General features: G+C 34.5%; 2 protein-coding genes and 1 non-coding gene across 4 annotated transcripts; 2 read left to right on the top strand and 1 right to left on the bottom strand.

Moving 5' to 3' along the window:
• Positions 1–5541: 5541 nt before the first annotated feature.
• Positions 5542–5615, bottom strand: Trnat-agu (transfer RNA threonine (anticodon AGU)). The gene has a single exon. It is a non-coding gene; the product is annotated as a tRNA-Thr (tRNA).
• A 28549-nt stretch (positions 5616–34164) lies between these two features.
• On the top strand, positions 34165–52153 carry LOC106142971 (homeobox protein aristaless). Its single transcript, XM_013344932.2, has 5 exons — positions 34165–34284; positions 45525–45735; positions 46535–46580; positions 50245–50438; positions 51779–52153. Exons 2-5 carry the CDS (start codon positions 45536–45538, stop codon positions 52125–52127), a joined length of 789 nt encoding a protein of 262 aa, XP_013200386.1. The 5' UTR covers positions 34165–34284; positions 45525–45535; the 3' UTR covers positions 52128–52153.
• Positions 52154–81613: 29460 nt separating this feature from the next.
• LOC106143201 (homeobox protein aristaless) lies at positions 81614–139943 on the top strand. 2 transcript variants are annotated; one of them, XM_013345225.2, is made up of 5 exons: positions 81614–82128; positions 127998–128268; positions 130392–130437; positions 137001–137197; positions 137487–139943. In XM_013345225.2, exons 1-5 carry the CDS (start codon positions 81894–81896, stop codon positions 137809–137811), a joined length of 1074 nt encoding a protein of 357 aa, XP_013200679.1. In that variant the 5' UTR covers positions 81614–81893; the 3' UTR covers positions 137812–139943. The 2 variants fall into 2 exon arrangements, with proteins under 2 accessions (XP_013200679.1, XP_013200680.1); XM_013345226.2 differs by lacking the exon at positions 81614–82128 and adding an exon at positions 123917–124007.
• The last annotated feature ends 4236 nt before the right edge of the window (positions 139944–144179 follow it).

The following is a 144179-nucleotide window of genomic DNA, read 5'->3' as shown; positions in this document are numbered from 1 at the left end:
ATTTTATGAAATCTTATAATTCATAATCATAATTTTATATGAATAAGGGCGATTCATAAAATATCTCACCACCAACCAAAATTAATTCTATGAAGTCATAATAAAAAATTATCAAGGATGCCTCGGGCACATTCGACTTTGGAGAAAAAAGGCCGATGAATGTTTTACAATCAAACAATTTATGTGAAGATTCGAAAGCGTTCGTCGACGTGTCGGACGCCGATAACGTATGCGAGAACAGTGACGTGAAAAATACAAGAACGCTGGACTAAATAAACTATTCTGTACAAAATAACTGCTAGATATGGCATCCATTTGAAGCGAAAATTACATTTGATGCAATGGGTTGTGAAATATTCACTTCTTTATATCTTACGGGGTAGACAGAGCCAACAGTCTCGTAAGTTCTTACTTTTTTATGCTTTCTTTTGCTTGTTTTGAAATTTAACAAACTTAGTAAGTACTTACGGTTTATTCTAAAATTTGCGTCTCCAAAATTTCGATATCTCTTCCTTAGATTCCTTTTTACACCACCAATATGAAGTCTAGAGAACATTATAGAAGTCTATGGCGAGAATATAACGAACCTCCATTTAACAATTAACTTAACAAACAAACGTAATATATTGTGGTTAAATTTCAATGCAAGATGGCGGCGGCGGAAAGACGCGAGCCGTAACTTTATTTAAGACATATTTTTATAAGTTATTGTGTTTGCCCGTGAATAATTTAATGCGAATGAAATAATTTATTTTGTTGTGCCATTAAGTTTGTGGAATAATTGATGGTTAATTTATTTGAACCTGGTTTACAATACAATAATATAAAGGCTCGTAATAAAGTTGACGCGCGGCCTGGGTAACTATATGAATGTGTGTTTCTTTTATTGAATTGAGTAAACATTTATTGTTATCATGATTTATGAGTGGGCCTAACCTACTTGTCAATGCGAAATTACTTTGTCTTTCCGTTCCAGTTTCGCGCCATCACCACCGAAGAGATTTTAATGAACTTTGTGCCTGTCGAAATGAGATTGAAGTCAGGAAATCATGAACTCCTTTCCAATCATGTGGATCTATGAACAATTAATATCTACCAAGAACGTAGGTGGTTCTACTATAAGTTACCCAGGCTGATTGCGGGCAGCGCGAGTAATGAGCGCCTTATTAAACAATTATTAATTGCGGACGACCCGCTGCGCCAACAATTGCGCGTGCGCACGTGAAGTGTATATCTATACAATATCTTATTTTGCGAACTGTTTATTATGGTAGCACGTGGTCGGTTTTAAGACTTTATTTTTTAAGAAGAATTGTTAAAAGTAAACCCAGGGCTTTGTAACCCTGAAAATTTCCAGAAATTCCAGAAATTACGTTTATGAGTACGTTTAGATTATTTTTTAATAGGTACTTAGGTAAGTGTAGTAGATATTTCTTAAATGCATTTAATGTAGCGGTGGGCGGATGGGAGGCGCGATTGGGCGGCCCGCCCCTAACTCATTTACTAATTACCTAAATCACATTAAAAAAAGGCTATTCATTATTTATATACTACTTACTAGTACGTAATAATATAATTATTCCGTATTTATTTAAGTATTTTTTAGACTGGAAATTACTACGTAAATCTCGGTTTATAGGAAGTAGAGAAACAATTCTTTATTAAAATTTCCTTTTTAATTTTGTACTTTTATGTTTTATACAGAAACAGGTGAAAAAGAGAAAACTGTTTGTAAATGAATAGCCCAAACCGATGGGTCTAAATTTGAAATATTACTTGAAGGTTTCACAAGTGATCTAGGGTACCTACACTAAAAGGGATTCTTTGATGGTTTACAAGGATGAAGCCGCGATATTATTCTAGCAAATTGTAGTTTTTGAAAAAAATTTGAAGTAGGTAGATAAAGTCCATCGCAAAAATAGTGTTGCGCCAAGCCAATTGACCTCAAAGTAACGATATCTACACAAATCAGCTATTTTACAACCATGCGAGTTCGTGACCGCTACCATACGAATACAATTCGCCGAAGATGACATCACAAACAAAGCAACCGTTTCATCCAATTATACGTCAATAAAACTAATAATAAACTCAAACCGACTTATTCATGCAAACAAAAAAATAAATTCAATCTTATTTACATGTTCGGAAGATTCAAAACGTGGTTAAACAAATATTTTTCGTGGTATAAATGTGTTTGTAACATGTAATATAGCGACGATTCCTACTCTACTCATTAGAGGAAACAAATCAAAATAATTAGGTAATAAAAGCGGCTTTGTTCGTATTGTGCCATAATTTCCTAGATTGGGTTTTATGGCCCATTTGATTGTTACAAATTTGTTTATGGTTGTTCATGTTTTGGCTGTTAGTTTCTTTGGCTATTGTTTGTGGTTTCTGTGTTCGGCAGAATTGAGCATAGACATTTTTACACGGTAGTTAGATTCACGTACTCATCTCGGTCATTACTAATGATTACTTTCGAAGTTATGTACAAAGTTTGAATATTAACCGATGCTCTTACGCTGGAGGAAAACATTGTGAGGAAACCCGCATATTCAGGCAACTGGATGTGTAACCATGATCGATCCAATACGGGTGAGGTTTATCTGCAAAGGTTGCGGAGATTAGATGGGAGTCGAGAAAACCTTACTCACCCAATCTTGGATCCATCATGATTAAAGGCATACCCCGGGCTCCTCTCCAGAGCGGTGAGGATGCAACCGGGACTAAAACCAGGAGGAAGAAGTAAGTAATTGACATAAATTCTTTTAGTCTGTGATTTAACAAAATTTTGTAAATATGCAAGCGTTACTTAAACATGATATAATCATTTGAGAGTACAGTATTTACATCTTTTTCTGAATTTACGATACATAAAATTGCGGATATTTTGACTCTATCGATTTTGCACAAAAACCAATTTTCTTCTCGACTTTTGTTGTAATATAGAGCAATGTGTTCGTGCTAATGATAATACTATGCAATAACTTCGAAGCTCACGTACACTATGTTTAATTCAACTTTGACTCTTCAATTGTATGACGTTTTACCACAAATATATATCGATAACTACCCTTTATACCATTCTCAATGGTAATAAATCGAAATCAGAATAAATAATAGGCATCATAGTTATCCGAAATAATCCGAATCCTATAACGTTCCGATAGCAATCGATTTACAACCGATTTCCGACTAACTGTTAAGATAATGGACGTAGTGCTGGCGCCTAGCTTCACTAATAACTTTAATTACGACGTAGAATGCGCCGTGGAAATCCTTGATAAGCTATAATTTTAATTATTCAGCCGTGAAAGACAGTTGGCGCCTAAATTTTGGTGAATCTCTCAATAAATACGAGTGTTAGTGAATAAGTTTTGTGACGAAATAGTGATTAAAGTCTTTCGTAAATCATACATATGAAATTATTATGTAGATAAATTGATAATCACTTTACTGAACAAAAACTAACTTTCTTAGTTATTGAAGAAGCTATGTATATTTTAATAAATCTTAAGGAGAAGGGTAACCAACCAATTTGAAATACTTAAACCTGATTACATGTGCACTTATTTGTTATATTTTAAAGAAGGAATGATAGAGAATTTATCATTCTTTAAGGTTTTATTTAAGGTTATCATTCTTTTACATGAAAACGGAACTTTAAACACTGGTCATTATTGAATTTTCGCTTCCTGCCTATACAAATAACAACCTCGAATATATTAACAGCAAGAATGCCCATTACATGCACCTGCCTAAACTGCCTTTAAAGACTCATTATCGTTAACCAAAATCACAACGACATTAAATAAGCCATTAACTCTTTGTAGGGGCACACCAGATCAGTTTTTCTCAAGAGTGAAATGTCAAATGGATCCTTTTGATTTCTTAAACGCCGCTTTCCAACTGCCATTAACAGAGCGAAGAACATAGTCGATCCCTGTTCATAATGTTTCGAGTTTTGTCGGAATAACTCGATCAATAAAGTTGTAGTCAAACAAAAAGTGTGGATGCGAAGCGTTGAAGTCATATGTGCAAAGTGCGCTGATTCTCAAATAAATGTGTGAATGAAATTTTCGCATGCGAATGTAGTGAGATTAATTGTTACTGTAGTTATGTAGGTAAAATTTATTTCTTTAATACCTTAAATTTAATATGTCTATCATTATCTAAATACTACAAGAAAATAACAAAGATGTAATATTGTTATTTAGAAAGGCAAGTTATTATATTTTTTCTGTTCACCTGTCTATTGAATAGATTAATCTCCTTTTTATCTGTAGGCAACAAATATTGCTAAAATTACATACTCAGGCACAAAAGAGCATTATGTACAATTCAGAATTTATAGGTTTTTGTTGTTATTTTTAACTCGTGTAGTCATAAAGAATGTTAACATGTATAATGCTTTTGATATCTATAACATTATATCAGAATATAAACTTTAATGTGCCAGTTCTCATTTCGGACAGGTGTGAACGAACACGCTCGGGACAATGCGAAAATTGTCGCTCGATGACAGAATCAAAAATAAAGTCGCGCCTGCGCAAGCTCCACCGAAGAATGTAATTAACGGAACACCAATAAAAATAATTGACCACAAAAAGCTATCCGCTCTTAGCTGCCATTTATTATTTTGATTACCCTTGTTATTGTTATGGGGCTGCGTGTTTTTCAACTAGTCAGAGGGCCTATTCTTTGACTCAGTCAATGGCGACGAGTGATCGAATCTATATCGATCGATCGATTTTGAACGGTACGTGTGATATTTACTCGTCCAAGATTTAGATCTACTTACATCAGTACTTACAATACAACCAAAATTTATGACATGTTTCCGAGGACCTTACTTTCCCCGTCCATACCATACTCCAAAATAAATCTCTCATGGGTCTACTGAAAGAGATTTCTATTGAAATAAGTAGCACCTTTGTATTAGAATTACTGTATTAAATACTCCTGTATATAATTTTGTGTACATAAATAAATAACATTCCGTAAATTGAAAATAATTATGACAGTTTCGAATCCGCGGTGTCCTATTCTAAAGTCATTCGCATACTTTTCGAACTACTGATTCGGAGGGTTTAAGCGATGCTTTTATTGTTCTCGTTTATGAGTTTGTTTGTTCGTGCCGACGTAGGGTGACGTGCAGTTATGGATTGTATGTATAGTGAAAAAATGCATTTTTGGGTTACCACTGCGATTGATAAATAAGCCATGTTAAAACATTGGTTTTAATTAACTACAGTGTTTCCTTTTGCGTGGGATGTGTTTTGGATACAAAATAGATTGCAAATTAAAAAAAAAAATCACTTTAGAGAAATTATTTTAATATTTCTTCATCCAGAATTAATCCCAGTAGTATTTTGGATTAATTTACACTGTGTTATTTACAAAGAAAATTATCTTAGATTGAGTGACATGAGCACGCCATAGTCACATTAGCCATCAAAAATTGCACGGTAGGCTCCATAATAAATAAAACTATAAAAATAAAATGATGTTAGATTGAGTGACAAAAAGTTTCACAGTAGGCCCCGGCGAGATTCGAACTCGCGATCTCCTGTTTACTAGACAGGCGCTTTAACCAACTAAGCCACGGCGCCGACGGCTCTCATGCCGAAATATCCCACGTCAATTTTAAATAATTGCAATTTTGTGTTTCTTTTTACATACATACATACATATAATCACGTCTATATCCCTTGCGGGGTAGACAGAGCCAACAGTCTTTGGTTTGTACCGTTTTTGTGTTATGTTTATTTCAATTCTTATCAGTTATCATCGTGCCGAAATAAATATGGCTATTTACGATAAAATATTATAACTAGAACGTGTGATAATTAAAATGTTTACATTCAGTACCTACTTACATACCTTTGTCAGGTTAGATATATATATTATGTCAATAGTTTTATTAAAATTTTTGCGCGGGGCTGCCGTCCCTTAGGAATTTTGAGAAAAAAGCCAATGCCAATAACCTTAAATTCGTTTCAGAAGTTCTTTTATTTATTTGTTACAAACAAGAATACATAATTATACACAAATACTAAAATATTTTTTTTTGTAGAATCACTTACAGAGGGTATAAAATAGATATCTAATAATTAAAAAATTCTCTTTTATGATTCGCTTACATCGAAATAGTAACTGAGCACTAACGTATTTCTCATATATCTACAGTGATATCGTTAAATAAAAACAAAAAAACAATAGAAATTAAAAAAGGCAAGCAATAATTAATGGCGGTTACTAAATATCTTGAAATTTATGTTATTACCTTTATTACAATAGAGGACAATGCAATATTCCCTTGCATCAAATTAAGACATAAACCATGTATTGCAAATAAAGCCGATTTCTCATGCACTTTATTTCTGCTGCATAAGGCTGTTTTTCGTGTGGGTCTTCTTACATTTCTGTAATAATTATGAGCATTCAAAGCTGAACAACAATAAAATTCTAGGCATGCACCACAGACATAGACCGACCTAGATAGGTACTGCAAATTCATCTGTACGAGAACTAAACGTGTCAAGTTTTTTTCTACTTACCTACATATATCTCGTTTCTATCCCTTATTTTATGGGGTAGACATAGTCAACGGTCTCGAAAGACTTGAAGGTAATTTTGCGATTTCAGTATGGTTTGATGACAGAATTGGGATTTAAAAATGTTGACAGGTTGCTAGCACATCACCTTAAAGAAAATCTCAAGTTTGAGAGCATGCTCCTTGATCGACTTTTAAAATCTGCACTCGGGGATCCGCGTGGAATAGTTATTTTGGGCATCATTGAAACCCTCAAGGAGAACCCCGTTTTTTTCACATATTCCATTATTTCTTTGCTCCTTATAGTTGCAGCGTGATGTTGTACAGCCTTAAGCCCTCCTCAATAAATGGTCTATTGAACACAAAAATAATTTTTCAATTCGAACCAGCTGCTCCTGAGATTAGCGCGTTCAAACAAACAAACTCTTCAAGCTTAATAATATAAGTATAGATTACATTTATAGTAACTGCGTGATCTAGCCAGATCCACATCTGTGTACAACAATAAAATCTAGGCACGCACCGCTAATGACTCGTTTAATAAAGGAATAATCAGCGGGACGTAATTACAGTGTAATATTGATTACAACGACCAAGTTATATTGATATTACGACAGCTATAATGCAACAAAGTCGACTTGATTCCATTAATGCTCGCAATTTCAGTGTTCAAGTTGTTTTATTAGTTTCAGCGGATTATTGTTAATGGTACCTTTGGTGTTGTTTCGAAGTTCATAGGAAATACGATGAAAAAAGAATTCCCTTTAAAAATGTTAGAAATAATCAATTTTATAGGTACTTTAGTATGTATTAAGTAATAAATGTGCATAAAAATATTTAATGATAATTAAAAAAGCAGCTGAACGTGGCCTTTCAGCTCTGTCTGCCCCGAAGAAGATATAGACGTGAGTTTTTATACAGGGTGACATTTAAAACAACTGCATCCTTTTAAACATAGACTACCTATACCCATGCTTCTGAGCCGTTTGAGCCTATTTTTATTTAAATTACACGTCATCATTTTTACATTTAAAAAACCCTCAAAAACTACATCACACGCTTTATTAAAGACCAATACTACAAAAAGAAATTAAAACTAAACATGTAAATAAATGTCTGAAAAATAAATTATTTTTCTAGTATCAAGATCAAGTAAAGTACAGAGTTGTCGAGATCGCTCAGCTGAATGAATTGTGTCGTTGACCTCTGAATCTTACGCGTCGCTTTTCCGCCGGCCGGGGTGATATGACGTATTTAGGATCGTGGATTTTGATACTTTTATATTTTTTCGTACTCTCTGAAATATGAACAGATATTTTTCTTTTAACGTTTTTAAATATCCTTTAGATGAGTACACTTAACAGTTAAATTTATGCAGTTGAATTAAAAGTCACCCTGTATATTATGTTTATTTAAAAAAACAATTAAAGACAAATATTTCCTAGAAAACTAATGTGTATTTGCATGCTACTTAAGTATCCTTATATGACTATATATACTATTAGCAATTCATGTTTGTGCCCTGTATCTTGTTGTACTATCTTATAATTCTATGTTTTTTGAGCAAATAAAGATTATGATAGTTGTTTATATAAACAATAAACCTTTTTTTATAGTTTATCGAAGTTTATTTTACGTTCGGCCTGTCTGGAGAGGAGCCCTATCTATCCCTATTACCACGTTCCAGAATTGAGTAAGTCAAGTTTTTACAGGACCGTCTGACCTCCTTAACTTTTGCAGGGGATCTCAACCCACAATCATACCAAAATCTTCCCTTTATTGTGATTTATTTCCGCAGTTCACTGACACTTAACTTATAGGTATTAATATTCGTTACTTTTTACTAGAATACTAATAAAAATGCAAGGGTATGTTAGACACAGAATATAATTATAACAGCCTTGCCTTATTTACACACCTTGGAATTTTAAATAATGGTGTAATGTGTGTGTGAATAAAATGGATAAAAATCCTAGTTCGTAATTACTAGGTACCTTCAAGGGACTAACTAAGTATCTTTATTTACGAAGAGTGCATTGATCATCTATACTAATTATTTGATACATAGAGTAATAACGATATTTACTATAGAAGGTGCACCTGAAAAAAATAAATAATCTATGTTCAACTAGAAAGAATATATTATGTATCTATATACTACTTAAGTCTTCTAACAACCAAATTTTATTTCTAGTATCAACAAGCGTCCCGCCCTGACTTCGCACGGGCAAACCTTCGTCTTGTATCACTCGTATCTATGAAAAAAAAACTGCATCAAAATCCGTTGTGTAGTTTTAAAGATCTAGTATACATACAAACATGCGGTGAGCGACTTTGCTTTATATTATGTAGTTATGTAAAACAGCCACCATTTACTAAAATTTGCCTCGTCGGTTGGTAGAGAACTTTTTGAACTATACTTACATACACATAATTACGTCTATATCCTTTGCGAGGAAGACAGAGCCAACAGTCTTAAAAAGACTGACAAGCTACGTTCGCAACGCTTGAGATTCAAATACAATCTTTTTGAACTATGCTGTGCAATAAAGTTTTAAATAAATAAAAATATAAATATCGCAGGAGACAGAAAACCGTATAACGCATTAAAAGACTACACTTCTACATGTGTTATATCTAAGATATCTAAGTCTCGAAAGTTATTTCTCTGTGAAATAGAGCGAATAACAATATTTTACATGGCGTTCAAGAAAAATGCCAGTCTGTTATCATATCTTTGACAAGTTAATTGCGGTTTTTAGCGGCTACCTAGACAGTGGTAATTGCTAGGTATTACCGTGTTTCGTATCGTATGTTATCGTGGAGTTATTGGAGATTACGACCATCGCTTGTTTGAAAAAGATTAATGGAGTGTTTCAGATAGTAACACGTACTAATTATCACAACTTAAATATATAGAAAGGTGAGTGAACTTACCTAGATCAAATTAAGAACGTCCTGGCAAAGGGTCAGGTCAGGAGTATCCGAAACCGCCGCTTACATTAAGAGAGTTGTGTACGTGGATTAAGCGAAGTAAGTAGGTATGCAGAGATCGAGGCAAGTGGAAAGATGTAGTCTCTGACTACCCCTTTAAAAAAAAAGCTGTATGTATGTGGATGTCGTACAGACGAGTAAAGGCGAAAAATTATACGGTGGGAAACATTATCCTACTACTGTCGCAGCCGCGTAAAAACGTCGCCGAAAAATGAATAGGCAGGCAGATAAAAGCACACATATTATCACGTCTCTATATCTCACAGGATGGACAAAGCCAGTCGTCACAAGAGTTGAAGGCCACATTTAACTGGATGGCTTCATGATTTTTAGGGATAGTGACAGACAGATAGGTAATAAATTGATGACAAAATGAACGTGTAACCAAAATATATGCATTTTGCTTTTGGGAGCTCTATAAACAGGGCAACTTTCATTATTAACTTTACCAACCGTTTACTTAGGAACCGTTTACTTTAACGTCGCGTGTAGAAAGTTAACTAACTAATAGGTAGTTCACTAACTAAATATCCACTAACTCAACAAGCACGAAACACAATTAGTTTAACGTTTCTTCGTTTTATTTTTAACAGAAAATATTTAGAGGCTGTTTTATTATTTTTTTAAGCTTCCTTTGCCAAACGGCAATAGCCGGTAACCTTATAAGTCAAGACCCTGTAAGTGAGCCCTGGCGAATGGTCAAGTCAATAGTGCCCTAAAGGTTTAGGGTACCTACTCTTGACCTGACCATTAACTAACGCTAGCTAGGACTTACGTAAAGAGAGTTATGAATGTAGATGACGCTAAAAAATACGCAGGGTTCGTGGCAAGTGGAATGATGTCGACTCTGCCTACCCCTTCGGATGAAACGAGTGATTTTGTATAATTTTTATTCACGTATGCATGTCAAGTAATTATCAGCTTTATTAGATCCTGAACTGTGAGCAACATAATAAAGCCATCGGAATGGTTTTTTTCTGAACATTGTAGATAGAACGATAAAAGTCTTTATTGCACCATAAGAGAATATACAAAACCATATACACACAGAGATTATACCCACTAGCACAAAACAGACAGAGATGGTACAAAGGCTCACTTATCGCTAATGCAATCACTTCCAGTCAACCTTTAAGTGGAAGGAAACCAAACAAATAGTAGTTAATCTGGTAGCAGTAAATGTGAGCTATCAGAAAGCAATAATATCTGATAGAACGTAAATGAGACATCAATAGCACGGGCTGGGTTGGGGGCGGTTTAATAGCGGCCGGCACGCAACCCAACGGTAACCCACTATGGTTGCTACTTCTTGGTAGAGAAAATTCCTAGTTCTCCACTACAAAACTAACTAGCTTTTTCCCGGGGCTTCTCACTCGTGGGAAATTACGGAAACAAGTTTGTAGTAAATTTCGCCTCGGATAATTAAACATATATAGAAAAAATCTGGAGTTCCGTCCGCGAAATTCCTGATTTTGCCGTTCCCGCGGGAATATCAGAAAACCCTTTCTTAGTGCACTTTCAGGCCTTATAAATTTAAAAAAAAAGCATTTGAATTTCAAAAAGATGCATTTTAATGTAGAGCAAAAGGAGCCTTCACAGTAAGGAATAACTGCATGAACTTCAGTGCCATGTGGTTTCCGTACATAAATAAATTACTTACTCACAAACTTCAGAGTCAGCCCTACTCACGCCTAGCTAGTAACGAAGCTATTAACTGTTACCGATAACCCGATCCTAGTATATTTGCTTTGTCTATTGTATTTGTTATCTAGACAACAAATTTCAAACATGTCTTACCAAAATCATTTTCATGTTAAAAATGTTGCCAAGATGAATTTTCGTAATAAGATATCTTGTATAAAATTTAAGGGATGACACGCTCTTAACCTACATGCTCTATACTACACCTTAATCTATATAACGTAGTCCATAATCCATAGTAACATCTGTATATATACATACATACATACATATGGTCACGTCCATATCCCACGCGGGGTAGACAGAGCCAACAGTCTTGAAGACTAAATGGCCACGTTCAGCTATTTGGCTTAATGATAATATTGAGATTCAAATAGTGACAGGTTGCTAGCCCATCGCCTAAAAGAAGAATCCCAAGTTTATAAGCCTATCCCTTAGTCGCCTTTTACGACATCCATGGGAAAGAGATGGAGTGGTCCTATTATTTTTTGTATTGGTGCCGGGAACCACACGGCATATACTATATACAATATAAACTAGTAACCAAGCCTTTTAAATTAGGTCAACACGTGGGGCTTGGTAATCAGATATATGGAAAATGATAAATAAATCAACAAACATACATAAATTAAATCACGCCTTTCGCCCGGACGGGTAGGCAGAGACTACATCTTTCTACTTGCCACGATCTCGGTATACTTTTTTCTTTTCATCCACATTCATAAATTAATACATTTTGAAAAGTAGCATGTTATGTCAATAAACTAATACACACATATCACGTTTTCTATAATAAACATAGATATGAAAACCACAAAACTCAGTTCCGTTATGCTGAATGCCTTAATTCAGAAATAGTGACAGGTTATACCGTCGCCTTAAAGAAGAACGCTAAGTCGATAAGTTGAAATGCATTAGGTTTCTTAAATTAATATATTGCCTTGAAATTCTTCGACATTACTTTTGTTCATAAATTCATAGATTCCTCATTGAAAGTACAAAGCACTTAAAGTACCTAAGATTAAATTGTCTACCTTGATTTAGGGAAAGACTTGTAAATTCGGGTTTATTCTTTTAGGCGATGGTATAACCTGTTACTATTTCTGAATTAATCGCAACCTGTTACTATTTAAACCTTAATCCTTTCAAGACTGTTTGTAAAGACATTTTTTGTATGTATGTTCGTACATTTGCAGTACTTTCAGATTGATGCATCCACCTTGGTATTGTATAGCCGACTGCGTCACAAAAGCGTTATTAAGGCGGTCTGACAGTGGGATAGTTTGACAGGTGGCATTTCACGAACCCGCTTCTTAGTCCAACTACAATTTTTTATCAGTTTCAAAAAGGTCAACGTATACACTCGAGCCGTATGAGAAACATGTTTTTTTTTTCATAAACTATAACAGTAATGACAAGCCATACAGAAATGTTCCTTATTTCTTGAAAAATAAAGTTGCCAAAAACAATTTACGATCGCAAAATTAGTCTTGCCGACAAGTTTACACAGTGCAATAGATCTTATAATTGTATTAAGTTAATTAACACTTACGATTCGTTTGACTGTATCGGCTGATAATTGTTTAGAAAAAGAAACTCTAGATAAGCTTCTGTATAATTAAGTTCGAGGGTGGCTTCGGTTTGATCAACCGTTTCATTTTGATTAAGTGATAAAGATGTATGGAATGGACATGTAGGTGAAATGCGGACATTATCTATGTAGATTATCGTCCTTTGAAATGTGAGTTAATTAAATAACTCATATTACATTTACATGAACACATTGTAATACTAAAGCTTCTTTAATACCATTGGTATGAATAATTTCCTATACCCACTCTCAAATATTAGGCAAATATTACAATCACGCCTATTTCCCATGGATATCATAAATAATACATTTTTGGATATGTATATTAATCATTTTGCCTTGCATCGCATCTATGTAATTATTTAATTTGGAGCTTTGCCTACATAGGTATATTTTTAATTGTAGGTATTTAAAAATTATTATCTTTACCTTCTATTCACTGCATGAAATCCTACCATCACATTGTAAGGTTATTAAAAATAAATCATTAAGTTGTTAGAAAATAAAAGCAGCCAGCTACCCTGGAAAAGTGTTATAATGTGAAATTATAATACTAATCTCTTATTATATAAACAAAGATAAAACTTGTACATTTACATTAATATGCACGTGGTCCCTTTCTTGGTACTTTCATTTAAAGAGTTACCTTTGGCTATTCTTGTATTGAAGTAGTCATAAGGATTATACTTAGGTTTTCTAAAAGTACCATATTTACTTATTCGGAACAATTTTGCCAAATTAGGGGGATGCCGAATTTAAGAAAAAAAAAATATGATAGGTACTTATCAATAATTAGACATGTTTATTATTTCTCACTGTTGAGTGTAATTTACACTACAGTATTTTCTCAGACGTTGTAAAAACAAATAGATTTCAGAAGTTATTAATAGTACCTACTACGTTAACATATTCCCTAACGAATTCCCAATATTCCTTAACATACACTTTCTAGTTATTATTAATTAACACAAATGCAAATGACTTTGTCTACAAAAGGAAAGAGCTAATTGAAAAATGCGAATACTAGTTTCCTTCAAAGCGACGAAAAAAACCTGCTGATGTCATTAATTATTCCTATGCAAAAGTTTTTTACTGTTCAATAATGTCAATAAGCCTAAAAAGGTAACAAATTGACATAATAGGTTATAAGAAACATTCTTTAATGATAGACTCGAGGCGAAGAGAACGTGTTACATACAGAAGCTTTATAATGTTTAATTTGTATGGGACTTTATAGAAGAGCCCGGGGTAAGTCTTTGACTGGATTGGGTGAGTCAGGTTTTTACATGAAGCGTCTCCCGTCTGACCTCCGCAACCTTTGCAGGGGAACCTAACCCGTAATGGATCATGGTAACGATGTTTTCCCTTAGAAATACATTAATTAATTTAGGTTTAGCCATGAGGAGAAAAAGCGAAATGGAATAATGACTTCTTGGTATAGGAATATCCTATGAATGAATTAGAAAAGTTAGTCTAGGTATTTAAATGTTACATTTATGAACTATGATACATATCTATACTAGGTAATATTATAAAGCTGAAGAGTTTGTTTGTTTGAACCCGCTAATCGTAGGAACTACTGGTTCGAATTGAAATATAATAACATCACGCTGCAACTATAAGGAGCAAAGAAATAATGGAAAATGTGAAAAAAACGGGGTAAATTATTCATCCTTGAGGGTTTCAACGATGCCCAAAATAACTGTTCCACGCGGACGAAGTCGCGGGCACAGCTAGTAAATATATAAAACTCGGTCTGTTTAATTTGTCCAGTATGTAAACATATAAGTAGAAGGACAAATTACACAGATTGAGTTAGCCTCGAATGAAAAACATGGCCGCTAACTGTACTGCGTTGCGGGTTTATTGTGATCAATTGAAAAAAACAACTGAAGTAAATTGTATTTGTTCATTAGGGCTGAGAAAAACAGCACGGGTTTTCCTTTTTTTGATCAAGAAAATTGCCTAACTTATGTTTTTTTTTAATGTGTCATTTTGGACATTGTCTTAAAAATATATAATAATTGGAAATTAATTCGATAAGTATGATAACTAATGTAAAGTAAAATAAAACTAATTACATAAGAATAAGAAATCTTGGGGTTAAGGTTAACCTTGGGATAGCAGAAAACTTTCGCCCTATCTTTTTCTCGTTTTTGACGCAGTTTACTTCACGTCAAGATAGATGTCGTAAAGGCGACTAAGGCTTAGGCTTATAAACTTGGAATTCTTCTTTAAGGCTAGGCGTTCAAACAAACAAACTCTTCAGCTTTATAATATTAGTATAGAAGAGACTTGGACCAGCCCTGGGCGGCAGTCACACCGTTTGGCCGCACAATGGCGCGCTAGGTGTGAAACGCAGCCACGGACAATCCGGACAGGAACCATGCTCGCTTGCCAACCAATTACCGACCTCACACTGAATAACAAATTGATTTCTATGAAGGGATGCAACGTGGTTATAATATCGATGAATACATACATATAATACAGGGGTAGACAGAGCTAATAGTCTTTCAAAGACTGAAATGCCACGTTCATGTGTATTGCTTAGTGATGGAATTGAGATTTGAATAGTGACAGGTTGCCAGCACATGGCCTAAAAGGAGAATCATCAAGTTTAGTAGGATATCCCTTAATCGCCTTTTACGACATCCATGGGAAAGAGAGGGAGTGGTTCTATTGTAAAGTGGCTATTGATATAGATGAAAATATCAATAATCGATATAATCGCCTTCGATTTTATTATGCTTTACGATATTTTCTCAAAATGATACCAAATGATGTCTACCTCGCAGGGGATATAGATGTGATTATATGTTATGTTATGGACGTCCTGGTAAAGGGTCAGGTCAAAAGTACCCGAAACCGCCGAGCTTGCATGAAGAGAGTTATGAATGTGGATGAAGCGAAGGAAGTATGCAGAGATCGTGGCAAGTGGAAAGAGGTAGTGACTGCCTACCCCTCCGGGAAAGAAGCGTGATTTTATGTATGTATGTATGTTATGATACCTATCGAGATTGTGCAATATCGATGTTGCTATCGATATATTAGTTGCAACCCTATTTCTATGACATTACCTCTTGTTTTGATCGCGGTCATTTCATTTCACACCATCATCATCACTAAATAACAAATTCAATTGTTTGACATTACCTCTAGTTTTGAGTGTCATTTCATCATCATCATATTCTGGGAAATCTGTAAGAAATTTTATTTAGATTAGCGGTGTGGAATAAAACATACATACGCTAATCACGTCTTTATGCCTTACGGGGTAGCAAAAGCCAACAGTCATGAAAACACTGTAAGGTCTCGATAAACTGTGTTGGCTTAATGAGGGAATTGAGATTGCGGATAAAGAATTAACACTCCATCTTTATCCCATGGATGTCGTAAAAGACGACTAAGCGATAGAGATTATATACTTGGGATTCTTCTTTTACGCAATAGGCTAGCAATCTGTCACTATTTGAATCTCAATTATATCATTAAGCCAAACATCTGATCGTAATCTTTCAGTTTTTTGTTGCCTGTTGGCTCTGTCTACCGCGCAAGTGATATAGACGTGATTATATGTTATGTTATGTGTTTTAAAACTGACTTCACACTGAGAACACTAAAAAAACTAAGTAACAAAAAGAAGTCAGTCTGTTTCAAGACGGTTTTAATTCTTAAAAATATTACATTCTTCTTAATGTGAGTTCATTTAAATCTGTTCTGCTTCTCTCAAGAAGTAACTCTTTTTAAGTTAGCTAAATACGGTGCTGACTGTAGGTACTGGTTTTTACAAGTCTCGGCCTAACTATCTCGTCCCGTTAACGCCCAAGTTAAAAGTTAATGGCTAATTCTGTACCTGTGCAGGTACAGAGGGCGGTATTGGGTTAAGATAGATCAATGCTTATAATGATCATCTTTTCTCCTTCTGAGTAGAGGCCTTTGTCAAATGTAACAGTTTTTACAAATTAACTTACCTGCAAAGCTTATTCTGTAGATTTTTAAGGTGTTCCCTGAAGTATCTTGAACATTTGTTTCACACTAACCAAATTTTAATGGGATCACACTGACGCTTTACTCTTTTGAATGCAAAAAGAGTTTTTTTAATCGAATTATACATACTGGAGATATGCCTAAAATACATTAAACATAGGGTCGGATCGAGAACCTCCTCCTGATTTGCAGTGGGTTAAAAATAATACATATTAATTGATGGTGTAAGAAGCGACTTGCTTCGGAATATCAGTTAGACCTAGTAAAATTGTATATCTTGTAAAAAAAAATTGTGGTAAATTAGAGGTACCTAATTAAGATTATTTTGGCTAGTATTGATGTAAAGTAACATGTCAGGTGCCGTGTGGTTACCGGTACTAATAAAAAAAAGAATAGAACCACTCCATCTCGTTCCCATGGATGTCGTAAAAGGCGACTAAGGGAAAGGCTTGAGATTCTTCTTTAAGGCGATAGGCTAGCAACCTGTCACTATTTGAATCTCAATTCTATCATTAAGCCAAACAGCTGAACGTGGCCTATCAGTCTTTTGAAGACTGTTGACTCTGTCTACCCCGGAAGGGATATAGACGTGATTATGTGAATGTATATGACATGTCAGATCGCCTAGACCTCTAGAAAATAGCATAAAAGTCAAGTCGTTTTATTTTTACCGTTGTTAACTGGGAAAGTTAATAAAAAATATTAATTTTCCTATATGGGATCCTTACTAGTATTTTAAAAGTGAAAGTCTGCCCGTCTGTTCTGTTTTTACAGCTAACCTGCTGGACTGATGTGAACGAAATTTGGCACATATGTAGAATAGACCTTCGGGAGAAATATTCTACTTTGTCTGGAATTTCCCAGTGCAAAATCATGTCAATAATAATGAATAATATGAATACAGCTTTACCTGTTACAAGAAATTGAAAGGGACTTGTTTGGGCGGACGTGACGTAAGTACGGTAAGAACGGTCGGTCGTTAAAGATAGGTAATTCTGTTATTGTTTACGAATAAGTCAAATATACGAAAATGATTGCTTTTGGCCTGATAAATACAATAGTGTGATAACCAAGTTACCTGGATTAAACTAAGTACCGTAGAATGGTCCTACTTTACTCCAATACTTGCTCCAAAAAAAATTAATTATGAATAATGTTATTAATGATGAACATACACTGAAGTATTTATTTAAAGAATATAATATTATTTAACACATTTTTGAAGTTAAATCAGCGTAATTAAGTATTCCATTACATATAATAAAACTACAAATAAGGAGCAAAGTTACCCATGGTCATGCATAACTTTGCTCCTGGTTTATTTCCCGACCAATCTTCATTGTAGAAGCTTTTTGAGCAAAGTCATGCCTTGCTTTTTAAATTGCTCCAGTAATGTTATGGTTTGCCTTTTTTTATAGTAACAAGTGTCGAAAAATTTGTAAAAATCAAAATAAACCAATTTTTAAGTGAAGTAATGTTATATTCTTTCGCCATGTCGCACCGTTTTGGACATATCAAGCGATAAAACATTTCAGAAAATTGGAGCAAAATTAACCTTAAAGGAGCAAAGTAGGAACATTTTACCGGTACCTAACATTTACTGAGTTACCAATTTTCTTTCAATTTCCAAAGGTCACAAGGTTCGAAGGTTAGTTGAACTAAAATTGCTTTAGTCACGTAGGTAAAATAAGAGAGTTCAAGTTCACTTTTCAGGGAAACTACGTAAGCAAGTGAGTACAACAAATTAGCTACAAACAAATAAGTTATATTACTCAAAACTTAAAAGAGATCACAAAATAGCCGCACTTTTTTATAAAGAAAAAGGACAGTTAAAAAAGTAAATCAAGAGTCGAAATGAAATTGAATTTTCGGAGTTATAAGAGCCGTCCGGCCCAAATTATTTTTTATTACCTATAGCCGCCATTTTATGTCATTTACTTAACCTGTTATCGTCATGAAGCCGCTGGGATCCACAAAACAGAAAAAGAAACTAAGGAAGCTCCGAAAACATACCAACACACCTTTAGAGATGTGACTTAAAGAACAAAATCGAATGATATCTAGTTTAACAGAATTTATCGATAAATGGTGTTTGTTTCACATGTCATAATGCTATTGTAATAACTAATAATCAGGCACGACTATTTGATTCGTTTATCTCATTTTGGTAATGTGTATTTGACTCAAATAATTGCGGGTCAAAACTCACAGTAAATTGCTTAGTAGTCTCAGTTTAATGTCGTTTTGTGTGCACCATTAACTTTTGACTAGATTATAATCTACCTTTACATAGATTAGTGAAATTTTACATTACAAAAAAAAATAATTTTATGTTATCAGGAGGTGCATAGATCCAATGTTTAAACTAAAATTAATTAGCTGATCTTTTACAGTTAATTAATTTTAGTTTAAAAGTTTCAGTTAAAACATTTTTGCCAATTGTAGATCAATAAGGTTTTTGCTTTTCACGTCTGTTCTGATGCAAATTGAACACATTTAGAACACAAATCAGAAAATTATCTACACTACAATTTAAATTGAAATCGAAAATTGCAATACGTACTCGTAATGACAACAACTACGTGCGGCTGTTTAGCGCCAAACGGCGCAAGCGCGAATTGGAAATCAAAACAAGCATTGATGCACAATCAAAACGAATCGAAACTTTAACATCGTGATCGATAACATACCATCCGATTATCGAAATCACGATCATTTTGTATTCCTTAAAATACGAACAGAACCATCAACCGTGCGTCCAGCACTACAGAGTTCTGTTTTGAATTCGATTTCCGAATTTGATTCGTGTTCCATGATTTTGAAAATCATACGTAACGTTTCTGTTTGAATTTGGTTTTTGTGTGCTTTGTTTTAAGGTTGTGTTTGGGTGTTTTGAGATTTGCTGAAATATTTGGAGTGCAGCTATTTCTTTGGATTATATTAAATTATAGCTAGCCGTGAAAATCGTCTCGTAATGTGTCGGCGAGATTGCCGCTCGTGGGACTGCGGAGAACGTATCATTTGGCTCGATTCGCTCGATATCTAAGTGCGTGTAATGAGGCGTAATCTTTGAATTAGCCGTTACATTGATTTTTATGATTTTCCCAACGACATGTTATTTGTTGTATTCATTTCTGTGTGTTTTATTTTAGTAGAATCTAATATGTAAGTAACAACTTCAATATAACTTAGATCGAAACTGAAATATGTGAGTGTCGTTTTTAGATACATTTAAATGAGATGAGAATGAGATGGAAGGCGAAATTGAAATGTTCGAAATTGTGGAAGCACTTAAGAGTATGAAAGCGGGTAAGGATGCTGGGTATGATAGAGTGTCGGTCGAGATGCTAAAAGCAGGAAAAGGCGTCGTAGCTAGACAGTTGTACTGCCTTTTCAATTTGTGTTGGAGAAGCGGCTGAGTACCAAAAGATTGGTGTAAGGCTGTTATCGTGCCACTTTACAAAGGAAAAGGGTCACAACTGGACTGCAAAAATTCTCGTGGTATAAGCCTGCTTAGCGTCGTCGGCAAATTGTATGCTAAGGTATTGATTAATAGAGTCAGGAATGAAACTGATGACAAAATATGGGATGCTCAAGCGGGATTTCGAAAGGGAATGGGATGTACTGATCAGGTCTTTTCTTTGCGGTGCATAGCCGAAAAGTTTTTGGCCAAGAGTCAAAAAGTCCAAAAAGAGTAAAGAGTATTGCACATTCGTGGATTTGGAAAAGGCCTATGACAGAGTTGAGAGGAATGAATTGTGGTCAACACTTTCTATGCATGGGGTGAGCAGTCTCTTAATACGAGCATTGAAATCCTCATATGAGGATTCGAGTGCTTGTGTCAGGATAAACGGAGCGCACACTGAGTGGTTTAAGATTGAGAAAGGTGTTAGGCAGGGATGTGTTGCGTCACCGTGGCTGTTCAACCTATTTATGGATAGTTGTTTGACAGATTTGAAAGAGTCTGAAAGTGGATTAAGGATGAATGAATTACTCGTCAAATGTCTGCTCTATGCCGACGATCTGGTTATACTGGCGTCATCAGCGGAGGAGTTACAGGAGATGGTAAACTGTATGCATGAAGCTTTGAAAGAGAAAGGAATGAAGTAAAACTAAAACACTGGTTTTTGAAATGGAGAAAGAAATGACAGCATGTAATATTTTGATTGGAGGAGAAAAAGTTGAGCAAGTGAAAGAGTTTGTATATCTAGGATCAAAGTTTACATCAGATGGCAAGTGTGATAGTGATATTGAAAGGAGAGTGAACGCGGGGAACATGGTGAATGGAGCTTTGCATGCCTTTATGAGCAGTCAGAAACTATCCAAAAAGGCTCGACTGGCTGTGCACAGGGGCGTGTTGGTCCCGACATTAATGTATGGGAGTGAAAGTTGGGTATGGCAAAAGAAGCACGAAAGCAGAATAAATGCAGTGGAAATGAGAGCGTTAAGGAGTATGTTGGGTGTGAAATTGAGTGACCGGATAAGGAACAGCGTGATAAGGGAATGTTGTGATGTGAAAGAAGATGTAGTTACAGGAATAGAAAAGGGTATGTTGAGATGGTTCGGTCATGTGGAGAGGATGAATGAAAACAGGTTGACTAAGCAGATATACAAGGAGAGTGTGGAGGGAAAGGTCGGGGTGGGAAGACCTAGACGAACATATCTTGATCAAATTAAGGACGTCCTGGTGAAGGGTCAGGTCAAAAGTGCCCGAAACCGCCGAGCTTGCATGAAGAGAGTTATGAATGTGGATGAAGCAAAGGAAGTATGCAGGGATCGTGGCAAGTGGAAAGAGGTAGTCTCTGCCTACCCCTCCGGGAAAGAGGCGTGATTTTATGTATGTATGTATGTATGTTAAATTGTTTATTGAGTAAAGAAGAAAAACCTAATGAAAAATAGTTTAACCCTTTAACTAGTAAATACAGATGTTGTAAAACAGAATTTTCCATGGAACCGAAGTCCTAGCTTAGAATCAAGCTCATCATAAGTAAGATCAGTAAGGTATCTATTTGAAAAATCGAGATACTCCATTAATATTATTATTTTATGCAAAAGTCTGTCTGTCGGTTAGGTAGGTAAGCTTTAGTGGCTAAGTCGCTGGACCGATTTTGATGAAAATTTACGTTCGTTGTTAATTACCCGAGGTCAAACACAAGTCACTTTTTCTTGTTATATTCCAACGGGATCGGGAAATACGGGAATTTTAATGTAACCCGGGCTGAGAAAAGCTGGCAAAATCTAATTTTTGGTAATTATGACCATCTAGGTAGGTACACTATTTTACCAACATTTCTGAAATTGCTACTGTAATTAATAAAGCATAGCTACCAACCTAATGCCTTTCAATTTATAAGCGAGTATCATTGAATCTACAAACCTTTTAAGACCACAGAGCAAAGAAGACGCTTGTGGCCGAACTTTTCTCTGTGGTCGATTAGCACCAGAGAGCGACTTCCTTACTTGTGTCTACAAAGAGAGTGCTATCATCGGTATTAAACACAGAGCAAGTGACGCCGGCTACAGTCCAATGCTTTGCTCTGTTGTGGAAACACTCGCTCTCTCTCAGCGGAGGGCTGTGACATTAGCATCTGTTAAAACCGCATTACGACGACACGCTCACTTGCCTACACGACATTACGGTAATTTAAGTTAGAAGTGTGAATTGTGAAGAGGTTCCGTACGCTTTTTATGTTCCTACATTACAAATAAACATATTTTTGTGTTGTATGTATGTTATATGTATTATTGTGTTCTTATACCTTTAAGGGACCATTAAGCTAATTATGGCTTAAAATAAAATTAAGAAATTATGGTAGAAGGTAAAAACAAAATACCGACGCTGGAAGAGACGTCACATGTGATGTCTCATCCAGCGTAGATTGCAAAAGTTAATCTTTTGAATCACTCTCGAATCTCAATTTCTGCTAATTCAGTCTTTTCGGGACTTTTGAATCTATTACGGTAGGCATAAAGACGTGATTATATAATTCGTATGTCTATGTATATAAAACATGTGACTGACTGACAGAATCAATTCGGTCGAGTTTACTCGGCGAAATTGCTGAAATTTGATAAAAGTACTTATGTCCTTTAAGACGTGTAGGGCAAATACAAGAGTTAGAGAGCATATTCCAATTTTTTTTTATTTCTCGCGAGCGGAATTGCGCGCATGTTTTATCTATAGAAAAATACTAGCGACCCGCCCCGGCTTCGCATGGGTGCAAAATTCGGAAAAAATTATACATAAAAACCTTCCTCTTGAATCACTCTTCCTGTTACAAAAAACCGCATCAAAATCCGTTGCGTAATACTTTGTTTTATACTATGTAGTGATGATGTAGTGATATCCCAGAAGAATAAAACAATTGTTTCGGGAACCCTAAAATACCGTTTGCAATATTATTTATTTGTATAGCTAATTAAAAGTCGATTTGGCGTTGTCTGTATGTCACCTGACATAATTAACTAGGTGTGTGCTATGATTGATGAGGTTTCGTGTAATTAACGGTATTAATGGGGGTTCGAGAGATCACTTGAAGTGAAAAAAGTTGAGTGTAAGTTGTAATTAAAACGAATAAAAAATGGTCGCAGCCGATGTAGCAAAGTCATACTATACTTATGTTTATAGAATTGTATGAAAAACAAGCAAGTTATATTTTATTTGCTTTAAACATTTAACGTTAATTATAACCTTGTTTGTACTTACATACATATGGTCACGTCTATATCCCTTGCGGGGTAGACAGAGCCAACAGTCTTGAAAAGACTGAATAGCCACGTTCAGCTATTTGGCTTAATAATAAAATTGATATTCAAATAGTGACAGGTTGCTAGTCCATCGCCTACAAGAGAATCCCAAGTTTGTAAGCCTATCCCTTAGTCGTCTTTTACGACATCCATGGGAAAGAGCTGGAGTGATCCTACTCGTTTTCGTATTGGTGCCGGGAGCCACACTCAGTTGTGTTATAATAAAACACTCTTTTTCTTTTGGGTGCGCTGCCTCGATGTGGTTCTTTGGAAGTGAGTTTTTACTTGTGATTTTTTTTTTTTTTCTCTCTTTTAGTTGCCAGTTGCATCCTCCGTTGCTATACTTTGGAGCCAGCCCCCGTAGCCTGACACGGGCGACGCCATTTTTAAACAACCAAAAAACTATCGTTGTTTGTCTTTTTAATATGATGAGAAACGGGAAAGGGATAGTTTTTTGAGCGCTAGAAAAAGTGTCGTGCGCTTGCTCTGCTACAGGAGCAGGGGTTTGTTTAACGAATTTTTCCTTTCCACTTTATGAGATCTACTGCATCTTTCTACGCGTTACCAAGTTTTTTTGTAATCTAACTGGCAGTTTTTCCGTGATGTGCAAATATACAGACAGATAGACAAATTTTGTATCGATTGAATTACACCCTTTTTTTGTATACTAATTAGTTGTACAGATAAGAAGTTTATATTGAGCAGACACACTATACATATAATATTTTACTAATACACACATACATATGGTCACGTCTATATCCCTTGCGGGGTAGACAGAGCCAACAGTCTTGAAAAGACTGAATGACCACGGTCAGCTATTTGGCCTTATAATAGAATTGTGATTCAAATAGTGACAGGTTGCTAGCCCATCGCCTAAAAAAGAATTCCAAGTTTGTAAGCCTATCTCTTAGTCGCCTTTTACGACATCCATAAGAAAGAGATGGAGTGGTCCTATTCTTTTTTGTATCGGTGCCGGGAACCACACGGCACAGAAATTATATTAATAATTTTCAAAAACTTCCTACTATTTAAATGGTAGGCAACTATGTAGTAAGAACATATTTCGCGCAGCACATGTGAGTATCCCATCGCAACACTTTCAAAGGGCTCCATTGATTGTGATGAAGCTATAAAAACTTTATTATCATTGCCCAATGACCATCTGCGATCATAACTCGACGTGCCCATCAAGTAGTAAACTGTAACTTCATTACTAACTTTGTAGGGCGATTAGTGCATGCATAGGTACTTTTTTATTTGGTAACACGTGGTGAACGAGCCGAGGTATGTTAGGTCGTGTCTGAATAAAACAGTAACGTTACGCTGAAGACCGCAACAAATGGAGGCGCATCGCTGGGGCTGCGTTATCCCAAAATGACGCATCGTCATAAAACCACGACCACTATGTCGAGAGTGAACGACTGAGGAGGAATAAAACAGAACTTTAGCTGTTCAAGGCGTCGTCTTATTGTCGTCTAGTCTAATTTTGATTGTCCTTTTTTTCATCGGTTTTGGTCATCTAAAATGTCATGTCAAAGAGTCTGTTTCTCCATGGAGGCTGTACGGCCGCTACACGTGGAAAACGTGTTGTAGGGGGAGAGATGATGCTCCAAGGGGGTCGACCGCCACAAAGGGAAGATGTTCTGCCAGGCTAGGTGTGATGCCTGGGGAACCGCGGCTCTGACGATGTTTTATCGGAGGTTGTATATAATAATATGCTCAAATTTGTGGAATCTTTGCTAGCGTGATTTAGACTTTTAAAAAAATTCTAAATTTTTATTCATATCACATACCTATAGGTACATATAGGACACTTCATATCACTTAATAATTGCCATATCTTTTGGTTTCACAACATTGGTTGACGTCAAATTAATTACTTAAAACTCAACACGTGTGGTGCCCGGCACCAATAAAAAAAAGAATAGGACCACTCCATCTCGTTCCTATGGATGTCGTAAAAGGCGACTAAGGGATAGGCTTATAAACTTGGGATTCTTCTTTTAGGCGATGGGCTAGTAACCCGTCACTATTTGAATCTCATTTCTATCATTAAGTCAAACAGCTGAACGTGGCCTATCAGTCTTTTCAAGACTGTTGGCTCTGTCTACCCCGTAAGGGATAAAGACGTGATCATATGTATGTATGTATGTCAAAACTACTTCAAACAAATGCCGATTTAAATGATAAGTACTTATATTGAAACCCTTGCATTTTCCACCGTGTAAAGTTAAACCGACGTTTAACATTTCAATTTCGCATTAACACTGTCATGATAACGTCTCAAATGTGTTAGTATTTAGTTACATTCGCTTTGTTATCTGACAGCTCACATATCTGGATAAATATGTACAGTGTTCTGCACTAAATGTAATGTATGAATGTACTTTAATTGTATGAAATGCTATTTTTGTCATCATAGCGGGTTCAATGTTGAATTCTAGCGTGTCCAATATTGCATTTTCACCTGTTTTCGTCAAAGCTTGAGTTGAGATGTTACACACAACATGTGTGATATTTTTGTAAGTAAGTAAGCACAAAAAGAAATTATAAAAATAGTATATAATTTTATTTATCTTGCCACGTGGTTCACTGCTTTTTAGAATAGGAGCACTCCCTATCTTTCCCAAGGATGTAGTAAAAGGCGATTAAGGGAAAATGTATAAAAAGTTGTCTTCTTGTAGACAATGTGCTAGCAACCGGTCACTATTCATTATGAAGTCATACAGCTAAACATTACCTTTCAGTCTTCTCAACACTGTTGGCTCTGTCTGCCCCGCAAGGTATGTAGACGTGATTAATGTATGTATCTTTTCTTACATGGTGTGAAAAGATTTGGCAAAATTAAAATCGCTTTTGAGGTAGTCTTCATGATAGCGATAATGGCAACACATCTTAGGACTTTCGATGCACTAAGTAATTGTTACCCATATTTTAATTTTTTCATTCTAAATACGTCCCAACATATTATATATTTATTTTTAAATGATACATTTTCGGCGTTCACATAATAAAAATTCAAAAGTCAAAAAATTTAAGTTAAAAAAAATATGTCTTAAAATATCAATAGGCTTCGTTCAATTTGAGAAGAAAAACAAATAAGATATTAGTTTGAAAATAGACCAAGAAATGTACCACCAACAGACATTTTGACTGAACAAACCCTTGGTATGATCTTATTTCTCACTTGTTTAATTTCCAAAGCCCCGACGTCCTGTCAGGGCAAAAAACGCGTGAACGTGCTTCCCAGTGGTAATTTGAAAACGTCGAAAAATAAACTTTTTGGTGTTACAGCGAGACCAATGGATTCCGTTACCGGTGTACCGGACATTTGTTTAGCTCAACAGCCAAAAAGACAAGTCGTGGATTGAAACCCTGCTCTTCGAATTTCAAAACATCATAAAAAAAATTCTCCTGTTGTTTACTTTACATTGCTGTTTTGTAACTAAGAACGAATATATTTCACAAGCAAAAGGGGTAATGTATGTAGTTGTAATCGATAAAATAGTGACGTTCAATCATTTTCGGCGTGGGGAGCTGAAAAACGCCATCATCACGATCGGATCCCGGTCGAAATGTCCGTGGTAATAGTGTTTGTTCGTCCATTTTCTCTGTTTTGCCCTGTAACTCGATTTGCTTTTTGTCCCACATCACAAAAGCGGACAAATTTTGTTAGTACAGCGGTCGTGGCCATCGTGATTTAGTCGGGGAGCAAAGACTCGACCGTGTACAATCAATTATTTGACGCCAAAACAAATATTAGGTTAGGATCGGTGCCTACTTACTTGAAAAATGAGGGAAAACTTTTCAAATATACCTAACAGTATTTTACCGTTTGGTTAGTTCGAAATAATTCCTCAAAATCAATTAACGGATAGTACGTGACATAATTTCTATGAGTACCTACAATTTATTGTGTTTTGATAGATTAACATAAATATCAAGATTTATGTAAGTAGGTACCTAAGGCCAGAATAAAGATAAATGAGTATATTTCAAGTCAGGTCAAAAGTACCCGAAACCGCCGAGCTTGCATGAAGAGAGTTATGAAGTATATAAAGAAATGGAAAGATGTAGTCTCTCCCTACCCTTCTGGGAAAAGGCGTGATTTTATGTATGTAAATATATTTTCTCTTCCATAACATTCATTTTGTTATTTGTTTCTTTTAAGAAGACTTAAAATAATGCGACGAAGTACATAACAGTAACAAACATTTATTCATCCTACTACTATTATAAAGGCGAAAGTTTGTATGGATGTTTGTTACTCTTTCACGCAAAAACTACTGAACCGATTACCATGAAATTTGGTATGTAGGTAGCTGAAGACCCAGAATAACACATAGGCTACTTTTTATCCCAGAGTTCCCGCGGGATTGATAGGGTTTCCATGCGGACGAAGACGCGGGCGGCCTCTAGTTAATACATAATTTAAACAAGCATCGGCAATCAATCTAGACATTTAGCGTCACTTCCCAATTGTTTATAACGTTTCAAACACGTGTCTAATCGCATTTCCTTTGACCGCTAATTCTGTAAAAGTCACTGACTCTGTTACAAATTAACTGCGTTTGTTTAAACAAAGCAATGGACGAAACGCCACGACGTTTCGATTAAAAAGAAAACAGTCATTCGAACGTACAAGAAACGAAGTGAACGCACTAAAGCAATTTATTTTAAATTAAGTTTCGAAGAAGAAAAAAAAACGGAAATGGCCGGAGACAAGAAACGACCGGGTTGTCACATCCGGACGTGTACGGGTGACATCGGTGTAAAATTATACACCTATCGATTCCGCTAACCGCAAATTGACTAGCTCTCCCAAAAATTGATCTTGGGACGTATTTGGACATAATAAGATTCAATCTCGAATCGGGTCGGCGGTGACTAATTCCGCAATATATCTTCATCACCCTTCGTGGCCTTTAATATCGGCACATTAAAAACTAATGAATGCTCGACACTTTTGTTGTCCGAACGCTAAATTATCGCTATCGCTGTGCGCGAAAGTCCATCGACGGATGTGCGTAATTTTTCTAACGCGTCCGTTTCCTGTCATAACACAAAAAATGTTATTGAATTTGAAAAAAAAAATTGTATCCCCTAACTGAATTTACGCGAGCCGGGCTACTAACGACGGTAAAATAACAATTATGGTGACACAGATCTTATCTCTGTAATTTGGTTCGTTCAAATTCCGTGCGGTCGGTAATAGCGGCGGGCAGTTTTATTGTGTTATTTACACAAATAAAAACGTTTATTTTTACATTTTCCCAAAATTAAATATGGGCCAATTTGTGAGCGGCGCGGGAATTACGTTGTTAGTCGTAATTTGTGTGATTTGAAAACCTCTCTTGGCAAGGACGATGCTTTATCTCGGCTTGTTTGTATTCACATGTCATTACATGTGTAGGTAATTCTTGTCGCTCTTGTAATTACTGGGAGGAAGTCCTTGTTTCGTAATCAGTGTTTAATGCGCAAGTTTCCATGCATGTGTTTATCTAACGTCATTACTGTGATTGTGATTCATTATAAAGCGTTTATTATTTGAATAAGCCCACGACACAAATAGTACCGCGGCACCAAATTGCATTGAATTAGTGCAATTTAAAACAAATTAAGTGGGCCCGATGAAAAACAATGCTTGTTATGAAACCTCGTGAAAATTTTATATGAACAGTTCATGAAATAAAAGTAATCTTTCAATGCGTTCAAATCAGATAAGTTACTATTGAAACCAAAATCAAAATGTGATATTTATTTAAATACCTAGTTGAGTTACTTTATAAAATTATGAGATCACTAGGTAGGTATATGTAGGTATGCTACATACAGAATTTTGCTAATCGATTACTAAGAAGGAGTAGGCTCTCAATTCGTCCATTTTTAGGGTTCCGTACATAAAAGGTAAAAACGGGACCCTGTAACTAAGGCTCCGCTGTCCGTCTGTCCGTCTGTTCGTCACCAGGCTGTATCACATATTAAAGGAATACAGATAACATTACATATATAGCTGATTTTTATTCTCAATCTAATAATTTAATTTAACTAATTAATCAAAAATCTAAATTTTCACAGAATATTTATTGTAGGTATATCTATATATTTCATAATAAATAATAAATTACAACAAAGTTATTTTTAAAAGGTGGGCTCCCATACAAAAAACGTATTTTGTCCATCGACAGCGCCATCTAATCAATTTCCCTTTTTTACCTTATTAGGAGTGGACATGCAACGTAGTGTGTATTGACCGAGTTGTAGTTCTTCCGATTTGCGCTAGAAAGCGTTGTTATAAACCCAAGCAATTTTCAAGAAACAGGTAGAAACGTGAATATAAAAAATAAACATTTAAGTAGGTAACAAACGTGATGACGATACGGAACTACTTAGCTGGTTTTTTGTCCTCAGGTATTTATGATCCGATTTGAAATAATCTTTTTGCATTCAAAAGAGTAGGTAGGTAGTGTCCGTGTCCATTAAAATTTATTTACTCTATTTACTTTTCATAATTTTTTTAAGTGCTTTTTGGAGTCTACTAGGGAGTTAATTTTTATTTTGTTACTTTTGTCTGTTAGATTTCCAGCCGGAAATGGACAATCAAATAAAGCCCACAACTTTTTTATTAGAGTAATAAAATGATAAAATAATTTTTATTGTTTTATACAACACGATATTTAGATGACTGATGAAAAAGTGGATTTTCCCGCGGTCAGTCATTCGTAATAAATAATAAGGTATTATTATACAACAATGCAAAAATCATCATTATTTCATAAACAAGCGTACTTTCTAATCATCCCAACGGTTTTCAGCTCAATCATATTAAAACAACAACCCGTAAAGCTATTTAGGGTTATTACACGCGCCGTGGTCCGCCATGTTGGGATTGCGCGCCAAATGTCATTTTAATAGTTTTAATTACATTGCAAAGTTGTGGCTAATTACGTCCCCCGATGACTGCTATTAAGCCACGACAAAATGGATGTCTTATTTGTGTTGTAACTTTGTGTTGGCGTATAAGAAAGCAAAATTAAGGTAATAACGACGTAAAAACCAAAGAAATATTATTAATTGTTGAGTTTTAACTAACAATTAATATTACAATGTTAATATTATGATTTATTTTTAATATTCTTCAAATTCAGGATTTAGGTATTTAAGTCACATTAAAAATATGTAGAAGAAAAAAATTGTGAGCCGCAATTTTTCGTAAAAAGCTTAGAGTATCCACTTAATTTATAAGTAATGTAAAAAGTCTCAAACCAAACCATATTTTCCACGAACTTTAAATTCCCTTTTTGTTAGTAGCCAAAGCTGTGACACAATGTTATTGTTAAAGTTATGGGAAAATAATTGTGAATATGGCGCCAAAGTGCTCAAAAAAGATAATCCATAAAGAATAATTGCAAGGAGAAAAAGAAAAGAATACATACCTAAATTTGTAAAATACGTTTATTTAAAATTAGGTAAGTATAGGTAGCAACATTGTCCTATCTAAGTATAGACGAAATAAATTCTTTCGATAATTTTATAGACAGGACTAAGATAAGAAGGCTTCTTAGGGTAAAAAGGAATTCTTGAACGAAATAATTCTGCATTACGAAATAATTCTAGTAACGAAATTCTGTTTCTTTCCTTGGGGTACCTGAGTACGTAAATAAAAGGAATAATTCATAAATATTCTAACATTAGCTTTTATCTGTGATGACTGTAAAGATATGAAACGTCATTAGACAGTTTATTGTGTCATGCCCGGAATTTGGGAATAGGACCATTCCAACTTTTTCCCATGGATGTCGTAAAAGGTGACTAAGAGATAGGAACATTACAATCTGTCAGCAAAGGACATACTTGTACTAACATAACTAGGTATAAATTTATATATGCCTGCTAATATTTATTGTGCATAAATTAAACAGCATGGCTTGAAATGGCTCCCGCCACTCCTACGTGTTCCTCATCCCGTGGTGTCAATAAAACGGCCAACAGCGTGTTTTTACCTCAACGGCCGAGGCAGGATAGTATCTCTTTTTAGTTTGTGGGAGAGAAAGCTCGCCATTGAATTACACAAGAGATCGTCTTTTTAACAAAGAAGGGGATCGCCGGTGTTGCCAGAATAACCCTTAACCACCTACCATACGTCTCACAGATCCTGTTGATATTATTATTGTGAATATTTTTGCGCCGGAGTGTTGTATCGACTCGTACATTCCTGTACCTTTTCCTTGCGCCCCTGAGTACCGCATAACGGCTCGTCAAGGTTAGAAGTGTGCGCGTTTGTCTCAGGTAAGTAGTTAAATACCAGAGTAGGTCTGACTGACCCCTGTTAGGAGGTTACGTGATTTTTTTTTGTTATGTATATTTGTTTTTAGTTTTAGTTATAGTTTCTTAGGGACGCTGTAATTGAGCGGTGGTTGGAAAATAATTTATCAGACGATGAAAAAATACCAAATGACGAATGCAGCGATGTGGAGCCGGTCGAAATTAGGTAGTCACGTCCCAGAAGAAAGTTGTGCGTCTGATTCCGAGTGTCATATGTGCCAAAACAAAATGAGGCAGTCATCACTGTTTCAAGCATGCACCATTCTTCAGGTGTCAACGAAGTGACGAAGAAACCGGAGATCATATTATTTTATAACCAAACCAAAATTGGAGTGTATCTACTAGACCAAAGGTGCTCGAATTAGTCGTCGCTTTCGTAGGTGGCCATTGGCAATATTGTACAGATTACTTGACATTTCTTGCCTCAAATTGCTATGTTTGGGACCTGTCTGTGCAGACACTAGGACAAAAGATTGAATGCAGGTTCAAGTTTTTGAAGAAACGTGCTGAATAGCTAATAAGACCGCATATGGCACGTGAAATTGCAACGAGATATACGTGTTAGCATACAATGCATACTCCAGATCAGCGTGACCCCTTCAGCTGCTGTTCCATGCATCAGCACTGCTGAAGAGAGATTATCAGGTCGTTAGAATTGTTCTACTTGTGAATGCAAAAAGAAACGCAAAACACAATACATGTGTTTCGAATGCAAAGCGTCCATTTGCCTTGAATGCTCAAATAAAATTTGTTCTAATTGTCGCGAAAAGCTCTAAATTTGGCGTCTGCAATTTTGTTGAATTAATTATTTTATTGAGAGTTTTTATTTTTTTTTAAATTCCTTGTTATATGAATTATAAAAAAAAAATATAAGAATAATTGCCTATTACTTAAAATATTTTTTGTGGATGTAATTTTCTAGAACAGTTAGAAAGTTAACCGTAAATAAGAGATAATGCCAATTATTGAAGTTAAAAAAAAATATATTGTTGATTTTCATGTTCCTATTTTTTTAATGAAGAGAATAATAATGCACCAAACATAATTTTTATTCAAGTTTATATATTTACTTAATATTTAACAAAAACATTTTTTTTTTGTTCTGGGATCCCTCAGACGTAGGTATGGTAGTTAAGGGATAAACTTAGGTAATGTTACTAACAAACTAAAAAGCTCATCCGATTTCATTCTGTAGATGAAAACCTACGAAATACGAATTTAAGATGTAGATTTATGAATAATCAATCCATTTGATTCATGAACATGTAAGATGTATTGATAAGTACAGATTAAAAATATAAGTATTCAGAAAATTTATAAAGAAGATATACTTATGATATCAAATGATTTAAAGATGTATTAATGATAGGTTTAAAGATCTTTATTGACTCATAAAGAATTAAATTCACTTACAATGAGCCTTAAACTAATTAGTAAAAATCATAGTAAATAAGTAACGCATTTAAGCAGTGTTAAATTTTTAAATAAGCACTGTTGTCACAATAATAATAATGTATTGAAATGATTTAATCACTCTTCATAATTCACGGATACTTAAACTTATTTTTTTTTGATGAATCATTAATGAGTGATACATCTCTACTCCCTAGTGGGCTCTCACGCAGAACTGTGATGAATTTTTATGGAACCGAATGATTTGAAACCAAAAATAAAATAACATTTTGAAGAGTTTTAAAATTTTTGATCAACAAACATCATTACATTAAGCGACCAAGAAAAAAAAAATTGTATTTATTTATTATTAGTAGTTTATTTAGATAGTATTATTATTTCCAATAATAACAGTAAAAATAAAGCAATGTTAGTCCATTATTCATGTTATACCGTATGTGACAAGAATGTTTATTAAAATTGGATGTAAGTGCTTAAAAGGATAACGTTGACGTAGGATAATATCTCGTTAGCCCAAATCGCCCATTAACCCGTGGCATACTTAATTATATTGGACCACAGTTAGGCTTTTGACGCGTCAGACATACTCATATATCGTGATTTCGTTCAGCATGTCGGTCTGTTGATAAAGTCAATTAGTGGTATCGAAGTAGGGACCCGTATCAAGTGATTCAGGCCCACCCCCGTTCACATCGTCGTATCACCGCGCTATCATTGGCCGGGCGTGCCTCAGGGGAGTGGCCTAGCCCACCTTGTTTTTGTTATGCTTTTTCGAACGGTGCGTGGGCGAGTTGTCGGGTCATTTATTTCTCAACAGTTGTTCGAAGGCGTTGGTGTTTTACAGTTTGCTTTGTTGTCGTGTCGTGCTACCTCACTGTTGTTGTTGATAGTGTTGTTTGGCACCAGTTGTGCCGTTACGGTTTTAACAACGGACTGAAGTTGCCCTTCAAATTTGTAATTGGTAAGTTATTTTATTTTTTATAGTGTAAGCTGACTTGTGCCATAGAACTTAGATGAAGTATTTTTTTATTATTTTAACTAGCGTATGAATGAATGAATGAGGCTTAATGCTAAAAACATGCTGTACCGGGAAAACTTCAGAAAAATGGCAACAGCATGGTAAATTCGTATAAATATACGATACGACGTATTTCAGACACATAAATAACTAAGTATTTAATAAAAAAAACGAACGATTGCAAAACCTATAAAATAATAATATTAACAACTTACTAAATATAATAATTGTAACATTTAAATTTGTTGCTCCCATCTGACGCCTCTGCAATGGGGCTAATTATATACAATAATTAACTATAAAAATAATGATGTTATTTGATAAACCTGCAAACCGGCTTCCATTAATCAAACCCTACAATCTCATTTGACGGCTCCCATCATATTTTTTCCAGTCAAAAAAGGCATAATGCCTGATATTTCAAAGGCATTTGCATAATTAGGTGAATTTTATTGCTTTATTGAATTAGGGCCGATGTCAGGTTCAAAATTGAAATCAGCGGGGGTCTCTGTGTTGTTAATTTTGTTTATAGCCCGTATTATGGTCAGCTTTAAATGTTATTTCCATATCTCGAGCTCTATAAAAGTTGTTAGATGCTGTAAGGACGGATAACAATAGCGTATTTATGTTATTGATCTGGATTTTATGAGCCTCTTAAGCGAGCCGTGTTTTATTTGGTTTCATTCTCAATTTCTATAAATATTTGTTGTTCTATGTGCGTTTTATACTTATCACATTATATCCCGCGTATCCCTTCGGGAAAAAGGCGTGATTTTAAGTATGTATGGCAAAACAATGTTTGCCGGAACAGCTAGTAATGGTATGGCTTTCATGGCCGAGGTAAGATCCGAACATGTGCTTCATACCTACTTTTTAAGTTCTCCACCGAAACTTAGATAAAAAAGTATTAACTTATATATTGTTAATTACAATTCAGGCATTTGTATTTATAATAACTTTTACGAAGCAAGTAGGTATTGAGGAAGCACAAATTAGATCACATGTGTCCATGTGTATCATGTTATAGGTAAATTATGAATGTGAAATGATTAAAATGGCTCACCAACTGGGAGCTAGTATTACACTTTATGAATTATCTCATAATTAGGCTCATGATTTATAACAATTCCTACACTTGTTTATTATGATGTATTTATACCTTCTTAGAAGACACTCGGAACAATAAAATATGGGCTTTTTGGTGGTATAAGAAAAGTTAGAGGTCGCTTACTCATTTTCATCAGAATTTCTGTCTCCTAATTACATACATACAGCCCTATTCATAAACGTTACTTAAATTCTAAGACACACTTGACGTTATACTTAAGAAAAATCGTATTAATTAATGTTTAGAGTGAAACATTTTCTTAAACAGTGTCTTAAATATTTGTTAAATTAAACAACGTCGGACGCTTGTTTAAGCGATAAATAAACAACATGGCGGACCAGCTACAGCTGATTCAGCTCCAACATTTGGCATCTCAATCACTTTGGCGCCTTTTGTTTGCAATTTTTTGGAATTTTTCTTTCGTTTTGTATCAATTACTTATGTATTTTTACTTACAATGAATTCCTCAAAACCGTTATTTATAACGGTGGTCTAACTTAAAATTATCCGTTATTAGGAAGGACACTGTTTACACAGTTACACGTTTACCACAACAATTACAACTTACTACAACCTATGCCTACAACGCAACAAAAAAACCGTTAGGTTAGGTTATAAAAAAGATTGGTAAAAATTAGGTAAGTATTGAAGTCAAACATAGTGACAATGGCATGCACATTTCTTTTTTTTACGAACAATATTCTACAGCCGATAGCTACCACTAAAGTTATATATGTTTTTGAATACTTAACAAAATTTAAGCCACTGTTTAAGTCTTAATCAACGGTTTGGTTAAGACGTTCTTAGAAGACTTAATGTTTAAAAAGCAAAGTCTAAAAGAGAAAATAAATCATTTCCTAACATAATCAATAATAATTAAATTTAACGATGAGAGAAAGGTTAAAAATTTTGAAAAAGATGAATTATTTCCGGAAGCAGTTTTAATAGGTAACTTCATACGAGGTTTTTTTTCTTACACGTTTATGTAGTTACAAAGTGCAATTTGTTTCCCGATTATAATCTAGCTTTTCCGTCTCTAGATCGTTTTATAATTACTGGCGAACGAAAGATATCTTTATTACGCTTTCAGATGATCTCACGTCTATATCACTACAATGTTCACTAAATTGAGTTCTCACATCACAATAGGTTCGGTAAGGAGTAGTTTTAACCGATTTTTTACTAAAGGGTTTACCGATCTCAATTCGATTAATGCTACCATTTAAAAGAGCTACTTTGATTATTTCTTCTCTTTCGGAAATGAGATGCTATTGTAGATTAGTTGGGGAGGTCATGTATCTTTCTAAATTGGCCGTGTTTGAACCCTCACGATGACTTGCGGATGACTCCGGAACGCGACCATCATTGTTGATTGTATTAGAGTTAATTAGATCTTAATTAACATTCTAGTTTCTCATTACACGCTTCTCGGAGCTACCAGCGGCGATTGCTGCTTCAATAGAAAAATTGATCCACATCTTGATGATTTTTTATTCGTTGATATTAAATCGATGTTTGTTGCTTTCTTTTTCATTTGGTAAATTGCATTGGATTATTTAATAAGAACTTAATATTGCAGTGTGTACTATCCTTACAATACAGGTATTTATTACAAAATTAGTGCAATCAAAACAATTTAGTGGACATATACAGGCAATATGCTTCATCCATAAGTACCTAGTTATTATTAATTCTGTGGCCAAAGAAAATAGTTTTACGAGTGTAAGTTACAACCACCATTAATATTGAGGTCCAGTGATATTTATATTTGTAGGTGGTTGTTTTTCCAGTCAGTGTTGAATCTGATACGTTTCTGGATGAACTAGATTTAAATAGAATATCTTCATACATAAATTGACACTAAAAAGATAGATGAATTCCATGTGTTCATAATTAAAATTAACGTAAGTGCATAAAATAATAATTAAACTCAGCTCAGTGAGTACCTAACGTTAAACGCTTCACTGTTAAACCAATGAACCGATTTGCATAAAATTTTGCATATAATGTGGAGTACAGAGAAGGACCATAGATAACATTTCTCGCGGAAGGTCAAAGCTAGTGTTTTTTTAAAGAGTTATTAACTGACAAATGAGCTCTGGCAAGAAATGGACAATAAGATAAAACCGCAGACCCGAGAAGTATTAGCAGGCATACCTAATCTGATAAAATTTTGACCTAGACGGTTAAAAGATGAAGCATTTGAGTTATTCTTATCGAACAACAGACAGGATCAGTCAAAGGTAGGATGAGACGAACATTTACATGCCTTATCTCGAAGTCCAAGGAGAATCCGAAACACCATTAACACTTAAGCCTCTACTAATGGACAAAAAGCTTTAATCCCCTAATTCTTAGAGCCGTCGATAAACATATTGCAAAACGGAAGACCCAATGGTATATTATTCTATTTATTTATATGAATATATAAACGAAGACATTGGGGATTGACTAACATAATTACGCACAGCCCAAACTCTTAGGTCTAGAGTTAAGGTTTTATATATATTAAGTTCTAGGTACTAAGAAAGGATTTCCCAAAATTTCGCCGAATAGGGAATTATCGTGATATTTCGTTTTACGCGGATGTCTTCTAGTAATTTATAAGAATACTGACTGACTAAGTAACCGGGTCTAGAGATTAGTAATTTTAAATTTATTCCCACGCGAAAGGAAATTAGGAGGATTTTTGTTTCACGCGAGCAAAGCCAAAAGCGCGTCTTGTTTCAATGTTTTTTGCTCGATTCATGTGCAAATATCTGAGATAAGTAATTTGACATTGATTAATGTTGTAATACTCTCTTGTAAATTATGTATGATCTTTGAATTCTATTATATGCTACTGTTTGTTCTTAGTGAAAAATAATTATTAAGGAGAGTATAATCTTAATACGGTAACATCATACGGTAGTTATAGAAGCACTTTGATAATTGTAATGTTAAATTAATCACTCTCTATGGGTTTGAAGCTTACGGTATCTTCATTAATATATGTCAATGGTTTCAAGATGTTTTTTACATGTCAACTTGAACTAAACTATCAATAAACTTACTGGGAGAAATTACATATTCAAATTGTCTTAATTTGAGTAGGTACCTATTATTAGAACTGGGTAATATAATAACAGAAAAAATATATTATTTGGTTTCAATTACATACATACGTATAATCACGTCTTTTTCTGTTACGGGTCAGATAGTGTCAACAGTACTCGCTAAGTCTTACTAATGAAATTGAGACTCAAATAGTGCATTCTCTAACAGTAGAATACCAAGTTTAATTAATAAACATTACATTAATGTTATAAATATGTTTAAGATAAATTTTTAAGAAAAAGTTACATTCAATACGGAGGATTATACTATAGTCAAATTAAAAAAAAACAGCTTATGCCTGAGCAGGCGCCACCGGTATCGGGGTTCAAATCCTATTAAATATTTAATTCCTCCGCCATGCACGACGTTCGATAAGCGATATGTATTATCAAGATTATTAAGAAGCATTAATATTTCTTGTTGAAGTTTTAGCGTCATCAAATTTTATAATAGCTAAAATGTCATAATATTTAAATGTAAAATTGCCATAATCGCTTCATAATTTTATATTAGTACGTTTTTATAAATGTGAAAGTTAATTTGTTTGCCTGTCTTTCACGTGAATACCACTGAAACTATTAACATGAAACTTTGCATACATGTGAAGTGGGCTGAAGAACATACACGCGGACGGAGTCGCGGACAAAAGCTAAAAGGTTGCTCGTATAGTAATCTTGCATCTGAATAGTATTCTGTTCAAATTTATTTATTTTTCTCCAAAATCTATATATGTGAGTAACACACTGAATTGTAAATTCAGTTCATTATATTTATTCATTTTCATTCTTCATATAAAATAATTTTAACCGACTTTAAAAAAGGAGGAATCTCTCACTTCGACCGTATTTTTTATTTCAAATTAAAAAAAAATACCTTGCAAACTCATACTCAAAAACTATCCCAAAACTCAATTATTAGATAGCTAACATGTTAAGCTAACAAATAGACATAAAATGTCAATTCCCGTAAATTGATTGCGATTAAAAATGCTAAAACGGGTTTGTTTGCATCGACGATGTTGCTTGGAGAACAAAATAGAGAAAGCACAGAACAAAGCCAGGAGGAAGATGATAATTTTGACTACAAAAGCAAACTTCTTTGTCTAACGTAGAAACTAAACTGGTCTAAGCACGTGGTGCGCATGATCTGTCATCCGCTATCGGCCTATTGCCATTTCCGACTAATGCCAAACTGACAATCGTTTTTAATCTGTATTTGGCCATAAAAGCGGCCTTAGTCGAACCGTAAAATTCCCGAACAAAAGAAGAACAAAAGAAGAAAAGCGTGACTCAAAAGAAGGCACAAGTTCAAACACCACAGTGGTAATGTGCTCCTTTCTAAGACGTTACAGGTAAAAGTACATTAGTTTGAGTGCTGTGCAGTACGCGCCATGTGTCATGAAATAAATTGCGTCGATTGTGAATACATACAGTACTTTCGGAGAAAAAAAATAAAAGTATTTATTAAATAATATTTCTAATTAGCTGTGCCCGCGACTTCGTCCGCGTGGAATAGTTATTTTGGGCATCATTGAAGCCCTCAAGAATGAATAATTTTATATTCTCCTTATAGTTGCAGCGTGATGCTATATAGCCTAAAGCCTTCCTCGATAAATGGTCTATTTAACGCAGAAACAAAGAAATAAATTCTTCAGCTTTATAATATTAGTATACTTAGATGTTATTTTATTTGACGCTTAGTAACAACTTAATGGCTAAACGGCTTTGTGAATCTACTTAAAACAATTATGTCATCTACATACGTAAAAATGGTTACACTTTGTAAAATCTACTCAGCAAATAATCTAATAAATAATTAAGATTAGAAGGGAGTCGGTGACTGTAAAACTTGACTCACCCAATCCTGGATCTTAGTCATAGGCACATCTAGATCTCTCTCCAAAGGGGCAAGGATGTAATCAGGACTACCGCCCAAGTGATTATGATTGGAGCATACGGCCTTAGCCATAATGAAAGCTTCTGTAGTTTACATATTTTGTCGCAGTACTACACCTTTTTACTCCCCATCGCTGTTCAATAACTTACGCATTAAATTATTGCGATCTTTGCGTTAATTTATCGCTTGGGAATTAATTGAAAGAATATACAACCGTTGGAGTGTCTTGGCCTCGTAATTGAATAATTAGTTATTCGACATTGTCTACCGGATTCGCATATTTTTTTGCTTTTGCTGACTCTCTATATATAGACATGATAATTGTATTGTTCTTGTATTCTAATTTCTCTCTAATTATCTTTTCATTAAACTATAGCTTTCTATGATATCTAACTGTAAAATTTAATATTTATTGATCATAAGAAAACATAACAATGTAGAAAATAACATTAAGTATAGAAATAAGAGAAATGATGAACGGGTAAAAGTAATTACAGTAGTTTCATCAGGCAAGTCCAACATAAATAATATTATAATGTATTCAATCGAAGTTATAATCGATGCAAATAAATTCGATTTAAATTAAGGTCTTGATAGAAGCACGGGTTATGCAAAACATAGTCAAAGAAACAGCTTCCGAGACGGCTAGTCCCGCTAACTCGATGCAAAAAGTTCGTTTAACAATGTATCGATTACCCGCTCGACAGAACCAATCAATGGCTAATATTTGAAATTCGAATATTCACAGTAAGAGCGCTGGAGCGTTGAAATCCACTTCTTGGTTGCTTTATTTAATTTGTCCGAGTTTTTGCAATTTGCGTAGAGGAAATGGTAAGCGGTTTCTATAGCAATTCAGTTTTTGTCAAGAAATTTTCAGAATTTCTCTATTTTAATTATTTTTTCTTTTACAGTTTTCAACGGTTTATGTAAACACTATTCTTTAAATTGACTTTTAGAATATAATTAAGTTTAGCTTTTTCAGAACAATCTTGAATACTGAACTGAGTTTCTGTGGCGTAATATTAATGTTCTATGTTCTTGTCAGAAAACATGACATAGATATAAGTTACTTAGATATACTGTCGACCTTTTAGAATTCAATTTCTATGAACGTTCAAAGGAATTCTTTCAAAGATAAACGGCCAAACCATTACAATGCTAGTTCTGTTTGTATAAGAGAAAAAACGAACAAGCAAACAAACTTGCTATAAAACATTGTTTTGTGTAAGTTAGAACTCATATTATAACATTGTATAGGATTCAACCCCCTTTTAAATATAAATGTGACTTAATTCATACAATTTTTTGCAAAATCTATTACATATCCTATTTTTGTATCGATGCATAAACAATTTTATCGGTATGATTGACAATTACGATCTTTCTTTAGTTCATTTTTAAATCAAGGCAAATCTTTGTCTTAGATAACAAAAGCAGTTAAGTACTTCAAGCTTGAATGCGCAGCACAAATAGCATAGAAGTAAAACTATCCCAATTCATCTGTTCCTTTTTTCCTCTGAAATAAATTATTAAGCTTTCTCTCATTAAGTTAGAGCACTAAAATGATCAATTACTTGTCTGTCGTAGACGGACAAAGCAGAACGCATATAAAATCGAAGAATTTAGGGTACGCTCCAGCCCTAAAGAGAATGACTGGATTTTTTTACGCAGCCTGAAAGCGGCCAGTAACCTCATTGGTTATCAAACTATGGACCTTCACACTTTAAACTAGACTGCAAATAAGCTTATCGAATAGGCCATTGAGAAGCAATTAGTAGAAAGTGCGTTTAACGCGGTTTTCACAAAGAGCAGATGCGCGCGCGCAGGTGTCGTCACGGCTCATAGGTACCTACCAAACATGACGTAAACAGCTGAACCACGAAAACTGTTTAGCTCACTAAATTGAGTGTCGAACGATAAGGGCAAAAGATTTTTAAAAGGAGAATAGAAAAATCTTAGAACTTGTTCAATCTGTGGAACAACTATAATTTGTTTTTTTTTTTTTGGGCAGAATTATATGTTAATTAGAATGAATTATTAGTTTCTCACCTTATCGTGTATGTCATCTTTATCTAAAAGTGTGGTTCTGTATAGGTTTATTTTGATATACTTAGTTATTTTAATTTTCTAGTTTCTGTTGACGAGAAATATGTAGGAAAACAGCACAATGTGTATTAGCAATCGTTGATTCATTAGATCCTCCTATAAAGTGCAAATTACAAATTAAGTTTGTAATTAGTCTACATACCAGCGATTTATTAGTTAACTAAGTCCTACTAAAACTAATTTGGCGTATAATTAACTCTAAAATACAATTAGTTCTTTTGCTGGATAAATTAACTTGTTTCCAATTCAATCTGCAGTTAAATAAAATGGTTTGGATGCTGTCTGATGAATATTGCAAGTATTATATAGTCATAAATGAATTTATTGGTGTAAGAGAATAATGGAACAAAAATGTGATTAGAACAATGCAATTTCGGTAAAGTGAACAATTAATACTGGCCAGAATAATTATTGCGTAAATAAAGTTAACTATATTTTTATTTCGCGTTTCATAATGTGAAAATTATGAAATTCACACAACTTGATTTGCAAATATCGCATTGCGATGCAACCCGTTGTGTGGTAAGAGAAGCTTAGGTTTAGAGTATTTTTTTTTCTCTATAGAGCGCGTAGTTATGTTGCAAATTATAAGTTTTTAATTTGAGGCCTTACAGTCTTACTGTCCTTGAATGAAAATGTCAATTATACACCCAAAATAACTTTTTAATTTTGTCCTATTCTTGAGACTAGGCAATCATTATTCTTAGCGACCATATATGATCGTCGACGGTCATCGGTTATCGTCGACGTATTTCATTCATATTTCGGGGACTATAAATAAATCCTTTACCGTTTTAAATATCATTCCTACAAAGTTCTTTTTACATATCTTCGCGCTCTATGCGAGTTATCTTACCGTATACTTACTAGTTTCGCAGAAATCGTGAGAAAGTACAATTAAATAATCTAAAAAGTAATCATATTGCTTTTTACATTAATTAACTTTGCAGTTTTACGGGTGGGAATTATCAGTTTCTTGTATTACTGAGAAATGGCGCAGTGCCAACATTTTAAGGCTAATTACGATGCACAAATCAGAAGGTTTAAAATAAGAAGACTTTTATAGTGCTCGTGAATACTGGCTGACTTTTTAAACATTATTAGAAATAGAATGGGACACAAACAACTTATAAAATAAATATATAGTCATATCGTATTCGATTTAAAATGACGATTTATCGTAGCAATAGGCAATCCACATGGCAAATTATTGCTTGTTAGGCCTAACTTCCTCTCCTTACAACTTATGAGATATTTAAATTTGATTAAATATATATAAATAATTACAATATACGTCTAAACAGTAAGGTAAAACAGTACGGATTCATCATATTTTCAAATTAAGATTATAATTTTATAAAATGTAAAAATATTGTAAAACGTTACGTGTATAAAAGAATTTCATTGGCTCACGGCATTTTTTGCATAATAATATGTTTATATCTAGATAACAATATATCCGCGTATACGAGTACCTTTTCAAAGAAATTTTTTAGATTTTTTCAAACAGCAGGTGAGCCTAGCACTGTCATAATTTTGCACAACACATCAATAAAATTACACCTTTAATGGCTTACCCTTGGTTACATTGTAATTACAATGTAATTTAGATGGACTTAAAAGCCATGGTGTGGTAAATACAAACATTACCTATTTATTGAAAGCCGCCTCAACTTTTACTTTGAACATTTTTTTGATAGTATGACAGGGAATCGGTATAGGTATAAAATATAATATTAATCAACTGAAAGTAAGATTTTTTTGTATAGTATAATTTAATTTGTATAAATAACTTACAAATTTTATAAATCAGTATTCTGCTTCCTATGTTTATATACATACAAATGTCAGTTATCAAGGTCTTAAGGAATGATTTTCTGAAATTTGTACGGAAATGGAAATTTACGAGTTTATAGTTTGACGCGGGTGAAACAGTGTCCGTATTCTTTTTTCAAAATGCGTGGTTACAATTGAGTATTTTTTTAAATTCCGTTTTTACATAGTTAAAACAACACAAAAACAAGTCATGCATTTTATGGCTTGCCTTTGCTTTTTGCGTGCATAAAACGTAGGTAGGTATTACTTGCACATTTAAGCCGGGCACCTTAACCGTTCGACCACCAACACTCTCGATAATAATGAAACTTTTATCTGTGCATAAATCAAATTAAGAGTATACTCGCCTATCAACGACGGAAAATATAGGAAACAAAAAAGAAATTACTAAGGAAATCCTTATGTTTTCAACGTACTATTGCATAAGTAAGATGCAAAATAATGATACAATAGTTACTTAATTGCAACTGGCGGATTGGCGGGGCGTGTCATAATATCGTGGTTTCAATCTAAAGAAAAATTGTTATTTCTTAGACTATGTCCATTTTATGGACTAGAAAATGATAATATTGAGTTAGGTAATAATTATTACCTTAGGCTTCAGTTATGTTTTGAATGTAGTTATTAAAGTATTACTTTATCGACTTTATTTAATGGGTAGGTCGATGTTAGTTTTTATCGGAAAGGTGGATAAATTAATTCTAGGCTTATAACTTTAACAACGTAATTAAAATTAATGATATTTTTCAAAGCTATACCTAACTCATAATATTTGATCCATATCAGTCTACTTTTTATAAAACTTTGTATTCCTTAAATGTTTAATTTGTTGTAAAGAATAAAATATAGATAGGTACTTCTCACATTACAATGGCCGCGAGTTAAAGCTTGTTTATAACAATACTATTTTTTTTTTTCAAAATTTTGACTGTTTTGTGGTATATTTTTTGACAAAGTGTGTAAACAAAGACAGAACAGTAACACTCAAAGACCAAATTAAACTGAATAGATTTATTATAGAATTAAAATTAAGTTGAAGTGTCAGGTTACTTGCCCATCGCCTAAAAAATAAGCTGATGCTTGATTTTCTTTTGAATGATTTTTAAAATGATTTTATAAAAATGTATCATCATTCCCACAGACATTTGGAGAATGAGCAGCTCTGAATCCGGATCGTCATCAACTCCCGACCTGCCATTGACACCTGATCCTGAACACCCTGTTGGCAGCTTGGACGAGGGAGACATTCCTCGTAGGAAGCAGAGACGGTACCGAACCACCTTCACGAGTTACCAACTGGACGAACTGGAGAAAGCGTTCGGAAGGACCCATTATCCTGATGTTTTTACGAGGTAACATTAAATAAATAAATATATACGGGACAAATTACACAGATTGAGTTAGCCTCGAAGTAAGTTCGAGACTTGTGTTACGAGATACTATCTCAACGATACTATATTTTACAATAAATACTTAGATAGATAAACATCCAAGACCCAGACCAATCAGAGAAAGTTCGTTTCTCATCATAATCTGACCGGGATTCGAAACCGGGACCTCCGGTGTCACAGACAAGCGTATTACCACTGCGCCACAGAGGCCGTCAATTAAATTGTTTAAAGAGAGTTGACTATGATAATAATAGAAATGTGGAAATGACCGACCCATAAAAAGCAAAAAGTATATACTCGTAGTTCTATTAAAAGACTAATTATTGTCAAAAACTAGAGAATACACATATATAATCACGTCTATATCCCTTGCGGGGAAGTCAAATCCTGTTAGTTTTCGATCCCACGGGAATTTTGGGCACCTAGACTTCTAGTCTAACCAGCGGTGTGGCCTATGGGTTGTTACGAGTATTATAGCTAAACAAAAAATTATGGAGATTTTATTTTGCAATGTTTAAGACAATTTTTTTTATTATTTTCATAAAATAAAATGTTTGATAAAGATAAAAAGAAAATAGTTTTCTCCTTAACATACATAAAGACAATTCCAAACATATTTACGGTACACATACCGTGACACATCTCTGTGTTGAGGTCGAAGTTAGTTGCATTCATTTGTTGCATAAAGCAACGTACCATATATAACTAATAGTAATAGTTCCGTGTACCTACATATGCTTAATTAATTGTTTTGTTACAGGGAAGAGCTGGCACTCAAAATCGGTTTAACAGAAGCACGAATACAGGTAAGTCTTTCAAATTATCATGCAGACTACGGTTAGTCATATTATGGTGTAATTTAGATACATACCTACATATAGTCACGTCTACATCCCTTGCGGGGTAGGCAGAGCCAACAGTCTTGAAAATACTGATATGGCACGTTCAGATTTTTGGCTTAATGATAGAATTGATATTCAAATAGTGACAGGAAATGAAGAATCCCAAGTTTATAAGCCTATCCCTTAGTCGCCTTTTACGACATCCATGGGAAAGAGAAGGGGTGGTCCTATTCTTTCTTTTATTGGCTCTTTTTTCGACCTTGGGTTAAAATTGTATTACGCGACGTTTACAGGTAAGTAAATGGCTACAAGTAAGTATCAAAAGAGTTAAAATTTTTGCCCTTGCAATTGTCTTGGTTTTTCGAAGCATTATAAAAAGGTCATAAAATCATCAAAGTCGGTCAAGTTGTTTGCCCCTTTTTTTATCGCGCGAAAAACTATTGTTGTTTCTCTTTTTTTTTATGACGTGAAGCAGGACGGCAATAGTTTTCGCCCGATAAAAACGGCGTCCGTTCCATGCCACGGGAGCTGGATTCCCAACCGTCCCGTCACCGGGGCAGACCACCGGGACGATTTGAATCAGTCGTGCCATCAACCCCGTTCTTCCCCGGGACCGTAATAACGGGGTCAAAAAAAATTCTTCGAAATTTTTCAACCCGAAAACGAAGAGCTTGCATGAAGAGAGTTATGAATGTGGATGAAGCGAAAGCAAATATGCAGAGATCGGGGCAAGTGGAAAGATGTGGTCTCTGCCTACCCCTCCGGGAAAGAGGCGTGATTTATGTATGTATGTATGTATTTTTCAACAAAATGACGTATTAAAATTTATTTCAGAACTTAAGGGACTATAAGTATACAATCTAATTTATTCGTTCGTTACCTTAGCCTTTCAACCTTCACGCACATAAAAAAATTTATAGTCAAACGGCATACCTAAATCTTTAGTAGAATTGAAACACTATGCTCATTTTAAATACGTTGTAATTAAAAGAGAAAATTAATAAAAGGCTCGATACAAATGAGGTAACAGTAAAAAGTCGCACTAAGGCCCCCCGCAGACGCGCGACATGACATCTTACTGCGATGCGCGCAGTGGGAACCGGCCTTTTAACACATTCCAATGGATCTCTATTGCTGTATATTGCTGTAATATTTGGGAATATTCACACTATCTAATTATCTGTTCTGATGTGGCTAAGTGGTTAAAACAGCTGTTCAATTAAACAGCTAGCTAGCAGTTTGATTGAACGTTATCATTCAACCACATAACTAGTTGTATAGTTGAATCATTTAAGCAATCATAACAATTAACACAACGCTATCATATTGAACAATCTGACACCGGAGGTCCTGGGTTCGAATCCCAGCCAGGACATGATGAGAAAAGAACTTTTTCTGATTGGCCTGAGTCTTGGATGTTTATCTATAAGTATAAGTGTTTATTATAAAATAAAATATCGTTGAGTTAGTATCTCGCAACACAAGTCTCGAACTTACTTCGAGGCTAACTCAATCTGTGTAATTTGTCCCGTATATATTTTTATCTGGTTCAAGTGGACGAAGTACACTTATATTGTGCTATGACTTATACTACATACCTAAAGCGTCTTTTATTTATCTCTTATAGGCGCTCAACACTCTCGCGAGACTTCTCGCAAGAATTTCAGCGAGAAGTTCTTTGCATTTTCCTTCCTAGAAGCAGAAGAGCTAGAAGCTAGAAGCCTTCTCAGTATAGTTCCCGCCCTCGACGACTCTCGACGCAGAAATAACTGTTGCGACAAGCTTATTGCTATGCGCATTCGACTATTTTTTTTTTGTTTTTACGACGTCGATAAGTATGTTTTTCATTAACATACTTCTTTTTGTGTTTCCATGCATGGTAGATTTTCGTACATACATATAATCACTTCTATATTCCTTGCGGGGTAGACAGAGCCAACAATCAACAGTAACCTAACCTATATACACCTTGCTAGCCTTCGCATCGTCTTAAACATCCCCTAGGAATACCGGCAAAAACCAAAGACAATAACGAGAAGGCTAGAAGAATATGTCTCCACATCACATCGTATCGGATCCATACTCTTTAAACACTTATTTAAACTTGGAATTCCCCTTGTAGGCGAAGAGCTAGCAACCGGTCATTATTTGAATTTCCATTCCACTATCAAGTCTAAAGCCGAACGAAGCTTTCAGGCTTTTTAAGACTCTTAGCTCTGTCTACCCCACAATGGATATAGACGTGACTAAATGTATGTATTAACTTAAACAAATACAATTTAAAAAAAAAATGCCAACTGACACATTATAACAAAAGAAAAAAGAAGAAATAAAATCGAACACAAAGTTATAATTTTAACATCAATCAGATGATCTTCTTATGATTAAATCAATTAGTATCTGTCATACATTTCACTACAATTATGGTCACCCTACTAAAGCAAGGTTCCATAATAAAGAATCCGGTATTCCCGTATTGGTTTAAGCACTTTAATGAATACTTTATCATTGTCGGGCTAGTAAGTTGACGTTTTCATTAAAGCTTAAACGAAATATTGTAAATTGCATTACATAATTTCTTAATTTAAATAATCTTCAAGTATCAATTGATTAACATAAAAATAGAATAAAACTGACTGTAAACTCATGATCCTTTAAAAATATATCTATTAAAATTATCAGATTCAGACAAAGTGTAACACAAAAAACTCGTAAAAATGAATTATGATCAATTTTACGGTGCGTGCGCGCAAAATTTTAATATACCAGAATTAGTAATAGTACTTTAAATTGATATATATCTAAGTACCTACCTATGTACATTTTGAAATAATGCTGTATAGGTATTTTGACGTTTAAAATGGAAAATAAAATATTAAATAAAATTTTTAATAATAATATGGCTAAAATAAAAACTTAATTATTTGCGTTAGGAGTTAACCCTTACGAAAAATAATTGTTTAAAATGTTATCAAACGTTTTGTACAGTGCAGCTGTCCCAAGTCCTATATCTTATCAATGCATGTCAATTAAAACCGATATGGTAGTTGTTCCTGATTGATCACGCGATATAGTTTCATTGAGTAAATGCCGAGTTGAATAATTCATTTTGTACCATTTTAGTGCCATTAGGATTACGTTATTAATACCTTTACACATTATTATTTCTATATTAGGTATTCATTAATTAATAAGAATTATTACTTTGTTAGTTCCTACTGCTTATTTATTTCTAGCTTCATATACATATATGTACCACATCTTTATTTGTTTATTTGTCGGCCTCTGTGGCGTAGCGGTAGTGCGCTAGTCTGTGACGCCGGAGGTCCCGGGTTCGTATCCCGGCCAGGGCATGATGAGAAACGAACTGTCTAATTTGTAATAATCTGTGTAATTTGTCCCGTATTAATTCATTTATTACACTAACACTAGGAATATATTTACATTATACAACTGAATAACTAACTCGAGGATACATATTAAGACACTCCAAGACCATGTTAACATAATTATGGAGGACAGACGAGTGTCGTTCCGTCGGTCCATCTTGTCTTACTTACTCCTGAATATAGGAAACCTTTTTAAACCGAAACAGTATATAAAACCTTTTTATTTTTTTTGTCAAAAGGTATGGTTCCAAAATCGTCGTGCGAAATGGCGTAAACAGGAAAAGGTAGGGCCGCATGCGCACCCGTACGGCGGCTACCTCGGCGGAGCACAGCCGCTGCCTACCTCCGCTGCGCTGCATACCCCGCCGCACGCGCTGTCGCAATTAGGCTTCGGTCTAAGAAAACCTTTTGATAGCGCTTTGGCATCTTTTGGGTAAGTAATGTTAAGTGAAACGATGGCTACAAAATATAGATATGGTGATATGTGGCTCACTGTACAATAAATATAGTAAGTACGGTCAAATACTTTTAGATTTGGACCACATAGAATGTGCACAGCATGTTTACATAATTTCAATTTATTTGTTTATTTGCCGATTTAATCATCAGCTAATTATGCTATAAAGCCTTGTAAAAACAGCTTAAAGAGAATGAAATCGTGAATTTTGAGCTTGCAAACTTTGCATGGAATTATGAGCATGGATTCCTTTTTTATATTTTGGTTTGCGTGCGATTTGAAATAAATTTTTATGTTTGTTTGTAATATACTTATTGTACTTACATACGAAAGAACAAAAAAATACAGTAAATTGGTAACAAAAAATATACAAAGGCAAAATTATCCCATTTAGGGATCTCTTCCAGTCTACCATTGAATAATTGAGTAATCATTCAATTAATTTTACATAATTTTTTTTGGATCTTTAGAAAACATTTACTCTATCAATTTAATAAAGCAGAAATGTTTATTAGATTTAAATTATTTCCTAAATGTGTATCTTTTTTCATATCAATACTATATTTTAAATACCAAAGTCATGTCTGTTACGCACTCACGTCTAAATTTGGGATAGGCATAGCTAAGCTAACCCGAGGTCAAGTATTGTGTTATGTGATCTAACTCAATGACACTTTTTCCTCCTGGCTTTTAGTATTTTTAGAATTATTGGGATATATTGTGTCGCAGTATATACTCTGCCTAACACATGGATAACTTTCAACGCCTGAACCTATTCGTAGTTGATAAAAAACGCCACTTTGTATACTGGCATAAACGGAAAATACTAACAAAGTCGTTTGTCTAGGAGTTTCTAGTTCCGAATACTTACCCAAAGATCTGTTTTTTGATTGACCTTCGGGAACATGCTGTCATGTTTTACCAGATTTGTTACCAGGGTAACATCTTGGATACATTTTATCCTGATAACATCTTGGATACATTTTATCCTGATAAAATGTATCCAAGATGTTACCCTGGTATGTAAGGTGAGAAGCACCTTCATAGCAATTTTAAAATAAATAGATCCAGTGGATTTTGCGTGATGCGCGTTCAGACAGACAGATAGAAAGAAAAATTTAAAACTGCAGATTCATCATCTGTATCGAAAACTATATTCCATTCCACCAAGAATTAAAAAATATGTCCAATTTACAAATTTTTTTGTTCTTCAGTTTTATTACATTACATTAACATGATTGATTTTTTCTTCTTATTGTATTACTTTGTTTATCAATATACTTATAAACATATTTAATACTGCATTATGTCCTCAGGTACGCTAGCTCACCTTTATTTGGCGCTCAATACCTCCCTCATCTAGCGCGCCAGCCATTTTTCGGAGCTCCGCTATACGCTGCCTCGCCCGCTCATTTCCACTCTCTGTTCGCCAACATAGCCGCAGCCGAACCTCCTAGATTATCCTCGGAACACTCCCGATTTACCCACGAACCGTCCCACTCCCCTGCCGCTTCTATATCTCCACCTATTTCCCCTGGTAGGGAAAACTTGCCATCTCAAGATGATGCCAGATCGTCTAGTATAGCCGCTCTAAGAATGGCCGCGAGAGAACATGAGTTAAGGCTAGAATTGTTAAGGAAAAGAGCTGATTTAATATGTCAATAATTTATATAACTTACGGATTTTGTCAAATTGATGTCGTTTATCACAGTATTTTGATTTCTTAATAAAGTAACTTTTTTCGCAATCGGACGTTTTCTTCTTCTTGTTTGTGATCGTCTGTTCCAATGACAGCATATTTTTAAAATAAGCAATACGTGTCCATGCCATATCTTTCTCATGGACTATAAAGGTTTATGAACTTGGAATTCTTCTTGTAAGCGATGAATAGCAACCTGTCACTATTTGAATCTCGATTCCATCATTGAGCCATACAGCTAAACGTGGTCTTCCTTTCAAGTCTGTTGATTCTGTCTAACCCTTAATACACGTAGTTATAATTATACGTATGTATATAAGAAGCACGTTTCAATTATTTTTTGTGTTTTTATTACATTACCTATTTTCTTTCATATGTCTATGTTGTAAAATTTACTTAGTGTAGTGATACACTTAATCAGGGTTTCCTAATTTTATGCATACAATTTTATGTCATAATTCAACACGGCATACTTTTATTTATCATAATAATAGTTATACACAATTTTAATTCGCATAACGGTTTACGTATTTGAAGCATAAAATATCCAAGCATAATCATGTTTAGGCATAACATTTTAAAGCATAAATATATTTAAACATAAATATTTAACCCGACCGTCTGTCTGAAGGACCGTGTGACTAATAAGGACCTAAGACGGCGCAGCAAAGTCACGGATGTCGGCAGAAGAGTTGCGAAGCTCAAGTGGGAGTGGGCTGGTCATATTGCCAGGAAGTCTGAATCTTGGTGCAAAAGATTGCTAGACTGGAGACCTTGGGACCAAAAGCGACCCAGGGGAAGGCCACAAATGAGATGGAAAGACGACATCAAGCAGGTGGCGGGCAGCAATTGGACTCTTACTGCCCAAAATAGAGAAGAATGGAAGGAGATGAAGGAGGCCTACATCAGAATTCTGATAGAAGAAGGCTAAGAAGAAGAAGAGGGAAGAAGAAGATTTAACCTAACCTCGTTTTATTGGCTCCGTTCGCTCTATTTTGTGTGGTCACAAGATATGCATAGATAGTTGAACTAACCTAGTGGGATTGTTAAACCTTTATTTTTTTATTGCGAGGGGCTACCAACAATATCCTTGTTTTTTAAATCAAATCGCTCACTCCGCTCGCTTCGTTCACTCCGCTTTGCGGTGGTCAAAAGTAACCCAACAATACTACCGTCACAATTAGATTTTCTATTCTTCAGATTTTTTCTCTGCGTGGAATCCCGCACACCTTCATGCTAGTATATTATATTTTAGGAATTTATTTTTATTATTTATATTTTTATTATTTTCATACAAAAAAGAAAGAAATACTCAATCGCATAGAAAAAAATATTAACAACAAAATGTATTCTATTCTAAACCTATTTACAGCATTTATTAACCTATCAGGAATGAATATTATGATTAATTCCTTACGACTTTTGAACTTTATGCTTAATAAAATACGGTAAAATACATAAGCCGAAACAATAATTATGCTTATTAAAAAAGTATGCCATAAAATATATGCCTAACTCGTAATGCTAAATTAATTTAGGATAAAAAATGTATGCGAAAAAGAGGGATCCCCAAAATTATATTTAAAATATTGCCAAATAAGTACTACCTATATTAATTTATGTTAAACCTTAATTGTTTTGATATCAATTACGATCACCCTGGCCATTGTATAGTGACATGTAAATTCAAAATAAGTGTTATTGCTCATTCCCTTCTATCATCAGCTGTGTCATTTATTGTATCTTAGATATTACCTACAAGAAATAAACTTACGTACTCACTACACGCTCTGCTTTCACTTATTATAATTGTTTAAATAAAATAATATAAGTTATGCGGTGAAAATAATGTAAATAAAGTTATTATAACGAGATCTAGAGGTTATATGTGTGTTAATTTAATTTTCATTATGTTGTCCAGTGAAATGTTTCTTTTTCCTATTTTTCTCAGCTTACTGTTACGACCTCTAGCGACCATCAATAATAATAACGTATATATAAAGTTTACGTTGCATACGTGTAAGGCCTATAGTATAATGTAAAAAAATAATAACGATGTTATGAGCGTATAAAATAAAATATTTATTGTTTCATAAATTAACTGACTATTATTTATACAAAACATATATTACAGGCTAATAAGGTATTGAGATTCTTTTTTTAGGCGATGGGCAAGTGACCTGTCACTATTTGAACCTCAATCCTATCATTATGCCATACAGCTAAACATGAGTTTAAAGCCTTCTTAGACTGATGGCTGTATCTACCCCGCAAGGTATAAAGACTTGATTATATGGTTACACATCCAATTTCTTAACTTCATCACGATATTTTCTTTCACCGTAAGATCATCGGTTATCACCAGAGATCGGAATAGGTAGATTGAATTGGGGTCAATGAACTGAAACGTATATATTAATATGGACATGCCTCCGGGATTGCGGGATTTGTAAATTATTAAGTATTTTTCCGGAATTTTTACAAGTGGGATGAAGAATATACAGGGTGACTTTTAATTCAACTGCATAAATTTGACTGTGAAGTGTACTCATCTAAAGGATATTTAAAAACGTTAAAAGAAAAATATCGGTTCATATTTAAGAAAGTACGAAAAAAAATTACATACATACATACATATGGTCACGTCTATATCCCTTGCGGGGTAGACAGAGCCAACAGTCTTGTAAAGACTGATAGGCCACGTTCAGCTATTTGGCTTTAAGATAGAATTGAGATTCAAATAGTGACAGGTTGCTAGCCCATCGCCTAAAAGAAGTTTCCCAAGTTTATAAGCGTACCCCTTAGTCGCCTTTTACGACATCCATGGGACAGAAATGGAGTGGTCCTATTCTTTTTTTTATTAATGCCGGGAACCACACGGCAAACGAAAAAAAATAAAAGTATCAAAATCCACGATCCTAAAAATGTCATATCACCCCAGCCGCCGGAAAAGCGACGCGTAAGATTCAGAGGTCAACGACACAATTCATTCAGCTGAGCGATTTCGACAACTCTGTACTTTACTTGATCCTGATACTAGAAAAAGAATTTATTTTTCAGCCATTTATTTACATGTTTAGTTTTAATTTCTTTTTGTAGTATTGGTCTTTAATAAAGCGTGTGACGTAGTTTTTGAGGGTTTTTAAAATGTGAAAATGATGACGTTTAATTTAAATAAAAATAGGCTCAAACGGCTCAGAAGCATGGGTATAGTCTATGTTTAAAAGGATGCAGTTGTTTTAAATGTCACCCTGTATTAGTGGTGTTTGTTTTCCCCCGACTTCGTTCACGTAAATTGTAGTCCTATGTTACCCGCGGACAATGTAGTTTACTGTAAGTGTAAGTACTGAAATGGAATCCCGGAAAAGAGGCTTATCCATGTTATTCTTTCTATGGTAATTCATGATGCAAGTACATAAAATCAATCTACCTATTCCGATCTCTGGTTATCACTCAAAATCATGTACCTAAAGAAAAGTGTCATATGTACAGAGATCGATGTAAAATTTGAACCTGTGCCTTCATGCGCTAGGTATACGAATTTTAATGGGACACCTTCGAAACAGATTTTCAAATATTATACGAGGTATCACTGAGTTAGTTATAATTAAATGTATATATCACACTGAAGCATTTTCACAGGATGTCAATTTACAAATACCTCTATAGGTATTTGTAAATTGACATATACTTATCTACATATAATCACGGTAGACAGAGCCGACAGTCATCAAAAGACTGAAAGACCACGTTCAGCTGCTTGGCTTAATGATAGAATTGAGATTCAAATAGTGACAGGTTGCTAGCCCATCGCCTAAAAGAGAAATCCCAAGTTTATAAGCCTACCTTTAGTCGCCTTTTACGACATCCTGTTCTTTATTCTACTTTGTGTGCCGGGAACCACCCGGCACCCGACAAATCGATGTGAACGTCAACATTACGTTCACGGCTTGACCACGGACGCACTTTGTTACAAATTGAACAATCAAAGTTGAATTTTTTTTATAATTATAGATAGATAGATAAAACTCTTTATTGCACCATAAGAGAAAACATACAAAACAACACAAAGCAGATATAGATGGTACAAAGGCGGACTTATCGCTAAAGCAATCTCTTCCAGTCAACCTTTGGGTGGAGGGAAACCAAACAGGAGATCGGCGTTGGCGCAGAGCAAGATGAATAAATGTTTGAACATAATAAAATACATACAGAATATATATCTATATATAATACATATTAATACATAATAATAACATATACTTAGGATAGAGTAGATAATGATCATGTGAAGATAATGAGACCTAACGAGATTTTTGAAACTATTAATAGTCTGGGCTTTCCTGATATCGACAGGGAGAGCATTCCATAGACGGACAGCTTGTACAGTAAAATAATTAAATATATACGGGACAAATTACAGTCGTAGTTAGCCTCGAAGTAAGTTCGAGACTTGTGTTACGAGATACTAACTCAACGATACGATATTTCATAATAAATACTTATATAGATAAACATCCATGACCCGGGCCAATCAAAAAAAATATCTTTTCTCATCATGCCCTGGCCGGAATTCGAACCCGGGACCTCCGATGTCACAGACATGCGTACTACCGCTGCGCCACAGAGGCCGTCAAATGATTTCAAGTTTGTCGTGGGCGTCTACTCCGTTAAATTTATGAGTATCAAGGTATTTGTCTCTTTCCAAAGTGAATCCTAGTGAGTCACCACACAATCACACGTAATCATCGTCAATTTGGTTGCTCACCAAGGCTTAGTGAAGGGATGGCTCTGATTGTCTGTACGTGCTGTAATTACGAGTGACCTTAGGCCGAATCTGCGGTCGGATGACCTGGATTTTGGTCTAGACCTTATTATTTGTTCGTAGATTTTGTATAAATTCTGATTTTATTATGAAATTTTAAAGTCTCATTTCATCTTTGGGATAATCTTACAAACTTGGGATTCTTTTTTAGGCGATGGGCTAGCAACCTGTCACTATTTGAATCTCAATTCTATCATTAAGCCAAATAGCTGAACGTGGCCATTCGGTCTTTTTAAGACTGTTGGCTCTGTCTACCCCGCAAGGGATATAGACGTGACCATATGTATTTGTGTTCATCTTTGATCCTTTTTCTCATAACAGTGCACAGGTAATACAGTAAGGGTTACTCTGGGTATTGTGTGTGATTTATCTGTTTCTGCCGTGCAGTTCCCGGCATAAATAAAAAAAGAATAGGACCATCTCTTTTCCAGGGATGTAGTTAAAGGCGACTAAGGGATAGGGTTATAAACTGGCGATAATTTTTTAGGCGATGGGCTAGCGACTTGTCACTGTTTGAATCTTAATTATATCATTACAGCTGAATGTAGCCTATCAGTCTTATCTAGACTTTTGGCTCTGTCTACCCCGCGAGGGATATAAACGTGACTGTATGTATATATGTTATCCGGTAGTTTCATTTATAATAGGTTCCTAAGATATTTACATGAAATCACGCCTCCCCCCCGGAGAGATAGGCAGAGATTATATCTTTCCTATTTATATTTATATTCCTATCTATATAAGTATTTATTATAAAATATAGTATCGTTGAGTTAGTATCTCGTAACACAAGTTTCGAACTTACTTCGAGGCTAAATCAATCAGTGTAATTTGTCCCGTATATATTTATTATTTATTTATTTATTATTTCCACTTGCCACGATCCCTGCATACTTTTATAATGATGGCGCGATTAAAAAACATTAAAAAACACTGTTAAAATTAAATGTTTTCTTTTAATATTTTAAATATATTAATGATCAATGTATCGTTGATGTCTTTTGCTTGAAAAAGTGTGATGAATGTGGATCAAACGAAACAAATATGGAAATGGAAATTGGAATTGTGTAAATTAATCTATAGTAAGAGGAAAAATGTAATCTCTTTGTTTTCTTTCATTAATTCATATTATCACGTCTATATCCCTTGCAGGGTAGACAGAGCCAGCAGTCTTGAAAAGACTGATAGGCCATGTCCAGCTGTTTGGCTTACATACATAAAATCGCGCATACTTCCTTCGCTTCATCCACATTCATAACTCTCTTCATGCAAGCTCGGCGGTTTCGGGTTCTTTTGACCTGACCCTTTACCAGGAGGTCCTTAATTTGATCAAGATACGTTCGTCTAGGTCTTCCCACTCCGACCTTTCCCTCCACACTCTCCTTGTAAGTATATCTGCTTAGTCAACCTGCTTTCATTGCCTGTTTGACTTACCTAATGATAGAATTGAGATTCATATACCTTGTGAAAAGTAGCTTCACCTTAAAGGAGAATCCAAAGTTTATAAACCTAATCCCTTACTCGCCTTTTACGACGTCCATGGGAAAGAGATGGAGTGGCTCTACTCTTTTTAGTCTATTAGTGCCGGGAACCACACGGATGTATCTAACGATACACGTATTAAGGAAAAGCTTTCCATTTATAATTATTAATATGAGTTTCAATTAATTTTATTAATGTCAGATTCAAATAAGCCCACAATAAAACAGGAATATTTTAATTCCCAATTACGTATCTGTCGCATTAATCATACACCAGTTTAAATTTATCGTAAGTTCTTCGCTAATGAAAAATACGATAAAAAAAATCACTAAAATACTATTACAACTATCAAGAAAGCATAAAAGCGAGGTCCGTTTTTAAAATTATATTTAATAAACATCAAAATTTTATTATTATTTATTTGACAAACAATTACACGGGTCCTTTGTGATGATAATGGCGCTTATCATAATATTTTATGAGTCCCGAAGGGGCTTCGAGGGATTTCATGGTATCGATGTTAAGGTTGATATTTTATCGATATTCAAATGGGGAAAATCCATATTAAAACATCGACCATTCAAATTAGTAATTGTCTTTTGTTATGATAATTTTAATGGTCGACCATAAAAATTATCTCAACAACATTTTTTAAGGTATTATATCTGCCATTGTGTTTAACCTTTACGTATAGATAAAATAACTTTTGAATAGATATTACTGCGTATGCGTCACCAACGGTGACACCTGCGATTTTGTGTTTAGGCGAGGGGTAGCATTTTGTGAAAATAATTCATAACAATACATACCAATTAAGATATTATGACTAGAAATAGCTTTATTCACTATAAGCATATTTTGTCATTTTACTGAACCTAATGTTGGACAGATTTGTTAGTTATTTGACAACAAGAAAAGCTACAGAAAATATAACCACAAAAAAATTTAAAATATTCATAAATTCATTGTTTTCTTTATCGATACGGAAAATTGTGATACCCGTAACGACACTACTCACACACTGCTCGAGCATATTCCGTTTTTAGTATAACACGATTACAAAGCTCTGCGCAGGCGCAGGCGCTTTCTGGTCAACTTTTATACCATCTTTAGGTACAGGGTTTACGGCGTCTCGTAAATTAAACCACGAATAAAGACGTTCTGTGAAAGGATTCGACGTCAAGATGTTTTCCATTTAAATTATTTTAATACTCGCTTTGTAATAACCTTTGTTGAATCAATTCTGCTTTAATATAGAGATTGGCAGTATTTGTCAGTCCATGTATTATTGCGGTGGTAAAATTTATTGGCATTGGTGCTCGTATTTTATTTGAATCTAGGATTATATTTATATAATATAAATATGTTAGGAAATTTCTTCTACGGTTATAATTACTTAATATTATTATTGCAATAGGCAGTTTGAATGTTTATTTTTGAATATTTTTTGCTTTTTACGTTACTTGATTGACCTTCTTTTTAAACCCGAAAAGATTATTATTTCCATGGAATTTGCGATAAATGCATCCTATGAACGTGGTTTTAACAAAATAAAGCGTTTTTAGTAAATTTGTAAAAAATCGCATGTTAACACGCTGTGAAATGAATTGATTAAATAAAGGTGGTAAACTGTTTGCTTGATACTAAATATCTACGTTAAGAAAATAATAATAGTTAAAGTGTTGGTTATAAGGGTGTTGTCTTTAACTTACTCGACATACCTATAATAACTGCTAAAAATTCAATAGCTCTCAGGTTACTATGAGAGAAGGATATGTATAAAAAGAGAGGTTGCGCCTGGTTTATCACTTATATGAGTGTAATTCAATAAAAAATCATTTCCCATTGAAAAGTTCTCATCGCTGTAATAAAGTTCATAAAACATTATATCCAATTAACTAGAAAACTAATAATTTGAAATATGTACTGGTCCAATTAATCCTAAAATTATTTACAACACAAAGACATAAATTTTTATAGCGCAATACATTGATTAGGCTAACGAGCAAGCGGACTGTTTGACGAGCGAATTAACATTTCGAGAAATTAATCGATTCAGCATCGATTATGGTATTCGATGAATCGAGCAGTAAATGTCTCGTTATCTCTAATGGTAACATATGGACGTAGGGATGGGATCGGTAACGATTTCCTGTTTATTTTTAATTAGGCTTAGTTAATAATTTAGAACTCATTCTGTTATTGTATTTTAAGCATTATAGTTATTGTTTTGAATAACATTTGGATGGGGCTTTTTCAAATCAAAGGATGTCAAACACTTTAGACTAGCTTAGAAGTAAATTCTATCATTAAGCCAAACAGCTGAACGTGGCCTTTCAGTTTTTTCAAGACCTTTGGCTCTGTCGTCTCCGCAAGGGATATATACGTGATGTTATGAATGTATGTAGAAGTAAATCTAAATAGGTATACTTATAAAAGAACAAAACTGACTGACTGCCGTATCGGCCCAAACGGCTTCGTTTAGGGATATAAGTTGTCATGTAGTTTGTCGTGTCTGGTGAAAGGGTGCAATGAAGAGGTCTTTTCGAAATTCCTACGTGAACGAAAACGCTTCATAAATATTTACGGTTGCGTTCTTACCCTTCTGGTGAGGAGATCAAGGTAATTACTTGGCCATGGATCCTGGATTGGGTGAGACGAGTTTTTTACACGAAGAGACTCCCGTCTGACCTCCGCAACCTTTGCAGGACAACCTAACCCGTATTCGATCATATGGTTACACATCCAGTACCATCCACCATATGAGCATCGGTTAGTAATCAAAGTAATGTATGTAACTTCGAAAATAGTAAAAAAATCAAAAACTATCACGGTGGAATTCAAACCTGTGCAACACGCGTTTTAACCGGGCACCTTACCGACCCGACCGCCGACGTTCTTTCAGTTCACCGAGTTCGTCAGATATTTTATTGATCGTTAATTAACCGTCTTGTTTCTAATAATAGTTCAGACGCCAAATCTGAGCGTACTCAGTCTAACATATAAAAAGATCCATTATTAGCAGCTCAGCTAGCAAGTTATTTATATGCAAAATACAATTAGGACATAAATGACGGCGCCGGTTGGTAATAAGCCGGTCTCTTTGATCTAAGAAGGGAGTTTTCGAGCGTACCTGGCAAACTTTCGAGACAATTAAGCCTTGGTTATATAAGGAAGAAGCACAGAGGATCAAACTTTACTACCTTTCGCTCGCGACTCCATTCGCGTAAACAGTATCCCTGTATCCTTCTGCGTACTATGTCTATGTTAGCAAAATTTTATGCAGATCAGTTTTGTGGTTCTGACATATTTAATATTATTAGGTTTATAAAATTAACTATTTATGACGACTTTGTACACGTGGAAAAGAGCGCGGTAAAGTGTTTTCATACAAAATTTCATCTGTCAAGTTTATTGTCAGCCGCCCTAGAATAGGGCTGAGCAAAAACCTTGTGTTTTAGTGGTGCGAAGGTTCGCAGATAAAAAAAACACGTGATTTTTGTCTTGAGAGAGATAATGGTAAGTACAGACTCATCAAAGGAAATGTCATTATCTATACTAATCTATACTAATATTATAAAGCTGAAGAATTTGTTTTGTTTGTTTGTTTAAACGCGCTAATCTCAGAAACTACTGGACCGATTTTAATAATTCTTTCACTGTTAGATAGACTATTTATCGAGGAAGGCTATAGGCTACATTTTATCCCGGATTTCCCACGAGAAACGTCAACAATGCAGGTGAAAGTTGAATGAGTCGGCCATCTGCGAGTTTCCACGCGAACGCTGCGCAAACCAACAAAGATATAGTAAAACAATGTACTAAAGATGTGAAGTACTCATTTTTTGCCACAAAAAAGTCCGCGAGAGCATATATCTATCTCTTAAGGTTTACTTACAATAACCACTTTTATGTTCATTTTTTAAGATTATTTTTTCATTATAAACATAAGTTATTTTTTACAGTATATAAATCAGACGAATAGGTTTTGAGATATAGTCGTTATAAGCAATTTGCAGCGAAACATTTAATACGGCGAACCAGCGTTCTTTCTAATACGCGTGACCGCCTGCAAAAATAAATATGATGCCCAAAATAACTATTCCACGCGGACGAAGTCGCGGGCACAGCTAGTTTTTTATACAATAGCGGTCTTGTTGTCGGTATCACTTTAAACTTTTATTGCTCTTTTTTTACAAAATTAATATTTTACCTGCATTACTCATTCGCCATCGTATACATCTTTAACCATCGACAAACAATAGTTTAGAAAACACTCAATAATGATAATAAAATTTACCTATACCTTGTCCATCCGTTCTTTTGTTTATGACAGCTGCCGCAGCAGTTACGATCTTAGTAAAACCGCGATTTATGTCGATATGTCGTTTATATATTACATTTGAATGAGTTGAAATTTTTTTTGCACTCACTATCTAATTCTAGTTGCTAATAATTGGGTAAAATTAAATATAAACACGATGTCCTTAAATATCTAAAGCAATTTATCAGACAGCCTGTATAAATAAGATGATGATAAATGACATTCGGATTCTTCTTTTAGGCGATGGAGTAACAAAGGCGAGGTAGCAGAGGAATCTTCTAGGCCGACCTTACTAATGTTGCAATGTGTTAACCATGTACTAATGTTGATACGCCTATTATTAGTAACTTCATTATTTCAAAAATATTCTCTTACTACCCCTCACCAAATTCTCTCTTGCGCAATGTTTTATGTGGTTGGCGAAGAGAAAATTCAAAATTTTTATCATTTTTATGGGATACTTCATATCACTAAATAATTGTTATATCATTTGGTTTCACAACATTGGTTAACGTAAATTATTTAAAACTAAGTTTACTGCCGCTTCCAAAGCGTCAGTGCAGAAGAAGCGGTATCAAACTGCAATGCAGCAGTTTGCTTCATCAACGTCAACTTCACAACTATCCAAACTTAGAATAGAAATGTGGACGAGAGAATACATTGTTCAGATTAATTGACTTTTATGAAATTTTAATAAAAAAATTATTTTCATGGATTTTCTATTTTAAATAGATTTATGTACAGGGAGTACTGAATTTTGATTTAGGTTCAAATCAAACTACAATTCTTAACGAGGTTCCGGTGCCAAGCTCAAGCCAGATGTTTCTATCATTCAGGTAATCATCAGTCCTATAATAAGCCATCTCACAAAGTACTTCTTTACATACTCTTTGAATTTTTGGTAAGGCATATCAAGAACCGACTCCAGCAATTGTTCATTATCTTATATTAAATGTATGGTATGATTACTATTCTTTTTTATATTTATTCTACATTAAATTTAACCTACCACCTGGCGACATCACTCTCCGCATCTTGACAAAATAAATATTTATTATATTAAACCAACTTATCTAAGGAATTCTCATTGTTTCTACATTGTCTGAATAAATTCAAACTTTTACTAGAATTGCACTTTTTTATCGAAATTACAGATATGCTGCATCCCTGCATTGCTTTACTGCATCTGCAAAATAATAAAGGTGTCACTAACATTCGGCCATTCCTAAATATATCTCTTGCAGGGTAGACTGTGACAGCAGTCTTGAAAGACTGACAGGCCACGTTCAACTGTTAGGCTTAATGATAGAATTGAGATTCTAATAGTTACTAAATAGGTTGCTAGCCAATTGCTTAAAAGAAGAATCACAAGTTTAAAGCCTTTCCCTTAGTCGAATAAGAAATCATGGAAAAAAAGCCACTTAGTATAAAAAATGCCGATGGACAATAAGACGAGTCGTGGAGACCGAGAGCCGACACCAGAGCGCGCGGACACCACCGCAGCGCTGGGGAGACGACATCCGACAGCGCCGAGACTGGATACATACATACATACATAAAATCACGCCTCTTTCCCGGAGGGGTAGGCAGAGACTACCTCTTTCCACTTGCCACGATCTCAGCATACTTCCTTCGCTTCATCCACATTCATAACTCTCTTCATACAAGCTCGGCGGTTAACCGAGACTGGATAACTGATATATGTGTTCAAATTAAGTTTGAAACGTTATACAAACTCCTTCTTGTTATGTTATTGTTTATCTGTGGTGCGGCGTCCCATGCGCGCGCATCTTTCAAAAACATGGTATTCGTGTCCAAGCTATTCTGTGGTTTTATTGCATAATTATTTATAAATATCTATAAATATATCAATAATCCAAGTCCAATATCGCCAAGACTGGAAGAATAGGGAAAAACTACATTCAAGACTGGATCCTCAAAAGACCACCATGATGATGATGAGTATTAAAAATGCAATATTTAATCACAATGACTATATTAAATAAATACCTACTTAAAATCTTAAAGTGGTTGTGATGAACAAAATAATTTTTTCAGCATTTGTTTACAGTAAACTCATGCGTTTTTGTTCATAAATAATAAACACTTCGGAATAAGTCTCTCACTTCAGACATTAGGTAAATCCCGGAGATCATAGAAAATGTAGCTAATTACATCAGTTTGCGAATGCTGAGTCCTTTGTATGGGTCTGCCTAGTTAGTCACCTAATACTCGGCCACTCGGCTGAGGGAGAATATCGGCCGAATATTTGTTATTTGCTTGTTCATTGTGTTAAGCACCATTTTGACGTTTAGGTAATACGTCGCGGGTAAGGTTGATGAGAGATAATTTAAAAATTTATATAACAACGACAATCTTTATTGGACTAGATTAACAAAAATTAAGAGAGCGTTGGTTAAACTATAGACAAAGAAAGCCAGCAATCCATATCCAGCAAGTAGCCGCCAGAGAAAAATTACTATCCTGGGTGAGCGCTGAAGTACTCAGAACAAAGACGAAGGTCCGGGGCGCGTGCGCACCTATTTAAGTATCTCAGGTAGTGAAGAGAGGCGCAGGAGAGATCACAGCGGCACAACGTCACTTCATGGCAACTCTAGTTAAAAGTACTTACTTCCAATAAGAGTTGAATATGAAGCTGATCTGGCCCTTCATGCTAAAAGCAATATGTCATCATGTGTATTTATGGCATGAGTCCCGATAATGACCCCATCCATTGCCGACCTCTGTGGCGCAGCGGTAGTGCGCTAGCTTGTGACACAGGAGGTCCCGGGTTCGCATAGGGCATGATGTAAACGTCAAAGGGGCCGCATAAGATTTTCAATTTCCTTCAGTCCTAAGGAATAATTTAACTAGAGATTACCGTTAATTCATGTATGCAATTAATAAGTTCCAATGTTTGATTTTAAGTACCCTTATTGTGGTTCTTTAGGGAACTTAAATAAATACACGCTGCGTTGCGTATAAATATACAGGTACCAAAAATTTCTCTATAATTAGCATTTTTCTTATTAATGTAGAAAAAGTCTCAACTGTTAATAATTACAAGCTTCGGTTATTCAGGCGACACCACTGGTGCAGGCTAGTCTTACAAGCATTATCTACGAAATTGCTTGTTTTCACATCACTCACACTAATGCAAACTTTAACGGCCCGCCGTGGGTAATTTTATTACCAATAAGTAATCATAAAACCTATTGCATACTTACATTGTTATTGTTAACATCAGAATGTGAGGGATAGACTTTCGCAACCCATGGGAAATAGTGAATATATGTATATAAATTTTGATAAAGTCAAACAGTCAATTTATATTAATTTCAGTAAGTATTATAATTAGTAAACTCCAATAAAATATTATGAGATAATTATGAAGTTGAATTAATTCTAGATAATGAACTAGTTGTTCCACAAGATCACCACACGCTACTAATGTTTAAATTTATGAAATCAGTTTACGCAATCCATAAAGTCTTCCAATTTACTTTAACAAGATACTAAATTAAAAATAAACAAAAAATTGATTACTCATAATCAAGTAGGAATTAGAAAAACGAACCATCGTCGTTTTTCGGTTCAAATCCGTGCTCCAAACGTCAACGCCCAAATTAAAACTAATTTATGTTGATTGAATTCGTAATAGAAAACTATCAGTACCTACACTATTCGACCGGTAAAGCATTAATATCGCCTCAACCGATATCGAAAATTCGATTGTGATTAATCGATAAGCACTTTAAACTCGCCCATAACACGCAAATAATGTTTTAATTCGAAACACTCTGAAAATTCGATAAAAGGTTTAAAAGAAACATCGGAACACCAAGCAAATAATGCTGGCTGATAACGCTAGCACGAATATCGGCCCAAACATCAAATCTAATATTAAAATACAGCGTAAAGTAGACCTTAATACTTTTAGTTTAATTTCAAAAACGCGGACAGGCAGTATTCGTGCCAGTGTTAATTTTTTTTGAAAAAGGAATCATTCGGTAAGGCTTTCCATTAGCAGGCACGCGCCGAAGTCTAAAAACAAATGACATTTAAAAAGAACTCGATTTGAATTTGTTTTGAAATTGGAACGTCTCGGCGGCGGCCAATATAAATGACGTCTAGACTTTTGGTCGATAACGTGAGGATATACGGTTTTGTGTGTAAAAGGCATATGACAGAAGTCGATAAAATAGGATCGACATATTCGTTGTCTTTATGGAAGCTATTTAATGTTGAATTTGGACGGATAATATTTATTGCTTGCATGAAGAGAGTTATGAATGTGGATGAAGCGAAGTAAGTATGCAGAGATCGTGGCAAGTGGAAAGAGGTAGTCTCTGCCTACCCCTCCCAGAAAGAGACGTGATTTTATGTAATGTATGTAATATACATATATTGTCATTTTATTCTACTATTTTCTTTTTTATATCGATTTAGTAATTTAATGCTAGCTGTAATCCATCAACTGACAGTTTTTATCTGTCAACTGTATATCTAATAATATTCGCTAGCGCCAGGCAAACGTCAACATAACCTCTTTTGTCGATTTTTTTTTCATCGTTTTGTGACTTGAAGTAAAAGTAAATTTAAAAATATATATGTATAATGATTTGGACCACGTACTAATAAAGGCGACTAATATTGTTTTTACCGGCATATCAAACAACATAAAAAGTGAAAATAAAATAACTATTTATAGGTTATATTTGTATACAAATAAGAAATAAGATGTATTTGTTTTAAATAAACAAACAGACAGCACTTTATAAATTATAATTGGCGACGAATATTGTTAAGTATGATCAATGTCTATCTTTATTGCAACTAAAATAACGTATCTACGATAGGTGGACTTAATGCCATAAGGCATTTTCTACCAGCAATGAAGATACCGAAACAAGATTATAAAATTAAGAATAAATTGTAAATCTAAGTTCAGTATCAATAAAAATACGTCTCATTTTCCCAGGAAAAGTCCCGGAAAGTTATCTTTTTAAACGAGATATACGTCGACAATCAAATTATCTCCTCATGGCCATCTAAATTGACAAAATAAATTGCGTAAATTCAAAATTTGAGCATAAAAATGGAACGAAACTTACAACAGGATGCTCTACAATATTTGTCGGTCGATTAAATCGGGAAATCGTTGTAGAATCGCTATCGCTTGTTAGTCGCGCGGAAGTCGCGTGCGGCGCAACCGCCACATTACGGCCGCAATTGGAGCGACCACTCGTTACCGTGGTAGGAGGAAAGAACCGATTTGTGAAGAAGTTCTTGTAAATATATATATATTTTTTTTATATATACAAATAAATTATTTAGCTTCAAGGTTACAGTAGGTGGACTTAATTCTAATAATCATCAGAATCAGCTTAGCAGTCTCTACCAGATTTCTTATCAGATAAATAGTCCGTAATAAACAGACAGATATATGTGTATTGTCTGCGTGGATAATGAATAACAAGAAAGTAATTATTAAGGGTACTTACATATGACAAACGTATTTTTTAGGAAATTTTTAGGTCGATTCTAATAAAAATCTTGAATCGTGAATATAAAAAAAAGAGTATCAAACTTGATGATGACGCACTTAACCGGTTTTCGTTTACACGTCAGCAATGTAAAATCATGGAAAAAATTCTTTTAATACTTTATCATATTAAACAAACATGTGTTTGAAAATCTAGATAAGTTCTATCGATATGTTATCGATAATTGAAATGTCGACATTGTCTATTGACTATTTACTATGGCGTAGCATTTTTATCTGTATGGGTAGAACCAATCATTTCAAAATCGAATTCATAGGTTGGTAAACATTTTTTGTTTAATATCAAGTATTTTTAGGTCAATGATCATGCTAGACACACACTTATCACAACTTTATTCCTTACGGGGTAGACCAAGACATTAATCATAGAGTCGAAGGACACGTCAAAGTGGGTTACCAAGGCAATGTCTTATCCTTTATAACTCCCGGAATTACCAAGAAGATATTTCGTGAATAGACCAACTTCATAGAAGAATCGTGCTACATCTAAACATTTCTAAGCTCACAATCACGCGCAGTCAAACCGCAATCGGATCTATCAGGCCATCGATCCAAACAATTACAGCATTCATCTCCTTGTGATCGGAGTTAAGAAAACAAATATACACAGATCAATCTCGGATGTTACAGAAACCGCAATGATCATTGTACAAGCTATTTTGTTCGAAGTGACTATTATGTTACGTTGCTTGTAAATTGTTTATATTCCATCAACAAAATATTAGTAAGTGTAAAAGCGATGTAAAAGCAACTGCTTTTCTTAACGCACAGATTGTAAAAAAAAAATAAGAGGAATTTTTTATCAAATTCATACTTATATTATATATGACTAGAAGCCGCCCGCGACTTCGTCCGCATGGAAACCCTATCAATCCCGCGGTAACTCTGGGATAAAAAGTAGCCTATGTGTTATTCTGGGTCTTTAGCTACCCACACACCAAATTTCATCGTAATCGGTTCAGTAGTTTCTGCGTGAAAGAGTAACAAACATCCATACTGACATCCTGACATACAAACTCTCGCATTGATAATATTAGTAGGATTCATGACCTTATCCCACTCTTAACGTAGGGTCGGTGCAATATTTTTAGTTTCATCCAATTTGTTCCGTCACTTAAATCAATAAGTTCCATCACATACTCATGTTACCTGCTTTCTAACACCTTTAACTATATCCCTTAACCCCTTCTAAGTAATACTGCAAGTGAACTTGTAAATATTATATTTGTGCGTCAATCTCTGTGAAACAATGATCTTTAGAGTCGCAATAATAAATTTTGCAAGTCCGTTGCGCAATCATGGCATTTCAGTGTTATTTCGCTACTCGTTTGTTGTGCAATCTATCTTTTAAGCATAATAAGTTTAACTCATCATTCTAGGCCTATCTTGTTTCTTATCAAATAAAAAAAAAAAGATTTATCACGATAAATTAGTCACCTATTCATTGAGATAAGATGTACCGTCGTAATCTGACTTTTGGCATCATGTTTTAACTGACTTACAAAAAAGAGGTTTCTCAATTCGACCGTATCTATCCTTTTTATACTGGATCTAAATTCTGAGTTTTATTTGATAACTTTGCATCAGCGAAGAAAACTGTCAACATTGCAAGACTAGGACACATTATTCGTACATACATACATACATAAAATCACGCCTCTTTCCCGGAGGGGTAGGCAGAGACTACCTCTTTCCACTTGCCACGATCTCTGCATACTTCTTTCGCTTCGTCCACATTCATAACTCTCTTCATACAAGCTCGGCGGTTTCGGGTACTTTTGACCTGACCCTTTACCAGGACGTCCTTAATTTGATCAAGATACGTTCGTCTAGGTCTTCCCACTCCGACCTTTCCCTCCACACTCTCCTTGTATATCTGCTTAGTCAACCTGCTTTCATTCATCCTCTCCACATGACCGAACCATCTTAACATACCCTTTTCTATTCCTGTAACTACATCTTCTTTCACATCACAACATTCCCTTATCACGCTGTTCCTTATCCTGTCACTCAATTTCACACCCATCATACTCCTTAACGCTCTCATTTCCACTGCATTTATTCTGCTTTCATGCTTCTTTTGCCATACCCAACTTTCACTCCCATACATTAATGTCGGGACCAACACGCCCCTGTGCACAGCCAGTCGAGCCTTTTTGGATAGTTTCTGACTGCTCATAAAGGCATGCAAAGCTCCATTCACCATGTTCCCTGCGTTCACTCTCCTTTCAATATCACTATCATACTTGCCATCTGATGTAAACTTTGATCCTAGATATACAAACTCTTTCACTTGCTCCACTTTTTCCTCCAATCAAAATATTACATGCTGTCATTTCTTTCTCCATTTCAAAAACCAGTGTTTTAGTTTTACTTACGTTCACTTTCATTCCTTTCTCTTTTAAAGCTTCATGCATACAGTTTACCATCTCCTGTAACTCCTCCGCTGATGACGCCAGTATAACCTGATCGTCGGCATAGAGCAGACATTTGACGAGTAACTCATTCATCCTTAATCCACTTTTAGACTCTTTCAAATCTGTCAAACAGCTATCCATAAATAGGTTGAACAGCCACGGTGACGCAACACATCCTTGCCTAACGCCTTTCTCAATCTTAAACCACTCAGTGTGCGCTCCGTTTATCCTGACACAAGCACTCGAATCCTCATATAAGGATTTCAGTGCTCGTATTAAGAGACTGCTCACCCCATGCATAGAAAGTGCTGACCACAATTCATTCCTCTCAACTCTGTCATAGGCCTTTTCCAGATCTACGAATGTGCAATAGACTTTTTGACTCTTGGCCAAAAACTTTTCGGCTATGCACCGCAAGGAAAAGACCTGATCAGTACATCCCATTCCCTTTCGAAATCCCGCTTGAGCATCCCATATTTTGTCATCAGTTTCATTCCTGACTCTATTAATCAATACCTTAGCATACAATTTGCCGACGACGCTAAGCAGGCTTATACCACGATAATTTTTGCAGTCCAGCTGTGACCCTTTTCCTTTGTAAAGTGGCACGATAACAGCCTTACACCAATCTTTTGGTACTCGGCCGCTTCACCAACACAAATTGAAAAGGCAGTACAACTGACTAGCTACTACGCCTTTTCCTGCTTTAAGCATCTCGACCGACACTCTATCACACCCAGCAGCCTTTCCCGCTTTCATACTCTTAAGTGCTTCCACAATTTCGAACATTTCAATTTCGCCTTCCATCTCATTCTCTTTTTCTTCGCTATAGCAGAAATCTTTCTTATTTACATTATTCGTATTATTTCAAATTGGAATTATTTCTAATGTATTATGTATATTAAAATTAGAGTATGCCCGTGAATTTTTTTCCCTTTCCTGGTTCACATAAGGAACCTGACATGCCAAGTTTAAAGATCTCTGGACCCAATCCCAAATAATATTATAAATGTGAAAGTGAGTTTATATTTGTTTGTTTGTTTGTTACCTCTTACTTTGAAATATCACGTATATATAATTAAGAGTGTGGAGAACGACATAGGGCATACCATAGACATACCATTTATCCCGACAAAATCTATAGTTTGCGTGGGTTTTGCGAAAAACCACTATTCTTTTGTAGGTGGCGCAAAAATCGTCGCTTTTTGTTGGTGGCGTTTTATTCGTTGCTTTTGATAGTGGGGGTGCTAATTTCGTCGTTATTTTGTCAAAATTAATTTGATCGCTTTTTGTAGATGGCGTCAAATCTACGCGGACGAAGCTGCGGTTAATAGATAGTTACAGGTATCATAGAAAAAGGTAGAATACGTACGCGGTGTCTTTCCAGAAGGCCCTGGATGATTTTGTAAAGTCTGACCTCACCCACAAGCAACCACCAGTTAGTCAGTTAGTGTAATCAGATAACTACAGTTGTCGAGACGGTCTGCGGTTTGTTGCTGCCAAATCACTGGTAATTATGGAAGCTGTAGTTGTTGATAATGATGGCCATTTGGATTCCGCGACAGAACCATGTCGTGAAATGTGAAGACGAAATAATGAGTTTGTTTGGGCCGAGATATTTTGAAAGCGTACATAGAATAGATATCGGCTGATTGAATTTGCCACCAAAAACAAATATTGTATCGTAAAATGATTAGCGCATACATTCAGACCAGATAATAGGGGTAATAGGGGGGATAATAGGGGGGACTTTTTAATATGTAGTGAAGCGATTATAGTACACCATGGCTCCGTCCGCGTCAATGGAAAAACCCGACCAATTGCCGTTTCAGCGGGAATTTCGAAATATCCTCTCCCCTGCAACCCTGGACTACATACGAGTAAGGAACCTAAATGCCACATTTGAAATCAGGATCAGGCTAAGCATATGTAAGCCAATCAGTCAGTTAGTGTCCTCATTTAAATAATACAAGTTAAAGATGAAATAACAAAATTAGTCGTCAATTTTAGGTCTTTGATTGCTTATAATGAAATAAAGCGGCAGAGCAATTTTAAACTTACAAGAAGTCATCGAACAAGCCTCAAATTGGTACCTCAAAGTTATTAAAGAAATTCAATTAATGCCTATCAGTGCGGTCAAGTAACTTGGAATCAGTGGCACAGAATAAAGTAATAATAGATGAGTGACATTTACCACGCACTTTATTACTTTTACATTCAAGAAAAATTATAAGATCGTGGCAATTAGAAAACTGGAAAAATGTAGTCTCTGCCTACCCCTTCAGGAAAGAGGCGTGATTTTGTTTGCATTTATAACAGCTTTTCGTTCGCCAAAAAGACCAACCGGCCAAGGAGTTCAATCACGGGACAACGACGGGGAAATATCTTTTATCTCTCTTACTCTAACAGTCATGTTAACCTCAGAGAGAGAAAGACAGGGTAGTTAAGGCGTACTTATGCGTTGTAAACGTTCTTAAATAAGTCTTTATTACGACTAAATCTGACGGTAAGTACCTAAGCACTATAAAATAAAAACTTCACAAACGTTTTGTCTACAGATTTTTCCCAACTCATTGGTTTGTCGATTGACACTTGTCTGGCCTTACAGGACATTATGCACATTCTACAAGAATTATCGTCTGTCCTGTCAATAATTTGTGTCGGTGATCATCAGGGCAAAGCCCCGGGCCCGATGACTAGCGGTTCTGAGACAACCCTTCTTTGTTCCGCAAAAAACCAATGAAGATTGGCCCGATAACTCAATTTAGGATTTATAAAGTTACTGGGAATTGTGGACGAAAATAACGTATAAAAGATTTGCTTGTAATGGTATTTGGTGTAAAATCTAATAAACTGATTTGTTTGTAAGTAAAACGTAATATAACCAATTCTTGGCTTTGAAGTGCTATGCAATACCGCCGTGTAAGTGCTAAGAACTAGCATATCAATAAAATCCAAAATTCATAGAATTAAAACAGACACTAGACTACTGTCCATCCAACAACCCAAGTCTCCACCAACCTTCCGGCTACACCACCGGATCAGGCGATACACTAGATTTTGCTTTCTCTCTTGACTCCATTCAAGTTCGTTACAACGTAAGTACCTGCTCTTAACTCTTTTTCTTAAATTCATACAAGTTCGCTTTTTCTTGACTGCGCATAAGTTCACCGCCGAGTTTGCATGAAGAGAGTTATGAATGTGGATGAAGCGAAGGAAGTATGCAGAAATCGTGGCAAGTGGAAAGAGGTAGTCTCTGCCTACCCCTCCGGGAAAGAGACGTGATTTTATGTATGTATGTATATAAGTTTGCATGACGTTTGCGTGACGTTACGCCTTACTTAGCCATGCCATCGACGAATGGTTGTAGGATATTGTATCCCAGAAAGCTTTGAATATTGCCTAAAACCCTACTTGTGTAAAAATCTTTGAAACACCGTCCAATAAAAATGTATTGTGATGTCTCTGAATTTTTGTTGAACACAAAAATTAAAGCTTTGCCATTTTTTGGTAAGTTCTTATTATATATTCAGTTAATATAAACTTCAAGTTTTAGTACATAAACGGGCGTGACGAAAAAAATTCAAGCTAATCATAATTAACCACATTACTTGAATGTGGATGAAGCAAAGGAAGTATGCAGGGATCGTGGCAAGTGGAAAGAGGTAGTCTCTGCCTACCCCTCCGGGAAAGAGGTGTGATTTTATGTATGTATGTATGTAATATAAACTTCGAGTATATGTTTTATTAAATTAACAATCCCGCACCGCGAAATAAATCATAACCTCCAATAAGTATTCTTTAAAATCGATAAAGATCTTAAAATTTAATTACCAAACGAGGATGTTCCGTTGCCATATATTAAAGTTAAAATAATATTTGATTAAACAAAATATAATCTGCGGCTACCGTCGGAGGGTCGTAGGGCGGGCCGGGTAACCGAGTAATTACAGAATTTAATATGACTACTCAACCTGCTTGTTTTGCAAATCATCGTCGCTCATTAATATAGACACGGTACTGGCGAAAACTAAAGCAGAAAGTATATTTGTTTATTAAAAAGAATTTTTCCAAAGCAAAATTTTGTTATTTTGACGGTCATAAATCTATTTCTATTTGTAGCAATTCGCTTAGTACTGAAAATCGGACATATCGACACACTGCCCAAACCGCTGGATTAAGGATTATACATAGATTCCATTTATGGTCTTGAGGAACGGCACGAAGAAAGTATTTTCTGAAATTCCCGTTTCAAAGAAAATAAGCAGAATATTTAGTTTTACGCCACAATGTTTATAAAAGAAGATTTTAAAGGCGATAAGGGATAATAGAAATTTCTCAACAGTTTTGAAGTTGAACCCCTATAACTTTTCTACTCGAGCGTCCCGACGGTCAGCGCGATGTAAATTGAATTAGTGGGCGTGCGCACGTCGCCGTGCGTTATTGTGCTGACTGTACATTTTCGCCGCATGCGACGCCGGACCGGACGTTAATCACGGCAAATCCTGATTAATTATGATTAGCTTGAATTTTTTTCGTCACGCCCGTTTTTGTACATGCAAAAATTATTTATTTATTTTACAGACAAATTATACAAATTGAGAAATAAAATTTTATTCAATCTGTTGCCAAAATGTAATCAATCACTTGTGTTTATTTCAATGGGACACATTTTTAAGAATACTCGTAGCAAACAATGTGTTTGCTTGATATTTTTTATATTGTGACGCCCGTTCGTGTTCGGACACAAGCTAGTATATTTTTTAGGGCTATGCTTACTTACTCGTTTACTTATTGTTAAAAATATGGCAAACGGTCAGCGAGCTTATTTTTTGTCGCCGAGAACAAAGCCGGTGCCGCGTTTGAAACAAAGCGATGATTGCACGCAGGTGACTTGCAAGTTGCGCACGCGCAGTCTGACAGAATGCGACTAGTTGCTTTATGATTCCGTATAATTATTTACTGTTCACAACCATTATATTTAACATTTGGTTATACAAAATACATCTACGTACGAGTAAGTAAGTAACACATACTCGTATAGTTTCGCAAATAGTATATATATTATATGCGTATCTTAAGCAAAAGGATTCAAATATCTAGTATTTACATACAAGAATTTTTAATTTGATTAAAGAATTAATAACGTGATTTTCACATCATTGGCAACATTTTAATCAACCAGGTGTCACATAAAAACTATAAGATTTATTAACTAGCGTCTACTGCGGCTTCGCCTACACGGCCGCAGTTTAACTTTTAATTAAATATCTCCTTAAAAGTCGAAACGTTATGTAATTTATTTTGTTTTCCTTTTTATAGTTACAATATGTACCTACAGCTGTGCGGCGGTGAAAAGGAATTTATTGCAAAGTTGAGCTAAGTTATTAATTGGATGTTTCCTCGCTAAGTTAATTTTGAGTCCGGCTTAAAATTTATTTATGTTCTGCCTAAACGGCCCCAATATCCTGTGTGAAGGTCCCTTCTTTTGTTCGCCACTGATCTATGTAAAAACACATTTTGTTTTGACTGTTTCTTTTCATATTTTTGCATTTCATAATTTTTTGTGGTAAACTGACAAGAACTGGAACGTTTCAAAATATTTTTATGATCAGGATGGAAAACTAAAACTTCTGTGGAGTCCATTATTCTAACCATTACGTCATCAAATTAGCTTTTTCAGTTTCGCTTGATTAAATCTATAGGTATGCATTTTTATTTTAAAATTTAATTTATTTCATAGATAACAAATACTGAACCAACTGTTATATTTTGTATTTTTTTAACAAATTATCATTCACCGAACCCTAAATACTTTCTCAATCTAAGTCGGCATATCTCTTACAAGAAGCTACAAGCAGATAATCTATTTATTGATTCAATTCGCCCACAACATTGATACAAATAAACAACAGTAGTATACGGAATCCGTGGCACCGACTGCATATTAAATAGACAATGACTTGTAGTTATCAACATACGCCCCCTAAATAACAGACGCGGTAGTCGGCATTCATAATCAATACTTTCATATAAAATGCGAAAGTAGCTCTGCCTGGCTGTTCACGGCTAAAGTATTGAACCGATTTTGATGTAATTAGGTTAAGAGAGAGACCCTGAGGAAGAACTTTTGTTTATTGCGAAAAAATGGGGAGAAGGTATTATTAAGGTATTATGAATGTTTTTATGGAGACCACGCGGACGAAGTCAAAAGCTCGGACCTAACAAATTTCACAATAATAATTGCTAGCGTTTAAACCGGCTTCATATTTCCTTCCCTGGAATGTAGCACAGTGTTCGTATTTTGACCATCCCGGATTGAATAAGCCACGTTTTTTTACACGGTGCTACTCCCGCCTGACCTCCGCAATCTTTGCAGGTAAACTGAACTCATATTGGATCATAGTAATGGCTGCAATATTCGAATGTGCATGTCCATATTAGTAGCATTTTACGATTTCATAGAAAAGAGACGAAGCGGGAAATTTCGGGAAATCTAAATAGACCACATAAGAACCATACACTTATGCCAAATTTTTAAACAATGAAATGATTATATCAGTCAATTAGTTTCAATGTCATCTTTTATATATTTAGAAGATATGGAGTCTATTGTAGCACCGACTACGTATTAAATAAAGAATGACTTGTAGTTTTCAACACACGCCCACCAAATATATTTAGATACAGTAGTCGGAGGTGATCCAAATCTGATGTAATTACTGATATCATAGAAAAAGATGGCCGCCTTTGTTAAGAGCAGATTGAGAGTGCGATTGGGAAATTATTATGGATATATTTTTTTCAATATTGGATGTTGTAACATGTGATTTTATTTAGTTACTAAATTATATGAGTTATTTGTATTAACTTTTATTTAGGTAGATATTGACCGTATAAAATTTAAATAATGTAGGTATACAAGTTTTGGTTTTACATTATTCCTAATTTTATTGCACACAGGTTTCAATGTTGATACGCATACCAATGTTGACTTCGATTTGGAATAATATATTAACTTTCATAGATTTCACTTCGAAAAGTTATAAAAATAACGTTAGCAAAGGGTAAATTTGTGCTGCATAACCTTATATTTATACACCACAGCTACTATTTATTGTGGATGAATTATAATCATTTACAACAATCTCCCGTGTGCCTCGTTCCGTTGTATCAATAATACCTACATCCAACAGCCACCTCAACGATAGAAGCAGGAGAGAGCTCGTCATTTCATTTCATTCAAATTCAATTCAAAATTCAAATTCAAAATTTTTATTCATTATTATAGGATACTTCATATCGCTTAATAATTGTCAAAACGTATGGTTTAACAACATTGGTTGACGACAAATAAATTACTTAAAAGTAAGTTTACTGCCGCTTCCAAGGCGTCAGTGCAGAAGAAGCGGTAACAAACTGCACTGCAGCATTTTCTTCAACAACGTCAAGTTCATTACACGACAAATCGGCTTTTAAACAAAGGAGGGGATTGTCAGTGTTGCCAGGCTAAACTAAATGTTACCAACTATAAGTTTAAACACCGAAAAACCATTAGCACAGATAACAAAAAACTTAAAAGACATCCCGTGACGTGGCTTAACAATTAACCCTTTGGGCCTTACGCTCATAAATTCGTGGAGATTTCTACCACGCCCTTTTTGTCTTAGTAATGAGTGCATTACCATACAAATAGAATCAGTTTTGGGCTGCGGTATAATTGAGCTTGGCGCCCCGCTGACTCGCTCGCTTTGAGCGCGCCGGCGCTAAAGTTGCATTCACTATGTGCTATAATAGCATGCTAAATTATGTTTAAATGAATAATATACATGTAAACACATATATATATTTGTATGATTGTTCCTGAAAAAAAAATTGTTTAAAAACGACGGCACCTTTCGGGACATGTTGGGTGCCCTTGTGCTTAGCTTTACTCGTCATGGCGAGGGTCTCCCGTGGTCCCAGATTTATTAAACTTCTAATGAGTTTAATTTCACTTCCAGCCCTAGTAGCATGACACAAGCGACGCCAGTTTAATCGCGTAAAACTATCGCTGCTTCACTTTTTAAGTATTATGACATGAAACGGGACAGCGATATTATTCGGGCGTTAAAAACGGGTCGCGCGCCGAATGTTAGTGGATAAATTAGTCATAATTTGATATGCGTCGACTCAATATGGTATCCACAGAAAAAAATCCTGCAAAGAACTTTCTATACCGTTTTAGGTATTACAATCAGGTTTTTATTGTTGGTGGGGTAGTTTGAATATCCTATAAAAATAGCAAATAATTGTTATAAAAAATAACTACTTACCTACTACAAATTTTACTATGATTAAGTTCACCAATATAACCAACAAATCATAATTATAATAATAAAAAATAATCCATATTCATATCGAATTTTCGAAGAAGTTTTACAACGACGTGAATTTCTTTTTTCTTTCACGTTTAAACGTTAAAGGAACTGGTACGCTAGACTTGTTACACTATAAACTTAGCTTTATCCACACTGCAATTTATATGTGAATGTTGGTTGATTGCTCCACAAATATTGGCCCGTGGTGATTAAACGCGGCCATATTGATTTTATATTTGATTGTTGGCAATTACTAACGTATTAATTGCTGTCAGATTGTAATAGAGTTAGTGGAAATGTGCGAGTGATTTCAGCGGAAGTGATGATTTTATCAGTGTTCATAAAATATAAATTGCAAGGCATTACCACCACATCATTATTGATTTAATGTTTTATACGACCATCATTGGACTGAAAGAATATCAATTCGATGAAAATATCTAAAAATCGTACATTTTTGTAATAAATAAATATTATTAGGCTAAACAGCCTGTCAGTCTTTAAAAAGTGCTGGTTCTGTCTACCCCGCAAGCGATATAGACGTGATTACATAAATGAATTAATACCTACAAGAGATTTGTCTTCTTCTTGCCCCTGGCGTTACTCCCGGTTATATTGTCCTTACCGGCCTGGTAAGGAAAGAATCATCAGACAATATTTCATCTTGTTTAAAAAAAAATCAGATATTTTTTTTTATATATTTGGCTTCTTTACAATTGAGTCAACAATGCCTAAAAACATAATATACATTATGATCGTAACACCCAAAGGCCCTATCTAACGAGTCGGCCTATTATCACTGCTATCAGAATATATAGTATAATAAAATATATATTTCCATTAGGTGTAACTGTTGCAAGACATATAAATAAAATCCATAAATTAGCCGAGCCCCGGGCGCGAGGGGTTCGTTATAGTAACTAACAAGAATTTATTACTCCAAAAGCTACTAAAGGGAGTTCTGAAGACCCTTTGAGTCTTCCTTAGGGCTGGCGAATTTATAAAAAAAAAAGTAAGTACTTATCTACTCGCTTTTCGGGTCTTAGATACGCGTTGGTAAGTACCCCTACGCTAGTGCACGCCATTTTTGTGTTTTGATCTTCGTTAACTAGTTTTGTTCTGATTAGAAACAATGAACGATTAAAAACACTACGGAATTTTTTTCTCTAAGCTGACCTTAGACCATATACCTACATGTCTTTCTAATCTTTAGACTCAGTGGTTTGGGTTATCCGTTGTTATCTCAGTCAGTGTCTTATAAAGATTATAAATAAATTGATTGATAAACTACAAAAAAATATCTTAATTTTGTGAAAACGTAGCAGTCCAAACTATACTGGATGTACGATACCTACTTAGGTACTGACTTAGTTGAAATAAATATATACAGGACAAATTACCTACACAGATTGAGACAGTCTCGACCTACTCGAGATACTAACTCAACGATACTATATTTTATAATAAATACTTATATAGATAAACATCTAAGATCCAGGCCAATCAGAAAAAGTTCGTTCATCATGCCCTGGCCGGGATTCGAACCCGGGATCCCCGGTGTCACAGACAAGTGCACTACCGCTGCGGCACAGAGATATGTTCATTTAGATATCACATTCCCTTAGAGAGTAAGTATTTCCCGGAATCCTCACGGTAATAGGAAATTACAATGTTGTTATTGCAGCTAAAAATTAAATTTAATTATAAAAAATTGTCATCCCTGTCGCAACTAGTAGATACAATCAGCACCAATTTAATAAATAGTTCTACTTGAAGTTATCTCAATTTATAGTGGTGAGACTACGAGGAAATAATTAGTACCGCAGATTAAATTTATGCACATTGAAGTTGGATTGAGTTTTGTTGTTGCTGGCCTTGATTCGTTTTGTTAAATTTAAAATGGTAATTAACGCAGTTTGTATGGTTCAGGTTCCACATTTAAAAAAAAATTAAAAAGTTATTAAACATTGTTTTAAATGCCTATAAATATATAAACATATTCCATCAACATCGTCGTTTAAAAATATCCATTGTCCTCAGTGCATTTTATGATTCATTTGAGGTTTAGAGATAACATGCATTAATAAACAAAACCACAATCTGAGTTGTTCAAAAAATAAAAGCTTATTTATTTATATGCAAATAAATTACCATCACCACGTCAAGGTGTGCAATTTATTTAAAAACAGAAAGCGCATTAAATTGAAGTCTGAAACGCACACATTATTAGTAGTCATTACAACACTGCGCAAGCGCAGGCTAACAGTGCCTATCATATCAATGAGCAATTACGGCTCATTAAACCAAATCGATTGGCGGGAAAAAAGTCGCCGGTCGGCGGTAATTGTCGACTAAAAAGTCGCGAGATTCCAGCAATTAGTTGGTCGGCCGTGTGGGCGGGGAGCTCCGCCTCTGAGGCGTAGGGAGGGCCGCCCGCAACTGCGGCCGCGGGAGGAAAGAGGACCAGTCGCAATCTTCATCGCGGACTCAGCGCGTGTCTGGTGACGCCGCGAATCGGCAACCCGACGGCCAATTCCGGACTGGATATTTTGCACTATGACAATATCAAGTGGCGTATGTGATTGGACAATGTGCTAAGTCAAACAAAATGTGCAATTCAAATGCATCGATCTAAATTACTGGCAGTAAAAATAAAATAAAAATGAATTCTAATTTCGGTTCAAAACTGTCCACGCGGGAATAATGTCAGTGAAAAGGATTCTATTTTCAAAATTTATTGCTGGCAACATTTGTGAAAATGGACTTGACTACTCGGCGGGGAGATGGAGTGGGTCCGGATTCGGTACATTTGAACGGGAAGGAGCAGATGTGCCGTGAACTAGTGAACGGAGCGGAAAGCGGTGGTGAATTCACGAATGTCACCGCGGAAGTGCCCACGCCGAGGAAAGCCAACTCGTTCAGCATTCGGAATTTGGTCGGCGCCGAAGATTCGGATCGGCCGACTTCCGACGGGAACGTGAATGTGAGCGATGGTAAGTCTGAGAAATAAATAGTATTATGGCCAATTTTTTTTTTACATATACCTACCTACATACACCTACCTACATAAATATTAGCACGTCTATATCACTTACGGGGTAAACACAGCCAACAGTCTTGAAAAGACTGAAAGGCTGCGTATAGTAGAATTGAGATTCAAATAGTGAGGTTGCTAGGCCATCGCCTACAAAAAGAATTCAAAGTTAGTCCCCTTAGTCGCGTTTTACGACATCCATGGGAAAGAGAGTGATCCTATACTTAGGTGCCGGGAACCACACGGCAGATTTTTTTTTACTTGCTTTTATTTTGCCTTTGACCACTTTATACACAAATTGTCAAAATGTAGAAACATTCGTAAAACAATTTTCGTATCTACCTTCTATCTGACTACTCTTCTATATGAATCGAAAAACTGATAAAAAAATAGTTTTTGCTACGATTACGGTACCTACACCTAGGTACTCTAAGGTCTACTTTTATTTATTTCTTTATACTTTGTACACGTAAAATTACATACAACAGGTGAACTTAATGCCACAAGGCATTCTCTGTCTGTTGAACCTTTGTACCAAACTGTGATGAGACATTTGTTAATGTTTTTATTTTTCAATACAAAATGAAGTAAAAATTAATAGGGATTGTCTTATGTTTATGTAGCCAAGTTTATAAGCCCTTCATTCAAAATTTAAAAAAAGAGGTGGTATGTGTTTTATTATTTTTTTGTTTAACAAACAAACAAAAGTATTTTTTTTCCAAATATTTATAAATATTGTAATATATGTATGAAGCCAAGTAAATAAGAACTTAATTCAAAATCTTAAAAATAACAGGTACTTATGTATTTTATAATTTTTACTAGCTTTTGCCCGCGGCTTCGCCCGCGCAAATTTATTTTAGATTATAAGGATACGCCATAAAATTTCTCCCATTTTACCCCCTTAGGAATTTAATTTCCAAAAAATTCTTTCTTAGTGTATCCCTCCTAATTAAAATCTACGTTCCTGTCAAATTTCATCTTTATTGGCTCAGTAGATTTTGAGATGTCGTGATTCCTAAGTGAGTGTTTTTCGCTTTTATATATAAAATTCGGGTGTTTTATTTATGCATACCGATTACGCCGAGATTTATGGACCGATTTAAGTGATTCTTTTTTTGTTCGGTAGAGTATACTTTCAAATTGGTCCCGTTGTTACCTAGTCAGGATCTGATGATGGTATTCCAGGGAAATCAAGGGCAAACCTCAAATTTACAGGCAATTACGTTTTTGACAATTTCATAGATCTGTTTAAGTATTTGCGTCTGATAGTCATCATCCCATGTGAATGAGCTGATGATGGAAGGTACAACTCCTCAACGGTTAGGAGTTGAAAGAAAATTCTTACGAAGTTATACGTACATGTGAGGCTATTAGGTTGACCTGATAATAAAAAGTAAATCTCATTAACGTTAAGAATTTAGGTGAAAATGGATGCGGACAAATTTCGTCTCTTCACTTGTTTCCTTTTAGCTGTTTGTATGGGTAGTGTTAACACAAAATAGGGATTTAAAGGCGTGATGTTATTAATGTTATGCATGTATGTACATAATTATGTATGTTATTATGTATGTTAAAGAGACGACTGAAAGTTGTCATACAAAGTCTTTTTTTTTAAGGATGGGAAATCATCAAATGACCTCTCCCGCTCTGGGTGGAACGGAAGGGAGTGTCAGACTTTTACTGACTAAAACCCACCTCGTTCCTTCAGTTGCCCTTTGCGTTCCGGGGCCACGGTATCTCGTTAGAACTTTCCCGCAGCCCCGGCTCAGTTTATCCCGTTTCCCCCCTTGGGGGTTGACATTTCGAAAATCCCTTCTTAGTGCTCACTTATGTTACTAAAGGAACCTCTGTTCAAAATCTCAGACTCCTATACCGAGCGGTTTCGGCTGTGCGTTAATAAATCAGTCACCCAATCGCACCCCCTAAATCACGATTGGAGCGTAGTTTGAAAAAACTTATAATGTCAAACATATTTACTTGCCTATGTACGTGTTCATGCCAAGTTTCAAGTTTATAAACCCAAGGAATAAGATTTTTCATAGAAACGTTTTTACCCCTTTTCCCCCCCTTGGGGGTTGAATTTCCAAAAATCCTTTCTTAGTGCTCCCCTACATATCCCAAGGAACCTACATTCCAAATTTCAGCTGTCTACGACCAGTAGTTTCGACTGTGCGTTGTCTGTCAGTCAGTCACTCAGTAACGGAAGAGTTTTATATATATAGATTTGTTAAACTCTTTACAAAAAAAGACATTATTTTAAAAAAATAGTCCACACAAAACAATAACATTAGAGTTGGGTTAGAGTTTATAACGTCTGAGTTTTTTCTTGCCATGATTTTTTCTGTGTTTCTGGAAATTGTTCCATAAAATAATAAAAAATGTTTTTTTAACATTTTTTATTATCCAACAAAATAATAAAAAATGTTTTTTTAACATTTTTTATTATCCAACAAAATAATAAAAAATGTTTTTTTAACATTTTTTATTATTTTATGGAACAATTTCCATTTGCCATTTTTTCTCAAAAATGTTGAAGGTAGCTACGAGACAGCTATTGTACCGCAAGGCCTGTGCAAAAAAGACACACAAATATATTTTGTGTTTACCTCTCAAGGGGTAGCCGATGTCACAACACTCTGAAGTCTCGTTAGCATGCAGGAGATTCTTGGATAGTAACAACGGGGTTGCCTAAAATACAATATGCACTCGTAGAGGAATATACAACTTAAAATAAGTTTTTAATTTTTTTTTAAATAACTTTTTAAATATTTACTCCTCTTTTTGTACCAAATTTTACAATATTTTTTTTAATAAATAAATATGCACTGCAGAGTAACAAGCTTGATATAATTCATTTACTTTGAATTTGTAGTAATTGCTTTTGTGGCAATATGATTTGTTATAATTATTTTTGACAATAAACTTTATGACAGCAAGTTACAACAGATAACAATTCATTAAAATCATGGAATCGTGCGCAACATTATTTCAACTTTGATTTTATTGCCAACACATGAATACAAACTACAATGTTGCCAGCAATTAAAATAATTTGCTTGACAGTATTTTCACGACGGTCGTAAAGTTTTATATGTATTTAACGATACTTCCAATGCAATTAGTGTTACAACTTATTCTAGGATAAGTGTTAAGGTATCATCGTTTATGTCTGCATAATTTTTAACTTTGTATTTTATTAAAGTGTACTTATCTAAAAGGGCCAAAATGTTAGCAGACTCCGGGCTTAGCTTAAAGGATGCGTGCAGTACCGTTACTAGCGTTATTAGCGCCCCCTCAGAGCTTGAGCACATTTTTCTTTTACTAGAGGCCGCCCGCGACTTCGTCCGCGTCGAATAATTCCCGCGGAGACTCCGGGATAAAAAGTAGCCTATATGTTATTCTGGGTCTTCAGCTACCTACATTCATACCCAATTTCCTCGTAATCGTTTCAGTAGTTTTTGCGTGAAAGAGTAACAAACATCCATACTGACATACTCACAAACTTTCGCATTTATAATATTAGTATAGATGTGGACTCTTTACAGACAGACTATGTAAATCATAGTCTTATAGTCAAATCTTCTTGTCTCATAACCGCCACAGACACTTCCGATTGTGTATTCAATCCTTCAAAAATTCCTTTGTATTGAAACCGTGCCTTGCAGTTTTCTACCCTGCTTTTTACGAGTATATGTGGAGCTTTTGTCATTAAATTTTGTCTGCTATGACTTTCATTTGGAAATACGTATTACGAAAGCTTGCAGAATATATTAGGAACAGATTATTTTGGCCGCCGGCTCCAGGTGCGCAGGGCAGACAGAAGATATCCTGACTTGACGTGGCAAAAGATGTTATGCTTGCAATAACGGTCTTTAAACTGAATAATACAGTTCTTTCCAATTTATCAGATGTAAACCGGATAAATTGGAAAGAACAGTGTTGGACAGCGGGCCCTAGACTTCGATGTATTGGACGGAGGGTAAAAAAATTGGAGAACATGCAAAACAGAGATAAAAAGCCCAAACTCAAGGTCATTGGTCTGCCTAATCTAATTTCTTTTAACGCGATACCCCGTACCTTGTCCGTGCCAGCCGATGACGTCACTCACCCCTAACCAGGCACTTCCTGGGCTAAATTGAAGTAGGAGGCTCGTAGCGAATCGCCGGTAATTCAATACAAGGGTTGAAGGCTATTATCTATACAGGTGTAATATGGTAGTAAATTACCTGGTTTATGCTGTAACGTTTTCATTGCGTCAAATATTTCGGAGAATCCAGGACTTAGGTTTTTAAAAGCGAGTTATTTTTAGTTCACGTTAATTTTTGGTTGTTATTGTTCTGTTTTTATTAAAACCACAACTTAAGCGTCACTTTATTCTCAAAAAACTTTTTTTTAAATTTCATAAAATACGGTCGGTTGTTAGGCAGGACAGACAGCAATTCTCATTTATAAGTATGGATATTTTATAATTATGTGACAATAAAACTTATAAATCATGCAGTAAACCAAAACAAACTTTTAGAAAAATATAACCAATAAAATGCTGCGGTAGGTGACTAATAAAGGAATAATAAGAGGTATTCTAAACGTGAAGTTAACAATTTTTATTGTAGGGCCATTGTTACAAGAAATGAGACGAAAAGATGAAAGACATATCCGATAAGGTAGACAGAGACGAAAGTCACGAGATTCTAGCACGTTTTGAGAAAATGACAGAAAGGACCCCCTCCTCCCTCTCCGTCCCCCTATTCGGGCGTCCCAGTCCAACAATTAGTATCGCTTATAAGAACTAGATTTATAAGCTTTTCTTTGATACTTTTCCAATTTGCGTGGGAAGAAAGCGGATAGACTGATGTTTATCACCTTCGAAAACAAAATAAGGGTGCAACAAAGAAAATTTTCTTTGTTCCTTTTTACGGACTGCCGCCCGAGTCTTCACCCGAGAGAGTGTGGGACTCCAATGTGCCAGCCTACCCACTGAAGCCCGTTCGGCGCGCCTCCTTTCTCGTAATTTTGAGGACATCATGGGACTCTTTATTGCACCCTTAGAGTAAAACATACTAAACAGCACAAAAGAGACAGAGATGGTACACAAAAGACTTATCGCTAATGCAATCTCTTCCAGTCAACTGGAGACAGGATGTACTTAACAATCATAATAAAGAATTAGAAAAAAAACATCTTATTAATTAAGTACTTGTATAAGTACATACATACATATAATAACGTCTATATCCCCTGTGGGGTAGACAAGGCCAACAGTCTTTTCAAGACTGGACGGTCACGTTCACCTGTTTGGCTTAATGATAGAATTGAGACTCAAATAGTGACAGGTTGCTAGCTCATCACCTAACCTAAAGGATAACATGATAAAACTAGTCAATTCCAATAATTGTCTTTACACAAAGCATACAATCCAAGTCTGGCTCGATAACCGTTTGCTGTTATATTATAGATTATAACCTACTTGCAACAAAGTAAGGTTACACAAAAACAGGACTCACGACCATTTAGCATTATCGGATAATGTTTCAACGTGAACAAGTATAAAACTTTATTATCTCATCGTAAAAAAAGGGTTATGAATATTTTTTACTTACTATGATATGATATCGGATGTGACCTGAGTACTAAGTTTCACTTTTAAAACTATATTCCACTGACAGCTTAATAGCGTGGATAATTGTGTTTTTTTTATCTATATTAGCAACACTAGACGTTATCTTTATAGGTCCTATATAATTATGTAGGGACCGCTGAACAGTCATAAGTAGAATGTAACAAAAAGTTTTATATATATAGGTATATATACTTACGATACATTTTTATTCTTTTTCCTATTTGAATCCCTTCTATCACTAAGCAGAACAGCTGAACGTGGCCTATCTGTCTACCCCGCAAGGAATATAGACGTGATTATATGTATGTATACTTAGGATACATTTTTGTTGTTGTTCGTTTCATTAAAATTGGTTCAGCTGTTACGAAGATTTTATTTTTAATGCAGAATGGATTTTAGAGATTTTTATTACATACAGATATAATATTTTACTAGAAGCGAAAGTCTGTCTGGTTATTACGCTCTCAATACTAAACCTTTGAATCCTTTTATCTTAAAGTTTACTAATCCTTATCCTTTTACCTTAAAGTTATGCCAAATTTATTGGGAACGAAAATTTGAAAGTCTGTTTTTATTTTCATTTTTTTCCTATCTCATATTGAAAGAAATAAAGAAAGAAAGAACCAATGTTAATGGCATGTGTTTGGCAAAAAAACATTATTATTCTATTGGGACAATTTATCCTATTTGTTAGACGGCTTCTGTGGCGCAGCGGTAGTACGCTTGTCTGTGACACCGGAAGTTCCGGGTTTGAATCCCGGCCAGGGCATGATGAAAAAAGAACTTTTTCTGATTGGCCTGGGTCTTGTATGTTTATCCATATAAGTTTTTATTTTGAAATATAGTATAGTATCGTTGAGTTAGTATCTCGTAACACAAGTCTCGAACTTACTACGAGGCTAACTCAATCTGTGTAATTTGTCCCGTATATATTTATATTCATTTTTTTGTTAATGAGGTACTCCGCGATGATAGATAATACGATGTTTTTGTTAGTGAGCCACTTTGAGTCTTTAAAAGTTAAGTACTTGTATCAATTTTCAAATTGGCTTTCAAAATTACTTATATGATAATATTTGTTATATCGTTTATTTATTTATAACCCGCATCGCCTAAATAACTCATTGTAATGTAATAAATCAATCGTTTGACGCACATGCTCAAATTAGATTGCATAATTATGCAACGGGGTAGATAGAGGCAAAACGTGCTTCTACCACCAGGCAGATTGAGGTCACACTCAAATCTTTATAAAATAAACATTGCAATTTTAGTTTTATTATAAGCACATTTAAAAAACCAACGTAAGTGTCTCTCATAACATAACGTTACATAACATATTATCATGTATCCCTTGCGGGGCAGACAAAGCCAATCAAACGTCATCAAAAGACTGAAAGGCCACTTTCAGCTGTTTGGCTAAATGATAGAATTGAGATTCAAATAGTGACAGGTTGCTAGCCCATTGCCATTAAATAGTTGTAATTATATAATTTAACAAAGGAAATTAAGTAATATATATGTAAGAGGTGAAATGTAAAATATTTTTTAATTTTAATTAATAAAAATTAATTGGTAATATATGTGGCATAAGCAATACGTAATATGTGTATTAATTAATATATATGTATAAATCCAACTTTAAGATATATCTATTATAAGCACGAAAGCATATCTAACAAATTAATTTCAATAATAATGAGAAACTGTTTAAAGTTAATGAAACCATATTCTGTTGATCCCCCACATAACGAAAATCCTTTGAGATTGTTAATTATTGAGATGTTGCAAGGGGTCTGGTTTAACTGGTTTCGTATATTGCACGCGAAAAAAGGGTTAGTATGCTTTTGATAAATTTCCTGTTTTATAGTTAATAACTAAACCGAGTTTATTGGCATGGCGAGGCGTAAACATAAATGTTATAATGAGCTTATTATGCAAATGTGAGCACATAATAACGGTTAGCATGGGTGTATTAACTATGGAGGTACTCTTTTATCGTAATACCTTCGAGAAATTCTGTGAGGGTCAATTTATCTACTAATAGACGCTTATGTTTCTTGAACATAAGAATCACAAAGGAATTGTTACTATGAAAGTTAACTTAACGTAAATACTAATTATAAAGGTTGCGTGAAAGAGATAGCATACTGCGATAAGGCCGCCAATTGCGTGCATCACTTAATTTAATTTTTACATTAATTATATTGTAGTTCTCATGTGTAAAAAATGCAATTTTGTTCTTTAATAACTATTTAGATCTTAATCCTAGCATTGAGTCATACAGCTGAACGTGGCTTATAAGTCTTTCCGAGACTGTTGGCACTGTCTTCCCCGTAAGACGTGAATTTATTGGTGATAGGTAAGACGATGACATAGTTAAGGCAACTTTTACGGAAATTCCCAGAGTCTGAAACTGATTCAGCCATGACAAAGAATGATAATCTCCTAGTTCAGAACAAGCTCATAGTACCTACTTTAATTCTGACCAAAACACCATTCGAAGAATCCAAAGCATCCCAAACATCCAAACACACGTAAATAATCGAAAACAAACCTTAACAAATGTTACCACTAAATAAAGTGCTGATAACTTTACAAATGACTTACCATTCTGGAATTTACAAGCACAAATCTGAGCCAGCTACATTCGACTCTATTCTCAAATGTTGCGGCTGAAATTCGCTTGAGAATGATAAGGTACTTTTACAGGGTGACATGAAATAAAAGGATTTAAAAGTGAGAGTTATCACGGCGACCCATTAGGACGCACGCGCGGCCCCACGGATTGAAAAAGACAAAAAAAATAAAAAACAGAACACTAAAGCGTTTTGTATGCATTCGTAAAATGATGGCCGAGGTTATGGGCTACTCCGTGTCCTACTTACTGTGATAAAGATATAGGTTTTTACGAGTTTCTTGTATGTATCCTTTTAACTGAGGATGAGTCATCAGGAGGTTCTATTCTTGCGCTCGGATGATGGGTAATTAATGACTTTAGAATCATTATCGTTTAAAAGGTTTATTTCAGGCCTAAATGTGGAGAAGAAGCTAAAAATTTACATATGCCAGTCAGCTGTCAAACAGGGATATTTTTTTAACAAAAAGCAAAAGAACCTATCTCTTTATTTACGTTATTCATTTTTCTATTTAATATCAAAATTCAAAATCCAGTAATAATACATATATTTAGGTATTTTTTTAATATTCCATTTAAAATTTCGATTACACACATTTCTATTCTAAGTTTGGATAATTGTGAAGTTGACGTTATTGAAGGAAATGCTGCAGTGCAGTTTGTTACCGGGTCTTCTACATTGATACTTTGGAAGCGGAAGTAAACTTAGTTTTAAGTGATTTGAAGTCAACCATTGTTGTGAAACTAAAAGTGATAATTATAATTATTGAGTGATGATTGAAATGTCCAAAAAAAATTTGAATTTGAATTTGATTTTTTTTTTTCAGCTTAAATAGATTCAAAGACAAAATTAAAGCGTGACATCTCTAATTTGTTACAATTATACACAGTAAATTCACTTCAAACTGAGATAATTCTCCACTAAGTAGACAAGTGGACATCATACAAATTCATAAAGGTATGCGTCAATGCACTCGTGTGGAAGACAAATAAATCATGGAACTAATAAATTTCATTAGTCGTTGATCAAATTTGAATGAAATGAATTACAAAGAATCTGTGATTTGAAAAAACGCTACTTTTTATTGCTTGTCGTAAAGACAATATTGATTTATTGAGTCTCAAAAATGAAAACTGGCAATGATAAAGTGAAATTTGTCCTTTTATGTTCTACTAAGTGACTAAAATCCGCAGAATGTGTTGTATTTTCACTAAAGAAAATGACACTACATACATATAATCACGTCTATATTAAGAAGAATTAATTAAACTAAGTCCTTTTCCAGAACATTTACAATAGACTAAAATTTAATTTGTGTGATAAAACAGTGGATTACCCTTGCAGGGTAGACAGAGCAACAGTCTCGCAAAGAGTGATAGGCCACGTTCAGTTGTTTGGCTTAATGATCGAATTGAGATTCAAATAGTGACAGGTTGCTAGCCCATAGCCTACAAGAAGAATCCCAAGCATATTAGTCGCTCCCTTAATCGCCTCTTACGACATCCACGGGTAAGAGATGTAGTGGTAATAACCTATTAGTGACAGGAACCACACGGCTGTATATATACATGAATATTATATAATTAATTATAAACAAGAAAGCCTTGATGCGCCTGATCACAATGTGAAGCAGTAAGTTTCATTCATTCACAAGGAAAAACATCCTAGAATCCCTGATTACCATCAGTACATGTGACAATACATGCTTCATGCCAAATCGTATTTTAATTAAGGCAGACAAGGCAAGTCATTAGCTAGCAAATTACCCGCGGAGCTGTTTGTTTCATTTTAGATATATATTTTTTTTCTTATCTACTAATGTCGCATCTTGTCGGGGAAATTGCCGGAACATACTAACTACTGAGCATTACTGTGCCAGTTGATAAGTGTGGGGAAATTATGGAAATCTTGGAAATTATGGATATCTTTCTGCTTAATGATGTGATGGTATTCCAGTTTCTTTCTTGATCTAAGCACTTGCGTTTATAAAAAAAACGCAGTATGAACATTAATGTGATTTGCTGAATATTTTGATTTATACATTCAATCAAGCAAATAATCACGTCTATATCCCTTGCACAGACAGACAGAGCCAGCAGTCTTGAAAGACTGACAGGCCACGATATAATGAATGAATGAGTAAATGGAGCAACGAATAGTTGAAATGAAATATTGTGTTAATATAAGTAGAGTTTTTAACTGTTAATATATAAGTACCCACAAAATATATTGAAATAAAATTCATGGGAAACATAATTTTTAAAGATTATAAAGTTTCAAATGATAATAATAGTGACTGTGTGTACATACATGTGAGTTAATTCATTCAAGTTATCACTTGGCTGGTGTTCTGAAACAGTAATTATGAACTTGATTTAAAAAAAAAAATAAGTAAAGAATGAGAAAGCCATAACTATTTTTTTTGACAGTTCCTTTTTACACGAAACTAACTAAGTGTTACTTTCAAGAACTCAAACTCAATGAAAACTAATTTAACATCCTTTGCACCGTAATAAATAATCACATCCTCACCTCATGTCACCTGTTACTTCATCATTATACGAAGCACGGTCAATTATGTAGCTCAATAATTTTTCAAAGAATGATAATTCATGGATGATTACCGAAAAATTGGGACAACCCTTTCTAACGCGCGTGGAACGGACGAGTCCCTTATGGAACCTGTAATCAAAATCAATTTGTTCACACATGGTGTTGAGTCACCCCTATGGCACAAAATAATACTTGACGATTTTGAAGCATATGTTACTACTAAATGGTTTGTAAAAGACCATACATACATACATATAATCCCGTCGACATACCTTGCAATAGACAGAGCCAACAGACTTGACAAGACTGAAACGATCAGCTGAAGACTAAAAACAGTAAGCCTAGTTTGCAAGACCTACTGGGCAAAACCATAACAATTGAAAACTGAAGTCTGAAAATACAGGTTGTGTCTTTTTTGGATCAGACAGTCCAAAAAATTTAATTTACGGAAGATCCGATTATTTATTTTTTCGTCATTAGGTTTTACCTTGTCTGATGTAAGTACTGAAAGCAAATATATTAAGCCATACTTGTAACATTTTTTGCTTTCTTTTTTTCTCGCCTTTTATATTAGAATCCTTAAATTCTGCTCTTCTCTTCCTCCTGGCTTTAGTCCCGGTTGCATTCACACCACTCTGGTGAGGACCCCATGCCTTTGAACATGGATCCTGAATTGGATAGGCCAGTATCCTTCAATTCTGCTGACACTTGTCATTTCAACAGACGCCTTTTCTTTGTTTGTTTTTTTTTTTCAGTGGTTCAAATGATTTATACTTTGTTTTTACGATGTTCACTAATATGAAACAGTTATCAATATGCAATATATATCAAAGTTACTTTAGCGCCAAAAACATATTTCAATTTCCAGATCCGTTTTTGACTCATGTTTTAAAATATTACCAGCTTATCCTCTCATTAATATTCAAAACGCTTCCAAAATGTTGCCATCCATCGCCCATGCAATCCGAATACATCAATGTCTGAAAAACGAATGCATTTTTTTTTTAATATTTAACCCTTCAAAAGGCGATGGCACGTCAATAATTAGTTTAACATTAAGCCCACACAAGTGACTGTGGGCAAATGGTTTTTTTGTGACCAAATTGCTTTGCGGGACAAGCGCTTGTATTAAAACGTCATTAGTTCGTGCTGTAACCGGCTGTTAACGGGCTCCTGGTCTAGTTGACGGCTGAATTTTGGTAATCAACTTCGTTGGTAGCCAAATGCTCCAAATTGGTGTCGTACGATAATAATCCTCGTTGATAAATAAGAGTTTTTCAAACCCTGTAGTACCTCTCGAAGCTAAAGGAGAGTTTAATTCCACTGCGATGGATAAGGAAGGTAAGATGTCTATTGCTGATTATTTACAAATACTTAAATCACGAAACTAAGTCCCGAGTCCACCTTAGTCCCAAGGGCTATACTACAACATTAACGTCAAAAAGTTCATTCAATGTGTAATTGACAGAGCATAACTGTACTACGAGTATTAATAGCTGTAGGAAACCTGGTTTCTGTGATGCAAAGGTAACTATGTCTCTTAACTACGATCTCCAGGTTTGACTTGTTTTGGTACTAGCTTAGTATTTAAAATCTTTAAACTTAACTAGCGATTTGCCACGGCTTCGCTCTTTGTCCTTTAAATATTTCGTATATTGAAAACTTCGGGAATTTACAAACTTATTTACTTAATAACCGTGAATACTACACAACAATTTGAAACATAAGTTTAATCCATGAGGACAAAAACTCGACCAGCAACTACTTCGAAAGTGATTACGTGATCAATCCACGATCAAAATCAACAACTACAATCAAGTAGGATTGTTATTAGATTAATGTTGCCCAAATTGTACCGCGGTGCTCGTTACAAGTTATTTTCCTGTAATAACTAGATCAGAAACGTTTCAGTAATTGACGACTGGAACAACAACCATGTAATGTTTGGTGATCGGTAATCACCTAATGTGGTGTGCATTAATAATGACACTTACAAACGTTATTAATGGTGTATTGATAATAAAGTACGGTAATGTAATATTGGAAAAGCGTTTTCTGATGGATAACCATATGACATTTTTGTTTTTAATACGATTAAGTGGGTTCAGGGAAATTTTGATATTAAAGTAGACATTTCTTTATATGTTAACTCATCTAACGCTGCACAGATGCCAGTGATAAATGAATAGGACAGCATTGCGAAGGCACTCTTCACGTGGTCGGAATCTTAGCCAAAATCTAGTTTTATATAAGTTCTGATACTCTACGCTCTCCTACGAAAATGTCTTATCAGACAGACAGAAGACAGACAGTGTATAAGGTAGAGATTTACAATAATCCTATCAAAGACCCTAAAACCTAAACACTAAAAAATCAATTCGCAAACTTCTTATTTTCTAACATTCGCCACACGTTTAACTACTAAACAGTTTTCAAACATCGCTGGCTAAATAAGCTGTTACATGGTAATCGTGGGTAATTTTTCTTCACGAAATAACCCAATTCCGCCGCAGTGGGGGCCCAAACGACCCATTACTCAAGCTCTTGACTCCTGATTATGTTGTGACCACATTAACTTTCTACGCAACAAAATTGGAGTAATAATATTAATTAAAATGTCGCTGGGCCGAGTAGACAGCCTTGAGGGGGACCTAGGCGTTGAATAATTATATTTGTCAGTTAATAAAAAGAAGTATCTTATGCTGTTGTTTGTATGAAGGAGAAAAATATTGCGTATAATCATTATTCGACTTGCTTACAGATGATAATTTGTCTGAATAACTGTATAAATTACGTAAATAATTTTTATTAATACAACTTAAACAGGAGTTGTGTACCGGCTGCGTAACATGATCAGATACTACATGGATAAGAACAACATTGAAAGAAGGAAGACACTAGACAATTAGCAAAGAAGGTAGTGGGGTAAAAACTTACTTAGATCTTCCAAAATGAATTCTCGAACTTCGCACGGAAACGAGAAAAAGATCATTTTACAAGCGTATAGATCGCAGTGAAGAGCTAGTGATTAGGAATATTTGATTTAATAATTTTACACATAATGATATAGCTCGGGAATTGACTTTTTGCATTCAATTTCACGCTGGTATAAATCCGTTTTTTTTTACAAAAGTAACGTATTTTAATTACTGTGTTTTAATAATATGAAGAACTGTCGGTATTTTTCCACAATAGTTTTATTGGCCGTTAAATTTAATTTGTTACCTATAATGAAACATTGCTGTCATTATAGTACATATAATACATATAATCACGTCTATATCCCTTGCCAGACAGAGCCAACAGTCTTGACAGGACTGATAGGCCACGGCTTAATGATGGAATTTAGATTCAAATAACAATAAGTTGCTAGCCCATCGCCTTAAAGAAGAATCCTTAGTTTATAAGCCAAGCCTATTACAACATCCATGGGAACGAGATAGAGTGATCCTATTCTTTTTTTATTGGTTCCGGGAACCACACCTCACTTTGTAGTTATGATGAAATAAGGCTAATACCACACTTATGTTCAGTTCATTATGCCCTAATAAGTACTTACATACAAAGGGTAGACCGTAGAATAACGTCGCGAGAGATAATTACTATTCATTCACGATAATTAAAACTCAAAATTAAGAATACGGATGATCGTATAAAATATGAAAAGATTGAGAAAAGTGAAACCCAGGCATGGAAATATAACGACAACAGAAGGTGCAATTGTGAACACGAAAATTTTTAAGGCACTTAAATGCCAAACAATAAATAGTATTCCAAATCATAACTTCAATTAATTTATATCTCTACATATACTTAGGACAAAAAAGTGATCGATGACATTTCTTGAAAGATATTTCTAAAATATAGGGTATGCAGAGATCGTGGCAAGTGGAAAGAGGTAGTCTTTGCCTACCCCTCTGGGAAAGAGGCATGATTTTATGTATGTATGTATATATAGGGTATCTTTTTAAAACCAAAGAAGGCAAATATTGTGTTTTTTATATTTTCTGTCTATATGTATGTTTGTATTCGCGTCATGCAAAAACTATTGCTCCGATTTGCATACGGTTTTCTTAGATCTTTCAGACAAGGTCGACCTTAAAAACTGGTATAAGCGAATTTTACTCCTCACCCCTTTAAGAGGTCTGCTTTTATGTATGAAATTGTACCTAACTGATTTTTTACGGCGAATTAAGTCACGGACAATAACTAGTAGCCATATATGTATATGATACAATTAACCGGCAGTGCCGTGTAGTTCCCGGCATCAATACAAAAAAGAATAGGACCACTCCATATATTTCCCATGGATGTCGTAAAAGGCGACTAAGGGATATGCTTATAAACTTGGGATTCTTCTTTTAGGCGATGGGCTAGCAACCTGTCACTATTTGAATCTCAATTCTATCATTAAGCCAAATAGCTGAACGTGGCCATTTAGTCTTTTCAAGATTGTTAGCTCTGTCTACCCCGCATGGGATATAGACGTGACCATATGTATGTAGGTATACAATTATAATGCAAAGAATTTCCCAGGGCTTGTCTCCGTTTCATTTCAGTGGAATATCGGTCTAAAATAGTATGTCTAAGACAATTATACACGATCATAGCGAAAATAATTTCCCACGTCACTCTCCAGTGCTAATGTTGATACAAATATAATGGCCACTGGGATTATAAAGTTATTTACTGTGAGCAATTAACTTGAAATTATATAGACATTAACGTCCATAAGACATCATAAAGTACACGAAGCATGCAAGCAAGGAAAGTAAGGCATTGGTTTAAATTTCTTTGTGACTTGTGAGTAATAATCTATACTAATATTATCAAGCTGAAGAGTTTGTTTGTTTGTTTGACCGCACTAATCTCAGGAACTGCTGGTTCGAATTGAAAAAATATTTTTGTGTTGAGTAGACCATTTATCTAGGAAGGCTTAAGGCTATATAACATCACGCTGCAACTATTATGAGCGAAGAAATAATGGAAATTGTCAAGAAAAACGGGGGAAATTATCCATCCTTGAGGGCTTCAATAATGCCCAAAATAACTATTCCACGCGGACGAAGTCGCGGGCACTGCTAGTCATCATATATTACTTAATTTACCCGCAGCTTCGCCCGCTTGAATTTACCCTATGTCCAGATTCTTATTTATTATTTTATTTAGAAGTTACAAAAAAACTCACTTTCGTATTTGTGAACATTAGTTGGGATTGGCATTGAGCTAGAGATAAAAAGTTTTGCTCATAATAGAATCCAAAACTTTGAGTACTGTACCAGTTGCCTTCTCATTTTCTTTACAGCTCGTATAAATTACACTTTCTTGGAAAGTGTGTACACATCATCAAAATACCCAAAAAACACTGCATCGTTGTTGTTAGTAACTCACATTTATTTCACGAAGTTTGTCATTCCTAAATCATTATTCACAAATTGAAGAATTTACCTGCTGTATCAGTCACTGCCGAAAATGGGATGCTTCTCAATACAAAAGTAACAACGTCAATGGGTTTAATTCCTCTAAGCCTATCCCAATTGCTACTGTGTATTGTCAAATACAAAGAATTGCATTAATCTTATTCAATTTGGCAGCGACAGTGAGATTATGAACACTAAATACTGGTTCGGGTTTTGTGGCAAAATTGTTATTAGTATAAGTAGTTCTTTGTTAAATATTTAAAACTGTTGTTTGTTTAAAACTTCAGCAGACCGGCAACCATTTTGAGAAATGACTGTAGAGATAAAGAAAAAAATATAAAAGATCTTCTTTTCGGTACTTACAAGAGAAATAAGAATGGCGTTTTTCCCCGAAAGCCAAAGGCATATTAACCTGCAGAATCTATACTGCATGAAGTTAAGTAATCAAGGATAATCAATCAATAACTTAACCATCTCTTTTGTCATCCATCTCAAAATTCCTATTCCATTTCCACCTATAATACCTATATGAAAACCCTAATTTTAGCAAAGTTTTAAACAACATAGTGATAGAAAATTCATCGAATCAATAATGTGATCAAACAGACACCCTAATACAATTGAAGAAGCGGGGCAAACGCAAACCATATCCGGCGCACGCGCACAAAAAGTGCAACCTGAGGTAAGTATTGAGATAGAGGGAAACCTCAAATGGGATTATTTCTTTCTCAATTTCTTCTCGATAGCTATTTGTCGTTCTAATGTAAATTGTATTTGTATTTCCAAATGATTGTTCGGCAGGAGAAACTAACATTTGGCTTGATCAACAATTTGTAACTTTCATTATTACGAGTACGTATAATCGATATTTTTATAGTAAAAAAGATTCTTACTAAGATTTATATTTATTTAACCTATTAGCATAGACCAAAATTTTAGCAAATGAGTTACAACATATTAATGTCTAAAATAATATACGATGCTTTAAATGTAATTCAACTGACTTAAAAGACTGAATTATTTATGAATTAAATTCGTCTTATTTTCGGAGTTACATTTGGGTTTATCCACTTACGGTGATTAAGCATTATTTAAATATTGATGTGATACTTTTACTCTATTACCTAATTTGTCTCTTATTTACTATAACATCATTACAAGACATAATATGTTTTTATTCTACACTTACAACGTTTCAATTTCTACAGATCCATCTATTTTATAAATTACCACTTATGTTTATGTTAAAACGAGCAGTTGCAATAATAGCGTTAATAAGGATTGCATTCACATTCGGCATTTTTAAGTCGTAAAAGCAAACATCTCCTATGTAAAGCAAAAGGTAAAAAGTAAGCCTTAGTGCCAAATGTTGTGAAGCAATGGTCTGCGACCGTGGCTCGTGTCCGGCGACTCCTGCGCGCTCCACTTCCACTGATCAATGGCCATCATTGAAATTGACGGTGACCACTAACCGCCATCTTGCTTTTTATCCACGCTGCTTTTCCGTTTTTTGCACAATCGTTTATTACAATTGACTAGTACAATGAACCCTTCATTCAAATTTCTAATTTCCAAGCAATTAACGTTCCAAAAAGAACACTTAATCATTTTCAACTTAACTTCAACTAAAAAAAGAACATTAATAAACCGATTTCGCTATGCCCTAACCGATTTCTATTATAACGAAAATTGAATTTTTTCAACAAATTCACCAGAACACAATCTACCGTTATCGTAAAAAGGATTCGACTACGCCAATTTTGTAGACAAAGATGTTCAACAGAAACAATGCAGAACAAATTTGGCTAAAATTAATTTATGAGTTAACAGATTTTCTGACGTAGCTAAATCCCGAGAGCGGAGCGGAAACAATAATGTCGATGGAGTATATAATTTCATAGTCGATAGGCTAACAAAATCTCTATGGTCGATAAAAAAGTGATTTAGTATTATTAGGCGGCGAGATGCGAAGATGCGATCGAGCCGAATCGATTTGGCGCTGCGTGAAGTTTGTTTAGCGGAACGGTAGCAGATTGCTCTTGTGCACCAAGCTTGCACCAACTTAACTACCTATAAAGCTATTTATTGACGCTTATAGTAAATAAACAAAGTTTTTCTTTATTCAACAAATAACACAGTTGAACGTTCGTAACTTAGTAACGGTCAATTTTATTTGTTCATGTCGTTACACAAAGCCAGTCAGGATATGACCGACGTTACCAAGATACTAATCTGAAATGTAATTTGGAAAATGAAATTATCATGATCGGCAAGTACCTGGCCGCGCCGAGTTGGGGTTGGCTCGGGAGTAATAAAACGAGGCGTTCATGTAACTAAATTTACGAAGCTAACGACAATAAAAATAACAATTATGGAAGCAAGATTCTTATCTGTGTAATCGTTTCGGACTAATTTCGTGGCGTGCAGCAATCGCCTACTGTTTATAGTCTATTTACACGTATAAATTTTATCGTGTAACGTGATTCAACAAATGAGAAATGATCTTTTATTGTGTCCAATTTTGAAGAAAATTAGGAGTGAGAGTAAGTGAAAAAGAATCATAATTTAAAATGAGTAACAAGGAATAAATTACGGGGAATATTCTTAACATCAACACTGATTCAAATTTGATAGTTTTAGATTGTTCAAAGGGAATTATGGTCGAGCAATCAGTTAGTTTACCATCCAATGCTGGTAATAGAGATCAAATGACCGGACAACGAAATAAAAATGTTTCCAAAACACCTCATGATGACAATGTTGACTTCCGGACCACACCGTGGGATGAACCCACTCTGTTATTAAGTGCCGAATCCACGATCACTGACCGACACGTGTCGTCAACATTGTAACCGCAAAGAATACATACAAAATTATCAGACCCATATAAAAAATTGATGGCTGTTTTATATCTATTGGCATAAGAGTGAAATTCGTTCCAAAGCCTTCGGCCAAGGATTAAGTTTGTCTGGTTCAACCTATAATTCACGCCACAGACAAATTAAAAAAAGAACTAAAGCTACCGATGGCGCCTTGTCATTAGTAACTTCCGAAAGGGAACCAATTTTTTGCATTGTCTAGCGTTATGGGTTCAAGGAAGAACAAGCCGATTTACAAAAACCGATTTAAAAAATCACAATACATCTTAAGACTTTTACTTTGAGCACCATTTAAAAAGAGTGTTACAAACAAAGAACATTCGTACCTACTTATTGGCTGTTACTGTCTGCTGGCGATTTTTACTAGTCTGGTAATATAATTATAAGTCATATATAAGTTTACATACTTAAAACCATAAAATCAATACTCTTTCCCGGAAGTGTTTGCGGAAACTACATAATTCCACTTCTGTTTATTTGATTGCATGGTTATTATAAATTCTGTATTTATTTTTCATTGAATATTTACCGTATATTTTGATGAAATAAGCATTAAAACATAAATAAATAAATAAATTATATTTTAAACATTTATTTAAATAAAAACCCCTTAATCAAGGAGACCGAGAAGTGTTAGTCGTCAAGTGAAAATCACCGAAATAAATTAGTTAAAATGTATACCTAAAGTGGACAGGCTCGTGACTGGCCGTCGCTGACCCGCAGTCATAATAAAAATCCCATTTTAATCTCAGCGTCAAATCACTCTCGTGAAATATTACCACTGATAAAGCAATAACGTTTAGAATTTCCGGTTCAACACACCAAATTAGTCAGGCAACTTTTGCTAATTTGAATGCTTTGCTAAAATTATCTAGATTTAAATCCGCTACTGTACCACGCTACTCAGCCACTTTTTGTCAGTAGCCATAAGAACTGGAATTGATTATTCGCTTCCAAGAACACTGGAGCGTTGAAACCGGCCTGCATTTTCCGAGAAAATTAATTTATCAATTAAGTTATTTTTAAAATGGTATTGTCGCAGCCTGCAGATGTAAGAGGTCGTGATCGTAAAAATCACGAAGCAATTAATTTAATATCGCGGGCAATCAATCGGCACCCACGAGCAATTTAGACTTAGCTTTCGATGGTTACGACCACGCTTCGGATAGTAATATTGGCGTGCATTAATTTATTTGTTAAATTGAATAGGGTTAATTTAGTCTAGGAACGGTGGGGAATTAAGTTTATAGCAGGCGGAGTTGTTGACGGTGCCGGTTTTTGATGCCATTGGCCGGTGTCCCACAGGGGCGGGGTCTGGGCCCCATGTTTTATTTGAATTATGGATGAGGCATGCGGCGGTCGTTTCTTCAAACCAGTTGTGAGAGCAGCAGCCTTGCGTCCGCTCGCCTCTCCTCTTCTAATTAATTGATGTTTTCATTTAATAGCTTGTCTTGTAATTAACCGGTAATTTTGCCTGGAATTGAGTGTTTATACTTTGTTAGATTTAATGCTCGTTCATGACTTTTCACCTCATAAGGTGCGGTGAGTTTGTACTTTTTTAAGTCAATTGGTGTCGTGCTGCTCCAAAGAGAATTTCAATAAAGATTACTGGAGTTATTACTATTATTGCATGTTAATTTATTTTTTGTTATATGGTTAATAGTATCATATATTACGATATTTTCTATCAAATTATGTAGGAACATAAATAAACAACATAAACTGAAATAATAATACATACAAAAATACAAAAGCCTCTTTCTCAGAGGTGTAGGCAGAGACTACTATATTAACCCACTTGTCATTATCCCTTCAGGTATACTTCTTTCTCTTCATCCACATTGATAACTCCCACTTCATTTAAATTCGTCAGATTAGGGTATCAATATAATACCTAAATTTACTTATACTGATAAAATTTGATCTTGACATTTTATTTATAACTATTTAATATAGCAAAGCGTAAACACTTAAATATACCTATCAGTATTTTCATTTTAGTAAAATACAAAAAGAAATCAATTCATTTTTTTTTGTGTTTATTTTAATTGCTTTTTTTCTACGTCCAGCACAATAATGAAAACAAATGAAATAAAAAAAAAAAATTAGCAAAAAATAGACTTTTACACAGGTACCTTATTAAGTTTATGGACATGTTTGCAAGCCTCAGAGCTCCTGTCAAGTGAGAGACGTGAGAGAAAATTATGCAACCGGCTTAGATTTATTGTTGTCTATTATCTCTCACTTAGCAGAGTTATTGTGCCTTAAAATTATTTATTATGACAATGCCATCTCGCTAATGGACCCAACGTTGATTGGGGCGTAAAATTTAACTTAATTATCTTTTCTCTCATGAGTTTTGAGACAGTTAATTTAGACTAATTTAGAGGAAAGATTTGTATATTCGTTTGGTTTAGATTTTGAATACGTTGAAAAGATAATGAAAACTTTACTTTGCAAGACTGTTGGTTCTGTCTAAATAAAATTTTAATAAAAACGTGATTATATAATATTATATGTAAGTATGTTTAAAGTTATTCAACAAATAGAACGAAATTGTCAAGACAAACAAAAAACTATTTTAAGATAAATCTTCATGGAAATAGGGAACCGTTTAAAAAATTATTTATATTTTTAGAATTAATTGTTATAATGTTGCATTTCATTATATATTAATATTCTAAATAGGAAAAAAATATACTGATCGTGACAGGTCTAGATAAAATCAGAAAATTTTAACAAAAACAAAATCGATCTATGGAAATATCATCCAACAGCTGTCACCTTAAATCCTTTTGAAGTCCATTTAATATGTCCGCAGAACATGGAGCCTTAAAAACTTGCGCTTGCGTGGGGTCGGTACCGCGAATTCTTACAATTCCATTTAATCATTAATTATGCCAATACATCAGTATCCATTCCCACGCATTTCACATTTATTGGCATTTCTTTATATGCCCTTAAATGGAGCCGGGGTAATGGCTAATACAGTCTTGACATTGATAACATTCCAACGTCAAAACCGCTTCGGTATAAGAGCGGTCGACAAGTTGTTGTGGTTGGCACGCCTTATTATTATTTTCATTTCCATTGCTATTAATATGCGTTGAAATAATAAATAAATGGAATATTTCATTAGTGAGGTTAAATTTATTACTTTTGATAGAACTTTAGAAGTATTGTCACCGAGTATTAGAGGATGACAATTTAAATAAGTATTGCGCCAATTTGATACCGCGCCGTCGCGTCGCCTTCGTATTCAAAATTCAAATTAAAAAAAAAATCTTTTTTATTATGGGATACTACATAGCACTTAATAATTATCATATCTTTTGGTTTCATAACATTGGTTGACGTCAAATAAATTAATATGCAATCTTTTGTGCATCCTACGTCCGACACCTTAAAATATACTAACCTTGATATACCTATACATTCTGAAAAAAGAATTATTCACGGACAAATCCAAATCTGATCCAATCGTAAAACATTACTTTCAAACATATTATGTTGATGATGAAAACTATTTATAATAAGTACATATATGCAATTCACAAAATTATACTCCTAAAAAGTAATTTCAAAATATAGTAGTATCTCTACTAGAAATCACAAAAATCTAAGAACTGCCTTGCAGCAATCCGCAGAACGGCCACTTTCATCAGATCAGACACAAAAACAAAAAGTTACCAGACAAAAATATGTGACAGAGGCACGCAGCCTACCGAGATAACCTTAAAATGAGGACGTAACAAAAACCATACGAAATTAAAAGGAGCGACGAACAAGCAACTAACACACGCTAACGTTTTATGATAAGCTGGATTTTTTGGTCTGGCGCACTGACATTAAAGATGGAAATTTACTGGACAAAGTTTTGTAAATTTTAAAAATTAAGTAACTTGTATTCTAACTATGGCTCTGGTCGATTTATTTTTGATTTTTATTCGGAAACCAAATCTCGTACATATTTAAAATTCGGCACACTAATGGCCAATTTAATGCTCTCACGTTTAATATTAAATGTGAGAAAGGTGAGACTATATTTTGCTAATTTATATTGCCAATTGAAATATAAAGATGTCATTGAAAATGTGAACTTTGACATTTATACGAACATAGTTAAATGCAAATCATTATCTCCATTTTAGGCAGAAGTTCATAGCAGTGAAATTGAGCCGTAACTGGAGTTTAAAGCGGTCTAGTGAATGTGTATACTTAGATGTCATTGGCCCGGCGTAATTTGTCGTAGGCGCCGCAGATAGAGGCAGCAATGTCTACGGAATGTCGCGAGGGTTAGCATAGCACGCAATGGTTTGAGTGGTTTAATTTAGTGTGCATGTCCATGGGTACAAATGAGCTGATTATATTGTTAAGGTATTTAAAGCATAGATCAACAGGGCGGCGCGGTCTTCTGTATTTTGGAGAAAAAATTTCTACCACGGATCTTCGAAATAGAAGCTTAAAAAACCAACCATATTTTGACCGTTTTTAAATAAAGTCGTTAAAGTGAAAAGAATGGAAGATTAAGATCAAATATCTTCAGCTGAGCTTAAATACAAATCCTTAAGTAGGGTAAACCATTGAACATTATAACAAGAAATCGTCATTCGTTTCGTTTAAGATTTGTGTAAGAGTTCATTTACAAATCACCGCATCACGCATAGAGAAGTGTTCAAACTTATAACCAAAGACGTACAATAATAAGTTAAACAACAATTGATCGAAGCTTACAGGTAACTGAAAAAAAAATTCCAACGGTATTACACTAATCATAGTATTTTTTCAATCTGTGTCGTAACTGTTACCTCGGAGGTCTTGTGTCCTATAGCTAATTACGGACTACTTATCGCTGAGTCCGGCCTTTTAGGGCCCTCGGAGGACACTATAAATCAGAGCACGTTTGTCTCGTCTGTCTGTCCGGCGACGCCAGTCGCTATCGGAATTATGACTCGCGAAATATACTCGCGTTAGGGTGATAATTTATTGAAATGTATTTTTGTAATGATTAAATGAATAATAACAGACTTTGTATCTTCGGGTTGGTAACCAGCCAATGTAGATCTCTCTCCATTCTGTATTCAATAGTATTTCAAAAAGATCGAAACAGTTGAATGACATAATACAAAAACATAAGTATGTAAGTACCTTTATGAATTTATACTGTAAAATTTAAAAAAAAATAACAATGATAAATTGATAGAATAATTGTCTTCTCAATAAGAATTTGGTTGGAAGACAGAGATATAAAATGACGCTTCGATTAGATATTGACATATTTAAAAATCTTACAATTAAAACAACATAACGAAAAATCAATGAGTTATTGAATAATTAATGCGTGTGTCAAAGAAATCGTTAATAAACATCGACGTTGAATACACAAAATCTGCGAAAGACACGTGCTGACCGCAAACTAATTTGTAAACACGGATAAAACATTCCGAATCGAGATAAATTTGAACTCGTATGTTTTAAGACCCTAATGGACGCAAAGATGATAGAGACTAATTGTGACCTTCCGAGAACCAAGTCGCGGAACTACAGAGCGTGCCATGAATTTTTGTGTACGCAAAAAGATGATCCAAAATTTTAGCTGGCTATAAAAAGATTTTGGTATTTTCTAGTCCTAGAATAGGGGACAATGTTATTTGATGTTCTTGCAGATATTCACCTGATCGCGACTAAATTACAACAGCAATTATAGGTTACTAGCGCATCTAAAATTCTAATCGTTGGTATAACTTTGATAAGTGACGCCAAAAATAATATTACTTCTTTATTTCATGAATTTGCGAAATAATGTGATGATAAAGTAAAAATTATAAAAAAATAATAATAATACTGGGGTTATTGTTTCAGGAAATTTGAATGCTGCATAATTATGTGAATGATATTTTGATTATATTAACAGAAACATTAAAATAATCAAGTAATAAAATTGTAAGTACCACTCGTCATAAAACCAGACAGAAATCAAATGCTTTCCTACCGAATCAATTAAAGCAAATTAGAGACGCTGGCACAGGCAACATACTGAAATTAACTCATCAACAGATCATCTATAAAAACGTTAATTCCGGATTAATACTTGATTGATTAATTCTAACTAAATACCTAATTAGACAATTCATTTCTTTGGAAGCTTCAAAAGAAATAATAATTGGAAGGCCATTACAGACGTTGGCAACATTTTAATACAAAATATAAAAATTACAGAAGATACTTACAGTGTGTTTCATATACAACTAACTTGTTAATTGTTAGGTTATTCAAATGTATTAAGTAAAATGTTGACATTTTCATTATTAATTAGGTACTGCCATTTTACCATATCTGATAGCATGCGATGCGTGTCGACCCGAGAGCGTTGTAAATAAAATGTTCGCAATAATGAATATTAAAGCTGGTGTAAGTAGTTTTCGATTAATCGAAATTAGAATTATCTTTCTTTTGAAAATTTTAGCGGAGGAAAAATATAGATTTTTCCCTCAAAGTCCCAGCAATAAATTATTTAATATAAAGAATTGACCTATTCTATTCATTTTTTAATTTGTGATATCAATAAGAAATTATTAAATTAGTTTTATTGGAACTAAAAACCGGCTGTGAGACGACAAAGGATGGCTGGCATTGTTCACAGATTTTAAAAATCATCCATAATTAAATGGAATCTCTTTTTGTCTCACAGGCGTTTCACCATGATATAAATTCTTGACTCAAAAGTACCGATGCTTTGAAACGGGAATAAGATTATCATTTTTTGTAAAAATGTGATGATCGGTATCAAATTATATTTGATGATTTACATGATCATACAGGTTTACTTGAAAATAATGTAAACATCAATGACTTGCTTCAGTCTTAAGATAAGTACATACATTACATTTTCTTTGACTAAAAATGTTTTATAAATTTTAATCTTGATAAATTTAATTACATTTATTCATTAAACTACAGGTTCATTTAACGACATAGGGCACGTGTCTTTCTTTAAAAATGTAAATGGCAAATGTAAGGAGTAATAATACAAATAATATAGCAATCATTATTACTTGAACACAAAAACAAGATAGTACAGAGAAAAAGTAATCACCAGATAGAAACATCAAAACAGCAGGCGATATGATATGATCTGCAATTGACCGTGATGCTGTAAAAACACACAGTCTTATAACATTTGTATGAAAGTTGGACGCAGCATGTGTCTAATTATGCCATGGGATGATCGGGACTGTTTTTGCTTGCTCCCATTCTCCATTATATACCGCGCGTTCCAATGCAGAATTGAGTTTTTAGTTCGGCATAACATAAAATTGCATTTTTGTCACCCACCGCCGGGAGAGCAGCGTCTGTGCCAGAGTTTTTGCATCTTGATTACCACTGACTTCTCCGCATCAGCTCACCGGGGAAGTAAACCTTAATCAGGCACTGGAATTCCGACCTTAAGTCCAAGTGGTCAGTCTTAATTTCATAAATTACATTTGAAAGGTCGACGAGTGTATTATGCGCTTGATCGCAAATTTTAATAAGCGCGTAAGTGATATGATGATGCAAACGATTATAAACAGTGTTACAAGAACTCACGTTATGTTTTTCAATGACGGGTGGCACTTGTCGTTTCTCCTCATTGAGAACAGGATCTATGTTCTTCTTGTGACCGGACTGCTGGTTCATGTTTATTCCGTTGTCTTCATTAGCTGTTCATTTGGTTTCTTGCCCGGTAATAAGGAGACACAATGGAGATTCAATGTGATTATGTTAATTCACGTCTTGGTGTACATTCGATTAAATGTCTTTATGTTTATCAGGGTAGGTCTTTATGTGAATAATTTAAGAGCTATCCATTTTGAGCCATTTTTACTGCCGTATCGCCATAAGAAAGAAAGTCGTTTAAAAACAAGAGCTCATTGCAAACATTTATGAGATCAATTTAAAACATTATGCCGTCTAGGTTTTTGTTTTTCTTCTACAAATCACCATAGGGTAAAAATAAACTTTTTCTATGTAGGTATATATGTAACCCGATAACTTAGATGAAATTTAAAATATCTGTAAGCACGTTCAATAAAACTGTTAGGTTGATAGGCCATCAAAATCAGTTAAGTAGTTTTTGAGTTATAGTTATATAAAATAATCGCGAGGTCTAAGTTTGCAACGAACGACTAAAACAAAATTAAAAAACATTTATTCATTAAAGTATTATTCCTACTATACTTAATATTGTACTACTAGCAATATTTTCGAACTATCATTCCAATTACATAAAAGAGTACGTAAACAATATCATTTTACAAAAATAATTCTCAAGCATTCGTACTCCTTGTACCAACGGGTAATTCGATTGAAAAAGGAGTAATGTATGTACGGCATTTTAATGCCCAACGTATTCTGATATCGGCGTTGAAAAACACATATTTAGCTTGTCTTGTAGTGGTACACGGCCAAAGAACGTTGATTGCTGCCCTAGCTTAATTAAATAAACCACTTCTTGGTATAACTGCATACTCTGTAGCTAATAGAAAGAGGTACCACATAATAAAGGCTTCGTGCCTCTGTAATTGCCGTTTCTATAATTGTAGATCATTTGGGTGAATGAATTTTTATGTTATTATGATAGCAGATGTATGTGTCGTTAAGTTCAAAATTTGTTTGTTTGTCACTAGTGTGCGGATGTTGAGACTCTCAGTAGATTGTTTTGTAAGTTCGTCAAATACTCACACGTGTGCTCTAGGTGATCTTAAAATATGAATTTTTATGTTTCAAATAACCTTTGTCGAATGCTTATGTAGGTACCCTTAATGATCCTTCAGCGCATATGAACTTAGTTTTGCAACCAGTTATTAAAAATCCAATCAAAAATTTCAAGATAATCATTATTTTAAACTTAACTTCCCTTTAAAAAGTTCCAAACCTTACAATTATGTTACCTAACCTAACTCAGAAGCATAGTTCACCGTCTGATGTTACATGGCTATAACATAGACATATATAACATCTGGTGGATAAAATACTATTACCGTTATAAATAAACAGGTCACAATATTCATTAACAATATTCAGATCACGTAATATCGTGCAAATATCCCAAGTCACTTTGCATTTAATCATTAAAATTCCTATCTGTTATCTGCTTTTATCCCGCCGTCAGTATGGCTGATAGGAGATTGAAGAGAATGAAATGGACTGAAGAGATGATATTTATTTCTAAACAGTTCTGGTTGTATTGATGTATGTAGTAAGCAAGCAAACTTGTATCGTGATAGCTAAATGTTAGAGTCGCGTGCTGGACGACTGTTGTTAATTTATAAGCTGTAGCGATTGTCATTTCTATTTTAAACTAACTGTTTATGGATATACTGGATACTAGTACTAGTTAGTACTAACGTTGACAGGATAGGTGTTAATTTGCGAATAAAAGTAGATTGAACTCTTAAATGTTTCTACATCAATACCAAATAATTATGGTTGTCATAGTTTTATGAAATATATTTTAGTTTAAAAGAGTACCTATTTCCGGTTGCATTCTTATATCTAGCACGTTGGATAAGAGAGCTTAAAAGCAAAGCTCTCTAATCCTACGTGCTTTGTTTTTTTTTACAGTCGGTTTAAAAATGCAAATTAATGAAAATAAGGCAAATTTAGAAAGAGGGAACTGAAATTTGTCTTTTTTAACATTGACTATTGTCGAAGTAAGTACTCGCTTGCAATAAAAACACAGACATAATGGCACCATGAACCATACCAGATATAGAATAATAACCTGTTACCAGGCTTAAATATAAAAACTATCATACATTAATTTTAAAAATGTTATAGTCCGAAACATAGCTATCGAATTTTGATGATGATGATTTTTTTGGCGTATCGCCACCGCTTAAGAATTAAGGCATCCAGAATCTCAGCGTTCGCTCGGAGCGGACTCGGAAACAAGCAATTTCCTATCCATTATAATTGATTGGTGTAATTGCTAGTGGATTCTATCAACGCAACTGTTGAGACAACCACAACGTGTAATTCTATTTGGTAGTAAATCTAAGTGATTTTGTTTAGGTAATGACCGATTTTTTTGCTCTCTTTACCAAAGGTATTATGTATTCATTTCGTGGTTTGTTGTTGATAAGGAACCCTGCAAACTACTATCAGTCTTCGGCTATTATTGAAGTAATGGTCTTCTACGGAATTCTCGAAAATGTGCATCGCATTTCTTGGTCTATTAAAATAGCACGTTTATATAGTTTCAATGTCTTTAAAATATGTTCTAAATTTGCTTGCAATTGTAAAGACTGGTTATATTTATTTTTTTATGTGAACTGTTTAATCTTATTTACAAATATTGCGGAGGAAAAATAGAGCAATGAGCGAGATTACAAGAATAATCTAAGAATTGATGTCTTAATACGACGTTAATCCGGTACTTTCGTTCGCCCACATGAAATAACAAATATCATCCATTTCCACTATACCTACAAATACGAGTATTACTAATAGTATAGTAACTAGTTTGCACCAAGGATTAACCTCCTTGGGATTGCCTAAAGTAGAAATTACTGAATGTGAAAAACTGAATTATGTGTAGTACTTGGGAAGTAAAGGGAAACAATAAAAGAACATTTTACAACAACACGTAATACAAATTCTTACCTCCAAAAATTGCAGATTTTTTAATATCTTTTCATCGTTATAATTCTTAGAAAGTCCGTCATCTCTTGTAAACTGAATATAAAAGACGTAATAAATAATAATAAAAAGCAAAATGTTAAGGTTATTGGCACTGTGCACATTTGCACTAATTCACCATATAATCCGCTTGCCTGACCACAAAGGCATTATTCAAAGTCGATCAAAACAAACAACGCAAAATGAGGCTTTGATACGCTGACTGACAAATCCCTTCATCGGGACACGTGCAAAATATATAAAAATATCAACCTTACGCCGTGAGAATAAAATATAAATTTGATTGTAAATTATCGAGTGTGGCCCCCCAAGTATAATCCATTTAGGACAAAAACGCGGCTGTCATGAGATCTCGTATGAAAAAGAGCGATGTGCACGCAAGAGCGCACTGCAAACATTGTTAATTCCTAAAAAATATGGTCACTTAATCATCTTTCTAACTATGCTCATAAATATTACTTTAATAACGAGTTGCGTAGCTATCGTAACAAAAGCAAGAGTACAACATATCTACATAACTTTACACAAAAATATTAGTTCAGTCACATTCTCATTCACATATCATACGCCTGTATCCATAACGGGTTAGACAGAGCTAATAATCTTAAGGCGCAAAGAACAGGTTTGGGTAGCTAGTGTTGATGATTCAGAAACCACAGTTATGGATTTGGTTTGATAGCAAATGTTGTGAATGTAAGTCGGGAGTCGTTTCGTATACCTGGCTAACCCAATTCAGGATCGTTGTAATAGGCGCCCCTCGAGCTCCTCTCCAGAAAGGTGAGGAGCAGACGTAGTCGGGATTTACACTAGAACGCTGATGATGTCCAGATTAGCTGGATGAGCATGTTGGAATATAATCAAATGGCTTAAGACAAAAAACGTTGAGTTAGGTTCCCCTGCAAGGATTTCGGAGGTGAAATGGAAGTCGCTTCATGTAAAAACCTGACTCACACAGTGAAGGTCATGGTCGATAAGGAAGACGCACCCTGCACCTCCAGAAAGGTGGGGATGTAACCGGAACTTAAACCACGAGTAAGAAGGTTATAAATTAAAGCGAAATTAACCTGTACATGATTTGGGTTAGCTAAATCGTGCGCTAGAACGTATGCAATCGATACGTGAGTAAGAATTAGATAAAGTAATTATTGGAATTTCGATCTGCGGTACTAATCAAAAATGTTAATTTTAATGCCTTGAAATCATACACCTGTCTTAATTAAAATTCTTTATTATTTATACACCGATATGAATATATATCGGACAAGTTTATTGTAATTATATAAAAAGTGTTGGCGTCAATAATGACAGCAAATTGGCGATGATTGGATTTACATTCGTAATTATACGTCATTATTCAATATTCCATGAATATCATCAGGCGTTCGATAAATCAAGGTGACCGGCATATTTGTGAAGGTATAGGAAACATTTTTATAAAAAAAGATGAGATGGGAAACATTAGATACTTATTTGCGGTGACTCAGTGTCAGGGATCCTATGGAATTGAAGAGATAACTAATCTAGATTAGTCACTTATTGCACCAAAAAAAATTCAAAAAATTAAATAAAATATACAGGTAAATACTAATAAAGGCGGACTTATCGCTGAAGCAATATCTTCCACTACCTGACACAAGCAAATTAGGATTTAAAACGAAAAAAAATAGTGAGAAGGAGCTGTTTTTCAAAAACGTTAAAAAATATACAGCCACATTGTAATACTTGACCATTTTTCTGACGCGGTCACATTCAGCGCAAAATAACATTTTGGCTCCTATACTTACTAAATGTAAGTAAACGCAATTGAACATCTAAGCTTGATCTAATGAGACGCATTTTAATTATTATAAAATTTGAACAAATCGTTAGATAATTCCTGTTTGGTTCAAATTGTGTTACTACCCCCCAGAGCCCCGTAACACTTCTGTGGAGGATGCAACCTGGAACACGCAGGGATGGGAGAATAACCCTTAAAACTCTGAACGCCGTATATAATATTGACAAACGTGCCAATGTTTTGCCTAAATGAGCCTTCTTCAATAATAAGAGTCGGTCGATTCCGTAACGATTTACATATTTGGTAGTAGTACTTATAATTTTATGATCTCAGGCAAGTTTCCGATAGCCGCTTAAAGTTATCCATGACGCCCAAAGAGTTAACAAGATTAACGACCATATAAAAGACCATGAGGCTCTGTCTACTCCACAAAGATTATAGACTTACAAAATATACATGTAAATAAATTAGCAATCTATTTTCTTTATACATTTCTAACATGTGCTCAAACCAGCTGGCTTCAACATGTTTAACAAGAGTGCATGTAAATGTATCTTGTTACTAAAGACAGATAGACACACGACTATTACTCAAGATTAAGCACAAATACTCACGCTATTCGTAGTGTTAAATGATAAATAAGATGTTTATTTCATACTGGTAACAAAGAAAAAACGTAGTGTTGCCAGCTGCGTTTCTTCCAACGCAGATTGTAAGTCAAACAAGGATTAGAATATAAATGGTTACACACTTAGGATAAGGTATAGGCTTATAAACTTGGGATTCTTGTTTTAGGCGATGGGCTAGCAACCTGTCACTATTTGAATCTCCATACAGCTGAACGTGCGACCTTTTAGTCTTTATGAGCTGTGTCCACCCCGACAGGGATACAGACGTGATTATACGTAAGTATGTAAAAAAGGTGTTTCACCTTTTTTAGTCATAACGATCAGCATATATAAACTATCATACATACATATGGTCACGTCTATATCCCATGCGGGGTAGACAAAGCCAACAGTCTTGAAGACTAAATGGCCACGTTCAGCTATTTGGCTTTGATAAACATTTATTAAATATATCATTTTCACCCGAGTGTACTAACTAAAGGTGTGTTTAAACAAGAAGTAGGTTTACAAAGCGAAACTTTATTATTTTATCAGCACTTATCACCAATGTGTCCCGACTTTATTTCTATTATAATAATTGACGCACGATTTTGATAACGTTCCGAAGTCCTGCAAGGAATGAGGTGTGTCACTTATTGACACAATTGGGTACTTGATTGAGTAATATTCTCAGAATTATGCATCATAGTCCTATATTAGGTATAATTTTATCACTTTTGTAGTCTTCACTAACTAAGGAGAGTGTGGATGGAAAGGTAGGAGTGGGAAGGCCTAGACGAAAGGACCTTGATCAAATTAAAGACGTCCTGGCAAAAGGTCAGGTCAAGAGTGCCAGAAACCGCCGCCGCAGCCCGCATGAAGAGAGTTATGAATGTGGATGAAGCGAAAGAAGTGATCGAAATGCAGGGATCGTCGCAAGTATATGTAGTATCTGCCTACCCCTCCGGGAAGAAGGCGTTGTTTTTTATGTATATATGTTTGTTGTAGTCTTCACTAACTAACATGCTGTATTAAGAACGAAAAATAACAGCGTGCTGCTACTAATCTATTGCTTTACGTATTCCTTACGATCTTCTCAGGACATTTCTCCCGGTTGGGCCCTTCTTGGAGTGGTACCCAGGGCCTCACTATAATCTAGAAATAGGCAAGTAAGGAAGTTACAAAGAACTATTCGCATCCGACCTCTGTGACCTAGGTCACGCAGATTTTAACAAGGCAACTTAACCTGACTGCTTCTACATTAAGTCGCTTGATTTAGGTTTCCTCACAATGTTTTCTTCTGTAATATTAACCGCTATTTAAATATTTTAACCCTTCAAGTGCTTTATGACGGGCATGTGATTAGAAAGCGCTTGAAAAGCCCAAATTGACCTTTCCTCGGGCAACATTAATTTGACGTCATAAAGCAAATAGCAAATAGATGAGAAGGTTACATCTGCAACAGTAAGAGCCTAGAGGCGTTGTTTATAAGGCCGTGTTCACATCTAATGTCCACTTAAAGGTGCACTTACATCGGCACATAATTACGGGTGTAGCGGCGCGCAGGCGCGAAAGGCGATATTTGTTTGCAATTAGTACCCGCACGGGAAGCCAGTGTCCGTCTCTATAATTTATGGTTACTCGAAAGTTCTTACCAGCACCGCACCGGTTAAAGAATAGGGTTAACATTTAATAAGAAAATAATTAGCATTAACGAAAGTAATTATTTAAACTATATTAAAATAAATAAACCTAGCTGGAGGAGGTGACTGCACTTACGCACCTTTGTATGATTTTTCAGACAAAAGAAAATTATTACACATAACAAAAGTATCCTTAATATATTTAGTTTGACATCGATTAACTAAACAATCATTTGAATATAGGTACGATTAAAAAAAACAAATTATTATTTATTCTATTATCGGCCAGTGTCAAAAACTGTAAAAGTAACAGCCCTATAGCGACCATGGGTCCGCAGCTGCATTGAGCGACTGACATTTCCTCGGGCAGGGTTAAATTGCCTCGAGCCAATGTTCAGACTTGGTGAGAAGTTCTTTATATTTTGTAAACATGATATCATGATATAATTACTTTACCTCAAAATCTACAAATTATTTAATTAGTTTAAAAAACAATTTAAAATTTTGATTTCATCTTTTTATTTACATTAATAAACAAATTCCGATATATGAACAAAATTAAACCTTATATATCTTGTTATATAATAATAATTTTAAAAAACCCATAGTGTGCGAGTGAAAACTTCCGTAAATTTTTGCATCATTTTAAGGAAATTAATAAAAAAATTCAACAGCAATTCTACTCATGACCGCTGACAGTTTTAAAACCTTTAATATAAGCAATTTCTGCGTCATTAAATAAAAAGTTAATTATGGCAAATGTTATATAATCTGCCTTACGCAGCTGGAAAGTGGGAATTTTCACTTTTTTTATCGACTACCACAACTACAGCACCTAGTACTTATTTTCTGTCAATAAAAACAATTAGTGTACTTAGAGAACCGTGAGAGTTGGATAACAAACTGACAACTTAATCCGTAGAAAGTGAATGACGAAATAGTAATAGAAATGACTTTTGTAACTAGTATAAAATAGCGTGTTTAATTACTCTGGGGTTTATTTTTGCTTTCTAATTTATATAAATTTTTAGAATTCTTATAAAAAAAATACGTCTTACAAAAGAAGCTAAGCAAAAACCCTGATAACCTGAACTTTTAACTGAGTGAAGATAAGTGCGTTCTCTACAAAGAGATAGTTCTTTTTAATATGTAGTTACAAAGGAGTTAAAATTATGGTAAAGCAACGTTTTTTGCTACATTTTTATAACTACCTGCGTAATCGCCTTTTTGAGTAACATTATCTGCGACGTTATTTAAGAGGCAACACCAGGTTAGGTTTCTTGGGGTTCTTCATATCGGGCTTCCCTTAGATAGGTCAGGATGTACCGGGGCTCATACCAGGATAAAGACTAAAACCAGGCAAACTTTCTACATTCAACTGTATCATCACACCAGGTATATGAAGCCTCACTGATCCTCTCTTAAAGGGATTCTGTTGTAGCGGTTTTAAATAATCTACGATTTATTGATAAAAAAAATTCGCTGCGGTCTTTCTAAGAACACGATTTTTGAATTGTTATATACGGTACAATATATACGGAACAAATTACACAGATTGAGTTAGCCTCTAAGTACGTTCGAAACTTGTGTTACGAGATACTAACTCAACGATACTATATTTTATAATAAATACTTATATAGATAAACATCCAAGACCCAGACCAATCAGAGAAAGTTCATTTCTCATAATGCCCTGACCGGGATTCGAACCCTTGACCTCCGGTGTCATAGGCAAGCGTATTATCGCTGCGCCATAGAGGCCGTCGAAATAATCTATTTAAGATTCGTTGAAATAATTCTTTCTTAAAAAAACGTCGCATTTTCTTAAACTACATCAGAAATATGCTATATTGAGGTCCTTATTGTAGTTTCCTTTTAAATAAAAACAATAGAGAATAATCTTACATAAACAACTGGAGAACACATTTTTACGCAAAAATAAACATACACTATACAATAAACTGTAAAAAAAAAACCTGTCACATTTATGGTTTTGTTTGACCAGTTGACTGTACATTCTCTGGTATTTCCTCTTTACATTGCAAATGTTGTCTTTGCCGTGTCGCGCCAGCCTTGCATCCAATAAAAATTATCGTTAAATGTAATTGGTTACTATCACGAAAGCTTAGTGCCGTCCGATACGTATGAATTTGTTATTAACTACTTATAAAATGTCAATGTAATAAAGATTAATTATATTGTTGTTTGTTCTGGATACAATATTTTCTGTAATTCGATAAGTATACTTACAATCGTGTAATTTAAAATTATTGGACGCCCTAAATATTATTTCTTGTATGTTTGTCTTCAGGAAATGCATCGTGATGACTTTGCAATAGTATCATACCGCTACAATTGGCAATGGATATTTTTTTAACTAAAAAAAAGGATAAACCTGTATTAATCGCGGGCGGAGGAATTTAATTTCCTTAAAGTACTAGGTATAGTCTCTTAAGATCATCACTCTTTTGTTGTATTTTCAAAATACGTTATTGGCTAAGGATTACCTATTTTTAGTATTTGTTATATTGTTCACTCATAATTTAAGTCCAATTTGATCTTTGAGGTTGCATTAAATAAAATTAATTAGTAAGTATGTGTACAACAATTACTCAAAATCTTGTCTAATGTTTTTTTTTTTCTTTGAAAATAAACATAGTAACTAATTATAAACATAACATGGTCACAATCTTACCCTTTTACAAAATAACTGACGCATAACTGTATAACATAGATTCGCGATAAAAGGTAGTAGATAACATAATGTAAGCAATAATAATATCGTGCTTTGAAATACATGATCAAAATTCGTTTTTTTTTTTTTTTTTTTCAATAGTATTATGTCTTAATTTTGCAAAAAACAAATGACATACACCCACAAAGTACTCTGTGACATAGACTTTGTTTGACAGATATCATTATCCTCAGAGTGTTAGTTCGGCCTTGACCACGAACCAGATTTTATACTACAGCATAAAAATCTTATATTAGCAAGCAGCCCTAACAACAAGAAAAAAAAATTAACTCAAGGTGTAATCGTACTTCATTTATTTATATAACACTGAAAAGCCTCGTTGTGCTTTATGGCATATTTAATGATCAAATTGAGATTCAAATAGTGAGAGGTTGTTAGCCTATCGCCTAATAGAAGTATCCCAAGTTTATTAGCCTTTTCTTTGATTAATTAATACAATCTGTTTGTAATCGAGCATAGATAAGACTTATTTTAACAGAGTCACAGAGGTCAGACAGGACATGTATGTTGATTTCTTGGATCTTAAATATCGGCAGATGAAGCGTTCCCTCAAGTCCTAAGATAGAACACATAAGAAACAATCAAAAGTGAGATGATGAAAGTTTTAGGGCATATTAAATGTAGATTTTAGTTATAATAGACAAGGCATATACCAAAACGAAGGCGATAATGTCACCAATAAAAAATAAAATCTTAATAAATTACGTGTTCCAATATTACAAGACAAAATTATAGACACGATTCAATTACTTGACGTACGCAAAAACATAATTACAACGGACGCAAAAAAATTACAATGAAACCGTTTCGCGCGAACAAAAACCCATAAAAAGATTACGTTATTTGATTAGACCTAATTACATTTCTGACCGTAATTAACTCTATATCACTCCCTTTGTTTTATTACGAGAGAAACAAATTTATCTTTTGCTTGAATTGAAAAAAAATGTGCTCTATGTTTTAGGCCTTAAGTTTGAAAATTGTTTTTGAATGTGCAAATTTTAAGTTGTAGGTTGTAGATGTCTTAGGTTCAGATAAGCTGCTGTGTTATTACGGCATAATTTACGATGTAAATGATGTAGATTTGTTAATTTATCCTATGGTAGAGCGGGGGAGGTGTGGACTTGTTTTATCTAAGTGGAAACTGTCCGTGAAACTAACTTTCGGCATAGTAGCATTAGAAATGGGTTGTTCAATTTGACTAACCAAAAACAATGGAACGTCTCAATGAATATTTGACTAAATCACAGGCCGAAGTACTGCAGAGAGTTCCTGAGGTACTTAAAAAGTTGATTTACAAGTGTAATAATATATCTTTGATGAATTTACAAAATTTGTGATTTTAATATTATTTTGCTATACTTTCTCTCAAAATTTATATGAAACAAAACTACTAATTTTTAACCTCTTATTGTAGTTTAAGTGACAAAACAATTTTTTAGTTCGTCATTGATACCAATACTGTAAATTATTTTTTTTAGGTTTTCGTTAATGAAAACAGGGATCAACGAAAAATTAAAAAATATATATATTGACATGAGTGTGTGTGTTCATTCGAAGACCAATCATTAATGTGATGTTAACAAGACTTTCCTGTAAGTACTAATTGATAGATACAGTCTTATACCGTTGATTTACGTTGAAACAGTTGAATGGAGTACTATTTACTGCCTTAAGGCGCAAATTATCGCCGTTCCGAAGAAGAAAGTCTTGTAATATCTACGAGTAAAAGGTGAGTCAGTTACACTCTTACTCCCATATCCGTTACCTTTATTATTTAGGAAATATCAGTTCGATATATAATTACTATATAAAAAAATATATTGAAAACATTGTACATATTCTTCTAAATTTAAATACTGTTTCGTAATTTGCTAACCTTTAGCCATGGTAAAATAAATTATATACGAGTAAACCGGACAAATCACACAAATCAAGCTAGCCCTTAAATAAGATCTTCTTACTGGCTACAGTCCCGGTTGTATCCTCACCACTCTGGAGAGGAGCCCGGGGTAAAACAACACCCTGTTGTCTCTTGACCATGGGTCCTGGATTGGGTGAGTCAGGTAATTACACGAAGCGACTCCCATCTGACCTCTATAACATTCCAGGTGACCTAAGCCCTTCAGTAAGTTCCATTAATAAATAATAAATATTTATTAAATCCATAGATTTACGTAAATTAAGGTCGTTTGTTGCGGTCATATTTGTTTTTTGTTTTATTTATTCATTTACTACGAATGCCCGTATGTATAATTATAACAGGCCTTAAACATTCGCTCCTTTAAGTGTGTACGCGCCCTTACCTGAACTATAATTAATATTAGCGATACGCGATAAACACATGTCCGTGTTTTCTCAGAACTGTTACAATGAATGTAAAAACCATAAAAACAAGTATGGTCGAGTTAATACCACTGCCATGGGGTAAGCGATTGAATAATTACTAGCGATTTTTTAGAGTAACAATTATATATTAGAACTCGGGATAATTCGTTTGTTTGTTAACCCGTTTATTAGACCATAGTATAACGTAATTAAAAGGTATAATTAAATACTCTTAAAAATACTACTACAATAACGGACTTATTCCTAGAACAGATCCCTTTAAGTCAATAAGATATTTGAAAGGATAATCGTTAATATTTTACCAAAGCCTGCGCATTTATTTATCTATTGTAAATTCGTATGACTAAATAATAAAAAATATTTTTACAGAAAAGGCAAATAATAAAAATCTGTAAAATTGTGTAAAAAATATGTATATGGTCAAATGGTCATAGGTAGATTAAGAAAGGAATTTTGAAATTTCTGAGTTAAGAATTGTTGTTTCTCTTTCTCATTTTAACATTATTCTGTATTCGCGCCATAATTGCGTTATCACCAAGATATAATCTAATACCTTATTATATAAACATTACGGACAGATATAAATACTATAATCATCACCGGATATGTTGATTATTATTTATAGAAATATAAAGCGATAACCCAATCTGACCTAGGTAGGTACTTACAGTAATTTTAATCGACTGCATATGTACTTTGTATCGAAAAATCTAGAAGATATGTTTCAAGTTAGCGACTTCATAAAAGAGTAAAAAAAAGATAAAAAATATATGAATAAAAATACATTTTTACTTTTTATAATAAGATTGCTTGACATATTCATAGTAATAAAAAATGGAAAAACCTAAAAAATTACTTCCGTGCCCGCGAAAATATCCAAAAATGCTTTCTAACCGACCGTTATCTAATTACAATCCTGCCATATTTCATCTATATTGGTTTAGCAGTTTTTAAGATTTCGTGATTGAGTGTTTTTTCCTCTTAAATAAGTACTCGTATAAAGATATATGATAGATGTAATTTAATTTTACGCTATGTAGCAACATATACGATAATTAAACCTTAGTGTTTTTACTCGTGATAATTTGTAGTGATATTTGACCTCAAACCAGTCGTAAGTTATAATTATGTAAATATGATTAAATAAATTAGTCGTCCTATGTAATTATATGAAATAAGTCAACTGCAATTATTTCAATTATTCTCCACATAATTAATGTGAAAGAAAATTGCAATAATTTTTATTTTATTTGAATGAAGTTATTCGTATCCGTAGGTTGGCGTTCGGTGAATGATTCAAATCCTTAAAATATTATAAATTTTAAATAATTCTTCCACCTCTCCTCCAGGTGGAAGAATTATTTAAAATTTATAATATTTTAAGGATTTGAATCCCGACTTCGTAACGTTTAACACCTGTGTGGCATACTAAGCTATTCCAATCCGACCTCCACAACCTTTGCAGAGAAACCTAACCTGCATTGGATCGTGGTTACACATCCAGTTGCCTGAATGTGCAGGTTTCCTAACTATGTTTTCTCTCACCGTACGAGCATCGGTTAGTAGTCAAACGAATAAAACCGCCTTTATATCAATAAAAGTATAAAGTATAAAATTGATTGATTACTCCTGCAAAAAGGATTCTAACTACGAGTGTAACACATTATTTGCCATAAAGAAGAGTGCTACTCGTATGTTTATTTAGAAATGGATATTAATGCCGTATATTAAGGACAATATGTCATGGAATCATGGAATATGGAGGTCTCATTTAATAAACACTTGACACGGCATTAAGGCGATGTTAAAAATGATAGTTAAATTATACAACTTCTTCTCGTAAGGATATGTTTTTATAATAAATAAAATATTAAATTTGTGCGTAGTCGTGGTAAAAATTGTAAAGGGTTTTTTTTATAGTGAAAGTGTTTTATTTTTCTTTGTTTTAAATACCATAAATAATATAAATATAATAATAAATCATTTTTAATCATGTTTATTATGTGCAAACATTATTTATTTTGGAAATATGTTGACAAAATGTGACTATTATATTTCTAAACTTAACTAATAGATAAATCTAAATATCTGATTAAAATTACCCAATTTTTTTATATATTATTAATAAAATTAATAAATTATTAGGTGGCGCTAAATTCGCGTGGGCGACAATTTAATCGCTGCGAGTAAAGGCTAATCTTTGAACAATTCATCATTCGTGGATCATAGTTTTCCATTTGCAAACTATATGATCAATGATTGACGGTCTCTGTGGTGTAGTGCGCTTGTCTATGACACTGGAGGTTCCGGGTTCGAATCCAGGCCAGGGCATAATGAGAATAGAACTTTCTCTGATTGGCCTGGGTCTGGGATGTTTATCAATAAAAGTATTATTCGTTGAGTTAGTATCTGGTAGCAAAAGTCTCGAACTTACTTCGAGGCTAACTCTATCTGTGTATTTATTTATCAACCTGTCACTATCTCTGAATATCAATTTAATCATTTTATAGGATAGCCTTACAAACTTACAAAATTATATTTGTGAGCGATGGGCTACAAGAATAATCCAAAGCAACCTATCACTATTTTAATCTCAAATCCATTATAAGGCCATACAGCTGTGCTGAGCCTTTCGGTCTTTTCTAGACTGTTAGCTCTGTCTACCCCGAAAAGGATAAAGACTGAATATGTATGTATAAGACCCCACATAAAAATTCATGTCAGGACTAAGTCTTACATTGTTGTCTGTACATTGATCTAATCAAATTCCGCAATAGTATGTCAGGAAATACTCTTATCCTTATCATTGCGGCTCCATTCATCGAAATTCATTCATTCTTGCGCACGCGCTGGTAACTACGTGACGTTAGCTGTGAAATTATATTTGTTTGTTATTATGGGCGCGGTCATGTGTGAGTACAAGTTTATATTGGTACGATAAATATATTGTAAAATTACTGAAAAAATATTATTGAAAAATACAACTGATTTCCAATACTCCTTTCTCTTTGGAAATCGGTTATATTTTTTACCATTTGTTTTTATTTTATATTTCATTATATATTCTAACACAATATGGGTGATTCAAATTTAATAGGTAATAAATATTTTTTTAAAATTTAGTTACCATAGGGAGATAAGAAAATTATTTCTCAATAATGCTGTCATATGACTAATGTTATTATATGGACTAAAACTAGCCCTCCATAAAATTACACAAAAATCTCGACACTGTACCTCCTACTACTACGAGTACTGTAATTAAGTAATAGATATTTACTTAATTTATTTTTTTCTTCTTCGCAGTCCCCATACAAACATTAGTAATATCACAAAATATTTAAACAATAAAAAGCATCAATAAAAATATTTTAATAAAATTCCTATTAATGTTATCGCTTTTACAGTTGTATACTTACCTAAAAAATGAGTCATAGATTACGCGGTGAAACCCCGGTTCGTTGACGAATGATGAATAAATCATTCATTTTTTTTCTGTGTAATTTATCCGTGTGCTATTTTCCTGTTTCCCTTTATAGGATTAAAAAATTAACCATCAGTTTGTTGCACGCGATTTCAACAATAATGCTGGCCTGAGAGTACATATTTAAAATTTTGGAAAATCCTTTCCTAGTGCACCTTAAGCTACATAAGAAACCTACCTGTCAAATTACAAATCTTAAACAGCTATACCTATGCGTTGATATTTTAGTAAGTCATTCCTCTTTTATATGACTGACACACAAATTACGCCATAAATTTGTGGTCGTAGTAAGCTGAACATCTGCATGTATCTGTTCCTTAGGTAAAGGAGATTAATAGAGAATATTCCCAAATTCCCACAGGAATGGGAACAAACATGAGTTGCTGGCATAATTTAGTACCTATAATGGAATATCTAGCCTAGAAGTCTTACCTAACTCGGGGTCAAATTAACTTGACATTTAGATATTAACATGCTAATCTAAGTGAATGCTAGTGTGGGACTGGCATTATTATTTCAAACCCACGGTAATTGGTTGTTCAGAAGAAAATCACTTAGTATACTTTTTATTGACTGGTTAAATAAGCCATTATCCTTGCTCAACTTGTGGTTTAAAATGTCAGCTTGCATCTCGTATTATTGTCATTTGTTTTTGCTGTTTAAGCTAATTATAGATTGCTCAGTAATAAAGTATTTAAAGTACAGAAACATATATTGCATAGGTTGTTTGTAACTTTGATGTGGAAATATGCCTTAGTTTATACGTCTAAGATGCCAAAAAGTATCATATCTTCTTATAATCTCGGTAACAAATTGAATAACGGTTACACAATAAGTTGTAACAATATAATGTACCTTCTAACTTATATAGCATCGGTTGGAAATAGTCATACATACATTGATAAATCAATACTAATATTATAAAGCTGAAGAGTTTGTTTGTTTGAACGCGCTAATCTCAAGAACTACTGGTTCGAATTGAATTGCAATTATTAGGAGCGAAGAAATAATGGAGAATGTGAAAAAAATCGGGGAAAATTATTCATCCTTGAGGGCTTCAATGATGCCCAAAATAACTATTCCACGCGGACGACGTCGCGGGCACAGCTAGTAGATATATAACCTGTCAGCTCTCGCATACATGTCGCATACTTAACCACTAAAAAAAATTGGAGTTTACACTCCAAAGTATCTCTTCTGTCGTTCTTTATAATTTACATCATAGTGTAAGTACACGAGGCAGGTATGCCAACATTTCAATATTGATCGACTCGATTCCAACCAGTATGGAAACGGCTTCATCAGTACGAGCAAAAACAAAACGCAATAAAGTAAATATCTCTTGCTATAATGTCATGAATCTTTCAAAAGTAACTACAATTTCGTTTTGTTGCTACTTCTTTCGATTCTAAGAACAAATGTTGGAATGATCGCTCAATATCTCAAGAAATTGTCCCGGGGTCTTGAGCTGAGTACTAAGTGGCTATTATCCACAGACATAGATGTAGCTAGATACGGTCGAGTATGCGTACATGTACTTCACGAGGCAAATCGTGTTCAAAGTAGTGTTCATTGGACCTCTGGAACATTGATTAGAATTAAGTTTTATCATTTCTTTTCCTCTTTCTCTTTCTCTCCATCCCTTCGGTTAATTTTAAAGGGGAAAAGGTAAGATATGTGCCTTATTAACGTTCGTCAATAGACCTGCTTGTCGTAATTGTTACATTCTATTTTTGTTATGATTGTAATAATTCGAGTTAAGCTTATTATTATCTACCAAAAAGTTGATATTTGGCCCTATTCACTTAATAAAACACAGAAAATACTTGCCAGCCTTGTTTTCATACAGATGGGTAAACCGGCGGTATCTAGCTTGGTCAGGTCTATGGTATTACCGGTGTATTATGTTATGATAATTATAGATAATGGTCTGAATCGATTTGTTCGCTCATTAATCAGTAACTTGCCGTGACTTCAGGAATGATAAGCCGGTTTATTTAATTAGTATGCTCTCTAGCCGTCAACATCAATGATTCGTGCCATTCTTAAATTGTTCGGGTTACAACGTCATCAAAATAGCTACAAATTGAAATGCGATCCTTCCGTATAACATAAATTTATATTATTCGCTGGTCGACTGGAAGACATTTCTTGATGAAATGTTGTTTTATTTTTCTAGTATAATAAAAACAGCTCAACCAACTTAAAACGTCCTTGATGTAAAGAGTATACTAACAGCGTTTTAGGGTTCCCTGCCTAGTAAAAACGGTACCCTAAACCGGAACGTAATGATAGTACGGAACCATTCGTGCGCGAGTTCAACTCGCACCTGGCTGGTTTTTTACCAAACATTTTCCCTCGCTTTTTTGGTTCAAATATGAACGAGTAAGACTAAAGAATGTTATTTATATTTTAATTTAAATAACGCCATCCTTTCACTATTTTAATTCAACGTGACTACCTACTGGTTGAACTTTCAATCATTCGAAATACAAAATAAGAAGTTTACTTCACATTTCTTTATTAGTTCTAACGATACAGTTACATTTAAGTATAAAGTAACAAGTGCAAAGTTCAAAGCGGTGTCGTGATTTACAACGATTACAATGGTAATCCCGGCCTCAACTATCAATTGTAATTTAATAGATTAATGTCATTAGTGTAATTATGGTCTGATTATGGTGTTATGTCTTAATTGGCGTTCGTAGGAAGCTGGGCGCACATGGAATGTGGCCTGCGAGGCAAGCAACTAGTTATTTGTGTAATTTTTCTCCCGGAAATTAATTTTTTTTTGCTGTGAAATTGTAATTGTATAGAAGATAGATTGAAGGCTGAGTGTAAACGCTCTTATTAATACCTTTATAGGTGCAGCGTGATAAAACGGTGATAAAACAATGTAACATCTGACTCTCCACTGTTGTTATAGCGACAACAATATAACTTCATCTGTGAAAATTTCAACAAAGTATAAGTTACGGTTCTTGAGATACAGCCCAGTGACTAATATATAGTGAAGACTTAATATTATTAGAGAGTTCTATAATGTGCCGTGTGGTTCCCGGCACCAATATAAAAAAGAATAGGACCACCCCATCTCTTTCCCATGGATGTCGTAAAAGGCGACTAAGGGATAGGCTTATAAACTTGGGATTTTTCTTTTAGGCGATGGGCTAGCAACCTGTCACTATTTGAATCTCAATTCTATCATTAAGCCAAATAGCTGAACGTGGCCATTTAGTCTTCAAGACTGTTGGCTCTGTCTACCCCGCATGGGATATGCACGTGACCATATGTATGTATGTATTCTATAATCCTTTAAATTCTATAATCATATCATCGAACTTCGTTCTATAATCAAATCCTAGAGACAAATTTTGTATTTTTTATATAGTATTGTAACCTTAATTTTTCTTCACAGATTACTACACCCACGACCAAACTTACAAATACACCAACATGGGCGTCTCTGAGCCCCACAAGGACGACTCCCCTCGCACCACGCCCGAGTTGTCCAGATCCGACCAGTCCCCGGCAGAACGCCCCCCTCCAGGGTCCGCAGACAGCGATGATGCAGACGACTTCGCCCCCAAGAGAAAGCAGAGAAGATACAGAACTACTTTTACGAGTTTTCAATTAGAAGAGTTGGAGAAAGCGTTCTCGAGAACTCATTATCCTGATGTCTTTACAAGGTAAGACATTCTTTTAGATTTGGAACACTCTATATCTTTTCGGTGGATGTAAAGGCGACCTATGTTTTTTCCAATATCTCTTTGTGATAGTCTGATAAGAAGCTTGTGACAAATAATACAAGACCATACATCAGCAGTCGCTAAATTAATATTGTTTTTCTATTATTTTTTCCGCGTACTAAATATAACAACAATGCATCTTTAATAACAATAAATTTTAAATATATTTTTTATTAATTTGTTGAAAACTCTTAAAATATGTGTAGATTAATTTATAAATTATGCGTAAAACCAGTATTTTCATTCACATATTTGCAGATTTATATCGATAATAGCCTTTCAAAGTTCTAATATGATAAGATCGTGTTATATGTTCTTTTGATAGAACTTCCTATCATATCAATTAGTAATTTGTTATTAGAAAATATGATAAAATATTTTTTGACGATGATGAGTCGTATATATCGATTGGCAATATCTTTCAAGTACAGACATCTGTTAGTTACTATTTTTTTATATGTATGGATTTATTATATGTCCTATGGATTTGTGTTGTGTACAGTTTTTGGTGTGTATTTGTGTGTACGACTACAAATGCGATGACGAATATCCAATGATAAGGGACAGAAGAAAAAAAAATAGTAGATCCTAGCACAATATCACCTTTTATTTTTATTTTTATTTTGCTGTAGAAAGAATGAAGGCGAAAGTACCTAGTCTATAACTTATAGCACAGCGTGTAGGAGACCCTATCAATCATCAGATTAAAACATACTTCTTCTACCCAAGCATTTTATTTAAAACTAGCGTTTGCGCGGGGCTTCGCTTCCGTGGGAATATCCAGAATAAATTATATTATTCCTAAAGGTCTATTCTATCTATGTACCAAATTTCATCAAAACGGTTCAATAGTTTTTGATTTTATTCGTTACAAAAATACAAATCTTTTTTCTTTATTATTTGTATGGATTAAGTAACAAATTGCAGTATTTTTATCTGATAATTTAAATCCCTTGAATGTAAATAGGTAATAAGTGCAAAATTTCATTCATATCGCAATTAATCGGGACATAAATAATGTAGTGATACGAGTAGGTATCTATCACGCGCTGTTTATTTAAGAGTTGTTTAGATAGAAGTATTAATTTAATTATTTTAATAGCATTACACCGATAACACATCCTGCTTAAGATAGAGTGAGATAGCCTCATGACAGACTAACGAATGTTCAATTACATAATCCCTTGTAGATAATATTCGTTTAAGAAATAGGTAGGTACGTCATGTGTGCAATATTTTTCTTTATCAACGGATTTTAATATTTGTAAATGAATGAAAGCACGTTACGCTATGCAAATGTACAAGGCGAGTGTAAATGTGAACAAACTGCCCCAAGCCTCGTAGCATAGCACGCGCGACGCAAAATAGCGATAGATTTTAGCGCGAGAAAAACGTCTCGCGCTAAAATCTATCTCTATTTTGCTTTTGATTAAGACATGACACAGGGCAGCGATAGTTTTTCGCGCGATATAAACGGCGTAGCGCATGTCATGCTTATTGGTCTTAGTAAAAGTTGTTTATTGTTGTCAGTTTGATATACTGATTCACATGTTAAAAGGATTCTAGTTAATTACATATTACGCTGTATTTTTTCAATATCTACATATAGATTCGAAGTGCAAGAATAGAAATTCCACTTATATGTAAATATACATAGGTAGATTGATGTGTTTTTCCTTATCAATTATGGTTCACCTAAATCAATCAGACATGTACCACATTAGATAATTAAATATCTAAACAAACCAGTTTAACATGACATTAACTCGTGATTTACATGTGATTGTGATTCAATACAATAATCCGATTATAATCTGTAAACTCACATGGAATTTTTACTCCATTGGGTACCAACATATCTAATTGTTATTATCGTTGAGTGGGAAATCTGAAATGCGGATAATAGTTCACTTACCGTCGTGCCTTCGATTTCCCTTTCTCCTGTACTAAATGGTGATTTAGTTTTGGCTTTAACCTTTAATCAGAACGAATATCATTCCGGGCCAAATGTGTACAGTGATTGCCTCTCTCTTTCATTTAATGTATTGTTTTCTTTGTTTCAGAGAAGAACTCGCAATGAAAATTGGATTGACTGAAGCAAGAATACAGGTGAATATCTTTTTTAATTCTATTTTTCTAAATAAGTACTGGCTGTTACCCGCGTTTGTGTAAAAACTTTACTTAATCAATCTAGCCCCCGTAATAAAACATGCGCGACGCCGTTTTTATTTCGCGAATAACTGTCGATTTTCCGGTTTTTATGAGGAAGTGAAACGGGACAGCGATAGTTTTTCACGCGATAAAAAAAGCGTCGCGCGTACCATACCACGGTGGCAAGATTATGGTAAAAAAGCGCACCGAAAAACTCAAAACGTAGACTATTTTTGACGATGTGTATGAATTACCTGCATTCCAAATAATAGATTAGAAAAATGTGACAATTGTAAACCGCTGTCATTGGATTATATTCACTACACATTCAAGACACCTTGCCTAAGGAACTATCATCAATAAAGTAAATCCAACTCATATTGCACAACATCCATTTTATTAATACGACAACATACAGAACCGCAGACAGATCAGTAAATTGCAAGCCTGGGTTAAAATAACACCCACGGCTAAGGCAAGGCACGGCTAGCTAATTCCTATAGCTGCAAAGACATATCAGGACAACCTCTAATCAACCTCACCGAACTGTACACTCGACAACATATCAAGTTACCCAACTTCAAAGCGAACTAACCTCTATTACCACGCCATAGAGTACCGTGCGGGGTAACTTGACATGCCATTGAATGTATTAAAGCGATTACTATAATAAACTGAGACATTGAAATGAATTTGGATGGAGGTGGCATTTTGCGAGACAGAATATATATAAACTAGGGAACGCCCGCGGCTCCTTCTACGTAAAGCGAAAAATCCCTTTAACTTCCGTTCCGTTTCGGGAAATCCTCTCAATGCACCTCTAGACCCTATAAGGAACCTATATGTCAAATTTCAAGTTTCTCGACCAAGCGATTTGAGTTGTGCGTTGACAGTCACTCACTCACTCAGTAACTGAAAAGTTTCTTATAGATCTAACTCATTTTATCACTTGAAATAAATAAAGGAATGGTAAAAAGATGAGTGATTCAAAATTAAATAGCACCCATGGGACATGGCACAGCAATTCCCCATAGCTGCAAGGACATGTCAGGACAACCTCTAATCAAACGCACCGAACTGTACTCAAACCGATTGTTGCTATAATAAACTGAGTCATTGAGCGAAATTTGGATGGAGGTGGCATTTTGCGAGTCAAAAAATCTTCATTATTCATCAACTCACTGGTTGGTATACCTAAACGAATGAGAACAAAATGTAAACATGGCAAAGGTACTTACCTAAATGTCAAGCTAGAACAACCTCTTTTCAACAACACCACACAATAAGAGACGACGAACTAAGTTTTTAAAATGTACACGTATTTGAATAAAGGTTGCATTTTTAACACATAAATGTGTAGCCTTTAAATTCTTCTTGCGTTATTTGCTTCTACAAATAAATGAGTGAAACTATCACTTGATCAGATCTTTTAAAATTGTCTGGATGGAGGTCTATCCATAAGACATAATTTTATGTTATTTCGTAGAACTTAAGTCTTCATGTAAAATAATAAATATTCTGAACATTTCCACCATCCATATGAAAGTCTCCACCATGATTGATTAGACACTTCGAAGTCTTCCAGCATTCTTAATATGGTCTTCTAATTAGTCAGTAATTTACGTGACAACAAAGAGAAATTCCTTTCCAGTTTCAGCCGCTTAATCACGTAACAAAGTGTATCAAGTACTCATGAATGAATAAACAGGTTCACAAGACAAAAACAAATGCCATTGATTAAAACCGTTGCGTCACACAGATATTGATCTATATTAAACTCATTTCCTTTGATAACTTTTGATCGAATGTTATAAATATCATTCAGCTGTATTCCTATATCAGCCATTTTATCGTCAACTTCGTCATCTTTTATTTACAAATGCCAGTGCTGTGGGACAGTTCTATGATTGAACTATTGGTTAACATTTTCATCGCTAGTACAATTAATTTGAATGAACTCTAGCTAGATGTTTACGAACATGTATTGGGAAAACAATGAAAGTATTTTTAACCTTTTTTCCATGAGTGTCGTAAAAGGCGACTAAAGGAATAGGCATATTGAACTAGTGCAACTTTTAACATAATCCAATTTGGATTAACTTCCCCTGAAGGTTGCGGAGATCGGACGAGAGTCGCTACGTGTAAAAACCTAGGGTGAGTCAGGTTTCAGTTCAGTTTCAGACAGGAAACCAGGATCATGGTGAAAAGCCGCACCCCGGGCTCCTCTCTAGAGAAGTGAAGAAGTAACCGAGACTTAATAAGGAGGAAAAAGAAGTTAATAATTTTAAATTTGCAATGAACATCATCCAGATCCGATGATGGCAAAGAGTGATTAGGTGAGCCGACCTCAAGTGGGAATGAGAAAGGTCTAGTTAAAAAGATAGAGTTATTAATTTATCGTTAATCGTTTACCGCTAAGACTTTTTAAAATAGGTCGCTTAGTCGATTATACAGCTATTCGATAATCGATTCGATGAAAAGGAATCGAACAATGCTGAAGCATTCTCATAATTACGCCTGTCAACTCCTGTAGCAACTGGGCTATATTAGTTTTTGTGACACTTAACGACGTATTATGTATTATCTGATACGACCCATTGTATGTCTTTTTGTATGTAATTTTATTATAGGATCACTTGTAGTACCTAGATAATAATCTTTCTATCTTCTTCCTTTTATTATTGTGCCGTGTGGTTCTCGGCGCCAATACAAAAAAGAATAGTACCACTCCATCTCTTTCCCATGGATGTCGTAAAAGGCGACTAAGGTTTAGGCTTACAAACTTGGGATTCTTTTTTTAGGCGATGGGCTAGCAACCTGTCACTATTTTAATTTCAATTTTATTATTACCTAAGCCACACAGCTGATCGCGGCCTAAGTCTTTTTAAGACTGTTGGCTCTGTCTACCCCGCAAATATATGTGACTATAGGCATGTATGTATGTATTATTGTTCCACTGGATACATACATAAGATTACACCACTTTGTAGGAAAGGCGGAGACTTGCCCCGATCCATGCATTCTTCTTTTGCTTCATGCAAATTTACGGATACGATAAAAAAGTATGTCGATAATCCCAATCATACTAAGATCGTTTATAATCTCTTATACAATAATTTTCTTTTAATTGCTTCTTCAGTGAATCAATTATCTATTCAATCAATGATTTTTAAATAATAATTAATTGAAGTATACGGTTCTGTGTACCGCCTCCATTGTTTTACAAGAAGTAAGTATGTACATCCTTGTAGATCTTTTAATAAGAGACGCTGCGCCGGATCACTGGAAATCGCTATTTTATTTTGCTCAATTATTTTGTACGACTTGATTGAGGCTAAGTCACACGTGGTGTTAGCGCAAAAATTATCTCTTCCTATCTTAATATACAAAAGAAGATTGACTTACTTATTGACTTACATATCAACCCTAACCTAGGTCGATATGTTAGTCAGCTGGGTTGAAAGATACATACATACATACATACATATGGTCACGTCTATATCCCTTGCGGGGTAGACAGAGCCAACGGTCTTGCAAAGACTGAATGGCCACGTTCAGCTATTTGGCTTAATGATAGAATTGAGATTCAAATAGTGACAGGTTGCTAACCCATCGCCTAAAAAAAGAATCCCAAGTTTGTAAGCCTATCTCTTAGTCGTCTTTTACGACATCCATCGGAAAGAGATGTAGTGGTCCTATTCTTTTTTTTTTCGAATGGTGCTGGAAACCACACGGCACACGGTTGAAAGATATATAATAAAAAATAGGAGCGCAAATAGATTGGCCGACGGCAATTTGTAATAATGTAATGAGGAGATATGTTAAGTCCTGTGTTTATTAAATGAGACCATTAGCTGTATTCTTGTATCAGAATCGGCCGAGTTCATCATGTGCGAGAGGGGCGATAAAACTGCGCTTTTCGTGTTATAGATATACGTCTATATCCCTTGCGGGGTGAATAGAGGCAAAAGCCTTGAAAATAATGAAAGGCCACTTTCAGCTGTTTGACTTAATAATAGCATTGAGATTCAAATAGTGAACGGTTACCAGCCCATAGCCTAAAAGAAGAATCCTAAGTTTGTAAACCTATTCCTAATTCCCCGTTTATGATATCCATGGAAAAAAGACGATACTCCGTCTAGAGTTTAAAAAAAATTGAATATAAAAGAGAATAGGACTTCTGTCCTGTCTTTTTTCTATTGGTGATGATTTCGAAATAAAAGTAACTTAGTTAGAGATTTTTTATTATTCTTAATTGTAAGATAAGGATTTATTTCTACTACATGTAAGCTGGGTACATTTATTATTGAAAAATTGTAATAACAACACAACCAAGACTCTACAGTCTCCCACTCCATGGTATCGTCTTTTGTAATTTGCCATTTATCAGTACTCTAAAGAAATAAATAAATAAATATATACGGGACAAATTACACTGATTAAGTTAGCCTCGAAGTAAGTTAGTGACTTGTGTTACGAGATACTTACTCAACGATACTATATTTTATAATAAATACTTATATATATATGTATTTACATCCAAGACCCAGGCCAACCAGAAAAAGTTCTTTTCTCATCATACCCTGGCCGGGATTCGAACCCGGGACCTCCGATGTCACAGACAAGCATACTACCGCAGCGCCACAGAGACCGTCAAACATATATATGAACAAACATAATTAAATTACTATTATTTTAATGGACAATTGAATAAGTCACGCTACATTTGCACAACATTTCATGTATTCCTCGACGTTTGTAATTTAATTACAAAAAATATGTCAAAATATACAATGAGCGAAATTTTAGGCACCTCCATCCGATGCAACTGGCCATTACCTTAATGCTCTATTAAACCCAGCGCCTGCGCACAGTTGGATTTTTTGCAGCCACCATGCCCGACATACCACCGCCTTGTCCGCCTTCAATTACGACATTTCAAATTCGTGACCATATGAAGTCATATTTTATAACCATAATAACCTTTATACAACCAACTATATACAATTATAAACCTTATAACTTTGGCGATAAATTTTATTATCAATTATATCTGTACAGCCAGCATCCGCGAAAACTTTTTCAGAATTCATATAATTTTTTACGCGGCTGAAATTATCATAAGTGAATTAATTTAAATTGCTATAAAATACCAGTTAGCATAATGACGCAGTAGTGTAATGCCTTTTTTCGGTCATATTACTGGGCATCATAAATATTGCATGCGATATTGGCCACAAACACATATAAATCAACGTTTCTGTTACATTCCAGCGAATTATTAGTTTTTCTCAATCACACAATAACGAAAATATAGAAGGATATTCAATTAACAGCGCAGTCCGTAGCAGCAATTTTAGAATGCAGCTATGAAATGCCTAGCTACATTCTAAAATTAAATTATGTCAAAAATAATTTTTTATGTGGCTTGAATGTTTATCTGCATAAATTATCCATTAATAATAAAAGAATAAATTATTTGTTGAGTGTGTTGTGCAGGTTTTAACTTTACTTTGAGGCTAGGTAATCAGCTTAATCAGTGTGATTTTTCCAGTATTAGTTTTAAAAAAATGATTCAACTCCTTCCTCATAACAATTGTTTTTTATTGAATTGGCGCACTATGTGATATTATATACAAGTTTTAATCATCGGCTCCTCTCTTTATGTTATAAAAATATAAAAATCTTCTACAAAATCCTTAATTTGTGCTCGACAGCTATAAATTGATTATAAAAAAATTTTACGCAAAGAACTGATGTCGTGTATTTCAAAGATAAAGACTTTTCTTTGCTCCACATTCTACTGAACCTGTTTCAAATATTTCATATCGTAGTGTTATGATAATGGTTATGACTTTATTATTGACCATTGACTTATAGTTCATTCGTAGAAAACACTAATAACATCATAAATTAGCACTAAGTAGAGATAATAACAAATTGCAATTATATATTAAAACAAGACCTACCTACCTACCTACAAGTTAATAAAGTACCGCCTTTTATGATGATAATATTTTTAAAGAAATTAAGGTTATAGAACTCATTGCCGACATATTTTTTCACTTGGATTATGTCTAATGTTTACTCTTTTGTAGCTCTGTCTACCACGTAAGGGTTAATATAGATATAATGTGTGTGGGGTAATATAAACATGATGCATGTATTCTCAGCTAGTGTTGTCAAAGTCCTGAAAGCACTAAGGACAAAATAAGCGTCAATTTAATTTTTTTACTTTTACATCAGGCCACGCAAAAGAAACGCAAGTTTTTGTTGGGTCTGCCTTCCTCACGTTTTGTTGCATGATATAGAGATAGCCCAACGGATCAACGGGTCTAACACTATATTGATAAGAATTAAATCCAATCTACTTGCTAGCTCTAAGGAGTCACCACAATCTAAAGGCTCCCCTCATCTATATCTTTTTTCTGATTGCTCTTAAATCCAGGGCTGTTTAGATTCATTAGCTTCTAATAAATTTCTCAAATACTTGAAGTCTTAAATTATTTCTTTCTTTTCAGGTGTGGTTCCAAAACCGTAGAGCGAAATGGAGAAAGCAGGAGAAGGTGGGCCCCCAAGCTCACCCCTACAACCCGTACCTGGGGGCCGGGGGAGGGGCTCCCCCTCCGTCAGTGGTGGCTTCAATGCCGAACCCTTTCACGCAGCTGGGGTTCGGTTTCAGAAAACCTTTTGACACCAACGCTTTAGCATCATTCAGGTGAGAAATAATCATTTACTAAAAACTTAATCGTTTATAAAAATCGTTTCTTCACAAGTACTACTTATGTTCATTTTTAAGTTTGTAAGTTCATAGCACTAGGTACTTGTGTTCATTTTTAAGTTGATCTGAAATTTTGAGACATAACTAAAGTAAGCCATTATAGTTCAGGCATAAAAATTTCTTCAGACTATGACACATAAATACACAGTTCAGTTCGGGCAGATCAGTTTGCGACAAATACTCTTGTAATATCAAAATATACCTAAAATAATTAATTTCCCTTCAGATACACTGGAGCCCCGGTCCTCGGCGCGCAATACCTCGGTGCTCCGCTGAGCAGACCACCTCTATTCAGTACACCGCTCTACACCACATCTCCGCCCTTCCACTCCCTCCTTGCAGGCCTCGCGGCACCCCCTCGGCAATCTCCAGATCCTCCTCCTGTCTCACCTCCTATATCCCCCGGCAGTGAGTCCCCACCAGCCCAAAACTCAGCGCCAGAAGTAGAACGACGTAGTTCAAGTATAGCCGCTTTGAGGTTGGCTGCGAGGGAACACGAGTTGAGGCTGGAGATTCTTCGGCAGCGGCACCAAACGGACCTGATTAGTTGAGCTTTGTCTACACCTGTATTTGGACATAGAAGAATTTATCGTAACCGCTCAGATAAGACCTCAAGCGCTGGTGTGATCTGCGTCTTACATTATGCTTGCCACTATAAATTCGAGTAAATGGAAAGGAGCCTGTATCTTGATTAAGTCTATGTTGTTCAGGTAAAATTTCAGGGCAAAAGTACCCTAAACTGAAGAGCTTGTTCGAATATAACAAGAATCAGGAAGAAGCAAAAGATTAAGTATGCAGTGCAGTAACCGTGACAAGCGGCAAGATATAGTCTCCTTTTAAATGGAGTGATCATAATGAATATATTTTTGAAGCAGAACAAGCAATGTACAGATATGATGGGTCCATCGCCGCTCAGGGTCGTAACTGGAGCCGTATTAGCCGTATACGATTTGTAAGATAGTTAGAGTGTATGAGATTTTATATAAAACTGCTAATAGATTGAGCAGAGTCTGATGGAATGGTATCATAAATTATATTCTTATACTGGTACCAAAATATATATTTGAAGATAACATTTGTGAAACATCTTTGCGAAGTATCCTTCGCAAGCCACACAAAATAAACAGTGTATAATATAATGCATAGTTATATTCTAGAAATTTTATACTATTAACTATAATGCTACTATAAATCAATACATTTATAATGAAAATATGTTGATTAAAATAACTAACATCCATTTTCCTGGAAATTCAATTATCTTCCTAATTAACAATAAAATGCCCAGTACTTACATCTTGCGGCAGACGGATAGTAAATATTGATGGATCATTACTTGACATTAACGTATCTAATTAAATTTTGTTTTCTCCATTTTCAAAGGTCATTCAACAAAATTTAATTTGTTTTAATAATTACTTATTATATCGTTAATTTATTTCAATAAAATACTTTGGATTATTACCGGTTGTTTCTATACAAAGAAATGATTAAAAAAATATACGATAGGTCTAACAATAAAACTTTTTATACGAAAATATACGTAGTCCTTTGGACACCAAATCCGCATAATAATAAATAGACGTACAGACATCTCAATTAAATCAAAACTGTTATTATATATATATATATACTATTTGTTTTTAAATACTGTTTTTGGTAAATTCTTAATGCGTCATCAAACTTGGTACAAAATTTAAAAAAAAAGTATTTGAATATTCTTGACATTTATCTTAACAAATTCTTAAGAAATGTATTAGACTTCCATAAGTCTCTGTTCAAGTCTTATTATGGCATAGTTTAGTTACTTAAATCCGTCCAATATAGGCCTTATTGTTATTTATTGTAGTGTTAATTACGTACTTAATTTAGTATGATAAGATATTAATATCAATAGATCATAGTAAAGTGATAATTCTATTAAATATCATAAAAGTATGCGGTGCCTCTGGAGTGCCTTTCCTATTTGAAATAATACGTATGTAGTTTGAAAATAAGGGAGTGACAAAAAATTACGACTTTGAACGAAAAATCAATAATTTATCCAAATTATTTTTGGCAATGAAGGCAGCTCTTAAAACAATGCATTAAACATATTCTCATTTAGTTAAACTAGTATTTTCATTTGCCTGGTTAAAGAAAAAGTAATGGTGATATACATGCATTTTCACTTCATGTATGTTTATATATGTTCAACTTAAACATCAAAAACTGTTTTTGTACTTTCCTATATAAGGGATCATTAAATTTTGGTTAATTGTTTTATTATTAAATTTCTTTCTACGTAGACGTATTAAGATTATACAAGCTATTCTTTATTCTAAGTTGCACCAAAGAAAGTTATTGATATATATTTGCATAATATTTTTTTCTATGTCACTAAATATCAATTACAAACATCCTTTTTGCACATTCGTTTTGATGAATGAGTATTTAAACCGATTTCAATTAGAAGTTTTTAGTTAAGGTTAATCTATTTAAAGTTTTCTGGAATGTATTCTAAGAGGATTTGACAGTTTACAAATGATTTTTTGTTGACAGAATCCTAAAACAGTGAGATAAAATCACTATACAGAACATTCGTATGAAAATAATGAGAGCTGCACTGAAATCTTAGCTTATTCGAAACTGTTACTTGAAACTTTTACTTTCATGGTGTAAAATAAATGAAGTATGGAATTTATTTACTGATTTTCATTTTATCAAGTTATCCTGTTTTCAACGCCTTCAATTTTATGATATAAGTAGGTAGTGTGCCGTTATAATTGTTGTACTAGGTTAACACAACATCCATAGTAAAGTGCCCGGGAACCACACGGCACATTTTCATATCAAAAAATGAACGGCCATCTTCATTTTGGCGTTAGTTCTGGGTAACAACATTACCTCAGTAAATCAGGTTTTTAAACGAAGCGACTTCCGTCTGACCTCCGCAACGTTTTCAGTAACATAACCCATGGTTACACAACCAGTTGCCTTAATTTACAGGTTTCCTCACATAGTTTTCCTTCACCAAAACATTAACGGTAAACATACATAACTTACTGTATTTAAACATAAAAACAAGCATGTTCTTCTCCACGCTACTTCAAATCATGATTTATGGTCCGTGGATCACGATCCTCTCAGAGACAGTCAATTAAACCTCAATATTAGTAACGAAACGATAACACTAAACGATGAGTTATTAAAATGAGGAGTGGGGTCACCGGCGCCCACTTTAAAAATAATTAGTTTTTCAATGAAATTGAAAGGAAACTAATGAATTGAGCACATTGAAGCCCTGAGGTTGAAATTAAATTTTATCAATTTAGTTGTTGAGAAATTTATTTTTCATTAAAAAATTACATGATAAGGTTTCATTTCATTTTAGTAGCATCAGTGCGTACGACTAATTTGAACTACATTAATACCTACCCTACTAAAATGTATTATTATTCATATTTTTACGGTAAAGTAATTCTGTAGTACCTGTAAGTTTAATAGTCCTTTTAAATGGAAGTCAATTTGCTCAGTCTCATTAATATATTTATTTACACTTTGGCTTCCCTAGCCTCAACAGCTTCACACTTGACCAGTATAACTCATCCCTTCTCCTTTAACTAAATCATACATATAGATACCTAAGCTGCTAAACGAAAACATTACGAAAAGAAAACAGCTAAAAGTAATCCAATTTCGGCTTTCAACGGTCGCAGACCATCAATCTTCAACTTATTACACGTCATAAGTTGAAATATATGGCAGCTAACTGTTGGATGTTCCTTCCATCCATCAAAAAACAATACTGGATACTCATTAATTACGTAATCGGAGCTAATTATAATGTGATTCAATAAGAAATTCAATTATTGGGAATATCGTGAGAGAAGCGTGGGCCGAGCGCATTGTGGATGGTCTTAGCACGCAATTAATCTCAAATTCAATTATAAGCAGATGTAACGATAGTAAAGGATTTAAAAATGCGTGACTCACGATCGGTAGTCGAGGTTTGTTGATGCATAATTATGAAAGCAAGAAATCAATACTATCTCTTATCTATATTTGTTCTTAATTATAGATGTTATTTTAATTTAAATTTACAATATGTATCATCACATATGTATATGTTATTAATGCGAAATAAAATAAGATATTCTGGGATACTAAGGTACCACCTTGAGAACAACATCTGTATCTTCTGTTTACGCGTACACGTGAAAAATTAAATATATAAGTGAAAAACTTATTCCTAATCGCTCACAAGGTCACAAGTCTAATTTTTAACCTGAGTTAGGTAAATTCTCTTGCATATTCGATTGTTTCACCGAATACGTACGAGTACGCCTGATAAGAAAAAATAATTTAACAAATTATTTTTACAAAGTCTAAATAAATTCCTTTGAAAATGTCCTCTATTTTGTGCAAAAAACATATTTCTGTTATAATAAAAGAAAACAAAAATATACTTACCGGCTCTACCTCTGTATTCATTTCGAAAATTAATATTACACTCATCTATAAAATTCTCGAAATAACTTACATATGTACGTATATTTACAGTGTAAAATACAATATTGTTTAACTATTCTCCAATTATAATTCCATTCCGTGCTGTAGTATCATTCGTTAATGAACACAGAACATTAATTAGGTAGATATCTATTAATGCAAGATAAATAGGAACATACTAATTTAATTGTAATCGAATTTTTATCCTACGGAGCTCATCTGCCGTCCCGCCTCTCGACAGGCTCACATTATCGCCGGCCCGAGTTATAGGATGAGGCGATTTTACGCAATCACATTTTTAGAATGGTCTATGGTTCTGTAATGACTAAGATGCTCGTATATTAATAACAACTGCATAGATATTTCAGAGACTCACTACTTTTCCCGGTAGCATTCTCAACTTTCAATAGGAGATTGGGAAGGTTTTTACACTTAACAATTCCATCTAAACTAGGTATACAGCTTTGCACGAGGTCCTAACAAGGCTAGAATTCTCGCGCGGATCCATTCATTCCCTTACCGTAAGAGCATCAGTGATCAAACTTTGTGTTAAGCCATACAACCGACTACAAAAAATTATTTAATTGTTTTTATTTATTTCTTCAAAATCATTAATAATAGAATACTAAGTACTATTAGTGATTTTGGTTCAAGACAATAGAATTACCCAATTTCAACATTACATATAACAAACAATATACAAAGCAACTTTTGTGAATTCAGCGAACAGCGAACAGATAAAAATATCAATTTTTTCCGCAAATAATTTATTTTTGTACCACACAACCAGTGATTGCATAGGGAGGTTCTTCGCCAAATCTAATTATGATTCCGAACAAAAACAGAGAGAAGCCAAATATTTTTGTATGTTTTGTGTGCCTCCTACAATTCGTGTGAAACGCATTTCGTCTGTTATGACAGGTTATTATATTGGTTGGAATTTTAGTCGTTATTTTGTTCATTAGTGTTATTTAACGGGTTAAAAGTAGCAGCTGCTTTTACTTGTCTTTTAAAAGTAATTTATCGTAAACATAATTAGTAGCTAATGTATATCGGTATAATGTAGATGTTTTTCATCCGGTGTGCCTAAGTTATATGACTTTTTTACAGAGAAGTACTGGGTACATTGAAGGCCTTTATTTTCAAATCCGTCTTCCTTTCTCATCGTAGTGTTTTTTCATAAGAAAATGTGAGTAATCCCTAGTATATCTGAATATATTATCTACTTAAATTAAGAGATAGGTAAAGTCAAACCTTGTTTATCGGATCAAATAACTTAAGCCTATATGTCGAATGTTTGTAATATAATAACGTTTGCAAATGTAAAATTTTTGATGTGAACTTCATTTTGAAACCGTCTAAACTTTTTAAAATCAGCGTAAAACCTCTCTAGATGTTTCTTCCTACAGGACCAGGGCATAAGAAATGCGAAGTTGTATTGAAACAATTAAACAAACACGAAAACGGCCGGCCTCGTTAGCCGGGCCACGCCTACTGCTAATCAATTCCAATAATCGAATAATTAATCGATGCCTGGTCCTACACTCTACCTACATCGATTAATGAGAATCGAATTTTCCGCAAGTAATTGACATAGTCCCGATTTTAAGGATTTAAACGTACGTTTGGTGAATTTTTAAAAAAATATTTATTATACGATCTGGATTATTGTGTAAGTAAATAAAAGTCTTTTAAAGTATTCAATGAAAGTTAAGGTGACGCTACAAAAGCCCTTGCCGTTCCGTATACGACGATACAGTATTTGTCGTCTAATTTGATATCCCTGTAACTAGTAATAGGTGTGATGACATCTCCAAAACGTCAAACGCCACCAGCCAATCACAGCGCTTATGTAAAGTCGTTCAAGCAATTTTGCTTCGGTAGAAATATAACAGCTCGTCGGATCCGCGGTTCTCCCGGCATAACACTTAGCCTAGCGGAAGATCTTTCTTTTTATGTCAGTCGAGCCCGAATCATCGTTCCCGTCAAATAAGTATCGTTGTAACGAAAATTTTCAATGCGTCATCTTAAGAGCAAGAGCCTAAACAGTGAACCAATAGTGATAAAGAACGAATCCACACCGTGTTACGCCTACGGCTGGCTGAGGCGTCCGCGATGCGGCTCCATCCATCACACATCACAAAGAAGCGCCACTTTGATTTATCTCCGCGCGCCGATCACGACTGCTAGATGAGAAAGGCGGACTTTTTGTTATTAGATAAATTAAAGAGTTGTTTTGGAACTGTGAGGTAAAAAAGTTTTGGTTTTTGTTACTTTATCATATGGCTACTCTATATCTATTCCATAAATGTCGTCAAAGACACATATACATCTATAGAATTACACATAATACGTACTAGCGTACGCTCGCGGCTCCACTTACGTAAAACGATAAATCCCATTAATTTCCGTTCGCACGAGATATTCG

This window comes from Amyelois transitella, chromosome 2 (genome assembly GCF_032362555.1).
Source record: "Amyelois transitella isolate CPQ chromosome 2, ilAmyTran1.1, whole genome shotgun sequence".
NCBI classification, from domain to species: Eukaryota; Metazoa; Arthropoda; class Insecta; order Lepidoptera; family Pyralidae; genus Amyelois; species Amyelois transitella.
This window is presented reverse-complemented; position numbering and strand designations above follow the sequence as displayed.

What these genes read in the sequence shown, in the direction of transcription:
- LOC106142971 (XM_013344932.2), top strand. Translation starts at nt 45,536, where the DNA reads ATGAGCAGCTCTGAATCCGGATCGTCATCAACTCCCGACCTGCCATTG. An exon ending in TATCCTGATGTTTTTACGAG is followed by an intron (nt 45,736 to 46,534) that starts GTAACATTAAAT and finishes GTTTTGTTACAG; the next exon opens with GGAAGAGCTGGCACTCAAAA. An exon ending in AGCGCTTTGGCATCTTTTGG is followed by an intron (nt 50,439 to 51,778) that starts GTAAGTAATGTT and finishes TTATGTCCTCAG; the next exon opens with GTACGCTAGCTCACCTTTAT.
- LOC106143201 (XM_013345225.2), top strand. Translation starts at nt 81,894, where the DNA reads ATGGACTTGACTACTCGGCGGGGAGATGGAGTGGGTCCGGATTCGGTA. An exon ending in GAACGTGAATGTGAGCGATG is followed by an intron (nt 82,129 to 127,997) that starts GTAAGTCTGAGA and finishes TTTTCTTCACAG; the next exon opens with ATTACTACACCCACGACCAA. An exon ending in AACGCTTTAGCATCATTCAG is followed by an intron (nt 137,198 to 137,486) that starts GTGAGAAATAAT and finishes ATTTCCCTTCAG; the next exon opens with ATACACTGGAGCCCCGGTCC.